This window comes from Rhineura floridana, chromosome 19 (genome assembly GCF_030035675.1).
Source record: "Rhineura floridana isolate rRhiFlo1 chromosome 19, rRhiFlo1.hap2, whole genome shotgun sequence".
NCBI lineage: Eukaryota > Metazoa > Chordata > Lepidosauria > Squamata > Rhineuridae > Rhineura > Rhineura floridana.
In genome coordinates this window covers 3,452,425-3,596,603 of record NC_084498.1, presented here as the reverse complement: position 1 = coordinate 3,596,603, position 144,179 = coordinate 3,452,425, and the positions used below count along the sequence as shown (strand labels likewise).

Genomic DNA, 144,179 nt, shown 5'->3' with positions numbered 1-144,179 from the left:
AGTGGTATCATAGTGCTTTAAATATATAGTGCAGACGTGGCCCTTGCTCCTCATTTTTCCAGCTTTTATGTTCAGTTCTCCATATCAGTTTCCTTAATTATAATGCACGTTTGTATGTTATTTTTCACGAATATGTGCATTTTATGCACACTTTCCCCTAAGAGATGCATTTTGAAGTTGGACAACTGCTTCGCAACATTTGGAGAAATGCACATTTTGAAGGATACCTGAGTTTCGGTTGACAGATTGTTATGCTGAGAAGTGCCAGGGGGGCAGCAGTAGTGGAGTGGCAAATTCACAAGTGCAGGGTCACTTCATGATAGTCACAGCCACATCCCTCCCCCTTTGTTGCTGCTGGGTTGAGAATGAGGTCCTTGTTCATTCCTTCTTCCAGAGCAACAGACATCCCTAGTAGCCAATGAGCATGAAAGGGTGGAGTGTTAGCTACTGAAAAGAGTTTTCTCAGTGGCTGACTTGCCTCCTTTAACTCTGATTGGCTCCAGTCAGCAGGAAGTGATAAAGAAGCATCAGAAGACTCTTCCTTGTTTTTCAAAACTTCTAAATAAATAAATAAACACAAACAGAAGACTCTTCCTTTCATGCCGATTGTCTCACAGGATGCTGGAGACTTAGGGACCCTGTTCCCAAAAAAGTAAAGGGTCTAAGACCACCACCCCCAGACCCTGAACAACTACACCCCACAGCTACTTCTGTGCGAGCAAGGAGGAAGAGATGGCAATCTGCTGAATTTCACATGTTGGGTTGACTTCAGAATCTGAGCTTGTGGCTCCAGGCAACTCGGCGGTAGTCAGAGTTCTCGGCAGTACTCCTATTTATTGCCATATAACATGAGACACACAGGCCCATGGAGTCTCCCATTAGTGGACAAGTGCCAGCGGAGCCACAGTGGGTGCAGCACTGTTTGCTGCAGCTGAATTTTCAAGCAAAGGCTGGTGGATTAAACAGATAAACTTGTCGGAGAAAGGATGCTCCTTCTTCACACAGATCTGAGCCCGGCCAACAAGGGTAACATAACAGTGCAGAGCTGACGGCGAAGGAAAGTACATATTATTCTTACAGATCCCTCTATTGGAGAGCCACAATGGTGACAAAATAAAGAAGCCTTTTGTAGGGTTTTTAAAATGTGCACAAAAGGAATCAGCCACTCCAAACCTTTAGATCCGGAACCTCAGGCCTGGGAGTCTCACTAGTAGTGTAGTAGCAAATTCAGAAGTGCAGGATCCTGTCATGTTAGTCACAGCAACACACCCCTCCCCATCATCATCAGCTCCTGGGTTGAGAACAAGATCCTTGTTAATGCCTTCTCCCACAACAACAGACATTCCTTGGAGCCAATCAGCAGCAAAGGGGAGAGTATTAGTTGCTGAGAATAATCTTCTCAATGGCTGACTCACCTTCTTGCACTCTGATTGGCTCCAATCAGCAGGAAAGAACAAGGAAATAAGTTAGAAGACTCTTCTCAGTGGCTAACACACTCCCCTTTGATGTTGATTGGCTTGTAGGATGATAGAGACATAGGAACCCTCCTGGGACCCCGTTTTCCAAAAAGTAAGGGGCCTAAAACATCCCCCAAGACCCTGGACGAGTGCACCTTTGCAGGCCTGGGGGCCAAATGTGGCCCTCCAAGTCTGTATCTGTTGACCACAGCCTCTTTCTTCAGGTCACATCCTGTTCTGGGCCTACTATGCACACTCCTGGAGTGCTTTTGCCTAGCTGGCTGGGTCCTTGGACCGTGATCATGCTTTCCTGGATGGACGGGGTGAGTGTGCGTTTAGGAACCTCTGGCCTGGGCCTGAGTGGAACGCAGCCACTGTAAAAGGTAAGTGGCATATCCAATGCTCTGCCCACCACCGGCATTTGGCCCCCAGACGTTTTCTCACAAGGGCATGTGGCCCTCGGGCTGAAAGACGTTCTCCACACCTCCTTTAAATTCAAGAACTGTCTTCAGAGCATAACAAAATCAACACAGCTGTGGCCACCATGAGGAACAGAGAGCTACCTTATACCGGCTCAGCGCCTTGGTCCATCTAACTCAGTGTTGTCGACACTGACTGGCAGCAGCTCTCCAGGGTTTCAGAGGGGGGGGTCCTTCCTAGCCCTACCTAGAGATGCCAGGAATTCACTGGGGGCCTTCTGCCCAAAAGCAGGTGCTCTGCCACCGACCAATGGCCCTTTTCCCTTCCTTCAAGGAGCTCATGGAGGCACGCATGAAGGGTAGTCCACTTTATCCTCATGACACCCCTGCAAGGGAGGTTAGAGAGAGGGAGTAGCTTGCCCTAGGCCCGTCAGTGAGCTTCATGGCTGAGGAAGGATTTGAACCCAAGGCTACATATCATATGCCCCATCCCATCTGGGGAACACATGGGGTGGGCTGAGGGGGACTGGATGGCAAGACATAGCTGGATGGCAAGACATGCAAACTGAGAGTTCTCTTAGGGTACCTCTGATCTTCTCCAAAACCCTGTGCAAAGGGGAAATGGCAGCACTGTTACAGCACTGGGGCCCCCGATGGTCTTGGGGCCCCAGCAAATGCCCAACCTTGCCACCTTCGGGAGCCAGCCCTGCACACTTGTTCATGTGCATGCATCATCATGCCTGTGTCTCAGAAAGTGATCCGTACTGTGGGAGTAGGGATGTTTTACAAGTACACAAGCCCTACCTTCACCTAAGAAATATTGGAGGATATCATAGAACCAACCTGCCCACACCCCTTGGCCTGTCAATCATTCTCCTGTGGAAAGTACCCGATTGACCTGTGGGCACAGAAAGGAGAGGGGCATTCAGTCTGCAAAGTAGCCTTGACTTGCTTTGACTTCCAGAAAAGAAGCTGGGGGAGTTATCTCAAAACCTGCAATGTTGACTGCAAAAGCCACCGATAACTTTGGCTCCACAGCTCAAGCACAACAACAAAGAGGGAATGCAATTTGTCAGCTCCTCTTGCCAGGCCAAACGATAGGCACCAACTTTATTGGGGCTTCTCCATCCTGGCATTGATCGTGGTCTTGTTAATCTGCAGGGCGATCCTATGCCAGCGAAGCAGGAGACTCCCTGACGCAGCTCAGTACTGTCTCCTGCCCAGGCCTGGTGGGGAACCTTTTTCACCCTAAGGCCCCTATTCCCTTAGGGGCAACTTTCCAGGGGGAGGGAATCACATGCCAGGGCAATTGATGGGATTCTCTTACCTTTGTACAGCAGGTGACATTCCTGCAAGACAAAAGTTATAGCTTCTCTCACATTTATTTATTTATTTATTTTATTTATATACCGCCCTAAGCCCGGAGGCTCTCTGGGCGGTGCACAAAAAGATAAAAACCAGCACAATATATAAATACAATAAATACAATAAATCAAGAAACAAAACAAACAAACAACAAAAGAACCAAACAACGTCCAAAATACAGAAATGCTGTTAAAATACACTTTAAAATGCCTGGGAGTATAAAAAGGTTTTCACCTGGCGCCGAAAAGATAGTAGCATCGGCGCCAGGCACACCTAATCGGGGAGACTGTTCCACAGTTCGGGGGCCACTACTGAAAAGGCCCTAGTTCTAGTCATCACTCTCTGAGCTTCTCGATGGGATGGCACTCGGAGGAGGGCCTTAGATGTTGAGCGCAGTGTACGGGTAGTTTCATATTGGGAGAGGCGCTCCACCAGGTATTGCGGTCCCATGCCGTGTAGGGCTTTATAGGTCAAAACCAGCACTTTGAATCTAGTCCGGAAACAAATAGGAAGCCAGTGCAGACAGGCCAAAACAGGTGTTATATGAGCGGACCTTCTGGTGATGGCTCCATGTCAGTGTAGGAGTGGAATCCGCTCCAGGTTTTAGCCTGAACTTTCAAGGAGCTGTCCAAGGTGCTTTCAGAGAATCTTTCTCACTCCTACCTGGAAACTGAAAGCACCTTGGACAGCTCCTTGAAAGTTCAGGCTAAAACCCGGAGCGGATTCCACTGCTGCACTGACATGGAGCCAGCAGCCACCACTGTGCACACAGACACACGCATGCAAGAGGAAGGAGCCAAATGCTGGCAAGGGGGCTGTGAGCCACAGAGCAACCAGGTTTCATTCCCTTTGGGTCTGAACTAGTAACCGGGGCACAAGATTCTAGTCCACTTGTCATTTGGAAAATAACCTTGACATTAAAAAGCAGAGCTGATTTGCACAGGTTCAAACAGGTGGGCACTTTTTATACTTTCAAATCCAGGACCAATATTTCAAGTTTCAAAAACACTGGCAGCAAATCTGCAAAACTGATGCTTCAGCCTGGATTTGAATGCATAACATAATATGCAATATTTTTAACAAATCCAACAGCATCCCCATAATTTAGCTTGCAAACAATGGCCAGATTAAGATAGCCCCCCTTTCTGAGTTTGCACTATTTGCTCAGAATTGCTGTTCTAGAAATTTGGGGGTGGGTAGGGCAGCTGGAATAGCACAGTGGGAAGGAGAGCCTGGCTGGGAGTCCAAATCCTGCGAGTTCAAATCCCCGCTTGTGTCTCCTGGGTGTCAAGGGCCAGCTAAAGATCACTCCACAGCAAGTGGCTCAGGGGTGATGTGCCCTGCCACCTGTGCAGCCATGGGCAAGCCACATAGTCCCAAGGAGCACAGTTGCCCCCCAGCTGGCAGTTGCGGACAACGAAGGGGCTGGCTTGTGCAGCTGTGGCAAGCTGAGCAGGCCCTGGCCAGCTGGAGGAGGACTAGCCTCAGGGGGAGGCAATGGTTAGACCCCCTCTGAATGCCGCTCACCATGAAATGCCTATTCATAGGGTAGCCATAAGTCGGGATCGACTTGAAGGCAGTCCAGTTCCAGTTCCAGGGAGGAATCTGACCTTCTGCCCCTGGCCATGTGACTCAAGCAGCACACACACTCTGGTAACTAGGACACAAAAATTTCTCTGCAATGGACCAAGCTCCTGCCACCTCCAGAACTAGTTGCAAAAATAAAAATAAAATAAAATGCATAACAGATGCCTTTTGTTTCCAAGTCCTGCAAGGATCCTACAAACAGTTTGGGCCCTACGAAAGAGGAGCCTCTTGAAAAAGATTGTGGATCTTGAAGGGTACAGTCTTCCATGTGTGGAAATGGAAGAAAATGGGGTAGACCAGAACTTATTTTGGAGGCTCAGGGACATTTAGACTTTAGTACTATTATTAAAGTTTTCTGATGAGTTGTGTTTGGAGCTTTTGGGCAAATAACTGGGAAGTAGTAGCCCACCCCTTCATCATCAGTGGACCCCTCCCTTACCCCCAAAGCCTTTTGCAAACTCCCTCTGCCCACCCACCCTCCCTGGAGCATAGCTGCTGCTCTAAGCAAAACAGCTGCTGCAGAGGATTGTTTATGGAAGGCCAAAAGACACATTTTCTTCCCGGCCCTTTTTCAACAGGGGCCCCCAAAGCACCTTCTGGAGCTTTTTGGGGGGGGTAGGGTTCAGGAGGGGGGGGTAGGGTTCAGGAGGGGGGGGAAGACAGCTGAAGAATGGAAAGGGTGGAAGTTCATGCAAGGAGGAACTGTGTGGAGGGAGTGGAGAGAGAGGCACACTTTCCCCCCTCCCCATGATAGCTAAAACTCAAAGACACCCACCACCCGTGAGAGATGCAAGAGGAAGCCCTTTTTCACGTAACACATAATTAAGTTCACAAAATTCCCATCCACCACCAGATTCTCTCTCTCTCTCTCTCTTTCTCTGTGATGATGATAATGGCCACTAGCCTAAATTTTTTTAAGTCTTTCGAAAGATTAGAGCAGCCTTTCCCAACCAGTGTGCCTCCAGATGTTGTTGGACCACAATTCCCATCTTTCCTGACCATTGGCAATGCTGGCTGAGGCTGATGGGAGTTGTGCTCCAACATCTGGAGGCACACTGGTTGGGAAAGGCTGGATTAGAGAAGTTAATGAAGTTGCCTACTTGCTCTCTGCCCAAAATAACAGCTAAATGGATGTTCCGTGGTCAGGGGCAGCAGATGTTGCCAAGTACCAGGTGCTAGGAGGACAGGTAATGGGTGGTGGTGATGCCCTCCATGTCCCAAAGGTGGGTTTCTCAGAGGCATTAGCAACAAGCTCTACGGAACTGCTGGACTGTTCCTCAGCGGTCATCCAATCCAGCCCCCTGGCTTAATGCAGGGCCTCCATTGCAATGCAGAATTTGGCAAGGACAGCGTCCCTGACAGATGTCTGCTTAAATACTTCCTGCTGCCTCCCAAGTCGGCACTCTGTCCCATTGTCCCAACAGCTCTTGCTGTTAGGAAGTTCCCCCTAATGTTTAACTCATATCTACTTTCCTACGATCCCCACACCTTGGTTCCAGTCCTGCCTTCTGGCCTAGCCAGCTCCACCTTCAGCGTGACAGCCCTTTGGATGGGATCCAGGCCAGGCAGTTAATACAATGCATGACATACACTCAGGGTGCCTAGTTTTAAAGGCAGCCATCAGCCACGAGAGCTACAAATGGAACTTCCATGGTTAGAGATTGTATATCTCTGTAGGGTGGGGAGAGATCAAACTCCTTGTCCCCTTTGTCTGGCTGTCCTCTGCTGGAGGCAGTGCGGTGGGTCAAATGGTCCTTTGGGCTGATCCAGCTCCAGCCAGGGGTTCTTCTGTTCTCAGTGAGCAAGAGCCACCAAACGAATAGCTACGGAGAACTGTACTATTGAAAGGTCAAGGAAGAGAAAGGACTGGAGGGCACCAAGTTGGCAAAAGGTGTTCCCAAAGGAAAGGGGCACCCACCACCCTTGCAAAGCTTCATCTGTTCACTTCTTGCCCAGCCTAAAACAGATGAAGTGTAGGGCTTTTGCTCCAGCATGATGCCCCATTGCGCCAGCCATGCATGCAAGGAATGGGCTGTGCCGCATTGATCACAGGCCACATGTTGACTTTCTCCACACTGTTGAAAGGCATGAAGTATCAGCCTCTCACAGCCAGGCTTCTCTGTGAGCCACCTACAGAGCAGACAACACAATCCCTCTGCAGGGCTGAGAAGCAGCAGAGGCCTTTTCGTGCTCTGCCTGTCGCTCCCTGTGGCAAGGAATGAGGCATTTTCAAAGCCCATTTGCTCCTGTGAGGAGGGAAACCATTCAGATGGAAATATGAACTCGTCTCCTTTTAAAAAACCATGTCCAAGGCGCTGCTGCCTGGCTGGTCACATCTGGCTTATTAATGCGTGAATAGGAGGAGGCCATTGCTGTGACACCTGCGCTGGCTGTCAGCATTATTATGGGCAGGGGGACAGGATGGAACTATGGGGGATTCAGAGGGGCCCAGCCAAGTAGGAGAAGACTCTCTTTTGGCTTTCCCTATTATATTTCATCCCGCCCTTCCTCCAAAGACCCCAGGGTAGTGTACCCAAGGGTAATCCTATTTGATCCTCACGAAAGATCACATGAGGTAAGTAGGCTGAGGGAGTGCAGAAGGTTCCAGATCACCCAAAGAGTGCTTCGTGGCTTTTTTCAGACCCAGGACCACATTGCCCCTCTTGTGCAAGCCTCTGAGGGCCCAGTAGTGGGCGCGGCCCCCCAATCAAAACAGGCATGGCTGCCCCAGACTCTACCACACACAGAGTGCACAATCATGCATGCACAGTGCCGTCCCGGTCTGGTCTCCACACTTCAAGAAGGATGCAGACAAACTGGAACAGGTTCAGAGGAGGGCAACGAGGATGATCAGGGGACTGGAAACCAAGCCCTATGAGGAGAGACTGAAAGAACTGGGCATGTTTAGCCTGGAGAAGAGAAGACTGAGGGGAGATATGATAGCACTCTTCAAGTAGATGAAAGGTTGTCACACAGAGGAGGGCTGGGATCTCTTCTCAATCATCCCAGAGTGCAGGACATGGAATAATGGGCTCAAGTTGCAGGAAGCCAGATTTCGACGGAACATCAGAAAAAACTTCCTAACTGTACAACAATGGAACCCATGACCCAGGGAGGTGGTGGGCTCTCCGACAGTGGAGGCTTTCAAGAGGCAGCTGGACAGGCACCTGTTGGGGATGCTTTAATTTGAATTTCTGCATTGAGCAGGGGGTTGGACTCAATGGCCTTATGGGCCACTTCCAACTCTATTATTCTATGATTCTATGAATACAGGCATGCACACATACAGGCAAACACACACACCCTTACCCAGACGCCTAGACAAAGGTGGACACAACCACACAACACTACCACTTTTTACTGTCATTCTGCTAGTCTCCGTCTCCCCAGATGTTCTCTGATGTACACTGCCACTGAATCCTGAGGTTCTGTTTTGCTGTCAAGTCTAACTAGTGGCCATTTGACTGATCCCCCATGGGTTTGGGTTTGTCTAAGCCTGTGGCCATCTTGTGGCAGGGAGTACCATGGGTTCAGTAGTGAAAGAAACCTTCATTTCATCTAGCCTAAAGAGCTACACCCGGGTCCTTCGGGACAATTTACAGAATTATAGAGGACATTTCCTAGATAATTCTCTGCCATAATGCATGGATTACAGAGCACTCCCACCACATGTGAAAGTGCCTTCCCCAGAGCTGACAGCCTCTCCAACACAATGTGGGCAGAGATCTGTTTATCCAACCCAGTTTGGCTGGCGCACAGTACCATCGACAGATCAACATTGTTTCCCTGATGCTAGCAGAGACAGTTTTCATGGGAGGTTAATCCACAAGGTTTTTCAAATTCCTTTTTTTCTTATTTCAACACCAAGGTCTGACTCCCATTCCTCCTTTGGACTCTTTAATGATCCAGTGGACTGTGAGAGATGATTTTTATACAATACCAAGATTATGTCCACACTCCTCCCAGGTTTTCAAAAGCTTTTAAACCTCTGAAAGTACCTTCTTCTGGAGGTATGATTTACAAAATGATCTGACTGGTAACAGTTGAAACCAGTTAGTTTGCACATGCCCTAGTGCAGATTGCAGCTGGGCTTCAGTCACCGGTTGGCCATTTGTAAACAGGTCACATATGTGGTAGAGACCCTGCCTAGCCCAGTTCCTGTACGATTGAAATGTGGAGTCTCCTTTCATCCAAGGGAGGTAAAGAAGCGGTAGCAGAGGAGACTTTGGAGGGTGGAGGGTGCTTGCCCAGGATTTTCAGGCTTTCACAGTGGTGCTCAAGAAACTCCCACCCCTCTGAATTTTGCAATGCAGCTCTCCAGCCAAATAATGTGTACAGAAATGCCTGTTGCTAGGAGGATGTATGCATAAAGGTGCACATATTCGTGAGAATAACATACAATACTGCACTACATTAGGGGGTATTGCTTGCAAAAACAGGCCTCTTAGGCGAAATTGCACAAAAATGTGCATACGAGGAGAAACTCACAGTACAACACCGGTGAATTTTCATGAGGGCTTTTAAAAAATAATAATCACAAATTGATGTAGCGATGTGGAGACCTGAACTTAAGGCTGGAAAAAGGAGAAAGCAAGAGGAACGAAAATATACAGATTTGCCCATCCCTAATCCCCAGCGAGCACTACTGGCTGGGGATGTTGGGAGGGGTCATCCAAAATGTCTGGAGGGCACCAGGCTGGGGAACGCTGCTTGATCCACTTTCTCCAGTGGTGATGCCGTGCTCAACCTCTTTTCCAGCAAACTAGGCTTTGCTGTAAAAATAACCCACAGGAATGGCCAGCCATCATCTCTCATGGGACAGCCTGCCCTTTTGCACCATGGTGTAGTTTTTTAATCCCTCTTTTCCCCCACTCCTCTCCCCCACAATCTCCCTTTCCCGCATAGCTGCAGTGCACATAAGTCTGGTGGCTTTGTGCAACGCCTCTGATCTGATGCCAGGCTCTCCCTTCAATCAAGGGCGGCGAGGTGTTCAGAGGAGCTGATACACTGGTGGCTTCAGGGACTCCACAGCATCAGCTCTCTCCCATCAGGAAGTGCACCCCTCCCTTGCCCACAGGAAATGAGGATGATGAGAACAGGCTGGTGGGAACAGATGCTCTCCTGATGGCCCTTGACAGTGGCAGGCAACCTCCGGGGGAACAGGAAGGAGTGGGGGCCAGGAGAAATTCTCCAGCCTCTGCTGCCACCCTGGGCTCCTGCTGGGAGGAAGGGTGGGATATAAATCAAATAATAAATGAATAAATAAATAAGAGCTGCAAAGGAAAAGATGTATCCCTATGTTGCATGGAAAGCAGAGCTCTCTGCAACTTCTAATAAATAGTTAATGTACGGCACAGTTTTATGGGATTGTGTGCAAGTTAGAAGTGGAAGCACACCTCACACAGACCCTGAAAAGGGGGTGGCAGCATATGAAAGAAGATGACTTGCTGTCACTTCCAGCTGGCAGGGAAGCCCCAAGACGGTGATCCCAGAGCAGAGACTCTTACAGAGATGCAACGGGCAGGTTCATTCTGCCAAGGCTTCCCTGCATTTGAAGCAATGACATTAATACGTTAACACACAATAATAATTACAGAAGAAGCTTAAAAACTGTAAGTGGATTCCAGTACTGTACAAAGATTCAATTTTAGCTGCAGAGAACCAAACAGCAGATGCTAGAGAAAGACATGTTGTCACTGAAAGCATACAATAGGTCTGAACATTCAGAAGTTTGCAACGTTCACCATTTAAAAGCCCTGAGCGGGGGAAAGGCTCATGTCTCACCCAGTGCACCAAAAAAGATCCCAAGGGAGACACTAGTCAAGACTCTACAGGGAGGGCATTCAATAGGAGAGTTGCTCCCAGAAAGAAGGGTCTGTGTCCATCACACTTCACTTGGTGGGGGCACCCAGACAAAAGCCTCTGATCTCAGGGCCTGGGTAGGTACAGGTGGGAGGAGGTGATTTCTCAATCAATCAGTCAATCAATCAATCAATCAATCAATCAATCAAATCTGAAACAGTAACACTGCAGGATCAGTCTAGAGATCAAGCTTCAGTTTCCATTAATAAAAAAAACCACCTTCCTCTTTCAACAAACCTTTTAAGTTGAGACCTTATCCCAGTCTGCATCTGTGTTGGAACTGCTTTTTAATATGTTTTTAAACCTTAAAAAAAAAGAACCACCCAATATGTTTTTAACCTCTTTTAATTTTTTTAAAGATGTCTTGAAAGCTTTTTTAAAAAAATGTTTTTCAAGATTTTTTAAAATGTATTTTACTGTTTTTCTGATGTTTTAAAGTGTTTTTAGTGCTTTTGTTTGCTGCCCTGGGCTCCTGCTGGGAGGAAGGGTGGGATACAAATTAAATAATTAATAAATATATAATCAAAAAAAGGGGGGGGGAAGCAGAGTGCAGAATGTGCCTTTGAGAAATGTTGTGGTCAAATGTGGATAACGGATACAGGCAACAGAATCTGAGTTGATACTTTAATTATTATTTTTAAAGCATAAGTATGCCCAGCGCTGACTCTGGGGCAAAGAGAAGGGTTTGTGTTTGGCAGTTCTGCCTGGTAAGCAGAGATATGTCCCAGCCTAACATTCAGTCCACCCAGTTTTAACCCAACATGGGTTAAAAAGAGCCACATTCTGCAAAAAAGGACTTTCACGTGGACATTGGTCAGTTTTAAAAAACCCACAGTTTGCACGAAGCAACATTTTGCACCTTCCCCCCGCAGCTATGTTTGGGTTTTGCATCTTGTTGGATGGTGAAAAAATTAGAGCATCTGCTATTTCAATGGAAGTCTAAAAGAAGAGCTGGGCAGAGAGACGGCCTCCAGAGCAGCAAGAATGCCTATGATGTGTGTGTTTTGGCATTAGACGCTTTAATTGTGGAAACATGTAGGCCATTAAAAAAAAACTAGTTGGCGTACAAGAGTGTATTCCTGTCCCTCAGAACAGCCGCCGCCAGCAGGAGTTGTCATTACGGAGCCACAAACCTCTCATGTTTGCAGAAGTCGCAAGAGACTTAAGCGAGGGGTTCTTTTTTAAAAAGGCCAGGAAGGGAATACAGGCGTTTATTTAAAAGAACGATGAAGAACAACAAAAAAATCAATATTTAGCCAAGGGACAACCTAAGCATTAGATCTCGTATCATGACTGAGCCCCATGTGCTGTTGACAAATTTTATTCAATCAGACAGGACAGCAGCTTCAGGAAGTTCTTGGTTTCCTGCCTCTCTCCCCTGTTAGGAATTAGGCACTGACTCTGAAGAATTCAGCCTGCCTTAAGAACATAAGAGCCTGCTGGATCAGGCCTACTGTTCTCACAGTAGGCAGCCACATGCCCACGAAAAGCCAGCAAGCAGGACCTGAGTGCTGTTATGTAAAATTGCATAGATATTAGCAGAGATTGTCAACAGTCTGAGTTGTGTGTGTGCCAGTGCTTGCATTTACCTAAGTAAGCAGGCTTTTACCCTGCATTGAGATCACTGAGACTGGAGACTTAGTAAAATAAGAAAAAGCTAATTTATTTATAGAAATACATAGTAGATAGAAAGGCATACCTAGTTCTAACTAACTAGCTAAGTTGGAAGCGTAACGCCCAGGTGCGGGAGTTAGCCCCATGCTAGGAGAGAGCAGAGACAAAGGGATGTCTCCTCTCTCCTGGACAGTCAGAGAAGAGAAGATAGGAAAGGGTGGAAGGAGGAGGGGCAGATAAGCTTCCCTAAGACATATCACTCTAAGGATGGAAGGAAGTCAGAGCATCACAGGTAAAGGTAGTCAGGCCTAGCCATCTGGAGGACCCTAACTCATAAACAAAAGAATAAAACAGGAGTTGCTCTTGCCCCACTTCCAACAAGCGCAAGAGTACTCTCTCCTCCTGCGGTTTCCAGCAACTGGTATACAGAAGCATACTGTTTCCAACCATGGAGGCAGATCGTAGCCATCATGGCTAGTAGCGATTGCTAACCTCATCCTCCATGAATTTGTCTAATCCGTCCAAGTTGGTGGCCATCACCGTCTGTTGTGGGAGCAAATTCCATAGTTTTAACTATGCACCAACCTGAAGAAGTCCTTGCTTTTGTCTGCCCCGAATCTTCCGGTATTCCGCTTCATTGGATGTCCATAAGTTCCAGTGTTATGAGTAGGCATGGGAGAATTTTCTTCTCAATTTCTCATTTTTCACACTTACGTTCCATTCTCTACATTTCCACTTCACATTGTGTTGTTTTCTTTTAAGTCCCCATGAAAATATAGCAGCACCGTAGTGTGAATTTCTCATCATAAACACATCTTTGTATGCAATTTTGCTTCATATACACATTTTTGCAAAGCAATTTCCCCTTCTATAATGCAGTTTTGTATTCTATTTTCACTGAAATATCCATTGTTCTGCACACTTTACCCTAGTACGTGCACTTTTGTACATCTTACTTGGCTGAAGAACTGCATTACAACATTTGGAGAAGAGTGAATTTCAAAAGTCCGTGTTCCTGTTCACATATTGTTTCAGAAAGGGCAAATGAGGTTCGGTTTGCCTATAAATATGAACTGAATCAAATTTCTCCCCCATCCCTAGTTATGAGGAAGAAAAACTTTTCTCTATCCACTTTCCCTGTGCCATGCATAATTAAACACTTCTATCATGTCACGTCTGACCCGTCTTTTCTCTAAACTAAAGGTCCATCCATACCTAACCGCAAAATCCGCGTCTTCCATATTCGGTTGGTGGCCTGGAGGTCCATACATGTCCTGTTTGTGGTCAGATTATTGTGAAAACCCAATTTTCAAGCATCCATATGTGTGGGCTTTTTTTAAAATCTAAATTGCTTTAGCATCAGCCACTCCCCTAAGTCCAACCCTTTTCAGTGACTGGTCCATAACAGGCATTTGCTTTTAGCATGCTTTTTTGCAACAGCGCAGTAATGTGTATCTTTTTTAAAATTTCCACACATGTGCAGGTTTGTGGATGTGCCATTGGGTGGGAAGGAGACAAAGGGCTTGGCATATGACAGAGGAATGCCCATGGACCACCTATTGCCGGGAAGTCTTGAGCGCACAGACGTTAATGCGCTTATCGGTTTAGGAAAGCATATCGGGTTTTTGGTGGTATTTCTAATGCAGATTTGTGAACACAAAAATCCGTACTAGCTTGCAACATCATATGGATGATGGTGAATTAATGAGGACACAAAGCTGTAACACTGCAGATTATACAGTGGTATGAACGGGCCCTAAAAATCCCCAAATGCTGCAACCTTTCTTCATAGGGGAGTTGCTCCATCCCCTTGATAATTCTGGTTGCCCTTTTTTGAAACTTTTCCAATTCTACTGCTGCAGCCTGAAGATGTGGACAAGGTACTTGGTGAGATTGATGCAGCTGCTTGTGTCTTGGACCCTTGCCCCTCACGGCTCATAAAATCTGGCAGGGAGGGGACAGCTAGATGGGCCAGGGAGGTAATTAATGCTTCTCTCTTAGAAGGAGTGCTCCAAGGCTGCCTGAAGGAGGTGGCATTAAGACCATTCCTGAAGCTTTCCCTGCACCCAGAAGTTCCTAATAAGTTTAGACCAATAGCAAATGTCCCCTTTCTAGGCAAGGTTCTTGAGAGGGTGGTTGCCAACCAGATCCAGGTACTCTTGGAGGAGACAGATGTTCCAGATCCATTTCAGTTGTGATTCTGGCCTGGTTTTGGTACGGAAACTGCCCTTTTCACCCTGTATGATGACCTGTGTTAGGAGAGAGACGAGGGGAATGTGACTCTGTTGATCCTCCTTGATCTTTCAGCAGCTTTCAATGCCATCGACCGTGGTATCCTTCTGGGCTGATGGTCTGAGTTGAACATTGGGGTCACAGCATTGCAGTAGTTCCATTCCTGCTTGGCTGGATGGCTCAGAAGATGGTTCTTGGGGAGTGCTGCTTGGCTCTGTGGATGCTCCAGTATGGGGTCCCACAGGGGTCAGTTCTGTCCCCCATGCTGTTTAACATCTACATGAAACTGCTGAGTGGGGTCATATGGACTTTTGGAGTGCGTTGTCATCACTATGCTGATGACGTGCAGCTCTGTTTCTCCTTTCATCTTCTGCAAGTGGGGCAGTGGATGTGCTTGGTTGCAAATAACGGACTGGATGAAGACCAATAAACTCAAGCTTAAGCCAGACGAGACTGGGATGCTGTTGGTGGGTGGTTCCTCTGACTGGCTGAGTGGTGTGGCAAGCTCTAGATGGGGTCACACTCCCTCTGAAGGAGTGAGTTCATATTTTGGGGGTTCTCCTGGATCCATTGCTGTCACTGAGGCACAGGTGACATCAGTGGCACGGAGTAACTCATCAGCTTAGGCTGGTGGCTCAGCTGTGACTCTATCTGAACAGGGATTATTTATTTATTTATTGTACTTATATACCGCCCCACAGCCGAAGCTCTCTGGGAGGTTTACAGTAACTAACCTAGCAACAGCGATCTATGCTCTTATAGACACAATCTCAAAGCCCAGGTCCAATAGGACAGACACTCTGATCAATACTTAGAGGCCAAACATCGCAGGGATTTATAAATCAGAAATTTCATCTGCTAACTTCTAAGCAGCCTGTGCAGGCACAGCAATAAAGACTAGTGGCTACATCCTGCACTGGCTGCAGTTTCTGGGCCATCTGCAAGGAAAGCCCAGCACAGACGAATTGCAGTAATCTAAACACAAAGTGACCAGAGCATACATCACTGTGGCCAGCTTGCTCCAGTCCAGGAACGGCTGCAGCTAGTGCAACAGCCAAGGCTAGAAACTGGCAGTCCTCACCACCAAAGCATAGAGCACATCCTTTGTAGGCAAAAGGTTGCAAGTACAATCCCTGGCACCTTCAGCTAAGAGAGTCTCCTGCCTGAAGCCCTGGGGAGCCTGTACCTGTCAGAACAGATATCCCTGTTCAAGATGGTCCAGCCTCTGATTTGGTAAAAAGCAACTTCATATGTTCGTATATGAACCCAGGTCCTCTTATTCCAAGTTCAGTGGTCTCAGCCCATTGCTGGACAGAGAAACACAGAGGCACTACAAGAAATTAACCTGTTCAGGAGGCAACAGCATTAAAACCCAGATCCACCCACTCACATACCAGCTTCCTAACCACTCACACACAACAGGAAGCCCTAGAAATGCACTAGGAATGCAATGCAATAAAAGGATTCTCTCTGAGCATGTTCAAAGTGGTTTCACAAGCAGCTTGCCACTTCTGAGAGCAGCCACGGCAGCATCTACAATCTCCTGGCAGGTTTAAGTCTCTCTAGCGCTGCAATTAGGTGGAGGTCAAAAGAAAAAAATTAAGTTGACAGAAGACGAAGGCAAAATTACATGCCCTCATTTTGGCAGGATCTCCGCCCTCAAGCTACCCATCCCACATGTGTGGACCAGGCCTCTGGCTTTGAAGTTTCCAACCCCTACTTGGAAATTATGAGAAAATTAGACAATGTGGGCCCCTCCACCACCAAACAGGAGGCAAAGCCACCACAGCAAACATCTGGAGTTTCTCCACTTTTATTTTTAATTTGCAAAAAATCAGGAAAAGGGGGCAGAGTCTCTGTGCACCCAGAGCTCTCCAGCTAATGAGCTAAACGCTTCTGGCCCCAAAAAGCTGAGCAGATGCTGATTCATTTCATTGCTTGACGTTTACATTCACCAGAGGAACAGCGAGAGAGTTTATTAACCTCAGACAGAAAATATTCAAAACACAGGAAGAATGCAAAAACACAGAAAAGCTGCAAAGGCCACAGTCAGACCATGGCTATTTGGCTCCTGGGGGAAATCGATCTGGGTCTGAGGGCTTAAATCATGCACCAAAATATCTTCCAGAGGATCTCCCTAGAGCCACCAACTCCTTCAAACTCTGAAACTGCAGAGCAGCATTTAATAGCAGGAAGCGAGGGCAACTGCTCTGCTGCACACCTGGATTTGCAAACTTTGAGGTAGAGCTGTAGGAGGAGAGATCTGACGGCCTGACACAAAATAATTCTGTGATTATTCTGGGATTCTGGGGAAAGCCAAAGAAGACCTTGGATTTCAGGAAAGCCGATTTTAGCAAGCTCAGGGAAATGATGGGTGGGATCCCGTGGCTAGATAGACTAAAGAAAAAAGGAGCCCAAGAAGCGTAGGAGTTCATGAAGAACGTATTACAAAAAGCGCAATCGCAAACAATTCCAAAGAGAAAGAAAAACAGAAGACATCGGAAAAAGCCAATGTGGCTACACGGAAGACTGGTGGAGGAGGTAAAAATAAAAAAGAGCATGTATAAAGAATGGAAGGAAGGACGCATCACCAAGGAAGAGTACCGACGAGCGGCTCGGGCTTGCAGGAATAGCGTAAGGAAAGCTAAAACCCAGAATGAGCTGAGGCTGGCGAGGGAAGCGAGGAACAACAAAAAGGGGTTTTTCAGATATGTTCGAAGCAAGAGAAAGACCAAGGAAACAGTGGGACTGCTGCTCAATGAGGATGGCAAAATGTTGACAGATAACAAGGAAAAGGCAGAACTGCTCAGCGCCTATTTTGCCTCCGTTTTCTCCCAAAAAGGGAACAGTGTGCAACCTTGCATCGGTAGCAATCTCAGTAAGGGGTCAAGATTGCAGTTCGAGATTGATAAGGAGATAGTCAGGAAATACCTAGTTAACCTAAATGAGTTCAAATCTCCAGGGCCTGATGAACTGCATCCCAGAGTATTGAAGGAACTTGCTGATGTACTCTCGGAACCTCTTGCCATCATCTTTGAGAAATCCTGGAGAACGGGAGAGGTGCCGGAGGATTGGAGACGGGCAAATGTCATCCCACTCTTTAAAAATGGTAAAAAAGAAGATCCGGGGAATTACAGGCCGGTCAGTCTGACTTCAATACCGGGAAAGATATTAGAACGGATAATAAAAGAGTCCATTGGCAACTATCTAGATGACAATGCTGTGATTAGAAGGAGCCAGCATGGGTTTCTCAAGAAAAAATCCTGTCAAACTAATCTCATCTCTTTTTTTGATCGGGTCACTAGCTTAGTAGATGGTGGAAATGCTGTAGATGTCATCTATCTAGATTTCAGCAAGGCGTTTGACAAAGTCCCCCACGACCTTTTGATTAGCAAACTCGTCAAATGCGGACTACATGGAAATACTCTCAGGTGGATTCACAACTGGTTGGAAAACCGTACTCAAAGAGTGGTCGTCGGTGGCTCTGCTTCGGACTGGAAGGAGGTTTCGAGTGGAGTGCCACAGGGTTCTGTCCTGGGGCCGATACTCTTCAACATTTTTATCAATGACTTAGATGATGTGGTGAAGGGAAGCCTTATGAAGTTTGCGGATGATACGAAACTGGGAGGGATAACTAACACAATGGAAGACAGGAATAAAATCCAAAAGGACCTGGATAGACTAGAAAATTGGGCTGAAATTAATAAAATGAAATTCAATAAAGACAAATGCAGGATTCTGCATTTAGGCCACAAAAACAAAATGCACGGGTACAGGATGGGAAATACCCAGCTTAGCAGTAGTGTGTGTGAGAAGGACCTTGGAATTGTAGTGGATCGCAAGTTGAACATGACCCAGCCGTGTGATGCTGCGGCAAAAAAGGCAAATGCGGTTTTGGGCTGCATAAACAGAGCTATCGTTTCCAGGTCGAGGGAAGTAATAGTCCCACTATATTCTGCATTAGTCAGGCCTCATCTGGAATACTGTGTTCAGTTCTGGGCGCCTCATTTTAAGAAAGATATAGACAAGTTAGAGCGGGTCCAGAAGAGGGCGACGAGGATGATAGCCAGTATGGAGAACAAGTCTTATGAGGAAAGGTTGAAGGAACTTGGCATGTTCAGTCTGGTGAAGAGAAGGCTGAGGGGTGACATGATTGCACTCTTTTAAGTACCTGAAGGGCTGTCACATAGAGGAGGGTACAGATTTGTTCTCTGCTGCCCCAGAGGGTAGGACTAGGTCTAATGGTTTTAAGTTGCAGGAGCGTAGATTCAGATTGGACATTAGAAGGAACTTCTTGACAGTAAGGGCAGTTCGGCAATGGAACCGACTGCCTAGGGAGGTGGTGGGATCCCCTTTGCTGGATGTCTTCAAGCAGAGGCTGGACAGCTATCTGCGGGAGATGCTCTAGCTGTGGATTTCCTGCTGTGAGCAGGGGGTTGGACTCGATGGCCTACAAGGCCCCTTCCAACTCTATGATTCTATGATTCTAAGAATGCTGCGAAGGTGTAGTGCCTGTTTATTGAAGCATGCCATACATTTAAAGCACACAACTTCCCCCAAAGAATTCTGGGAACTGTGGTTTTGCTTTCACAGAGCTACAACGTCCCACAACAAACTACAGCTCCCATGATTTGTTGGGGGAAGTCGTGTGTTTTTACGTGTGCACGGGATGTGCTTGAAATGTACGGTGTGATCAAATGTAGCAGTCCTGACCTTAAAATGGTGCTTATGGGATATTTGGGGACATCTGTCAACAAACGTGTAAGATGACTTGGTTTGGAGGCATCCAATGCGAAGCGGCAGAGTGCCTGATTTGGATGGAGCAGGTCTGAGATTCAGTTATTGGCACGGCCACTTAAAAGAGACTAGAAAAGGCTGCTGCCAGTTAGATTAGACTAGGCAGAGCAAGATGGACCAGTGGTCTCACTACAGCAGCTTGGTGGTGGCGGCGCCGTGTCAGTGGGACAGTGGGATCCGCTCCGGGTTTTAGTCTGAAGTTTCAAGGAGCTGTCCAAGGTGCAAATTCCACTGCCTCACTGACAAGGCACCACCATCTGCTACTGAGGCAGCTTCTAAATTATTGTGGTTGTTGTGCTTGCTACTAATTCTTATTAAAAGCATTTTTAACCTGCTCCTCAGCCAACAACTGCTCCCTGAGCAGCTCACAAATGTCAGCGATAAGTCACTTAAGACAGTCCCTGCCCTCAAGCTGAATGACGCACTTACTACCATCTCTCCTGCATTTAATTTCCTTCTGACCTCCTCCTACCAACCATGTATATATGTACCTGCAACTCAGCATAACACTTCAGGGATCTGATGAAACGGGATGTAACGTGCTAAAGCTTATGCCATAATAAATTTCTGAAGACTTCAAGGTGCCACAAAGACTGTGATTGTTTTTGGTGCAAGAGGCCAATGTGGCTGCTCTGGAAATCACATGTTGCACTCTTTTGTGCCCCCCCCCCACCGGATGACACACGTTCTCTCCTCTAATTGCTTCCGTTTTCAGTTCCCTAATCCTTAATATTTTGGGTTCTGGACCCCTTTGTTGTCACTCAAAGGGAATGACAAAGGAAATATGTCATCATCATGTGTGTTTGTATTATCACAAATGGGAGAAAACTCTTAATACCATTATCCTCGTGTGAAGGACTTTGAGGGCATGAGATCCTCCACTTATTTTTAAATAGGAACTGGCCCTGTTACAGGAACCGCGTAATACTCATCTTGCACTTGTAAGAAATCGTTCTTTTAGGGTGGCAGCACCTACTCTTTGGAACTCCCTGCCTGGTGACATCAGGCAGGCGCCTTCGCTGGATTCCTTTCGGCACCTGCTTAAAACCTTTTTGCTTAAGAAACAGACACTTTAAATTTATCCAGACACATAGATGTTGATGTGTTTTAATCTTTGTTGTTGTTTGAATTGTTTTAGAAATGTTTTAATTACTTGTTTTTAACTGTTTTGTGGATACTTTTATTGACTTTTGTAAACTGCTTAGTTTTTTTTACAATCAAATGGTATCTAAATTTTGTTATATAAATAAACAAAATACAAATGTAATACAAAGCTGTCTTGCTCACTTTTATTTTTAAAAAAGGATTTGTTAAAGGTAAAAGATCATTGAATCAGTTTCTATCCAGTGACCTTTAACCTTTGTTTTGAATTTGCATGGTCTTCTCTGCAACTACAGCACATTTTCCAAAAGTTGCCAAGTTCTTTCCCACACCAGCCTGCCTCGCCAGCGTGTTCAAGCGGCATTTTGCCAGAGCCGACATGTCACAAGACAGAAGGACTGAAATCTCAAATGTCTTCTGTTGCCTTTTTAAAATCTTAACTCCGCGCTGTTAATGGAGGCTTAGTTGGGCTCCTGCTAAAACACAGAACATCTGGTTTGTATTGCAGCCCTGGAAAAAATCAACAACTGAAAATGTAAGGAGATATAAGCTCCCAAGCTTAGGCCAAGTAAACATACAGGATATGCGGCTGGATGAGATCGTTTTCGATAAGAGGCAGAGCCTGGAGGCTGAACTAAAATCTCAATGTTGAAATCATCATAAATATGGGGATGGATCTTTTAAAAAAGTTCTCCATCCTCCTAGCCTCAGAGATCATCAGAACTCTTGATTTCTTTGCAGTGTTTCTTGAAGTACCTGGGGTCCCTCCACTACCGCAAGGCGGCTTCCCAAATGCAGGCTCATCTCAGAAATATTTGCTCTTCCCAGCTGACTCTCTGATGGGTGGGGGTTAGGGAAAGGTGCAGCAGGTTCCCTGGCTAACTTTGTTCAAGGCACAATATTTGAGGCCCAGTGCAAAAGACTGGTGGGGGGTCAGTCTCCCTGAGCCGTCCTGCCCCTGAAGCTCATTATTGGGGGTTAACAGGACTGTCCAAACACTAGGACCCCGAATCCTGAAGGGGTGCTCCAAACATGTCACCCTGTGCAGGTCAGAACAGCGCAAGGAAATACTATTCTCTACTACTATCTTTTTGGATGTCCTCAAATTCTCCACGCCATCACAAAGGACGATGGCAGGGGAGACTGGTGGCTTCTATGTCACTGGGGCAGTAAATTCACTCCAGGTTTTAGTCCAAACTTTCAAGGAGCTGCCCAAGGTGCTATTTTGCACAGCTCCTTGAACGTTCGGACTAAAACCCGGAGTGGATTCACTGCCCCACTGACACAGAAGTCACCAGTCTCCCCTGGACAGAGGACTTGCGTGTGTGTGTGCTCCTTCCCATCAGAGGGTGCAAGAAATCAGAATCCTCCCCCCACAAAAAACAATTGCATCTAAGCAGCAAGCGGGAGACAGCACAATGCAACTCTTTACACCCAGCCAACATAACAAAGGGTTATCCACCTATCACAATTGGGGGCTAGAAAGATATTATTTGCCCTTTCAACTCCTATGCAACACCTCAGGCAGAAATTACATGTTTGGATCATTAGAGAGCCACACATGCTCACGCTGGAGTCAGCATTCAGCAGACTCCAAGACTGTGAGGATCCAAAGTACAGTGCCATGGCAATGTTTCTAGGGTCTCACAGCAATACTGCAGATTTTTGGAATAATATGCACTATTACTGCAATTATAATTTAAGATATGTAGACGATACCATACTACTAGCAGAAACCAGTCATGATTTGAAATGAATGCTGTTGAAAGTTAAAGAGGAAAGCACAAAAGCAGGACTACAGCTGAACGTCAAGAAGACTAAAGTAATGACAACAGAAGAGTTATGTAACTTTAAGTTGATAATGAGTGTTGGAATATATGGGGTTCAACTCCATCTTGAGGGTTGAGGCTGCATGGGGCTAAAGGTGCAGCTAGAGAGGAGACCTCTTGGTTGCTAGGCTATACCTGTCCTTTGATCTCCTGCTGTCTCTTCCTTCTTGCTAGACTGATATGCAAACGATGTTGATCTCAGTTCCTTCCCTCCTTCCAGTCTTCTTCTTTCTCGAGAGGGGAGCAGACATCTTTACTTTGTCTCTCCTCTCCACTAGCATGAGGGCAAGTACTGGGACCAGTGCTCGCTGCTCCAGCATAGCTAGTTAGCTAGATATAGAACTCTTTCCTATCAAGCATGTACTTCCAGAATAAAGTAGTTCTTTCTTATTTTAAAGCTTAAAGTCTCTGTCTGACTAATTTGCAGGGAAGGTGGAATCTTAGCAAAGATTCAAACATATACACACAAGCTCGCTCAAAACTCTCCGTTCCGCTACACAACTCTGCAGGGTCCTACAGGACATCGGGCCCAACATCCTATAGGTTACTGGGCCCAGCCTCCTATAATGAGGACATTGAACTTGTCAAGATCAATACCTTGGCACAGCCATTAACCAAAATGGAGACAATAGCCAAGAAATCAGAAGAAGGCTAGGACTGGGGAGGGCAGCTATGAGAGAACTAGAAAAGGTCCTCAAATGCAAAGATGTATCACTGGACACTAAAGTCAAGATCATTCAGACCTCCATCTGTATGTATGGATGTGAAAGTTGGACAGTGAAAAAAGTGGATAAGAGAAAAATCAACTCATTTGAAATGTGGTGTTGGAGGAGAGTTTTGCGAATACCACGGACCGCAAAAAAGACAAATAATTGGGTGTTAGAACAAATTAAACCAGAACTATCACTAGAAGCTAAAATGATGAAACTGAGGTTATCATACTTTGGACACATCATGAGAAGACGTGATTCACTAGAAAAGACCATAATGCTGGGAAAAACAGAAGGGAGTAGAAACAGAGGAAGGCCATACAAGAGATGGATTGATTCCATAAAGGAAGACCTGAACTTACCTCCCTGGGCTTCTGCTGGGAGGAAGGACAGGATATAAACAAACAAACAAACAAACAAGATCTGAACAGAGTGGTTTATAACAGATGCTATTGGAGGTCACTGATTTATAGGGTCACCATAAATCATAATCTACTTGAAGGCATCTAACAAAAATTGCTGCAATTGTACCCTTGCTTTGGAATGCTGCTGGATTGCGAGTGCCCTCTTGTGGTCATAAGCAGTACCACTATTTCTAGAGGAACATCTATTGATCACTGAAAGACATCCTCATCAATTATCTTCAACAGCCCATCCTGTTGGATAGATACTCCCTTCTCACAGGTCTTGAGTGGTAGGCCTGTACTTGCTTACAGGCAGCACCTGAACCTAAAACAAAGACATACCAGCAACAAAAAGCCACATAACTGAGGGCCTGTCTGCACTAGACATTTAAAGGAGTATGATACTACTTTTAAAAGTCATGGCTTTCCCAAAAGAATCCTGAACTATAGTTTATTAACGGTGCTGAGAACTTTACAGAGCTACAATTCCCAGAGTGGTTTAACAATTAATCCATCTTCCGAGAGGACTCTTTTTAGCTCTGTGAGGGCAGGAGAGATCTGGTTGCCAGGCCCGGCCTCCAAGAGGTCTTCTGTATCTTTAAAAGTTGTGCAGGGGGAAAGGAGAATTCCACCTTGTGGTTTTTCCCATTACAGTGTTGCAAGCACACCTGCACTTGGCTGACTTCTCCTAAAGATACAGGATCAGTCTCAGGCCCTGAACCTGGCAACCCTAAAGCAAACAGGCATGCTTTGTCACAGAACAGCAAAATTAGAGAGCATCTGAGTGAGCTTTGTGTGTTTGCTGAATATTACACCTTCCCTGGAATTAGCCAGACTGAGACTTTAAGCTTCAAAATAAGAAATAACTACTTTATTCTGGAAGTACGTACTTGATAGGAAAGAGTTCCACATCTAGCTAACTAGCTAAGTTGGAGATGCAAACACTAAGCTGGGAAGAGAGAGACAGACAAAGAGAAGATGTCTTCTCTCTCTCTCAAGAGAATGAAGAAGAAGCCGGAAGATGTGGTCAACATCCCGAGAATATCAGACTAACAGTAAGGAAGAGTCAGCAGGAGATCAAAGGACAGGTATAGCCTAGCAATCAGGGGGTCTCCTCTCTATCTACCCTTTTTAACCCCATGCAGCCCCAACCCACCAGTTTGAGCTGAACCACATATTCCAACAATCTTGGAGACATCATCATGTCTGTCCACCTCCCAACTGAAACTCTCTCTCTCTCTCCTGATCAAATCCAGCTGTTCAAGTGAAGGAACCATCCATTAAAAGATGCAACATGAAGGTGACTCATATCAAGTCACACTTTGGGTCTCTTCAGCCCGGCGCTGTCTATTCTAACAGCCAACAGCCCTCAAAGTTCACAGATCTGTTTGAACCGGAGGTGCAAGGAACCGAACTCAAGACTTTCTGCATGCAAAATGTGTAAGTGGACACATGCCAAGCATGTCATCCAGCAAAGTCGCATTTGATTTCAATTTAGGATACTCCAGCCCTCCGCCCTCAAAAGGGGAAACTTTCCAAAAATCAGGGGAATGGTGAAAAGGCAGTTGAAAGGGAAAGTGAAAAGGGTCAGATCTCTCCAGAACGCTTGGAGGTTGTTCAAAACCTCCATAATAGAAGCCCAGATAGAATGCATACTGCAGATGAGAAACAGAGGATGCCTGCACGGATAGCAAGCACAGTCAATGAAAGCTATTAGAGGCAAGAAGCACACAATAAGAAAGGGAAAAAATGAGAAGTACATTGCTAAAATCAGGGAGACCAATAACAAAAACTACTTTAGTAGCAGGAGAACAGTTAGGGAGACAGTTTGACCTTGGGATGACAAAGGAGTCAAAGGTGTGCTAAAGGAGGAAAAGGAGATTGCAGAGAAGCTGAATGAATTCTTCACACCTGTCTGCTGCAGAAGATGCATCGCAGATCCCTCTGCCTGAACTATCTTTCTCAGGAAGGGAGTCTTAGGATTTCAGGCAAACAGTGGTGATGCGAGACAAAGTTCTAGGCTTTAGTTACAAATTAAACATGGAACTAGTAACTTGGTCCAGCTGGCATCCACCTGAAAGGTCTTAAAGGGTTCGCTTTTGTGAAGAAAACAGGCTAATAAATTTAATAAACAATATAACAAAAATATAAATAATATAATAAAAAATACCTCAGGATTGGAAAGTAGCCAATGTGAAAATGCTAATCTTCTAACAAAAATAGGTGAAGTACTGGTTGTAAAGTGGCTAATGTAACACCAATTTTTTAAAAGGGATATTGGGGGGATCCTGGAAATTACAAGGCAGTTAGCTTAACATCTGTCCCAGGAAAACTGGTGGGAAGTATTGTTAAAGACAGAAGAATCAAGCATATAGAAGAACAAGCCATGCTGAAGCAGAATCAGCTTGGCTTCTGCAAGGATAAGTCCTGTGTCACTAACCTACCAGGGTTCTTTGAGAGTGACTTGTCAACAAGCATAAAGATAGAGGTGATCCAGTTGAGATAGAGTACTTGGACTTTCAAAAAGCTTTCAACAAGGCACCTCACCAAAGATTCCCGAGTAAACTTAGCAGTCCTGGAAAAGAGGAGAGGTTCTCTTGTGGATCAGAAACTGTCTAGGAAACAGATAGCAGAGAGTAGGAATAAATGGGCATTTCTCCCAAAAGACAGAGCCAGTGTGGTGTAGTGGTTAAAGTGTTGGACTAGGACCTGGGAGACCAGGGTTCAAATCTCCACATAGCCATGAAGCTCACTGGGTGACCTTGGGCCAGTCACTGCCTCTCACCCTCATAAAAACCTTATTAGCAGGGTCGCCATAAGTCGGAATCTACTTGAAGGCAGTACATTTACATTTTTCTCCCAAAAAAGGGATTGGTATTGGGACCTGCACTTTTTAACTTCTTCATAATGATTAAGAGTTGGGGCGAGCGGCAAAGTAGTCGAATGCGCTGACATCTGACACCAAATTGAGTCAGAGTGGCTAAAACAAAAAGAAATTGTGAAGATCGCCAAACGGCTCTCTTGAAACTGGGTGAAGGGGCAGTAAAATTACAAATGCAACTCAGAGTAAGCAAGTGCAGTGATGCATGCTGGGGGCGGAAAGTGTGCTTCTCTGTCAGGCCCTCAGACATCTCCCTAAGTCATTCTCACCCCCCTGGCTACACCCCTCCACTGGCCCTTCTCCACACAAGCCAAGTGCTTTAGGCTGGCTGGCATGTCTCCTTCGACTGTCATAAAGCCCCTCGGGTGCCTGGATGGGAGATGGAAACGTCTGTGCATGCATGCTAGGGCATTTGGAAGCCTCAGACTGTTGTGTGGGCTGTGAGGACATACCCTGCTGTGCAAAAGTAGGAATCAACAGTGGTTGCTCTGCTCACTCTTACAACTGATCCTGCCCAGTCGTGGCACATTGGTCCCGTGGGCTGCTGTGAAAAAAGCAAATCCATGCTACCAGGGATGTAAAGTGCCAATATCACAAGTCCTTTACTCAAATTGACTTGGGGCTTTTTGATTTAGAAAAAAGGTGGGGAAGGGGTGAAGGACATGACGACAGAGGTGTATTTGATTATGCCTGAGGTGGAGAAAGTAGACCAATGCTTTTCTCCCTCTCTCATATTTCTAGAGCCCAGCATGAGACATCCAGTAAAGGTGAATGTTGGAAGATTTAGGACAACACATAATGCATAGTTGAAGTATGGAATTCTCTCCTGAGCAGGGTTGCCAGGGTCATGGCCTGACACTGATCCTGTATCTTTAGGAGAAGAGAAAGTCAGCCAAGTGCAGGTGTTCTTGCAACACTGTAATGGGAAAAACCACAAAGTGGAATTCTCCCTTCCCCTGCACAACTTTTGAAGATACAGAAGACCTCTTGGTTGCCGGGCCCAGCCTCTAAGAGGTCTTCTGTATCTTTAAAAGTTGAGCAGAGGGAAGGTAGAATTCCACCTTGTGGTTTTTCCCATTACAGGGTTGCAAGAACACCTGCACTTGGCTGACTTTCTCTTCTCCTAAAGATACAGGATCAGTCTCAGGCCCTCCACAGAATCATTGTGGGTGGTGATACCATGCCCCAGGAGGGACTTAATACTGGGAACGATCTATCGTCCCCCTGATCAAAATGCTCAGGGAGACCTTGAGATGAGATATGAAATTGAGGAAGCATCCAAACTAGGAAATGTGGTAGTAATGGGTGACTTCAACTACCCGGACATAGACTGGCTGCATATGTGTTCCAGTCATGACAAAGAAGCAAAGTTTCTAGATATTCTAAATGACTATTCCCTAGACCAGTTGGTCATGGAACCGACCAGAGGGACGGCAACCCTGGACTTAATCCTCAGTGGGGACCGGGACCTGGTGCGAGATGTAAGTGTTGTTGAACCGATTGGGAGCAGTGACCATAGTGCTATTAAATTAAACATACATGTAAATGGCAAATAATCCAACACGGTCACATTTGACTTCAAAAGAGGAAACTTCACAAAAATGAGGGAATTGGTAAAAAGAAAGCTGAAAAACAAAGTCCAGAGGGTCACATCACTCGAAAATGCTTGGAAGTTGTTTAAAAATACTATATTAGAAGCTCAACTGGAGTGCATACCGCAGATCAGAAAAGGTACCGCCAGGGCCAAGAAGATGCCAGCATGGTTAACGAGCAAAGTCAAGGAAGCTCTTAGAGGCAAAAAGTCTTCCTTCAGAAAATGGAAGTCTTGTCCGAATGAAGAAAATAAAAAAGAACACAAACTCTGGCAAAAGAAATGCAAGACGACAATAAGGGATGCTAAAAAAGAATTTGAGGAGCACATTGCAAAGAACATAAAAACCAACAACAAAAAATTCTATAAATACATTCAAAGCAGGAGACCATCTAGGAAGGTGATTGGACCCTTGAATGAGAAGGGAGTCAAAGGTGTACTAAAGAACGATAAGGAGATTGCAGAGAAGCTAAACGAATTCTTTGCATCTGTCTTCACAGTGGAAGATATAGGGCAGATCCCTGAACCTGAACTAACATTTGCAGAAAGGGATTCTGAGGAACTGAGACAAATAGTGGTAACGAGAGAAGAAGTTCTAGGCTTAATGGACAATATAAAAACTGACAAATCACCAGGCCTGGATGGCATCCACCCGAGAATTCTCAAAGAACTCAAATGTGAAATTGCTGATCTGCTAACTAAAATATGTAACTTGTCCCTCAGGTCCTCCTCCGTGCCTGAGGACTGGAAAGTGGCAAATGTAACACCAATCTTCAAAAAGGGTTTAAAAGAAGATTAGACAAATTCATGGAGGACAGGGCTATCAATGGCTACTAGCCATGATGGCTGTGCTCTGCCACCCTAGTCAGAGGCAGCATGCTTCTGAAAACCAGTTGCCGGAAGCCTCAGGAGGGGAGAGTGTTCTTGCACTCGGGTCCTGCTTGCAGGCTTCCCCCAGGCACCTGCTTGGCCACTGTGAGAACAGGATGCTGGACTAGATGGGCCACTGGCCTGATCCAGCAGGCTCTTCTTATGTTCTTATGAACCTGGCAACGCTAGATGGCCACCAACTTGGATGGGCTTAAAAGGGAGTTAGACAAATTTATGGAGGCAAAGGCTGTCAATGGCTGCTAACTTGCTTCCCGTTGGGGCATCTGGCTGGCTACTGCGAGAAGAGGAAGAGGTGAGCCCCTTTGCCTTATCCAGCTACAGGCTACTTCTTAAGGCCCCTGAGTTATGGTCCCTCCCTATCAGGCAGTCGTGAGCCTGCTCTTTAAAACCCAGCTATTATCTTCAAACATTCACATGTTTTGCCTCACCTAGCTGCCCAGAAAACATATTTCAGATTCTTCTACTATTTAAGAACATGAAGTACAAGCGAAGAATTGCAAATTCACTGGTGTTATGATTCATTCTGATTGCAGAATTTCTTCAGCACTGACATCATCGTAGCTTGCACGTAAAGCCCAAGCACTTTGGAAACGAAGGAAGCAAGATGTTGCTGCTGCTTTGGAACAAACCCCCCAAAGTTCTTTTTGCCCAGTATAAATAAAAGCACTGCTGCTGCTGCTGTTGATGTTGAAGGGGTGGTACTTTGGTAGGTGCAGAATCAGGGCCCTGGCTGCTCAACCACAAGCCTCAGAGACCTTCCTGTGCTATTCTGAGAAAATTATTTCCCTTTCCAGCTACACATCAGATAAAGAGAGCCCAGGCTGTGACTCATCTCACTTCTCTTGCAAGCTGCAGGAAAAAGACCAAAGACCCTTCCCTCCCTCATGTGGCCAAAGTCACAAACAGAAAAGAAACTATGATAAAAAAAAAAAATTACTCACACCTGCGGGTAAGGATATGTTTAAATAAAAACTGCCAGTCCCAAGAAGCGACAGAGGCAGGATGCTTCTGAAGACCAGTTGCTGGCAGCCACAGGAATGGAGAGTACTCTTGCGCGCAGGTCCTACCTGTGGGCATCTCACTGGAGCATCCAGTTGGCTACGGGGAGAACAGGATGTGGACTAGATGGGCCACTGGCCTGCTCCAACAGGGCTGTTCTTAGGGATGTTCTCAAGGAGAGTTTTTAACACGTTGCTAAAAAACTACTTTGAAAGGCATATAAGCACACCAGTCACATCTGTCCTCCATTTCCACACAGGAGGTGCAATCTATCGACAGTATTAGTCATGATAGCTAAATAAAGCCTCCAGCTCCAGAGAATGTCTACCTCTGAATACCAGTTGCTGGGGAGCAGCAGCAATGGGAGGGCTGTTGCCTTCACGTTCTTCTTATGGCCTTTGCAGGGGCTTGGGGCTTGCCACTGCAGAAAGCAGGATGCCAAACTTTCAGTTGGATCCAGAAGGGTGGTTTTTTTTCTTTTTTTAATTTTTTTTAGATCCACCAGGTACACCATTAGAAACACAAAAGGCAAAGATTTTAATATACAAATAGGAAAAAATGCTTAAAGTGCCATTAGATATAATGACGTATGATTAAATATCAGCCTTTCCCACCTCATCCCCACCAATGTTTTGGACAACAGCTCCCACCAGCCAGCAAGGGCATCCCTGACCATTGGGCATGCTGGCTGGGGCTGAGGGCATTTGGACTCCAGCAACATCTGATGCGGTCTGTTCTGTGAAAAGAAGGAGCAGACCTGCTCCATACGTTTAATGCACATTCAACATGCATTTAAAGCACATTACTTTCCCCCAAAGAATTCTGGGAACTGTAGTTTCCCCCTCACTGAGCCACAAATTCCCAGCATCCTTAACAAATGACAGCTCCCATGATTCTATGGAGGGAAGTCCTGTGGTTTAAACACTCCTGGGCTGGTCTAATTCAGGGTAGAGACACACTCCAGGTTCTGTTGGGTCCAAACAGGGGCACACAACACTAGTCAAACCCTGCCTCTTTTTACTGTTGGGATCAGCTCCAGTGCATTTTTTAAAAATTCAGCTTCAAAGAGATCTTGCAACTGATTGGCAGATCAACCTGTTCCCCCTCCAGGTGTGGCCAATGGAAACGCTTTGCTGTAGGCAACTAGCATGCTCACAGGCCCAGTTAGGTGCAGCTTCTTAAGAGAAGAAGGCGGGTTACAGAACAAAAGAATGGAAAGGGAAGGATTGGGAGGGGGCAGGAGAAAGGGAAAGAGAAGATGAAGGGAAGATGGAGTTGGCCACCTTTGCTATGGAGTGAGCATCACTTCTGCTCCCAGTTTGACGCAGCTGAGACACTTTCATTGCTGCCACCGGGTCTCTGCAGCTGGGGCTGCTTTGCTGCAGAGTTCCTTGTTCCCCTTCCAGTTCAGCACCAATGGAGAACAGAAAGCCCAGAACTGGAGATGTGAGCAAGCACCAAGCCACCCAGGAGCAGCACATCCCATTTGACCAGCGTGGAATGAGGGAGGCAGCCCTTTGAGTCCATACAAGAACTGCGGCCCGGAGTCAGACCAGCCGTCTGTCAAGCCCAGCATCCTGTCTCCCAAAGTGGCCAGCTGGATTTCTGCAGAAGCTCACAAGCATGACACGAACATGCAGTAGTGTTGTGGCAAATTCAGAAGTGCCGGGCCCCTTCATGTTAGTCACAGTCATGGCCTCCATTGTTTTGTTGCTGGGTTGAGAATGAGATCTTTGTTAATGCCTTCTCCCACAACAACAGATACCCCTAGAAGCCAATAAGCATGAAAAGAAGAGTGTTAGCTGCTGAGAAGAGTCTTCTCAATGGCCAACTCGCCTCCTTTCACTCTGATTGGCTCCAATCAGCAGGAAAGGACAAGGAAGCATGTTAGAAGACTCTTCTCAGTGGCTAACACACTCCCCTTTCATGCTAACTGTCTCATAGGATGCTGAAGACATAGGAACCCTTCTCCCCAAAAGGTAAACGGTCTAAGACCTCCCAAGACCCTGGACAACTACACCCCTGAGCACATGAGAACCTAAGAGCACTACAGCTGGATCAAGGCAAAGGTCCGTCTAGTCCAACAGCCTGTTCTCACAGTTTGGATTCAGACCGCGCCTGCAAATGGACTTCAAAGGGGCTTGCTCTAACTGCTGATCAGCTGGCCATCAGCCGTTACTTTGACAGGTGGGTGACCCAGAAAAGTAGGCAAGCTTGCTCCAGCTCCTTGATCATTTGGGTTGCCCTTTTCTGCATCCACCCACCCGCTAGAGGCCTCATTAACTGGCCCGTGGAAGTTCCATTCACCCCTCATGGCTAACAGCTGTGGAATCACAGCCTCCCTCTTCCATAAATGAGCATCGTCTAGGAGTGGCGAACCTGTGGCTCTCCAGATGTTGCGGGACAACAGTTCTCGCCATCTCTGACCATGAGCGAGGCTGGCAACAGGAGCGCATCCCCCACGGCACCGCAGAACAGCAGAGGCACAGAGCAGGCTGCGTAGCACACCTAGCTGAGTCCACTGCCTGCCCACTGCCTCACTGTGCCTCATGGTAGGGCCAGCCTCAGTGAAAATATAGGAAAGGGGAGGAAGTTGGGATGGGGAGAGCAGACTCTCTTCTGTACTGACCGGGCCCACGTGCTCAGATCAGCAAGTGTATTTTTTAAATAGCGTAGGGTAGGTGGGGAGGATGCCTGGGTAAGAGGCAGACAGACATCTCTGTAGCCTAACAAAGGTCAGACTCGGTGTCATTCGTGCATCTAAACACCGCTGGCCTCTCGCTCAATGACTCACCATCTGCAGTGGGCGTTGCTCACTGTGGGACTTGGAGTCTGTGGGCCAAACCCAGCATGCGCTCAAATTGCAGACAGCTAGATCACTTGTTTTTCCTTCCCTAATTATAAGGGCAGGGGAGTTGGGTTCTCACTGTGAAGACAACATACAGGAAGGGGAAGCATATCTCTTTGCTCCCTCACCAAGATCAGAATGGAGATCAGGCCGCTGTCCTGCACAACTTGCAGCCTTTTAAAAAAGAAAAAGAAAAGAAGACATTAAGAACATAAGAATATCCCTGTTGGATCAAGCCAAAGGCCCATCTAGTTCAGCATCCTGGTTTTCCTAGTGGCCGACCAAATGCCTATGGGAAGCCCACACACAGGACAGGAGGTGTGCAACAGCACTCGCCACACTTGTAAGCCCCAACAGCTGGTATTTAAAGGCCTCCTGCCTCCAAACATGGAGGTATCACGGCTTTTAGCCACTGAGAGCCTCATCCTCCATTCATCTCTTTCATCCTGTTTTAAAACTACCCAAGCTGGTGGCCATCATCACTACATCTTGCTGGAACAAATTCCTTAAATTGATAATGAGCTGTGTGAAAAAAGTCTTTCCTTTGTCAGTCCTGAATCTTCCAACATTCAGCTTCATTCGGATGTCTACAAGTTCTAACGTTGTGAGAGACGGAGAAAAACTTTTCTGTATCCACATTCTCCGTGCCGTGCAGCATAATTTTATACACCCCTGGTGTGTCCCCTCTAGTACTCATGTTCTCTGAATGAAAAAGCAACACAAGGTATAACCTTTCCTCATAGAGCAGTTGCTCCATCCCCTTGATCATTTGGGTCATCCTTTTCTGAATCTTTTCCAACTCTACAATATCCTTTCGGAGGTGAGGCAACCAGAACTGTACACAGTGTTGCAAATGTGGCCGCACCATGGGTTTGTATAACGGCATTATGCCAGTGGCAGTTTCATTTTCGATTCCTTTCCTAATGATCCCTAGTGTGGAATTTGCCTTTTTCACAGCTGCCGCACGCTGAGTTCCCATCTCCACTCATTCCTGACCAATAGCCACCAGTAAAGACCCCATGCACGTGTGTTTGAAATTAGGATTATTATTTTTTGCAACAATGTGCATCACTTTACACTTGTTTACATTGAATTACATTTGCCATTTTACCACCTATTTCCTGAGTCTGGAGAAGTCCTTTTGGAGCTCTTCACAATCCCTTTTTGTTTTAACAGCCCTGAACAATTTATTATCATCAGCAAACTTGGCCACCTCACTCCTCACCCCTAACTCTAGACTGTTCATGTAAAATTTAAAAAACACAAGTCCATGCACGGTGGCTGTCTTAAAGCCTTTTGCAAGTCTCCCCCTCACCCTTTGTGTCCTCCGTCTCAGACTTAAAAGGGAAGCACAAGGGATTTTGAAAGATGGGAGGCCCTGCCAACCTGCCAATCATGTGACATTATAATGGCATTGTGAGATTGCCAGGTGGGCGGCTTACCTGTCAAATTTGGCCTGTAAGGCAGATCCTGATAAAGGTTCCCCTTTTGTAGACTTTGATAGCATTATGGGTCCTCTTCCCAGTCAGTACAACAATGCTTAAATCTCGCACCAGGTCCTGACCCCCTTTAAAATTGTCCGGGGTCATTGCCCTACTGGCTCATTCCATGACCAGCTGTTCTAGGACACAGTCATTGAGGGTATCTAGAAATCTTACTGAAACATGCATGTACTTATGTACACCGCCCAGAGAGCCCTTGGGCTTAGGGCGGTATATAAATTAAATTAAATAAATAAAAATAAAATACAGAACAGTCACTTAAGTCACCCACAGTCGTGTAGTGGCCAGTTCAGAAGTGCAGGGTCCCTTCATGATAGTCACAGCCATGCCCCCTCTTGTTTTGCTGCTAGGTTGAGAATGAGATCCTCGCATTGCTAATGCCTTTTCCCACAACAACAGATGTACCTAGGAGCCAAAAAGCATGACAGAGAAGAGTGTTGGCTGCTTACAAGAGTCTTCTCAGTGGCTGACCCACCTCGTTTCACTCTGATTGGCTCCAATCAGCAGGAAAGGACAAGGAAGCACATTAGAAGACTCTTCTCAGTGGCTAACACTCTTCTTTCATGCTGATTGGCTCATAGGATGCTAGAGACATAGGGATCCTGCTTGGACATGCTCCCAGAAAAGTAAGGTGTCTAAGACCCCCCCGAGACCCTGGACAACTACACCTCTGGTCAGCCACTACTATGGCATTTCCTTTTTGAGGCATTTTGGTCATGAGGATGACTGTACATCCCAGTAGTTAATTGCTCTTGGTGGCGCCCTCTGTATCACACCCCACGGGGATTCTGTGGCGCAGTTTGCCCCTTTTAGGATTACTGGATGTACTCTAGATAAAATTGCCCTCGGGTCTGGTCCGGAAGCTCCAGCTGGTGGAGAAAGCAACGGCTAGACTGCAGATGGGGCAAACAGCCGACAGCATGCAACACCCCTGCGGAAACATCTGCACTGCTGCCCATCTGCCACTGGGCCAAATTCAAGGCTCTTGTGTTGATCTACGAAGCCCTGAACAACTGGGGTCCAGGATATCTTAAGGAGTGCCTGAGGTCATCAGCCAACCTCTCTGCTTCTCCAAGCCAGTTGTTTTGGTCTCAGGGGAAAACTCATTCCCTGAGGGCCAGAGCTCAGTGTACCGAACAGCCCCCCTTAATTTCTGTCCAGCTGTCAGATAGCCGTATACATGTGACATTTCATACAATATATTGGATAGCCCCCACACATCCCTGCTGGTTGCTGACTGCAAATCTGCAATAGTTCACCTGGTAGCTCGGGATTTGTTAGGTCACCCACGGGAGAGGCAGACTAGTTTGCTGCTGAACTCACTCAGCTGCTGAACTCACTTGTTCCCTGGACACTTTGTCACTGGGACTCAAACAGTGTCAGCCAGGGCTCCCCTCTTGCTCATGGAGCAGGCTCCCTCAGTAGGAAGATCCAAATGTATAACTTTGGCTACCTTCCCCCTCCGGCTGATGAGCCTATTAGATCAGAATGTCTTCAATGGAAAAAATGTGCCTCAGCTAATGGGCTCACCCAATTTCCAGTCAGTAGGAATTTGAAAGGGGGGGTTGATTTAGTTCAGTTTAGTTCCCTGGGAAAGAGGATTGTGTCAGGGAATTAGATAGTGGGTGGGGATTACTACCCTGTGGTAGCTTTGCTTTAAAACTGAAACTAGCTTTCGGCTGGTTTTATACTGAACTGAAAGCTGAAACTTGGGCTTGGACTGATATCTACTGTTTGACTTTAGTTTATATGCTGCTCTTAGAAACCTTAACATTTTGTAAGTTGCTTTGGGTTGCTTTTTGTGAAAAAAGCAACTAATAAGTACAATTTAATTAATTAATTAGATTTATATCCCACCCTTTCTCCCAGTGCACGCCCAGGATGGCATATTAGTATTAGTCACAGCAACGACAACCAGGCCTGCACTGAGCTTGAACTGAGGCTTGTTAAAGTGCAAGTTACCCTGTAGTTTTAAGTTCTGCATTACACTCTAGGTTTAAAAATACCCAACTAGTCTTGAACTGGCTTCAAACGGACTTTTCGGCTGAATCCTACCGTTATGCTTTAGCTTACATGCCACCCTTTTCCACCTCAAAACGGAACTTTTTAAACTAAAAAAATCTGAAGTTTACACTGAGTTTGATCTGAACACTAAGTGTACTTTTTAAATTCAAAGCTGGCTGTCCTAGCAGCTATGTCTGTATTGTGTGGAACTATATATTAACTGGTTTCTTTTACTTTTCCCCCCCAAAATTGGGATTTATTCAAGGTTTCGGGTTACTGTGGCCCCTAAAAAATTTCCTGCTAAGGTAGAGCTAGACTCCCTAGTATGGTAGAGCTAAAAACTCAGTTTCTATAGACTTATCACCCCTAGGATTTAGCTCCTGAGCTCTGTATTTTTTACAGGAGTTTTAACTCCTAGCACACTGTGCCCTTATTGTGCCCTTTGGCACCCATAAACTCCAGAAAAGGGTCCAGAGAGTTTTTTCACAAGATGGGCATTTGCATGTTGATTGCATTTAATTAAAGGATGCATTTTTACCATTTTCTGATCTCTCATCTGCAGATATTTCTAAAACATGTGTAAGGAACTGTGAACCTGGGAACCGTAATATCGAGAATGCCAAAAAACCAAGGTCAGCCTAGAGATGTCTTATGAATGAATGCACAGCCACTTTCATATTTCCACATATTTAATCTTTTGAAAAGCACATTACTTTTGGGAGTGCCCCAAATTCAGACCCACCCACCCCCAAATACATTCAAGCAGTCCAAAGAAATACCAGGTTGTAAACACTCCCCAAAAGACAAGAGAGAAGTCAAACTGGCTCAGCTTTCTATAGATTCCATTGACGCTTTGAAAAATGTAGGAGCCAACAACTTTGCCCTCCTGTATGTTTAACTCAGACTGACAAGTGACATTTCCCAAGGACAAAGCAGTAAACTTGTGAGAGCCAGGGTCCCTGGCTCCTTCTCACCAGTAAGAGCAGCAGCCAAATCCATAGTCTGCGTCTAGTCTAGCAAATTTTCACTGCTTGCACTTCTCTCTGCAAAGCATTGCTTCCCAGTTCAGTCCTTTGGCACGGTGCTATTTATCTGAAGAGGCACTGTGCACCCCATTGCTATGCCGTGACTGTTCCTGTTTTTTTTTTCTGTGCCCATAGCAGGAGAGCCTCTCTCGTGGTTTATAGTCAAAGGGAATATATAGCCAACATTTCAGCCTGTGGTGGATGAGTCACATCAAGGAGTAGCCATCTCCAGGGTGACAAACATCCCATTGTGCTCATGTGCAACAATGCCTGGCTTGGGTATATAAGGATTAGCCTGCCCAAATCAGATGCTTCCTGCTTCCCGCTCTGAGAAGTGTAACACTCTTTAATCTTTTAATCATCATTCTGGATTGAGCAAACCTGGCACAAAGGTGCTTTGGATTAGAAAACACATCTCTGGAGAACATGAGGGGGTTCGAGAAAGAGACGGTCTGAGAGAACCCCGAAGTGCTGCAGCAGAGCATGTTAATGCTCCGGTAGGAAGCTGTTCAGAGTCAAGTTGTCCATGTCCATCTCTGACCCGTTCTCCCCCAGCATCTTCACCCTCTTCACCCTGGGGTGCTTCCCCCTGGCCTCCTCTGCCTCTTCGGCAGCCAGCAGGGATGAGATGCACACCATTTCCGTCTGGTTGCGCTGGCTCATTTTGTAGGCCCGTTTTTGGCGCCACAGCATGGTGGCAAGCACAGCGGCGATCACAATGAAGATGCCAGCCACAAGAGCCAAGAGGAAGATGCCCAGCAAACATTTCCCAATCAAGGTGGCAGTGCCACTGGGAGATTTCGCTGAGGGGAGTTTCCCCTGGGTGGTGGTGACTGCGGTTGGGAAACCAGACTTGTCCTTTTGTATGATATTGGGCCCAGTCGTGTCAAAGCTTTGCCTCAGAGTCGCTGTGGGAACTTCTGAACTGGCCACTAATGACTGGTGGGTTGACACATCATCCAGCCACAGCCACCCTGTGGTGGGACTAGACTTGGCTGCTGTGGGAGGAAATTTTGCCCTTCCCTTGGCTTTGAAGTCAGGGCCAGTCGTGTCAAAGCGTTGCCTCAGAGTCCCTGTGGGAACTTCTGAACTGGCCACCGACGACTGGTGGGTTGAAATGTCATCCAGCCACGGCCACCGGACCTCGCTGACCCCTGAAACATTTGCTGTTTCTCTGAGGGCAGTAGTGACCCTTTCTGTTCCAGCAAGCGTAGTTTCAGAGGAGTCTTGGGATACCATTGTGCTCACTTTGGTGGTGGCATCACCTTCTGTGGAGATCTTCCCAAATTTGTCTAAAGTTGCTGTGGCATTGGTAGATATTTCAGTGATGGCACCACTGTAAATTGTTCCAACGGCTGTGGTCTCCATAACTGAGGCATCTTTCTTGGATTGTGCTGCAGCAGCCACAGGAGAGAGCTTAGACACCATCCCATCCTCCCTCTTTCGGCGGGGTAACTGAGGGGATTCCTGGCCAACATCTTCTGCTTTCCACTCCCACTGTCCTGGAGCAGCTGACAGAGCACCTGGATTGGCAAGAACGCTGTATGACTCCACATCCTCTCCACCAGGGCCATCTTGGAGAGGGAGTCTTAAGGTTGGGAGCTTATAACTGCCAACTGTGATGAGGAGACTCCAGAGAACCATCAACAGGGAGAGCCAGAGTGGAGCCATTGTGCCTGAAGTGACCTAAAAAGGTAGCCAAATAAATGCACATATTAATATAAATTAGTGGCCCTGCACTTCTGAATTTGCCACTAAAAAGGTGGCCAAGTTAATACACACATTAAATCCACAAGTCTCCAACTTACATCTCAAAATGGCTGCCATGAGACACCCTGGTTCAGGGAAACGGGGGTGCCACTTGAGGCAGATATTGAGGGGCCATTGCCACCCTCCCAGTATTTCCCAATGTACATCATTCCCGAGCAGCTGTGTCTTTCCTGGACTATTTTTTCATTTATTTGTGTGCGTGTTATGTGCCTTCAGGTCGATTACAACTTATGGCGACCCTATGAATCAGCAACCTCCAACAACAAGTTCAGGTCTGTGGCTTCCTTTATGGAATCAACCCATATCTTGTTTGGTCTTCCTCTTTCTCTACTCCCTTCTGTTTTTCCCAGCATTATTGTCTTTTCTAGTGAATCATGTCTTCTCATGATGTGTCCAAAGTATGACAGCCTCCATTTCATCATTTTAGCTTCTAATGACAGTTCTGGTTTAGTTTGATCTAACACCCAATTATTTGACTTTTTTGCGGTCCATGGTATGCGCAAAGCTCTTCTCCAACACTACATTTCAAATGAGTTGATTTTTCTCTTATCCACTTTTTCCATTTAATTTCAGAATGTAATATCCCATCCTTCAGCCCCACCTAGAACTCACTAGGGCAGCTCAGAGTCTTAGACTAACAAATAGTGCAAAAAAAGAGAAATCAGTCGAATATCAATACTGTGCCACGCCCCTGAAAGCAGCAAATTAAAAAGAGAAAGAGGGGGAAGATTGAGCAACAACCCAAAAATCATGAAAGGATTGAAGGGATTAAAATGGAGAAAATGAAATGGTCTCTGGTACCTGGCACCAGCAAACAGTAGATTCGGTGCCAGGCAAGTCTCTTTGGGGAGAACGGCACAAATGGGGTGCCACAACTGAAAAGGCGTTTTCTCAATTCTCCCCTCACTTCAGAGGATGCAAGGAGGGCACCCAGGGAAGATGTTTCCAGTACTCAGGCAGTTCACGCAGGAGGGGAAGACTTATTCGAGGCCCATTTAGAGGTTAAATCCAGCACTTTGGGCGCTGATGGGAAACAGACAGACAGCCAATAACTTACTGGTTCTATGCATTGGGCAGTTTTGATGCAAACAGTTAAACAGGCCTCCTCCTCCTCTATAACTTTTATATCCCACCTGTCCTCCAAGGAGCTCAAGGTCATAGAATCATAGAATAGTAGAGTTGGAAGGGGCCTACAAGGCCATCGAGTCCAATCCCCTGCTGAATGCAGGTGGCGTACACGAGTGATCCGTCTCCATTTCATCCTCACAGCAACTCTGTGAGATTAGTGAGGCTGAGAGAAAGTGAGCAACTGGTTCAAGATTGCCAGTGAGCTTCATTACTAAGTAGGGCTTTGAACCTGGGCCTAATCTGACACCACTGCGCCACACTGGCCTGTCAAATGCTCTACAGGAGAGCACCAGCTTTGCATGCCGAAAATCCCAAATTCAGTCCCCAGCATCTCCAGGTAGTTGGTGTGATGCTAGAAAAGTCTCCTGTCTCAAAACCTGCAGAGCTGTCCACAGTTAATCCTTTTAGACAATACTGCAAAAGGATGGACCAGCAAGGCACCTTCCAGCGTGCCGACTCCCCTCTGCAACGCAACCATACATTATTTTCCAAAGGAGTTGATGTGCCTGTCTGCTGCAGAAAAAGAAGTCTTATCGCCATGAGTTGCTGGGACTACAAATCTCTTAGGCTTTACACAAGGGTTTGGGCTGTCTAAAACAGCTTGGATTTCCAAAGAATGAATAAAAGCGCATGCATGCCTAAAAAGTGGCAAAGAATCTCACCTGTTAGAACACTGGCACCCCTTTTCCTCTGCAGATCAATGCACAAACCTGTGCTGGCAGGATGGGCAGGAAGTAAACCACAAATGCTTATCTTTCTCATGCCGTTGAGCCCAGCCCCAAAGCAGAAAGGTGGCAGGGTGAGCAAAAGGAAATCATGCAGCCCCTCCCTCCCTGTCCGCAAGGAGCCTACAATCTTAAATTGGCAATGATGACAGAGGGCGAGAGGAGACAGACACAGATTAATATGAACCAGTTCTGCTTTGTGTGATTAAATCTGGCTGGAGAAGGGAAATCTGGGTGCACATCCCCAACCCCCATTTCCTGAAAACATTCACTCCCTATAAAAAACAAGGGCTAGTTTTCTGCTGTTTTCTTGAAGAGGGAGACATTTCTCCAAAATCTTGGGGAGGGAGTTGTACAGCCACCCAGAGAGCCATGGGATGTGGTTCCCAATTCATGTGGGTGGCTCGTGGAAAGCTGTGAAGATAGTCTGGCGGAATGTGGAGTTTAAAAAAAAAAAGGTTTCAAAATCAAGGGGGGAAATGGCAAAGCGCTTGGCCACCTTGTAAGGTTAAGTAAGCTAAGTGAAAAAACCTCTTCCCAACAATTCTGGAGGAATTTCTCCAACCTCCACCCCACCAAATCTTTCACTTTGACCCCCCAATGAAATGGCCAAAAGAGACAGTTTTGCAACAGGTGGGATAGTAAGTTTAGGAGCTAAAACCCAATGATTTGCAAAACAAAGCAAGCAAAGTGCACTTGGAAGATGGTGCGGAAAGGAAAGACAGAGATGGGAAGAGGTACATGCTCAGGGAGCAAGTTCCTGGCCCACAGGGCAGCAAGGAATTTGGTGGCACCATTTTAAAGAGAAAGAGCTATATGGGCACCTGAGGGGGACAGAGGTGGAGGAAAGCAAGGCAGGGAGGTGAACGCACCTTGATACACTCAGACTGAAAATGCAGCCTGTGCCAGTTGTGCCACCCTTTGAAAATCCAAACACCGCTTTTTCAAAGAATTCGCAAGAGGGTTGCTCAGACTGCCAAGGAAAAATGGCTGGGGGGGGCACTATTGTCTTTGTGCCCTACCTGTGGGCATCCCAGAGGCCTCTGACTGGCCACTGTTGGGAAGCAGAATGCTGGACCAGATAGACTTTTTGGTCCAATTTTGCTAGCCACTTCATGCATTCTTTTAATGTGTCAGTTCCCCAAGGTCAAGAAGAATGAAATCATTTCTGGAACTGAAGTGGTGCTGGGACCCAAATGTGCCTGGGCTGGAACTGACATCAAAAGTTCCATCCAGTACAGCATTCCATTTAATAGCCAGCCAGAGCCACAAGCCTCTGGAAAACCAACACACGCTGCCTAAGAACAACTCCCACCCCAGCCTTTGGCCCTCAGAGAGATCTTTTCTGAACATGGAGTGTCTATTTTGTTTTCTTTCAGAGCTCCTGTGCCAGTAACGGCTGCATGGCAGGCAAAAATTCCACAGGGTAGGCCCTTGCACTCACTTCACCTCTGTGCCAAGAAGAACTGCCTCTGTAGGGTCTCCGCCTGTCAGTCTACTGTTTAAATGCACATTTAAAAAAAAAAAACATTGTCAAGGGGAAAGCTAAAAAGTTGGCAAGAGGAGTCAACCTCTGCTCAGCAGCTAAATCTATTAGTAAAACACCTTCTTCCTGCGTGTCTACCTGTTGATTTTGAAAGTTTCCTCAAGATGAGTTGTTTGGCAGCTGTGCTTTTGGCAAACCACTTTTTAAAAAAATAATCCAAAATGCAACTTCCTCACCCATCCTAAAAGATACTCAGTTTGCAGAAGAGCCAAATAAGAACGCAGGTACCTTTGGTCACAAGCACGTGGAGGCCATCACACAGGGCACACACCCGGTGGGAAAGATGCTGAACTTGGCAAATGCCACTTGGATTGTGGCTTCATGCTCCAAAAAAGAGAATAGAGGTGCACATGAACACAAACACACACACACACACCCATTTGTCTTACCTGCAATAGGACAAAACAGGAAACCTACAGCCAGGCAAAATGAGAAGGCGACGCGAAATCAGAAGAGTTGTAGTGGTTTTGGAGAACGCACATGATGCAGCTTCCTCTTGTGGGGGGGGGGAGGAAGAGTGCATGTGAATGACAGGAGGTGTGGCTATGGGGCCCTAAGTATGCTCTACATGGGAATCCTTAAGAAAACCATGCCTCAGGACAGTGTTCTGCAACAAACTGGAATGTTTACATTGATCCCTTTGCAAATTTTAAAATTGGCCCTTGATTGCTATGGACATTAAACTTCTAAAGGAAATTTAGTGGGGCGGGGGCAAAGAGGAGAAAAATATGTTCAGCCCACAATGAGACCTAACTTCATGGGTTGGCCTCGGTATCTCTTCATCTTATTTATTTACGGCATGGGACCGCAATACCTGGTGGAACGCCTCTCCCAATATGAACCTACCAGTAAACTGCGCTCAACATCTAAGGCCCTCCTCCGAGTGCCATCCCATCGAGAAGCTCGGAGGGTGGTGACTAGAACTAGGGCCTTTTCAGTGGTGGCCCCCGAACTGTGGAACAGTTTCCCTGATGAGGTGCGCCTGGCGCCGACGCTATCTTTTCAGCGCCAGGTGAAAACCTTTTTATACTCCCAGGCATTTTAAAGTGTATTTTAACAGTATTTCACTATTATCTTGTATTTTGGACGTTGTATGGTTCTTTTATTGTTTGTTTGTTTTTGGTTCTTGATTTATTGTATTTATTGTACTTATACACTGTGCTTGTTTTATCTTTTATGTACACCGCCCAGAGAGCCTTCGGGCTTAGGGCGGTATATAAATTAAATTAAATAAATAAATAAAGGAAGGTCTCCGAGTAAGGGTTGGTGCCATGCAAAGCCCAATTAAATTGATCCAAACAGTATGCCTATTCCAAAACTAAGGGTTTGTCTTCTGGGATACAGAATAAGAAACCAGGAAGAGTTGAAAACTCTGGTGGGTGATATTGGTCCAAGACCCATAGGCTATGATGGCTGTGTGTATCTAGTTAATGGGGACTCTTTAAAATCTTTGGGCTTCAAGTACAATGGCTGTTCCATACGGCCCATAGAGGGATTATGAGGCATTTCATGAAATGCTGTTGTAAAGTTGCATGCTAATTCTGTCTTTCAGGTAGACTGGATATATTCTAGGCTTAAGCTTCCTATGTTGCCCCGACTAATTTATGTTCATATCGTAAATAACTTTGCCAGGGAGGTGCAGCAGTTGAGTGTTGGGCTAGGCCTGGGGAAGAGACCCAGATTCAAATCCCTGCTCAGCCATGAAGCTTACTGGGTGACTTTGAGCCCTCAGCCTCACCTACCTCACAGGGTGTGAGGATAAAATAGGGAGGGGAGAATAGGAAAGGTAGGGTGGAAGTGAGATTAGATAGATTAGATCGATCAATTGATCTCCCTTCAGACCCCCAGCCAGATGGAAGTTGTAATCCAACAACATCTGAGAGGCACCAGATTGGCATAGGTTGGGCTAGAAGGTACTTCTGTTTGAGAAAAGAGAGAGCCCTCCAAAGTGGGTTTCATGGGGTGGGGGTCAGAGTTCTGAGCCAGGAGTTCCTCCAGTCAAGATGCAGGATGGTACTATGACAAACTCACTCAATGTTTGCTTAAATGCACATCCACAGATCTTACTATGCAGGGGGACCCTCACTATTTCCCTTAACAAAGGCACTTCTCAGCAGAGAGACAGACGGCTGCTTGCTTTTGCTCTCAATGGGGAATAACATTAAGAGCACTCTAGCAGTAGCTAAATTCTTAACACATCGGGCTGTCTCCAACATTAGTTCCTATTCCTGTCGACCCACTAAAATGAATAGACATGACTAAACGGGCTTCATTGACTCCACTGAATCTACTCAGGGTATTACTCAGTGGGCTATAGCCCATTGTTATTCAATACTAGACATTTAACTCTTGCTAGAATTGTTTTAGGTGTATACTACAGTTTCCTTTAACAAGTCCTTTGCTTTGAACATACAACAAGCTGGTTGACAAATAAATCCCAATTGCAACAACATTGGTCTCCACCCCGCTCTGTTCCTCATCTTTACAGCCACTGTTTTTCAGAGACACTTCTGTACTGTGGGACTTACAGGAATGTATTTCACAAACCTTGATGCCACTTCCTGTCTTGCTTGCTTGCTTTTGCAAGTGGGTGATGATGGGACACAAGCACGCAGGGTGTGTGTGTGTGTGTGTGTTACTCTTCCTTGGTCTACATCCTAGTCTCTCACTCCCAGTATACTTCCATCCTGGAGGCCTTTACACTGGGATTGCCACTCATCACATCATAATCAACTTGAGCTTGCATATTTCCTCATTCCTCCCAATCCAGGTTTTCTTTTGTGTAGTGTCTTTTTTAGATTGTAAGCCTAGAGGGTAGGAACTCTCATTTTTTGTGCAATTTGTAAGCTGTTGTGGGAGCCTTTTTATTTTTCTGGCTCAAGAGCGGGATGAAAATCCTTTACATAACTCTGCCCAAGAGCTCATAATATCAGACTTTTTGAGAAACACTAGGACAGTTCCACATGTCCCTTACAGTGGACAACAATGACTGGGTAGCACTGAAAGCTGCCACTCTGGAAGCAACCTTTTACAGCCAATTAAGAGAAAACCCAGACAGAGGATTTGGAATGATGCCCATTAATGTGTCTTGCCTTTGCTTGAGTAAATGAAGCATTTGCTCTAGAGCACATACAGCTCTTTAACAAATATGTAGGGAACCCTTGGGAATAACAGATGAATAATGAATACTTAGTTTCAGTCCCAAGAAATTGTCTTACTATAAGAAACTGTTTAAAAAAAGTGCAAAGGATCTGACTGAGGAACTGGTTTTTCACAAAGATAACTTCAAGTCAAGCCTTAAACTGCTTTGCTGTGCCTGTAATTCAAGGGTTTGGTAAGTAGCCAACTCTCCCATTTAATTTTACCCAGGAACTATAAGAATCTGGACCACCAAGCAAGACCTAGAAGATACTGGATGATGCAAACTGGAGATGCTCGCTGAGGCTCTGGGTCCTTGTGCTCCTGTGGAAGCAGAGGATGGGCTAGCATGATGTCAGCTGCTTTGCAACACGAGGGCTGGAGGAGATAAGATGAAGAGATACCGAGGCCACTGGGATTGTGATAAAGCTGGGGTTTGCTGGGCAGAGCTCCACCCTTCAAAGTGCTCATGGGGGTCAGGCACAGACTGAACCCTCTCTTCATTTGCCCAAAACCATATGGGACTCATCTGCTGGTCTATGGGCCATAAGCCCTGACCAATAATAGTACTGCACTATGTAAGCAAACAATACTGAAAATTTACGTATCCTCTGGGCAGGGATGGAAGGATCTCTCAACTTCAGCTGTTTCTCATTTTTCCAGTCTTAAATTTCTACAGCAATTTGCTGATGGAAATGCTTTAGTTTTAGTGCGCTCATTTCTCCTAATAAATGCATTTTTGCAGCAATTTCTCCCAATATAGCATTTTTAGTATGTTATTTTTACTAATATATTTTTATGCACCCTTTCCCTTTATATATGCCTTTTTGTAAACACTGGGAGATCTGCATGGCAAAATTCAGAGAAGTGCAAATTTTGAAGGCTGTGTTTCACTTCTAGTTTCAGAATGTGTGAGTTTGGTCGATCTGGGTTTATATGCAAACAATCGAATTTCTATCCCATTCCTACTTCTGGGTCAGAGATCACCACATGGCACCTGCATGGACCCCTCCCCCCTTGAAATCAGGCTTAAAAGCCACGTTCTGCTGTAGCCAATAGAACAGGCTGGGGCCTGTGTGCAGTGCTGACAGTTCCTCCAGTTTGCAAGTGTGCCCACAGGCTCAAAAAGACTGGCAACCCCTGACATGGGCAATGTACATTCCATTTAATAATAATACAAATGAAGGCAGAGTAGAAATGCTGTCAGAGCTTATGAATGGTATGTGAATGTCAGTTTATTACCTTTTGCCACATGAACCAAAATAAGGGGGGGAGACCAAGCATCAGTGGATGTCAAGCAGTTTAACAGCTGATATTTGGCACTATTCTTTCCATGGAGGATCTCTCTTTTTTAAATGCTGGGTAGGCCATGATCCTACACCAGTGGGCTCCGTGTCAGTGTCCCAGCAAGCCTGTTGAGGCTTAGGATCAGCGTCTCTCCCCTCAAGCAAGTTCAGCCAGTTCCACATTCCATGACTTCAATATTTTTATTTTTTAAAGGCTGGGAACATCTCCCATAGACGGCAACACACAGCAGATTTTCTCCACAGCAGGAAAGCCCATGACTCGCTCCCTAATTCCCCCAGACCTGGAAAGCTCACCCTTGGATCCATGCCTTTCCCCCCACTTCCCAAAAGCGAAAGTGCTGTGTCTGTGAAACAAGGAAGAAATAGATTCTGACTGCCTGATTTATGCACCTTTAAACCTGTGGGTGGGGGTGGGGTTTGCAACCTATGGCCCTCCAGACTCCAATTTCCATCAGCCCCAGTCAGCACAGGCAATGGGCAGAGATGAGGGGAACTGCAGCCTAACAATATCTGAATGGGCACAGGCTCCACACTCCCGCTTTAAACCAACCACCGCTTTCCCCAGCACCCAGTGACACAGCTTGTGTACATTTGGAATTAAAAGGTTACGGAGCATGCATGGCTACCCGCTGAAAGCAACAGCCTCTCTTCCTCTGGTAGCTTCCAATTACAAAATGTCACATCACACTTTGTATTTCCAAGTTTCTACACGCCCCTGCAAAGTTAAGATTGCCACGTGTGGGGCCAGGGAATGTGAAGACTTCCCATACCACGTTTCACCCAATGTTGCTGGGAAAAGGCAGTGCAGACATGGGCTAGACACGTTCAGAGGCAGTCTATCCTTGCATCCCAGCTGCTGGGAATCACGAGTGGGAGAGGGCTGTTGCCCTCATGTCCTGCCGCGAGTTTCCCACAGGCTTCTGGGAGACAGGACGCTGGCCTTTAGTCTTCTGATGTTCTGTGTTCTTAGCCATGCATGCTCCAGGATGTCTCATTCAGCAGCGCCTGTAGGGATGCAGGACACACCTGTGGTCTTGCACCACTCCCACTCATCTCCAAGCAGCATGCGCAGGAAGACTTCCCCATGGGCCGTGTCCAAATATGTGTGTATTTTCAGAGGAAAATAAAAGACAACCACAAAATGCAGCCGGGTTTGGGTTTTTGTCATCAATGATTTTTTTTTAATATCTGAAATTGGAAGCAACTATTTGGACAGAACACTTTGGGTGCTCTATAAGAGCACATCTCTTGAGTACCTTTGCTGGGTCTCGGGGGTGTGTGTCTCAGCTCATAAGAAGCTGCAGGCACTGACTCCTTTTGAGCCTGGTTAGGCATCACCAATTCTTTTAAATAAAACACAAGCTACAAACTAACCACCCAAGGAGGGCCTTTTCCACACTCCTTCCCTTCAAAAGAGAAAAAGGAAAAATCACATTAAGGAACATCAGTACTGTTGTGGCAGAAAAGGAAACTGGAAGGTTACTGGATCTGGCATTTGGAAAGAAAAGAAAAATATCTCTCTCCTCTTCTCTACGCCAAGTGGATTGAAAACAAAATGCTCCCCAGAACATAACACTGAGGCAACATGTACAGACTGACAAGATAGTAACTCTTGGGGCAGTGAGCTCCCTTATGCCTTCTGAAAATTGGCACCCCCTCATTAGCCACCGAGCGCAACACACACCAAACACCCACTTACCTCAGAACTGGCTCAACTTATGGGCTCCCACCAAAACATTATTGACCAGAATTGTCTTTCATACACAGCTTATGAACATTACTGCTTTATAGGACTGTTTGATCCTATTAAATGGTGCACATACATTGTCCCATCAGCAAAAAGCAACTTATCTGTCCCCTCAGTATAATTCCCCACGCAGGCATGTAATATCCTCCCCAGAGCACTTAATTCTGATTAAGAGTTTTGAACATGCAATTAAAAAAAATTTGACCACCTTAGAAATTCTAGCTACACTACTGAAGGAAAAGACTGCAAGACATTTTTATGCCAGATGACGCTCTGCAAGGTCACCACGCTGAAAAGTAGATTCTTTAGAGAGTCTCCTGGGTTGGCAGAGAGAGTGGGGTGTATGTTTTGTATCAAGAAAGAAATGGATGTAGCATTCAAAGCTCTTAAAACAAAGACTGCCCAGATGATCAGCTGCTCCACTGTCCTTCAAGACACAGGGTTGTTCAAGCTGCCAGGTGATTTCAACACACCTGCAACACTCTGAAGACACAGGGTGGGGCGGGGCGTGGGGACAGTCAAACCAGATCCAGTACAATTGTTGGGGATCTCCCTGCACAGCCTCCCCTCTTCAAGTGGTGTGCTTCAGACATTACAAAGCATCAAGATAATCAGCCATGGAGGCAGACTGTCTTTGGATGTGTTTGGCAAGAGCATCCAGCTTTGCCTGGGGCATTTGATCATGCATGTCTAGCATAAAACAGCCTCAGGTTCTCTGGGCATTTGAGAATACTGTAATGCGGGGGAGGGGGCAGGAAAGAACAAAAAAGCCCGCATCTGTGCATGCCAGACAGACCCATTTTGGGTTTCCATAGCAGAAAATAGCCAGGGAACTGATTTGATCTGAAAACCCTCTTCTATAACACAGACACTCGTTATCACCTGGTTGCGTGAAAAGGGATGATGAAGCCAGGGGCTAGTTACCTGCTAAGGAAAGGAACTTCTTTGAGGGGCAAGGGGCAAACCTGCCGCTCTTGCAGGCCTGAAGAAACATTAAGGGTTTTGTTTAGTAGAGATGGAACTTGACTGCAGCTGATGGTAAGATGGGGGAGCAGAGTGGATGCCTCTTGCCACTTATTCGCTGCGGCAGCTTTTGGGCTTAATTTCTGGTGTGCTGCTACACTATTAGTGAAGATGGCTGAGAAGGGGTAAGTGACCAAGGTAACAGGGATGAGTCAGGTGATTCAGGGAGCCAAGAGGATCCCCAACTGGACTTCTTCCTCAAATCTCCCAGACATGGACTGAGCTTTCTCACAGACTGACTCCTCCCTGCCTGCCTCTAGGCGGGAGTTGTTGCCTTCACCACCGAGATCAGGGGGAAGTCCTGCTACTTCGACAATCAAATTTGACCTGAAATTCCTCAAGCAACAGGAGAGTTAATTTTTAAAAAACAGTTTCAGAAATCCTAAGTGGATGGGACAAGGAAACACAGGGCTCTGCTACAGACACAGCCAAGAAAACTATAAACAGAGGATGACAGAGGAAGGAAGGAAGGTAGGTAGGTGTAGGGGTGTGTGTGTACGGAATATTCCCAGATAGCTACTCAACAGCTTGCAAAATCTAGTGGCTGGTCACCGCTCCTTAATGTTCCAAACCCACATTTGTAAAAGTTTACATACAGATGATAAATAGAACAAATGTCTTGTAGGACAGCACGGACCCAGAAATCAGCAATCACCAAGACATGCCAGCTTTTGACACCATTAAGATTAAATCAAAAGCACAACGTATGCTTGAATAATGGCAACACAGACTCCAATACGCAGCCCTGGAAAAAGCATTCAATCCCTATGATGGTATTGTGGGGGGAGGAGACGAGTGGATTGCCCCACTCTAAGTAACTAGAGAGGAGGTGATCGGGGTGCATTTATAGAGTTCAGACATTATTTTCAAGGTTGGGTCTTTCAGACATGGCTATGGGTCTACCACATCAATTGTTCAAAGATTAAGAGGCTTGCACAAGACTTTTTTGTTCTTTGAATGGCAAATGTACACACACAGCAATGTTCCTTTAGATTAAAAATGCAAAAAATACTGCAAAATAGTAAAAAGGAAAAAAAATCATGACTTTTGGATTTGGCAACTTTAAAGTTTTTTTTTTAAATGTACTTTTAAAAACAATGGAAATTTTGGTCCCGAATCGTAGGAGGTTTGATAGATATCTTGGCTCCTCACCGGAGAGGTGGAATGATTAGCTTTACGATCAATGAGTGGAAACAGGTGGTGACAGCAGCAGTTTTGAAATGGCCACAAGTCACTAAGAACATCAGGAAATAAGATCTCTCACTAAAAAGGCTTGGCTTCAAATCGCTGCCAGCTTCTGCTGGCGCTTGTGAATTGAGGAGGAAAAAGTTCTGACTGGCAAAGCGCTCAAGGTGGTCGTATTAGGCCAGCTTTGGAAAATATGAACATCCTCCCAAATGGCAGTGCCTCCCCCAGTTCTCCACACCCTGTAGCCACCTCACAGGGAGTTCTCCGCATTTCCTTCCTTCCTCCACAACCCCACTCGGCTCTCAGACTGCAATCTTCGCCATCTGCTGTTCTAACTTGGAAATGCGCTCATCTTGATGGGTGATTGTGTCTTTTAGAGATTTGAGCTCTTTCAAAATTTCATCCAATTTGGCTTCATTTTGCTAGAGCAGAGAGACAGAGAGAGAACAATGAGTACTGGAATAATAATGGAAAGAAGTAATCCCAAATAGCCAAAAAAAAGTGTGGAGCACTACCCAACACATGCCATCTGTTAGTATTATCATTTTCATTATTATTACATATTTACGACCACTTCATGGCATAAAAACATCAAAGTGGTGTCAAGATAAAAGCAGAACAAAACACAAACCCAACTCTAAGAACATTAAAAGCATTCATACAAACTCTAACAGAACAATTTCATCAGCTGTAAAATTGGTAACTCCATAAATGACTGGGTTACAGCTCAGGGGAAGCTTTCGTAATCAAAAATGTCTTCAGCAGGTGCCTAACCATCACCCCACTAGGCGCATGTCTGGTTTCAGCTGGTAGTTAAATTGTTCACATAACAAGGTGGCTGGGTTGTAAGAACACTGACCTAGCCTCACCAGATGGAGCTGAGGTTTCTGCATGAAGCAGAGGAAGCTGTCTTAGGCTGTGGGCATACTAGTCTCTTCAAAAGCAGCAAGAATGTTTTTTCTGCCTGTGTTCTGAAGTGACTCTGCCTTCGGCTGGACACATCTCCCTTCCGCACTGCTGATTTCAGGACTTTCAGGACTGCCCACAGCAAAGTGTTGGGCCAATCACTGCCTCAGCCTTGACCTGCAGTGAGGCGCGTCCATTGGCCACACCTGGAGGGGCAACGAGTTGATCTACCAATCAGCTGAGAAATCTGCCTGAAGCTGAATTAAAAAAAAAAAGCACTAAAGCTGATCCGACCAGGTTTTAAGAGTAAACAGGGACCGAGTTTGACTAGCGCTGTCTTTCCCTGCTTTCCGAAAACAGAGATGGAGACGGACTGGAGCCAGCACAAGAGTAAAAGGGTCTCTATGCTTGTCCCGTCTATGGCCATTTCTCCACCTAGCCTAAGGCTCTCCAGGGTCTCAGTCGGGCAGAGATCCTTCCCCTCCTCTGCTATCTGATCCATTTAGATGGAGATGCTGGGGGATGAGCCTGGGATCTTCCTGTGCACAGTATGCGCTCTAACTACTGAGCTATGGTTGTGCACCATGCATGGAGGGGGCAAGGTTTTGCCCCAAAGATCACCTTTGCTACTAAATGCCCATCATGATATAAGAACACTTAGGTAAAAAATGTATTACATAGGGAGGCTAAACCAGCAAGGCATGCCATGCTAGTCTAGAGGAGCAATTCTGCTCTGTGTATAAGGGGCCGTACATCCAAATTTCTGGTAAGTCCATGCAAGTGAGGGGATGAGTCAATTTCAGACTCCAGCCACTGAAAGCTACTCAGTTGTTTTATACTCACAGCGTTTGAGGTGTCCGCTGCTTTCTTTGGGGTGCTAATGAGATCACCTTTCTTGTTTGCTGCCGGCTTGTTGTCCAATATGTTCTTCTTGACCACCTTGAGATCCCTGTTCTTCCCCGGAATGTATCCGTGCTTCAAGGAGATCAGGATGGGGTCAGCATTCTTCCCATCAAACCATTCTTCAGCTTCCAGAGAGGCTTCGGGACCAGCTGTGTCTGGATACAGATCATCCTGGAAGAGGTCAGACTGCAGAGGGAGCGGGGAAGATACAATAGCCAAACTGATCATCGTGCAGCGCAGGGAAAATCCCACATGATGCTCCCGTATCTAAAGCACCGACACTCACCTTCCGAGGGACAGTCATAATAATGGGCTCGCATTTTCGCTCATGAAGTTTGAAGAATCTTCGAAAGAAAACAAGCACATGTAAAGATTATGTAGCGATCCAGAGCCTGGCTGCTGGATCAAATCAAAGGCCTCTGTAGTCCAGCATCCTGTTCTCACAGTGGCCAACCAGAGAGATGCCCCAGTGGGAGGCACGCAAGCAGGCCCTGAGCGCAACTGCAACTCTCCCCAGCGTGATTCCCAGCAACTGGTATTCTGAAGGATACCGCTCCCAATACGGTCACCACAACTAGTAGTCTCTTCCAATTTTCCTAATCCCTTTCTAAAGCCATCTAAATTCAACTCAAAGCTGAGGCTTGTCCTAGGTTTTTCCTCTGTAGGCCTCAACACTATTTATTGTCAAGGAGCACACAGAGGAGCTGAAACGGAAAGGGCAGCATTAAGAGAATCCTGAAACTGGGCAGATTTCTCCTCCCAAAGTTATAACATGGAGGCCAGAGCGTTCATTTCATTACCTCAGCATGAAAGTATTTTGTTAATGACTGAGGCAGTATTAGCCAGTGGGGCTAAGACAAGGGGAAGACCACACTGGCCTGCCTAATTTCCTAACATAGGAAGAGGACCTTGAGTGTTCTGGCACCTCCTCTTTGGAATTCCCTCCCCTTAAATATTAGCCAGGCGCCATCTCTGTTATCTTTTCAGCACCTACTGAAGACCTTCCTCTTTCAACAAGCTTTTTAAGTTGAGACCTATCCCAGTCTGCATCTGTGTTGGAATTGCTTTTTAGTAAGTTCTTAAACTTTAAAAAAAATGTTTTTAATCTTAGAAGATGTTTTGATAACTTCTTTTAAGTAACGTTTTTGAAGATGTTCTGTTTTACTTTGTTTTAAAGTCTGTTTTTCTGATGTTTTAAAGTGTTTTTAGTGCTTTTGTTTGCCACCCTGGGCTCCTGCTGGGAGGAAGGGCAGGATATAAATCAAACAACAACAACAACAACAACAACAACTTGACCTTAAAGGTGATTATGTTCATGTTTGCATGGCAGGCACTTTATAGTTTTCCTATCACTCGCCCCCCCTTGAAACAGGCGATTCTTCTGATGCAAACAAGTGACCCTTGTGTCCAGCATATCTCCAGACACTCAGTTTCCTTTTCAATACCTTCCATCCCTGCTATCATCTGAAGCAGCTCAGCAGGAGGTGAGATAAGATGATATAGCGCAAAACGGGAGGAGTGGCCTGGCCTAGCTAGGCATGGGACCCACAACCCGAGGACGCCAAGCTAGAGATTCTACACCTGTGGAGTGGGCCCCCCGTGCCCCTGTGGGCTGTTTCCGGACTCTTGTTACCTGGCTATCTCACACTTGTTCACGTCCAAGCCCCTCTTCGGCATGAAGCCCATCCCTCTCTGCGGTTCTTTGCTGCTGAAAGTGTTAAGGTAGTGCACATACGGCGACTCATCTGTGATCTCGAAATAGCGAATGCTGCTGTCACCCTGGAGGAAAGGAGGGGAGCAAAAACATTTAAAGAAGAACGTGGCTGCAGGCCAGACATCCGGTTTGTGATTGCACAGGTTTCCCACATCCAGAACACCCTTCTGGAGGTGCAGGGCAACAAGAACGTATTTATAACATTTATATCCCACCTTTCCTCCAAGGAGCTCAAGGGAGCATACAAACAGTTCTCCCCCTCCCAATTTTATCCTCACAGCAACCCTGTGAGGTAGGTTAGGCTGAGACAATGATGGGCCCAAGGTCACCCAGTGAGCTTCATGGCTGAGGAGGGATTTGAACCCTGGTCTCCCAGGTCCCAATCCAACACCCTAGCTATTACTCTACATCTGGCTGTTTGGATGAACAGGTACAATGCCCTTGGCACAACATGCCTACCCCCAGCAGTGTGGCACCTCCGACACATTCATGAAGTCCCCAATGCAAATTAAGCTAATTCAATGCAACCATGAACCAGCCAGCTGGGCCAGGCCATGGCTCCATGCAGCCCACTGTCCTGTTTCCTACGGTGGCCAACCAGAGGACTCCAGAAAGCCCACAAACAGGGCAGCAAGGCAATCACCCTCCTCCTTTGAGGATCCCAACCAGCCGGTTGAGTGCAGGACACGGAATAATGGGCTCAAGTTACAGGAAGCTAGGTTTCGACTGAACATCAGGAAAAACTTCCTAACTGTTAGAGCGGTACAACGATGGAGCCAATGACCTAGGGAGGTGGTGGGGTCTCCAACCCTGTAGGCATTCAAGAGGCAGCTGGACAGCCCCGTTTGGGGTGCTTTAAGTTGGATTCCTGCATTGAGCAGGGGGGTGAACTATATGGCCTTATAGGCCCCTCCCAGCTCTACTATTCTATGATTCTGCAGTACACCTTGACAAGATGCCTCTGAAACAAAGAGCCTCTATACAGGTATTGTGGCTTGAATGTATCTAATCCCATCTGAAAGATGTCTAAGCCAATGGTCATCGCTGTATCTTTTGGCAACAAATTCCATACTTTAATAATGTTTTGTGGAGTAACCCTTCCTTTTGCCTGCCCTGAATCCACTGCATGGAGTTCTAGTACTAGGAGAGGAGAAAAACTTCACTCTGTCCCCTCCAGTCTGCAAGTTGGCTGCAGTCCTTGGACCCTTTCACGAAGCCCCAAAATGGTTTTTAAAGGGGACAGCAGCCAATTTCTTTTCATACAGAGAGTTCAACTGTCCAGAATCGTCACATAAAAAAAGGCTGAAGAATCAAGAAACATGGCCCCCACAAGTGACAGCATGTTTTACAGTTAATTTCCCCTGACAAAGTTCTCCATGTATCAGTCTAATGGCTCATTGTTTATTCATGATACCTCAAATGCAGCCTGGGCAGATTATTTGGGTGGAGCTCTGTAAGGCTAATCAAAGCCGCGTAGGATGCAATCCAGCACCAGTCCCAAAGAAAAGAAAGAAATTCACTGTCAGACAAATTTCTGTTTTCTCAAACAACGTGTGAATCTTAACAGTGACACCGTGGCTTTTTAAAACGCCCAAGTCGTAGACTGAAACAGAGCTGGAAAACCATTAGGAATCCCTGGGCAATGTCATCATTTCTTTAGGGCAGCCTGAAGTTCAAAACATTAGTCGTCCAAAACACATGGCTGGCCCAGGCTACTAAAGCCCTGGCATACTTCCAGCAAAGGATTTATGCCACTCAGCGCTGGAACACTGAAGGGAAGCCGCCTCAAGCATAGCACAAGAACTATGAGAGACTTCCCCTGTGCCAGCTGCAGAAAAACAAAAAGGAGCTGCACAGAAGCACATCACTGTCCACAAACAGGAACTCCAGCTCAGGCTGTGAGCACACTAGTTGCCTACAGCAAAGCCATTTCCATTGGCCACACCTGGAGGGGCAACGGGTCGATCTGCCAATCAGCTGCGAAATCTCTTTGAAGCTGGATTTTTAAAAAATGCACTTGAGCTGATCCTGCCTGGTTTTACAGTAAAAAGGGGTGGGGTTTGACTACCATCTGGGGGCCCCTTTTTGGAGAAGAGAGGTGGAGACACAATGGAACCGGCAGAACAGGAAATGTCTTCTACCCTCAATTTTGCTTGCTCATTCTGCCTATCTGGTATGAGATTTTCACCTTTGATTTGTTTCTACCCATTTTAAAAAAAGTGTGGCTGTTGTTTTTTTTAAAAAAGGAAAGAATCCAGCACCCCCAGGTCTCTTGCCCTCAGCACCCCAAGGAGGGTTCTTTGCTTCCGAGAACAGTATCAATTAGTAGTACTGCCACCACCCTTCTTCCTTCTGATTCCTTTCTCTGAGTGAAGGGATCTCAGAGGCCTTTGTGAATACTGACGGGATTAACCCTCATTGATAAAGGTAATCAGTAGCGTTCAGCAATCAAGGACTAGATTTAGAATGTTTAGTTCCAAGCCAATACACACCACTTATAAAAAGATAGTTTATTTAAAAGTAAATAAGTTGGTATTTACAAAAGAGAGTAGTGTTTGTTTCCTTGAAGCTAATCACCCTCAGGAGGTACATTGGCATAACAAAGGGGAGAGGTTCAATACAGACAAAGGAACACAACAAAAGTAAATCTAAGCTAAGAGTCTATACTTACTGCAGAGTTGCCTGGTTCCCAAAAGGCTTCTCTGTCCCACTTCAGCGAGTCAAAGTAGATGGGAAAAGGGGAACTAACTTGAAAAACCATCCTTCCTTTTTTATGGAGTTTAACCATCAACAAGGAGAGGGGAAAGCAAATAGTCATATCCCGCCCCTGCCGAGATCTCCTCCTTTGAAGTCTTTGAAGATAAGGGAGCTAGACAGCATCACCCAGGGGTCCTGATCTACAACACCCCCTCTTCCTGACTTCTAATCCCAGGAAGCAGATAAGGGATAACAGCTAAGGATCAGCTGCATCTCCTTGCGAGGTTGCAAATTGTCTGTCTGTGCCCCCCTTTTTGGAGAAGACAGGTGAAGACACAATGGAACCAACAGAACAGGAAGTCTTTTTCTACCCTCGATTTTGCTTGCTCATTCTGCCTATCTGGTATGAGATTTTCACCTTTGATTTGTTTCCACCCATTAAAAAAAAAAGTGTCGCTGTGTTTTTTTAAAAAAAGGAAAGAATCCAGCAAAGACAAGGATCACAAATCAGACACTACTTCATTAAGTCCATGAAGGGGACAGCAAAATAAAGTCAAAGAAAGGAAGCGCATGGTACACACTCTCTTATCTGCTATTTAATAGGCTTCACGTTAAGCTACAATTTCGAATATTTTTTGGTGTGTGTGCCGATGCAGGCCTCTATCAGGAGGCTGTGGAGTAACGTGTGGGGTTGGCAAAGGTCAGTATCTTGGAAATCTATGCATCATGCTGCTGTGGTGCTCAGTTTACATTACTAAGTGTCCGGCACTCATTTATTTATTTATTTGTTTCATTTATAGACCGCCCATAGCGAGTGGCTCTCTGGGCGGTGTACAAAAAGGTTAAAATACAAAATATCAACAATAAAATCAGACAACAAACAATAAACACAAGCAGCAACAAAAGAAAAAAATAAAAAAGAAAAAATTTAAATTATAACATAAATGCTTAAAATGCCTGGGAGCATAGCCAGGTCTTAACCTGGCGCCGAAAAGATAGAAGCGTAGGCGCCAGGCGTACTTCTTCAGGGAGGCTGTTCCACAGTTCGGGGGCCACTACAGAAAAGGCCCTAGATCGAGTAACTGTTCTCCGGGCTTCTCGATGGGTTGGTACCCGGAGGAGGGCCTTAGATGCCATCATGAATTTGCCATTCACATGTACAGTGAGGGAACAGGAAGGATAGGGGGATTAGGCACCCGGCAAGTGGACAACTGTGGGGGCAGGACTTGGGTGAGTCACTGGGGTGGGGTGGGGAAATCAGCAGCTATTTAGCCTTAAATTGGTCGCTAAACTATTCCCTTAAGTTTGGAATGGTTGCATCTTCAAATATTCTCTTGCAGCATAGGTAGCTAAAGTCTTTCTCTTGTCAATGTGCTTTAAAGGGCAACCTTAAAAACCTTTTAGTGGCTACTAGTCCCAATGTCTATATGCTCCCTCCACAATCAGGGGCAGTAATGCCTCTGAACACCGGTTGCTGGGGAACAGCTTGAAGAGAAATCTCCGTGCTCATGTCTCGCTTGCAGGCTTCCCATAGGCCTCTGGTTGGCCAGCAGCGGAAACAGGATGCTGGGTGGGATCCAGCAGCAGCCAGGCTCTCTTTATGTTGTGGGGAGGAGAGCCTGGCTGGGAGTCCAGAGTCCGTGAGTTCAAATCCCCGCTTGTGTCTCCTGGGCATCAAAGGCCAGCTAAAGATCACTCCACAGTGAGTGGCTCAGGGTTTACGTGCCCTGCCACCTGTGCAGCTGTGGGCAAGCTGCAGAGTCCCAAGGAGCCCAGTTGCCCCCCAGCTGGCAGTTGCGGACAAGGAAGGGGCTGGCTTGTGCAGCTGTGGCAAGCTGAGCAGGCCCTGGCCAGCTGGGGTGGACTAGCCTCAGAGGGAGGCAATGGCAAACCCCCTCTGAATACCCCTTACCATGAAAGCCCTATTCATAGCGTAGCCATAAGTCGGAATCGACTTGAAGGCAGTCCATTTCCATGTTCTTATTAGCTCTATTTAAGCAGAGTATTAATTTTTATGCCAAACAGCTTTAGTTTATTGGTTACAATGGTCTCAATGGCGTGTTCAGAGGCCCTTCTTCTCCAACTGCCATCTGAGTTAAAACGGTAGGTCACTCAAGATGAGGCACCACCAAGGAGGCCTTATCTTTGGAATTTCCTCCCCAGAGAGGCTCAGCTGGTGTTGCTGTTTCAGTATCAGACTGACCTTTTTATACGCTCAGGCTATTTAGATGTACTGATATTCATTTATCTTACCAGGACAGGGTTTCTGAGTCGTTTCAACATTCTATAATGTTCTGTTGTTTTGCACTTTTAAATGGGGCGACTGCTGTCTGTGTTACTTAATTGTTAACCACTCTGGGAGTCCTTTCAGGACTGAAGATCAAAGTATAAATATTTGTAAAGAACTAAATGAATATGCATCTAAACGCCTACAAACACCTAGAGTGTTTGGCAAACAAAAGGTTTGAAAACTGTTAAAAAGAAATGGATTTATTTGTTGTTCTCTCCCTCTGTATTTAATCAGGTGTAGCTTATGATGTGAAGCTCTGCATTCTCTCTCTCTCTCTCTCTCTCTGTCCCCCTCCCTGGCAGGACAAATAATTCACCTGGGTGAGGGCCTCCTGCAGATATCATCTTATCAGCAGGTTCGTTCTGCACAATATAGGAAACAGAACTTTAGTGTGGCGGCACCGACCCTGTGGAATTCCCTCCCTTTGAATATTAGGCAGGTGCCATCTCTGCTGTCTTTTCAGCGCCTTTTGAAGACTTTCCTCTTTCAACAAGCCTTTTAGGTTGAGACCTATCCCAGTCTGCGCCTGTGTTAGAACTGCTTGCTAATATGTTTGTTTATAATGTTTTTAACCTTTTCTTAAAGTTTTTTTTAAAAAATGTTTTTAACTCTGTTTTGTTTTAATGTATTTTAAGATCTGTTTTTATTATGTTTTAAAGTGTTTTTAGCGCTTTGTTTGCTGCCCTGGGCTCCTGCTGGGAGGAAGGGCGGGATACAAATTAAATAATAAATAAATAAAAAATAAACAAACAAGGAGATGGGAGTATCAGCCACAGCAACCTTTGCAGACAGCATTTAAACGCCACACCTGGGCTGCTTTCCCCATAAGACAATTCTAATCAGCACAGCACATTACCTACCTTTCCACATAAGTAAATGATGTTGGTGTCTGGGTCATAAAAGGGCAGCAACACGCCATTGCTGGTGTCCATTTCATGGAGGGCAATGGGCTCTTCCATATTTTTCTGCAAAGAGAAAAGGGCATCTTACATTGGAAAGAGACAGACTCTTGTGATCCAGCGAGGGTACTGTTATTATTTATCTTATTTATTTCATTTCTAGAAAGCTTGCTCTCCAGGCTGCTGGAAGCTAAAATACAATTAAATACACAATACCCTAACACCGCAATTTGCAGCAATGCGGGAACACAGGAAACTGCCTTGCACCGAGTCAGACCAATGGTCCATCTAGCTTAGTACTATCCGCACTGACTGGCAGCAGCTCTCCAGGGTGTCAAACAGGATTCCCTCCTAGCCGTACCTGGAGATGCCGCTGGGGATTGAACCTGGGACCTTCTGCATGCAAGGCAGATGCTCTGCTGCGGAGACACGGCCTTTCCCCGCAGCCATTCCTTGAGGCACCTTTCCCTCCTTTTTCCAGTTTAGTGATATACTGCTAAGTTAAACTTTGAACTGTGGCACACAGTATTTGCTTAGCATCATCAGCACCTAATCAGTCTGAAGGCTCTGGCCTGCTCTTCTGAAGAAAAGGAAGATTTTTCTCTTGAATCAACAAATATCCTAATAATTTTTTTTTACTGAACACACCACTTTGTTAAACAACACACAACACAAAACACCTACCAAACAGCCTTGGTTGCCCTAACTGATGACCTTTATCGGGACAGAGGTGGGGGAGTGCAACTCTGTTGGGTCTCCTTGACCTTTCAGCGGCTTTTGACTCTCTTGACCATGGTGTCCTAAGCTGGAGAGACTGAGGGGGTGGGAACTGGAGGCCTTGCATTACAGTGGTTCCACTCATACCTGCAGGGTCATTACCAGAAAGTACCAGGAGACTTGCTTGGCCCTGTGGCTTTTGAGCTGTGGGGCCCTGCAAGGTTCCATTCTGTCTCCTATGCTATTCAACATGTATATGCAACTGTTGGGAATTGCCACTGGGCATCTGGAGCAGGGTGCCATCAGTACACTGATGGCACGCATCTCTGTCTCTCTATTTCATTGCAATCAAGAGAGGCTGTGAAGGTATTGGGCCTGTGTCTGGAAGCAGTGATGGGCTGGATGGGGGCCAATAAACTGAGGGTGAATCCTGATAAGACTGAGGAGCTGTTCTTCAAGGGGCTGCGCTTCCGCCGAAGGAACAAGTTCCTAGTCTAGGAATACGCCTCGATCCCAACTTGTCACTGGAGTCTCGAGCAGTTTCTGTGGTTCGGAGTGCTTACATCTATCTTAGGCTGGTTCACCAGCTATGGCAGTTCCTGGATCGGCATAGCCTGGTCTCAGTTGTCCATGCTCCCACCTGGACAATTGTAACGTGCTCTATGCAGGGCTGCCCTTGAAGACAGTTCAGTGCGGAATGCAACTTCTAGACCAGTGGTTCTTAACCTGGGGTCCACACACACCCGGGGGTGCGAGATGCTTTTTCTAGGGGTACAAGGCGTTGTTCAAGAGATTTTAAAAAATCATTTAATCTTAGCCAAGTTAGGTTAAAACACACATTAAAACAAAATTAAATTAAATTAAAATTAAAAATGAACGGTATTTTTTCAGGGGGTGCGAGAGCATATTTTGGAAATATGGGTGCTGGCAGTGAAAACGGTTAAGAACCACAGTTCTAAAACTGAGAAGTGGAGCAGCCTGATGGGACCGTGTGTCACCAGTCCTTAGAAAGCTGCACTGGCTGCCAGGGAGATACCAGGCTCAAGTCACAGTGTTACTACTAGCATAGGTTCTGCGCGACTTGGCATCCAAGTACCTAAAGAGCAGCTTCCCCAGTATCAACTATCTTGAGCCCTACGATCAGCAGGGGAGGCCCTGTTGGCAGTACTGCCGGCAGGGGTAGCCTGGTTGGCGGTGACACATGGTCTTCTCAGTGGTGGCTCCTCACTTGTGGAATGCTCTCCCTAGTGAAGTGCATCAGTCTCCTTCATGATTAACTTTTAGGGAAAAGTTTTAAACATTCCTGTTTGACGCAGGCATTTGATGGCTGAAAGACGTGTCCCTGGCCACCTTGAAATTATTAGGTTTGAGAGTAGGTGATTACTTTCAGAAGTTTGAAACTGTTTTGTTTAGAAGTTTTAATTATATTGTTTTAGTACTGGTATATTTGCCCCTTTGGAGGAAGGGCAGGATATAAATTTAACTAAATAAATAAATACCACTGCAGAAATATGTTCTGCTGCTTATGAAGTAGGCTCAGGCTAGGACTGTGCCCAAACCCTGGAACATGGATCTCCAGAAACACTCCTCTATGCATCCCTCAATGGTTCACATATAAAATTTGTCCAGGATCATGATTGGCTATGTGGAAGAAAGTGATCTCCAAGGCTAGAAAAGGACAAGGCGTTTTTAGGAGATGTGAAGAGAGTCCAAGAGACATTGCCTCCTGGGTATACCAACATTTCTTTCTCCCTCTGGTCAACAGTGCTCTGAAACAAAAATACAAAAGTCCACCAGGCCTGTGCAGAACAAGATGATAGTGGAGTTCACATACAGGTCATGAGCAGCAGCCACTCCTTCAAAGCCACTCTAGCTCAGAAAGACGCCATAAATGAGAGCACAGGGGATTTTCCAGGGGGCAGGGGCATTGTGGGAGACTTTCTGTATGTGACAGAGCTCATCAGCCCAAGCATTTTGGTGTATGATATGCTTTGTTGCAATAAATTTCAGATTAAATCAGCCTTTCTCCATTTTTGGGTCCCCAGATGTTGCTGGACTACAACTCCCATCAGCCCCAGTCAGCATGGCCAATGGTCAGGAATGATGGGAACTGTAGTCCAGCTACTGGGGACCCAAAGGTTGGGAAAGGCTGGATTAAGCCATATATTGACTGGATTACCAATGTTCAAAACAAACACATCTCCATCCTGAGGTGTGTAGGTCCACGCTGTGAAAGGCAGATGTGGAATTAATTAAATGTAAAGAAGTTAAGAGTTCATTTCCTAAGATGGCAGCCACCAATCTGGCACCTGCAGGCATCATTTTTTTAAAAAATGTAGTCTCTAGCCCACCTAGAAAGAAAGTTATGAAGCAAAATGTGTAGGTACCCTCCAAAGTGATTTATGAGAAATGAGCCAGTCTGACTGTTCCCATATGTCAGTGTTTTTAGCCAATGAGTTAAGACAGAGCTGTGATTGATAAGTGAATTGTGTGGACACCAGGCAACAGGAATCCCTGGGGTCCTACAGGGCTGCAGTTTTCCCCTCCCGCTTTAGTGCACTGTTCCTCCTTCTGCCTTATTTTCTAGCAGTCCATGAGATCTTTGTAGCTTGCCCTTCCTTTTTACCTAGCAACTGGGATGCATCGTGATGGACCTAATAATCTGCAATTGGGTACAGCAGAGGAGTTATTTTCTGCAAACGCTACTACACAGTCAGTAGGGTGAGATGTTAAAGAATCCCCAACCCAAATGGCAAATGCAAAATGTAAAAACTCTGCAAAGAGGCTTAAGCATATCTCTGGCTGTGAAGGAGTTGATGCCCAGCCATGCTGCGTTATGCCATGCCCCCCACGGCAGCCACTTTGTGCCTGGCACCCTCAGCAATGCCTCAGAATTTGAAATGCGGCCCCCTTTCCTAAGAAAACATCTCCAGATACATCAGGATGGACACAGCTGAAAGAGCGCACAAGTATGTTTTTGGAACAGATGACTTCTCCAGCCGAGCTCTCTGGCAAGGAAAGATGCAACAGAATGGCCAAGCAAGCACTTACAGGGTTCCAGAGCGCAAGCTGCCTTTCGCTCATCCGGCTGAAGCCCGTGGTGAAGACATTCCCATCAGAGAGGAAGATGGCTCTCATCGGCCGGGCCCCCTCGTGTGCCTTCTCTTTCTCCTGATGGATGGGGATGGGGGAGAGAGAGGAAAGGGAGATGAAGCAGACTGTCAGACTCCAGCTACAAGGAAAGGTAGCAACAGTCATTGATGCTATCCCTTAACTTCCCTAAGGAGACCTGCAAGGGAAGCCACAAGGTCATCTGAAGCTGCAGAACAAGATTTGTATTACGCAACTGTCCACACAAACCGGGCGATTCACCTGCTCGTTGCATCTCGCTTCCTACTCCCAATCTGCCTGAGCATGGATTTATTTATCATCAAGTTATATCCTGCCATTCTTCCCAAGAGGAGCCCATAACGAGTGCTACATACAGAATCAGAACATAAAATGTGGGACCCAAATGTTGATGAAGTCACAGCTGACACAACAGCGCCCTGAACTTTCTTTGGGGAAGAAAAGGGGGGGCATGAATATAAAAGGAAACATGAACAGCTTCCTAGCGCACAAGGGACTCAACATTAAGGGGGGGGAAGGGTAGTAGAGTTTCCTTGGCAAAGACTTTAATAAACTACCAGCTGCAAAAGTATCCCTGCTGATGTGGTGCTACAACATATACTCACTGAAACAATTTCTTGTTTCCTGGGGTCAATCACTCGGACTTTCTTGTCCTTGGAAGCCGTGCAGATCAGGCTGCCATTCCGATTCCAGCTCACGTTGTAAATCATGTCCTGATGCATGTCATCCAGATTTATGAGGGGTTCGCCTGTCCCCACGTTCCAGATGATGACAGCATTGTCACAACCTGAAGAGAGAGAATTAAGAAATAACAACAACAACAACAACAACCCTTTCCTTTGTGTGTTTCAAGTAAATGACCATCTGTTAATATTTTCGGCTTGCCTAAAGTATGGACGCTCTTCCTGGCAGGACTCATCAATGCGAGCCTTCATCGTCCTAGCACCAAGCCTCAAGACCTCTTCAACCTCACCCCCCCAGGAGCAAAAGAAAGTAGGACCTTGTGGAACTTGTTGCCTCAGGAAGTTCATCTGGCCCCTCTCTGCTCAGGCACCAGATGAAAACAGTTATTATTCCGTTGGACAATAACAGAACCTTCTCCTCCTTTTTATATTTTTATGATTTTTGTTTTGCTGTTGTAGCTGCTGTGCTGTATTTCCTTTTGATTATTTTATAGTGTTTTTTCCTTCATCTCTTGATGGTTAGCTGCCCTGTGGGGTCCCTCTTGTGGGCAGAGATACATTTTAATAAAAATAAAACGTCAGCTGCTTAAGCCTCTATTGAACAGAGATGCAAAGGTTGTCAAAATGACACCCTTTACTGTGCCACTGCCAGTCAGTATAGAAGAATGAACACTGTGAAGCCTCAAGCAAACCAATTATTAGTTTGCATAGCGCCATGCCAGCCTAAACTGGTTCAATAAAAAACACCATGGTAACAACTCTATCATCAGCACTTAGGATGAAGTGGACAGACACTTTATAGTAAGTCAGTTAATAGGTTCTCTGCTCAGAAATCTTAAGAAATCATTATAGCCTCCAATATTGATGTTTAGTTCAACCTGGACAGTGGTGTGTTTAAGAATATCTTCCACCCTGACCCCCACCGCATTACTGATATTTGAAAGCCAAGGTGTGGAACAGAATTGGGGGAAATCACTTGCCTTCTGACGGGCTGGTTTAGGGTACAAGAAAAAAATACTAGGAAGATTTTAAAAGGATAAGCAGCTTCAAGAGAACATAATGCAGGTTAGAAGCTTACTTAGAGATAAAAAAGAGTATAAATGAATGAGTAGACCACCAGACAAAAAGCAAGAAGACTGGAAAGACAATACAGATTTTCAAAAGGAGAGATTTTGCTCAATTGGCCACATGAGCCCAGTGTGATGTCACCACTTTCTGCACCTGGGAGTGGTAACAATACTTGGCATCCATGTCTCACTTCTGAGCGTTCAAAGTACATCAAAAACATGATCTCCAGTAATCCTGTTAACAAACCCATAAGGCAGGTCAGCTATTCATCTTCATATTAGGCTGGCAAGGGGAGTGAGGCAAGACTTGTCTAAGGAGGCAAGATTTGCTCCCAGCTAAGAGACTGTGATTTATTCCGTTCTCTGCTATTCTCTTGTATACACATGAAACGTGATTTATTACCTGGTACTAGAAAAACATCCATGTGTCTCAAAGAACTAGCAAAGAGTTTTCTGTGTCTTCAACTGTGCTTTCTTGGCCCACAAGGGAGTGGCCCGAGACCCTTTTGTGACCACAGGAACATTTAATAACATTTGTTCCTTGGGGATCCAGAGCCTACCTGCACTTAGCAGCACGTTGCGTGCAGTGGGGTGCCAAGCCACTATGCCCACTCTTTTAGAGTGGCCTTCTAAGACGACCACAGGCTCTGTCAGGGACAGTGTCAGCCCGTTCTCTGGGATCTGCCAGACCTGCCAAGTAAAGAGGGGGAAGGGGGGGGAGACACAAACCACAAAGTTAGTTGTTAGGTACGTGGAGCTTTGCCTAGATGGCATTCAGACGAAGTGGCAGGCCCACCTCAGAAGCTCTATGCTTCTTGGCGGCTGCTTGAGTAGCCAGCTGTCCCCGTGTCCCCCCCAACTGCTAAGCATACCTTCCCATTTCTTTGGAGACAGCAGCTCAGGCATGCAATTAAGGACTCATTGTTCTCTGCCACAAGTCGTTCTCCCAGCGAAGCGCTGGAACAGTCAGCTAACATCTCCATTTAGCCTGCACCGTTTGCCAAGCTGCAATGTGGATATCTGATTTTGCACTCCCAGACGAGCAGCTCCGGGAAATGGCCCAGTTCGAATCACAGCTACCCTTACTCTACACAATTTCTGTGACCTCCCAAACTGGCTCCACCATGCACCAAACACTCTGGGCTTTGCGGCCTGCCTCTGTTTACATTCACAGTAGGAACATATACTCAGCTTAGGGGTGCTTCAAAGCTTGTACCATTCTGTACTGAATAACCACATTAGAGTTTTTCTTTCCTACCTTAAGAGGTAGGAATGAGGGAGAAATTTGATTCTGTTCACTTTTAAAGCTGAATTTATCACACTTTCTAAAAAGATATGAGGACTGAAGCACAGCTATCCTTCAAAATTTGCACTTTTCCAAATTTTGCCATGCAGCCCTCCAGTCTCAGTGTTTATAGAAGTGCATATATTGGGGGGAAATGTGCATAAAAATGAATACATTAGTGAAAATAACATTAAAAATGCAGTATATTAGGAGAAATTGCTTGCAAAAAACATGTCCATTAGTCAATACTGCATACAAAATTGTGTTTAGTAGGAGAAATTTGCACTAATACACTGAAGAATTCTCATGAGGGTTTTTAAAAAAAATAAATCACAAATTGCTGCAAAAATGTGAACCGAATTTAAGATTGGAAAAATGAAAAACGGAGAGAACTGTAACGGACAAATCTTTCCATCCCTAAGAAAGTACAAAGGGGAGTACTTAATGTTTATGTTCAAACTCAATTTGTTTTATCATTACAGATTGCAATCAATGCTCCAGGCAGCCAAAAGCATCAGCAAGGAGGGAGGCACGTGCCCAGGAAGGCCTAGTCTGCCCACCAGCCTCCCAAATCTATTTGCACTGCCCTTGTATTAGCACAGGTCTGGATGATGAAGTCTTAACCTCCAGTTCCCCATCACACCCACAAACGCACACACTCCAAGAACAGCCTTTAACCCCCAGTATCATGTTTATAGTATTTTAAAGGATGACCGAGCCAATAAGGACGCGTCCCCAGTAAATCTTCTGTATGAGTCACCACTGGCCAATCATTGTTTCTGAACCAGAGCTGACCTACATCATTTAGAGAGGGATTGGGGGAGAGGAAGAGAGACAAATGCTGAGGACGCATAATTAGCCACCAGCAGATGGCAGCAAAGTGTTACCCTGCTCTATAATCCCCTCTTGTCCACTGCTGGTGGGGATACATTATTCACTAATAAGCAAAAAAACTTGCAGTTTAAGAACGTACCTATAGCCCACAGGTGTTTCTGTCAAACTTTAAAAAGCAGGGAAATTGGGCAGCTATAGTGAATGCACCAGGGGAGCAGGAGACCTGAACTCCTCTCTGAGATATTGGACTGCCCTACAAATTTGTAAAAATGCAATCCACAATTTGGGTTGGTCTTTCACAGTCCAATCCACTTGCTGTGTAGTTTGGAAGAATTTGGTAACATGTGTCTCTGAGCATATGGTGAGTGGTGACCCAAAGCTGTCCCTGGCCACATCCACAGCAGGCCTTTATTTCACTTTGGACAGTCATGGCTTCGCCCAAAGAATCCTGGGAAGTGTAGTTAGTGAAGGGTGCTGAGAGTTGCTAGGAGATGCCCTGTTTTCCTCACAGACCTTCAATCAGAGCGGCTGACTGTTAAACCAGTCTGGCCACTGGAGCTCTGTCAGGGGAATAGGAGTCTCCTCTCAGCACCCTTCACAAACTACACTACCCAGGATTCTCTGGGGGAGCCATTACTGTCTCATGTGAAATCAAAGTCTGGTGTGGGTGTGGCCTCCTGATTAGGCAAGCCCAGCAGCTGTGAGTCTGGCTTTTAGAACACTGACAGTTGGTTCTTACTGAGCATGCCTGACACTATCATTGAGTTCAAGCCAAAATTTCTTAAATTAATTAAAAGTCAGCCAGGCATTTTTTTAACTTTTAAACTGCAGAAGATGAAGGTCAGAGTATGGGGCAAGGTCAGTAATAGGATTACAGGTACTCTGTGAACATGGCTGATTTTTAATGAATTTCAACAGATTATGAGAACTCTGACAGAAAAAATCCAAAAGGGCTCTTAGTTTTCTCTCTCTCTTTTTAGACTATGAACTCTTTATTCTCTCTGACTGTTTTGTGTATCGCCATGAAAATTTACAGGGTTGTTAAGCAAACGTTTCTGAGTTCAGGACTATAGGTTTTGTAAGGTTTTGTTTTGGAATGAGCTTATGGGAAGCATCAGAATGGCATGGGGGGTATTTTCAATTTAACATTGTGGAATGTGAAAAATCCATGCTGGCTATACAGCCACTCTCGTGGCTGTATAATTATAGGCTTCAGCAGAATTCACCTCTGAGCCTCTAAACCAAAAGAAAGTTGACATTACTCTTCTGAGGTCTGGTCACTAGAGGCAAGTCATGTCAACACCCATCCTGGGCCACTGAAATGTTTGAGCCCACGTTCACAGCGGGTAATTCAAGAACTCCCAAATTGCCCCAGTTTAATGGGCTGAATTTGCTTAAAGACCAGAAAGCAGGCTACCTAGCGGTGGTGATGTTGATGATAACGGCTGGAAAAAGCCACAGACAATTCTGGACACTCAGATACTAAAAAATGATGACAGCCCCTGATAATTTGAAATGGATTTGTAAGTTTACTAAAAGCCAGATACGGAAAAAGCTGCTTGCACCCTACATTTCTTATAGTGAATGAACAGTGTTATGGTTTGCCCAAATCACAACTCTGTGGATTTTTTTTTAAGATGGAGAGCCTGGAAAAATGTAGAAATATCACATATCTGGAATGAGCTAAAAGCTATTGTGGGAATCAGCCACTGGTAAACCCAGGGTACCGGTAAAACGCCTTAGATATATTTTTCTAAAAATATTAAGCGGTATAAAAATTATCTAAAGAAATAAATGTGCATTGGCCCATGTTCTGCTCAGCAGGCAGGTATTTAACCCACTTCCCCAAATAACTAAATTATTTATTTATTTATTTACACAGCAGCGGCTTGCATGCTTGATAGGAGCAGGCACTCCTGCCTAGGTCAGTGAGGATTAAGGCAGTTCAACTGCAATGCAACAGAACCCAATTGCTAGCCACACACTCTTGTTCACAAGCCATTCCAGAGCTGCCCCTTTAGCTTCTTTTAGCTGTCTTTTGACCTCCTTGCAGTCAGGGAACTGGAATAAAATGCTGGCTGGTTAAATGTGTCTGGGGCGGACATAGGCCGTTCACATAAATCCAAGTCCTCTCATGCCATCTATCTGAAAAATATTCCCAAACACCTTATAGAGTTATCAACATAAGAGCAGCTACATTAAGACAGCCAACATGGCCTATAACAGAAGGTGAAACCAGTAACCCTTTAATATGAACAGACTTGTTTAACTGGATTGAAGTGTGTGAGAATGCACTAATGGGGGGGAGGAGAGACAGAGAGAGACAGACGGGGTGTAGATCATGAAGGACCAGACAAGGGCACAGCAGCAGGAGCCAGGCCAGACCTGTGGAAGGTCTATGATGCATGGGGGTGGAAGGGGGAGATGGAAACCATTTCAAATCTTCTCTTGCAGGAGTACTCAAAGTATGGTCAGGGAGCAGTGTATATGGCCTTGATTCACTTGGGAGGTTTGGCCTGCAGACCTGTTAGTCGCAGCTCTCTTGAACTGCTGCCCTCTGGTAAACTCGTTTTGGTTGCAACTCTCTTATCTGCTACAGAGTTCTCTAGTATTAGGCCACATCGCTAGTGGGAAGAGGGCTGAAGTCTTCAAAACCATCTGACTTTGGTGCCAGAAAAGGCCAAATTGAAGACCAAGTTGCTTCTCCTCATACACAGGAAATCGGTATGCCTCTTGGCGACACAGATCATCCAGCGGGAGCATGAGCTTCTCTGGCGGGTTTTGGCCTCACATGCATTCCACGAGAACCAGTTGCGCACTGCGATTCTGCTGACTGGCTACAGGCTGTGCCAAACAGCAAGAAGAACAAACACTGCATGATGGACAATCGCCCAAGCAATTGTCTATTTTGCTCCAGGTGCATGCACTCAGAATCTAATATATATATGCCAACTTGCATGCTTAAAACAAGAGCAAAGATACACTTGATCAGGAAAGACCAAGCACTCTTGTGGCCAACCAGCCATCTATCTCCATGTTATACAAAGTAAGGGGGATAAAGCAATACTGAGATGCTTTTTGACATACCTAACTTTACACTGGCCTTACGTTTCCACAGTACGAAAGCACCTCAGGCCAACTCTTAAACCAGTCTGCCTACAGAAGCATTCCTAGATTTTAGGAACATCAGAAATCTGGATCAAGGTTGTATGTAATGGCACTTTCATTTCCAAAAGGACATCTCTGCCAGGGGTTTCTGTTGAGAGTTGCCCCCAAGACAGACAGCAGAGGGAGTACTTCACAGAGCTCCTTCAGACAACCATTTTATTGAAAATTCATTCTGATTTGCTTGCACAAAGCTTATGCAGAGGTTAGACCAAGTCCAGTCTTGACTGAATATTTATCCCAATTTGCTTGCACAGTGTTTATGCGTCTTCCTGTTAATTATTCATTCATCCGACACCTATTCAATCCATTTCCTTCACACGTTAACCCCACATCACTTTTGACCAAGACAGTGACAACATCCCCATAAGCTCTCCTTGACTTGTGCTCCAATAGAAATCTGTTTACAAGCCCAAACTGCACTGTATTTCAGACTCCAGTTTTACTAGAGGCATTTCCCTCAGCAGTGAAGGAAGTACTATTTGCTACTGATGTGAAAGCGAAAGCTGCAGTTCCAGCCCAAGAGAAGAAATTTCAACATTTCAAAGTGAATCAGGAAAAATCATGCTGCAGAAGGTGGACAGAGATAAGAGCACTTTGGGGGTGGGGAATCTGGGTTCTAGAGCACCAGCTGCTCAGTGCAGGACTTTGCAGATTAGAGAAACAGGAGGCCTAATAATCTTATTTAAGAAAAACCAAGAAGGAGGCAGGCCTCAATAGGCCAGCCCATTCATTCCTAAATCGGGCAGTTCATCACCTTTCTTCTTTGTTGGATGAAATCAGAAAGGAAGGAAGCAAATTATCAAGGATGTGGCTTGCTGGCAGGTACTGGCCTGCTAAATGTTTTTCAGCAGACAGGGCAGATAGATACTTTAAGGAGGTAAAAACCAGGAGAGGCAGCCGTTCTAGCTCAAGACACCACATCCTTTCTTTCATAAACCAACGTGTCACACGAATGTTCACAGGGAACAGACTGACACAGCAACATCTGGCAGAAGAGCCTCTAAAGACAACAAAGGCAGCCACTTGGAAGGATCATTCCAGCTGTTTATTTCTACAAAGACAAATTCTTGGGCTGAAGAAACCACATCCTCTGATATGGAGGCTGGTCCCAAATCCCAATTGTGTAGGAAGAGGGTGCAGTTAATTTGGTGGCAAGGGAAACACACTCTGCACATGCACAAAGCAGGGCTGAGCCAAAGTGAGCCTGACCTCAAACTCAGCCCTGCATAAAAAACATTCCCCACCCTCTCAGCTCTGCTTTCTTCATCTGTCTCCTGGCTTTCTCACCATCTCAAGAGAGAGCACTAAATTTGGTTCCAGAGGCCTCAATGAGTTTACCAGTTTAGGGATACACCTCCATAGTGAGATTTAGTCATAATAATTTCTAGTCTTATTGGGGTTCTGTTTTCCATTCCCACTGGGTCTTATACCACCCCCATCTGTCACCACGATATCTACACACTTTGGTGAAACTGTAGGCTGTCAATGACTTGGAAAATCCACATCCATCAGCATAATGTGTCCTGTTTGGAACTTCAAGGTACGGCTTAGCAAGCCAATGACTGCCACTGACGTTACTGCCAATGCAAACCTGTTGCTTTCTGCAGAGCTGGGATGGTGAAGCAAACCAGCAGTTCACCTTCTTCAAAACACAGACTGAATGTCTCCAGCTGAAATTCCTCCCATTTGAGAAGAGCCATTTGGCATCTTCCACAAAACCTTATATAATCCAACATTCTCTAGCTGAATAACACAAAACCTGCAATACATTACCAACTTTCAAAAGGTTCTGAAGAACCCACATTTAAGCGGTTCCTTATTTGCTGGCATGAGAAAAATAATTCTTCAAAGTGAGCATCTAGACTAGGCGGCCACATGGCAGCATTTCAGAGCAGCCCCCCTCTAGAAATTAAGCAAGGAGGAAGTCAACAGGGGTGGACTGCTCACCTCCGCCTTGAGAAAAACACTTGGTGTATTGGTTGTGTTTATAAAAAATGTGCAAGCTTGTTTCCCATTTAAAAAACACTGAACACCATGCAACAGAGTCCTGTGAGTAGCTTGGGAATACTGATGAGGCTACATAGGCATGGACCTGATCAGGCATGAACCTGGATGGGAAGCTACAGGGGAGTCCCAGTTAGACAGAAGGAGAACTAAGTCAGAGACTGATTGCTTTGCTCATCTTGCTACCAGAGAGAAGCATTTTTATGTTTTTTAAAAGGACTTCCTAAAGCAGAGGGGCCTGGAGAATCTCTCAAGATAAAGAATGCTGTGCCTTCAAACCTGTGGATGAAGGTATAAGAAGCAGGACCTCACCCACTGATCTGAAGACCAACACACACACACGTGTCGTTGCATATGCTTCCTAGTTTGCAGCCATTGTCATAAACATTGAAAAGTAGCCTGGAAGGCTGCTACTGATAGCAGAAGCAGGAATGAAGGGGTGCTTAATCTTCTCCCTTGGTTCTGTCCGTCAGCTCAAGATCACTATTCCCAAGCCAACTCGCTTCCCATGGGTTCCCCATATCACACACACCCCCACAAAACAAAAAAGAAAGAAAAAAGCTGCTGGGAGAGACTGCTTTTGAACAAATGGCGAAGTCATCTGTTGCCCCCCTGCATTCTAACCCTCCATCCCTATCTGCAGTCTCCAACGCTGAAAAACATCAGGGAAAGAAATTCTCAACTGTGCGTAACGCACAGGGGTAGGGAAACTACGGCTGGGAGGCCAAGTTCAGCCTTCATTTGGCCCACAAGAATGCTCTCCCCAAACCACATCCACCTGCCCCACAGCTGACATCATATGCAACATCAGGTGTGGAACACGTATAGATGCGGCTGGATGGGGGAACTCGACTGCACAGGCAATCCCGGCAGGAAGCCGCTTTGCCAGCCCTATGTTTGGTGCCAGCAAGGACAGGGCAGGCAAAGCCCCGTGCACATGGTGGATGGGTGCTTGGGAAGCACCGCTCAAGCGACTTGACAGCTGGGCCGTCCCTCTCACCAGTCACACAGGGATGGGAACAGACAAGGGTCTAGCCTGCTGGCCCAGAAAAGGCTCCCCTCTCATGGCGTTGAGGCCATGCTAAGTGGTGGGCATGGACTGAGGGCTTATTGCTGATTAGGAGGAAAGGGCACCACGTTCCCATTGGGGGGGGGGAGATCCAACGGCTGATTCAACTGTCCACCCTAACACCCACACCTACTGGCTTCAGGTGGGCTGCTTGCTTTTTTGAAAAAAACCTCAACTCTTAAAATATTGGGGGGAAATGTTCTGAGAAGGGGAAGGCAAGTTACCTCACATGGGTCAACCTGAGCTGCCCAGCAGGAAGAACCAGCTTTCCCTTGGGTCATTCCTAAAGAGGAAGCTGCACCTGAATACGAAATAGGGTAGATATGTTTTTTTCTAGCTCATTGCTCAAGGTATGCAGCCCTGCATGTAGCCTCAGACGCTTTGCGCCGCGGGTCAACAACTGGCTTTACCAGGAGGCCACTGAGAGACAGTGGTTGACTACAGTGGCACAGGGTCACCACGGTTCTCCCTGCTGAGTGGATAGCAAGGATCACAGCCCCCTCCCACGTTCCCCCTTGCATCTCAACTGGGGGAAGAAGATACACATGATATCCACTTGGGGGCCAGATACGGTCACAGGACTGCCAGTTGCTGATCCCCACTTTAGACATTTCCCCCCCTTATACTCATTAGAAAATTAGTTGTCACTAAACTGCACTTTAATTCAGCTGTGTTCAAAAATCACCCCCTCCAATGCCATGCAAGTTTCTACAAGCAGCTTGGATTAGAGGCAAATACATCTCTCTCTCAAGAAGCTTGAGTTCAGCTCTGCCAAGCCTCCTGATGTTTATCCTTCAGATGGCATTCATTCCATTTCACGTGCCTTCAGAATTATGGTTTCTCACGGAATATTCCAGCATCCTTTAGCATACAGTCCTTTTTATTGGCAAACTCTGAAAACCCAAATTGCTTCTTTTTAAAAAGTGGAAATACAAATATATTTTGTTAACACTTTAATGTCTTCCAAACTGAGATCACAGGAGACGGCGTGGGATAAGACCCCAAGAGACAGAAAGGGAATCCAGAAGTCATGATGGATTAAGAGACGCAATACACAGGAATGAACGTCAGTGACTTGATTAAGAAATAAAATGTTCATCTTCATTCTCAGAGTTACTTTAACAGAGCAGCCTTCCCCAACCTGGTGCCCTCCAGATGTTTTGGACATGCTGGCTGGGGCTGCTGGGAGTTGTAGTCTAAAACATCTGGAGGGCACCAGGTTGGAGAAGACTATAAGAGAGTGTGCAGAAGAGAGGCATGTAAAATTAAATCCACCTATCTTGTCAGTGTGGCCTTTTGATTTAATTTATAGACACAAAAATCAATTGCACTGAAGACAACCTTTCCTTTCAGTGTTACTCACCTCAGCTCTGCAGTCAAGATAGGGCATGCTGCAGTAATGCAAATAATATTTTCTGCCATTCAGCGTACCATTTATTAGCACATATCTGTTCTAAAGCTGGAACAAGAATTCTTGGCTGCCAGGTAAAAATCACAACTACAACATTAATTTAGTACAGGTCATAGAATCATAGAACAGTAGAGTTGGAAGGGACCTATAAGGCCATCAAGTCCAACCCCCTGCTCAATGCAGGAATCCAAATCAAAGCATTCCCGACAGATGGCTGTCCAGCTGCCTCTTGAAGGCCTCCAGTGTTGGAGAGCCCACCACCTCACTAGGTCTACAAAACTACTCCGAAAGACGAAGGCTAGAAGCAACTTATTGAAATGCGTAATGCAGTGACTCACCATGACAGTGCAGTCTTCCGAACCACTGGCGATGACTTGATCATTGTGAGGACACCAGTCTATGTCAAGCACAGGTCCTGTGTGGCCACATACCGTGGGGTAGGATTTGTCAATTCTACCTGTCTGGAGAGAGTGAAAAGGGAGTGTTGTAACGCGCAGGACAAAAGACACAATGCACAAAGGTTTAACTGTGACCCTCCGAATGTTGCTGAAGAACAAGTCCCATCAGTGCCAGACAGCATGGCCAACTGTCAGAAATGATAGGAGTGGTAGCCCAACATCTGGAGGCCACAGGTTCCCTACCCCAATGTAAGCACTTCATGTTCACTAAATTCTACACACACAGTGGTGGCTGGAAGGGCATAAGGCAAGAGGCCATGTGTAGGAGGAGACAGAGCCCAGGGCAGGCAAAGCCCACCCACTCCAGTTTTGTTTCCATTACCCTCTTTCAGAGATTCTACAAAGGAACACTAAGACTACAGAGGAGGAAGCTGACAGCCAGGGTCACCCCCGGGCTTGTTTTAAGTAAGAAGTCAGGAAGGTGAGGGCTAAATGGGGGCCAATGGAGGTTGGTGGGGCAGTGCCCCATTCACCCAAGAGGACCAGTCTTCAGTGACCACAAAATATACCAAATGTATGATGTCAAGTTTATGAATCTTTCAACAGATACGTCTTGTTCGTGACATATTAATTGAAGGCAAAGTTAATTGCTCAAATTTGCATTAATACACTGGCTAGCAGCAACTTTCCTGGGTCTTCACAAAACTCCTCTCATAGCCTCATTCCCCTTCAACCCACCACCCCATTATTGCCTAAAGAAGCTGCCTTACGCCAGCCAGGCTATTTGGCCCCCTCTCTCAATGTTTTCTTCTCTGACGGACAGCGGCTCTATAGGGCCTGAGGAAGAGAGAGGCCCCTCTCATCACCTGCTACCAGAGATCCTTTTATTTATTTATTTATTGTATTTATTGTATTTATATACCGCCCCATAGCCAAAGCTCTCTGGGTGGTTTACAGTGCTGTAACTGGAGGCGCTGGGGACTGAACATGCAAAAGTATGTGTACTTTTCCACCGGACTATGGGAGCTCTTTGTAATTTTTAGAAACCTGTGGTATGATGTCAGGAAAAACTTTAATTAGGGTTTTCCCCAAAGACTTGATTTCCAGTTCACTAAGCTGGTTCAGAGGAAGTGCGGATATACCCCATTCATTGAACTTTAGGCGTACCCCTCACATCTGCCTCGTTCAGACACCACCATCCATGGCTGGGTTTCCAAAACTACTCTTTGCTTCTTATGCTGCCTGAACCCAGGATCACCCATACTATTACTGCTCTGCTAATTCCTGGGACGTTGGCTTTTCCAACTCAAAGTTCACTGTACATAAGGTTTCAGACACAGCCATAGCCATTAGCTCTGGCAGACTGACTGACCTTAGACCTACTTGTCAAAACCAGGAGAGATAGGGGCAAGTCCCACAGGGCTATGAGACGCACCAACAAGGAGCAATCCTTATGGAGTTCAACTGAAGCTTAATAGATAGGCATCTTTCCTTCACAGCTGGGAACAGTGGGGACTTAAAAGCATATCATGCATCTGCTGCAACCAGACAGAGAGGTGGCTACCTACCACCTTGGATCGAAGGCTAAGTCCATCGTTACTGAAACCTTTACAGAGCTACCAAGGAGTTATCTGGTCGGTGACAGGGCAGACCAAGCTGACACACAATGTCCCAACGAGGCCACTGCTCACAGCGGCTGCCAAGATGCAATATGTTAAGGCAGAGGTGGTGAACCTGTGGGCCTCCAGATGTTGCCACGCTGGCTGGAACTGATGGGAGAGTTGGGAGTTGAACAACTTCTGGAGAGTCGCAGGCTCACCACCATTGTCAAAAGCAGGGCTGTGGAGTCGGAGTCATGAGCAATTTTGGGTGGAGTTGGAGTCAGTAGAAATGTACTGACTCCGACTTCAAAATAAATTTTGATTGACAATTTTTTTAAAATATAAATTCAAAATGTCAAAGAAGCTTCCCATGAAGTCAGCTGTAGTTCAGCATTTCACCATAACTCAAGATGGAAAACATTTTGTGTGTCAGTGTATGACACAGGACCCAGATGAAGACAAATGCTGTGATGCCAAGATCAGCGCATATTCAGGCAGCAATAAAAATGCTCCTATGAGAGCTTCCAATTTAAAAAGATATTTACAGCGCTTTCCAGGGCTGTGGAGTTGGAAGCAATTCTGGGTGAAGTCGGAGTCGGACAGTAGAAAAATAGAGGAGTCGGAGTCGAAGGTTTGGCGTACCAACTCCACAGCCCTGGTGGGACTGAGGGGCAGGTAGTGACTGAAAGGAATAAAATGGTTCAGAAACACAGGAGGGAAAGTTTTACGCCAGGGGTGGGAAACCTCAGGCCCGGGCCCCGAATGTGCCCCCCTCCAGGTCTCTCTGACCTCCTGAGGCCACACCCTCTCTTCTCACATCACACCCTTCACTAGCCCTGCTTTGCACCCTGGGCGTTTTTACCTTGCTGGAACGTGTCACTGAACTCTGATCCTGCCTCTTCCTAGTCAGGATGGCGGATAGAGAGTGTTGTGCATGAAGAAACTAGTCAACTGTACAAAAGAAATGATAACAGTCACATCTGCTGCCCTGCCCACTTTTAGCTCTGGCTCAGTGGAAGGAAGGCCCTTCGGCCAAAACTGCTGCTCTACAATGTGGAGCTTCCCTAAAGAACAGAACGGAGGCACCATGGGGTCAAACGCACAGCTGAAGATATACTGGCCTGGTTTGCGCATAATGCTAAGGCAAGCCATGGTTTAATAAGCCGTGCATTATGTAAGAACTCTGCCCAGTGGTTTACTACAGTGTATCTACTATCAACGAACTATGAACTGAAGCCATGGATTGTTTTATCTATGGCTTGGTGTTAGGTGTGAAGCCAGCACTCTTCCTTAAGTATGGTTCGACTACCCCATCCCAGACCACCAAGTTACAAAGGCACAAGGGATGAGAAGCCGGGAAGCAAGCCAAACTTTGGAGAAACAAACCATAGTGTGCTTGAGCATCTGTGGACCAATGTGTGGTTAATTCATGGTTTGTTAAACCATGGCTTAGTGTTCTGTGCAAACCAGGCCACTGGGTGGGGAGAGAAGAGACCCCAAAATAGCTCACTGTGGCTAACAGGATGCAGCATGCTTGTTCTAGTTTCTGCAATAAGCATCACCACAAAATATTAAAGAACATAGAGTAGACCCTATGTACACGACATAAAATGCCTAAAAGTAAAACTGTCACTTTAGAGCAATCAATATGGATGTCAATAGAACTAAGACAGAAAATGAGCATCAGAAGTACAAGAACAGATCCTAAAAATTAGATGTACGGAATACTGTGCTGAAAACTGACAGTATAAAACCTGTTAAGTAAGTGTTAGGATTGTTATAGTGCAGATTAAGTGTTGATGCATGACTTAAAATAAACTTGGTGCAGTCCTAAAGCAACACTCAATCCCATCATTAAAAATCCATTAACATTTAGAGATGACCAACAAACACTAATATAGAGAATGCAACAACATACAGATTTATGGCAAATACACACAAAAACACACCCCAGGTGTGTTGAGGAAACACCCCAGGTAAAAGTGAGGAATAGGAAGCTTTTTACACAAACTCTTTCAGTTACAGGGCTCAAAATATACCAGATAAGGTCACCTAATGAAGTCACAGAGGCCAAAACAGATTTCTGTGTAAAACTCCTAACAGCATGGGCTGAAAAAGCAGTGCAGTTTTTCACCATGACTGACCCTGTCTCTCTGCTAAGAAGAGGCAGCTGATCGGAAAAGGATACTTCTTAGATAATTTAGTGTAGAAAAGATACTTCCTCGGGAATTTTTGTTATCACCACAGCTGAAAATAAGGAAGTGGCATGTGTGCGCTGGAGAAGGGGGCAGAGGAAGGAAACCAGATTACAAAGAACGGGTTTGAAATGCAAACTAAGCTCTCTCTTTCAGACAGACGCTGTTCCTCCTCTAAGGCCTGGCACTCTTCACCCACAAGGTACAAAAGCTCAGACGCTGCTTATCTTTTAACAAGAACTGCTGCATCTATGCAGCACCCACATCTACCAACACCAGATGGTTCATACCCCAGGCGCTGGGCTTAAGTGAAGACTGCACTCAGACTGTGACAAATGACCATTAGTCACCCAGCAAGCTAGCCAGGCTCTCCATGACTAACCCTACTTCAGATAAGGAAACGGTGTCATTCCTCAAAGGGGGATTATGGTAACACAGTCATCACCAAAAGACTTCCATGTAGCCATTTCAGATGTCCTGGGGCACGAAGCTTGTATCTCCCACTAGAACTCACAGAATACCTTCAAGGGAGATCAGAGATAGCAAATTTCAAGTTCTATCAAAGCAACTGGTGTGAATGTGAACAGCGTATTAGATGATGGCCAAAGTTCAGTCAAAGTCCCCAAGCTGGTTACGCTGCAACAGTGGCGAGAAGACTCAGGATGTTGATAAGCAAACACAGAGAGGGGGTGTCAGGGTGACAAATGTGGAAGGAAGGAAATGTACATATGGAAGCACACGTCTTTTCATCAGCTCCTATGGGACTGCAAGAGTGTGGGAAGAGGGTGGTAACATGATGAACAGATGAAGGTGGGGTTTGGAACCAAAAGCATACTGCCCAGAGCAGGGCCATGATAAGCGTTTAACACTGTTGGGAGTCATATTGATAGTAATGGGGGGACCCCTCTGGCAAATAGTTCTGTATGAGACAAGCGCTTTGCAAGCCTTGAAGAGGAGTAGGCTGGCTGCAAAGAACACCTCTTACACTCATGTCCCATACGTACTTTGGAGAATATCCAATTTGCAGTTCTCCATTTTCCAAGCAGCATCACACTTACAATGTGGGGGCCCTGCTTCGAGGGGACCAGTTCTTAAAACAATAGAAACAAAAGTGGAGAGTAAAACAAAGATTTGCCATGCTTTCCCCATGAAGCTAACTTCCTCTGATCAGTTGACCACAGGTTGCAATTCAACAGGTAACTCCTCTAGCACGCAGGCCCCGTTGGAGTAAATGGACATAACACAATTCTCCAAGTGGGCTTCCCCATATGCTCCCGTTTATTTGAAAGGATGAAGCCGTGCTCAGCCATGCTCGACAAGAAACAAGCTTGAAAGCCGTGCTATTTGTTATCAGGCATAACTTAAAGTTATGCCTCAAGGTTTTTGGGAAACATGGAGTCTCATCAAGCCTGTGCAGCTCTGTGGCAGTAACAAGGTTTGTATCTCAATCCATAGGGAAGCCCAGAAATGCAGCAGCTGAATGACTTCATCGCTAAGTGCCAAGTGCTTAGAGCTGAAGAGAGATAAGTGCTAGGTACAAGCACAAAGGGCTCTGTAACTGCAGTAGTTTCCATGGAATATCTGTCCTGGAAAATCTATGGTAATGCACAGAAATCCACCGCAAAATTAGCTGTGACAGTCAGACACAGACAGAGCAAACCAGACTGCCAACTGCTTGCCAGAGCAGGAAATCCAGTACTTGGCACAGATGCTACATTTCAACAATTGAACAGCAGTTTGTTGCCACTACTGTATCCTGAGGTGTGGGGAGGGGAGGGGAGAGAATACCAAAATCTAGAAGAAAATCGAGCTTGTATTTCTGATGCAAACAAGGGGAAGTGCAGCAGCCTTTTTTAGCACTCCTGAACCCCTGGGGCTGCTCTCTGGAAGGCCCTCCCCCTACCATATGCGAAGCATCATCCATCAGTTATGCAAATGTCTTGCAAAGACATATCGCTTTCCCTAACCCATAAGACTGGACCCTGTTATTATTGAATTTTTGTTTTTATAATGCTGCTTTTTATGTTGTATCTCTGTTTTATGATATTGTTCTATTGCTTTACGTTGTATTTTTGTATACCACTTAGAGGTTTTTAAATATTAAGTGGTTTAGAAATGCTTTTTGTATAAACATATACAAAATGGGTTTTGTGCAAACATACAAACAAAACTGAGCATGGGGAAGGTTTTTCTGCTAACATCTCCGTTTTTAAATCCCTTCTAAACACCTGGTTGGCTCCAAAAGTTGTTTCCAATGGCTCTTCTTCTGCAGCTATATTGGCTGTCATTCCTTTCACATCAGTTGGTCACGGGTGATATATGCACAGTGATTATGAGAGCTTTGTTGGCATAAGAGGTCCCCCTTTCCCCGGAATGGGGAGGGGGGAAGGCTTACTTTAGGAAAAAAGCTGAGGAGTTATTACTAAAAAGTACAACGTTTCTAACAACTAAGGGAAAGTCACTACCCACCCAAATTTAAATATAAAATGAAAGGATGAGCTGGATTTAGAGAGATCAGAAAAGAATGGGATGCTAATAATTTCTGCTAAATTGGCTTGCATCACAAAACTGGATACTCAGATGCTAGGACTGAATTTCCAAGACTTCACCTTCACACCAAATTCTTCATAAACATACGAGGGAAGGCAAAGAACAAGAAACATGATGTTCCAGTGATAATTCAAAGTTGGTAGATTGCCCATCTATTGGCTGATGGCCTGCCCAATTAATGACAGCCTCATTCCATGCACAATGCCCACAGGCTGGCAGAAACAGTTCCTCTTGCCTCTCTCTTACAAACCTAACACTCTAAAGTAACCCAGCACTTGCAGTTTCTTCCACACTTCTCTCAGCAGAAGCACAACATATTTGGCTGGTGGAAGTTCGGCTGCAAGGAGCAAGCAAGAAATGCAGTTTCTGATTCTGGTCTTTTTCCCAGCAAAATAAGTACTACCACTTCCAAAAAACAAGGAGGATTTTTGCTCCCAGGCTTCAAATTTATACGCCAAGTTTCAAACTAAAACCAACATTTTGATAGGCAAGCTTTATAAGCAGAAGTGCTGACAGCCCCTCAACAGCAGAAACGTTAGCAATGCACTTCTGTTAGCGCTCTCTACCTAAACCCCTGGAGGAGCATCAAGGGATCTGCTGTAAAAGCTTCTGGTGGACAGACACACGTAAGTTCAAAAAGGGATGGTCCCAAAGGAATTAGGCACAGGAAAGATTGAGGGGAAGGGCCTGAGGTTTCACACAGATTATACAGACGCAAACTGCAGAGATATTCCCTGACATTTGCCAATCTTCCAATGTGTGTGGAAGAATGCTGTGTTTGCCAGACTCTGTATGCTGTTGCAGCTGTGGCCACTTGCTCCAATTACTCCACAACTCTGCCATCCTGTGTCTTCCCTGCTCCAGGTATATAAAGAAGAGGGGCTGCCTGAGGCAAAGTGCGCACTTAGCCTTGAGGTCACCTGGAGAAGAAGATGGGAAGAAGATCATGGAAGATTCCTTGTCCTTATTGTTTTGTTTGGTTGTATTATGTTATTCTTAATGCTGGTTAGGTATTATTTTATTGTTTCGTTTTTTAGATTCTGTATCATTTCTGTATCATTTTGCTTTGTACATCGCCTAGAGTGGCTGATGGCCAGCCAGATAGGCGATTAATGAATGCAATACATAAATAAATAAATAAATAAATAATCTCTGTCAAGTAGTGAGATGCAACACCTTATGCCTTACAGACTGCCAGAAGGGACATTTGAAGGGCAGGAAAGAGCAACTCCCAGTACAACCTATGGGTTTTTTCTGTCACAGAACCCTTCCCTTTTCAATGCTAGCTTTTGGGTAGGGGCAACACAAACCGCAACAGAATAGAATCCGAATTGAGTTTTAGGCAAGAAGTGCAGAGAAGAAGTGTTTGGGCACAAAAGAGGAAAGAAGCCCCACGTTCTCACAAAAGCATAAACACTGCCAGAAATTAAGGATGCAAGTGCATCTTTTTTTTTTTAGTCTTCATTTTTTTTCTTTAAATAATAAAAAAACACCATTTACTGTTCCTTAAAGGAAAATGTTTTGGACATCAATGGTAAGGGCTGTCTGAAATTCCTTGGAGCAGGGTTGAGGAACCTCCAGGCCACTGGTCTAATTAGTCCTGCCAGGCTATTTTGGCCAAGCCCCACCCACCTGCCCTAAATCATCTCTGACGTCCAGTGTGGAGCAGGTAAAGTTGCGGGCGGCTAGGGCAAAAAGGGGGGTTGCAGGCACTGCCGCTCAGCAACACCTACAAAGCCCTCTGCTGGGGTTTCAAAGGCAGCACTCTCTGCAAGCCCTGACAATCAGCTGATTGTTGGTGCTTGAACCCTGGCACACTTGAAGCCCCAACAAACAACTGGAAAGAAAAAGAAACTGCTTTAATTTTGAAACTGCTTTAATTTTCTTTTACTCTTGCAATATTGATTAGACGTGTAATGCGGCCTCCTATAATATGTTATGTTATACTTATAGTGTGGAAATAGTTTTTGTGTTGCTGTAATATTTGCTATTTGTTATTTTTTCTATTATGGTTGTATTATTTTGCTTGAAATTGTTTTGTAATTGTTTTTGTTGTAAGCTATTTCAATTATTGTGTTCTTGCTTCCTTTTTGTAAGTTGCTTTGAGTTCTGTTGTTGAAAAAAGCAACTAATAAATACTAGTAATAAATAATAAAGAAAGAAAGAAAAAGCAGTTTGCATTCAAAGTGCTAGAGCAGCCTTTCCCAACCAGTGTGCCTCCAGATGTTGTTGGACCACAACTCCCATCAGCCTCAGCCAGCATTGCCAATGGTCAGGAAAGATGGGAATTGTGGTCCAACAACATCTGGAGGCACACTGGTTGGGAAAGCCTGTGCTAGAGGGAAGAGAGTGGTCCTGTCCACCTGTCAAAGTTGGCCCACCGGGGTGGGGTGGGGGCATAATAAGGATCTGGCCTGCTGGCTGGATCCAGTTTCCCACCTGTGCCTTGAAGCGAGTGAACCTATTGTACTTGACAGCACATAGCTGTAACACAGCAACACAAGAGACAATGGCTGGACCCAGAACCCAGTTCCTTACTTCGGCCCCTAACAGTCCAGAGACAAAATCCTATGCAAGCATATGCAAGTTAATAATTTAAGAAGAAATTGGCCCAGAAACCAAAGGGCAGGGGAGTCTGGATTTACAGAAGAAAATTCAAGGCAGGAAGGAGAGAGCACTCACAATCCCTTTTAGTCCAGCAAGTGAGAAATTCTGGACAAATCAACACGAGCGTACACAAAAGCAGCATGTCCAGGAACATCCAGCTTCAAGACGTGTACCACTCAACCGCTAAGTTTTTCCCAGAAACAAAATATAGACCTTCCAGGTGCATCCATGAAGCACAGAAGCAGAGCATGAAGGCAACAGCTTTTTGCCCTCCAGCAAGAGGTATTCAATGGCATTCTTATTCTGAACAGCAGTTGCTGGAAAGCAACAATGGTATGGCTATTGCCTTCTGCTTGTGGACATCCCAGAGGCATCTGAATGGCCAACTGCAAGTTTTCCCATAGTTAAGGAACAGATTTACCTCCAGTGAGAGCCAGGCCTTGCACAAAAGCAGAGCCCTGCTAGATCCGTCCAAAGGTAAGTCTAGCCAGGTATCCTACTTCCAAAATCAGCCATCCAAATGTCTCTGGGAAGCCCGGAAGCAGGACACGAAGGCAACAGCCACCCCGCTGTTGCTCCTGAGCACCTGACATTCAGAGGAAGGATACCACAGAATATCAGTTGCTGGAGCTGATCTATTAACGGTGGCTAACCAGATCGCTATGAGAAGCCCACAAGCAGGACATACCATGCCAGCATGCAAGTGAAAGCTTTTGTATATAAACTAATTCTCCACATACAGGAAATTAAACATTCTTCTCGCCTCCCCAACATCTTTTGGTCAGGGAATTTTCTTCCTGGAGAAATCTCTCCATGAACTCTGAAATGGTGCGGCCCAAAAGCTAACCACCTCAGTTGCTATTTGTATTTGAACTAGACCGCCAGACAGAAAGGGCTTCTGGGTTTTCAACGTGCCTCTACCCAATTCCTGCAGCATTGCCCAACGAGAACTCAAAATGAACTAGTCACACACACACACACTCTAAAAGTAGTTGTCCCCTTGCATAAAAGGCCGTGTGGCGGAAAGGAAAAATGCAAGGAACTTCCCAGTTTTATTCACAACATCTGGCTTAACAGGACAAAAGTTTAAGCCTCTAAGTCAAGCTTACAAAGAGTCACAAAGAATGACACAGCATTCCCCCCCCCCAAAGTTTTATCTTGTTCATAGAAGACCATGGTCAACATGAAGGCTTGCAAACATGAAGAACTCCTACTCTACAGAAAGCCCAGTGCCTGCTGGTACATGGCTGATCTCGGCAGAGCTTGGCAACCCACCTGGGGCCACTGCCCTCTGCTGTGGGGAAAGCAGGCAGCACAAGGAGAACAGGGTTGCTCTCAGGCACTTGCAGCTCCTCTTAAGGCAGCATTTTACTTTTGTTGGTACTGAGATATTGTCACTGGCTTGAAGTCTCCACAAATACCATTGTTCCACCCATTTTGGGGGCGGGGAAGAAGATGGACTCTCAGCACTATCTCAACACTATGCAATCTTGGAGTTTACCCTCAAGGTATTTATTTCCCCAAATTCACTTTTTACCCAAGGTTGCCCCCCCCAAAACACAGACTTCTAAAATGCTCTGCAATTTTTTAAAAAAGCAAAACAATTTAGTGATGTCTTGAAGCCCAAGTGTGGCGCTTTGTGTCATCCCTGGCATGCAGCACATCCCTTCGCGTAAAGGGTTCCAAGCCAAGAATCAAGCAGAGATGCTTTAACAGCACTGCTTTTTAATCCCATACACAGCACATAATGGGCAGCGCTGCCAAGAGTTGCACATGGTATGTAGGTCTCCCCAGATAACCGTATGAGAATTATTTAAACCTCCCACTCACACACACACTTAGAGAGAGAGACTGCCAGGCTGAATTCAGCTGGCAGATGCAAGGATGACAAAATCCAGGTAGCAAAGAGTTAAGCCACCCTTTCCACTTGACTCAAAGCAGCCTCTCCCTTTTTACAGCAGAGATCCTATCCCACCATCCTCCGAGCTCAAAGCGGCCAATCAAAGCAAAGGGTGCAAATTACTCAGGACGTCTCCCAACCCAAAGAGCTATAATGGCCATATATGGTAAAAACCACTGTCAGAGCTCCGCAGTGACGGCTGCTGTTAGGCGGCTGCTGTTAGGCGTATCAGTGGAAATGCTGCAGCAGCTGCTGCGGAGGCAGGGCTGAAGGGGAGCGCGCACACAGAACGCAAAGAATAAGCAGCTCACCTTTTTTTAAAAAAAAATGGGAGTGGAAAATAGACCCTCATCAGCCAAGGCAGCATCAGGGCCACAAAGCTTGGGTGAAAACACCCACCTTGCAAGTATATTGTAAGACCTTCTAGAGCAGGACTGCGCTCATTACAAGCGCAATTTATGGTAAAATAAAAGAGGAGTTCAATGTGTATCATGTGGAAGGAGGAGGGGGACATGCAAGGTCAGGCTGCTGTCTTGTCTGTCACTGCAGCACCTGATGCACCTGGCTCTCCGCTGCCCGGGTTCAGTATCAGAAACATTACAGAACCCTTCACAGCATATTTTTGAGGCAGGGGCTCTGCGGAGCTCCTCCCCATCATGTTCCTTGGCCGTGACAGCCCCACTCAATGTCAAGAGATTTGCGCATCTATGCACAATGCTACCGAAACATGCCATATCTGCTCGAGATAGCAACAGCCAATGGAAGCAAGGAATGATCCCTGGCACATGACCAGCAGGACCCTCAACATTTTTTTTAAAGGGTTTAAGAGCACCCACACGGACGGAAGGAAGTCTGCCAGGCTGGGATCAGAACGGGTAAATTCAGGAAAATGAGGGACGCCTGAATTCGTTTTGTCTGCACTGATGTACAGTGCAATACCTTGCTGCAGGAGAGACGCCCTGTAAGTGTTGCTTGGCATCTTTGCTTCACGCAAGCAAGGAAACCTAACCTTGGCGCCCTGTTAGATATTAGAAGAAACCTGGATATCTGCAAGGAGGAGAGCAGGGGTGGATGGGGCTGTGAGGACATCTGGTTTTATTACTCTTTACAGAGATATGGGGGGCTACTGATAAAAACCAGAGTGGATTTGGTTCTCATCTTGTGTGAGCAAAGAACACCCAACCATCCTAGCACTAGTCCGTGGTATTTGGGTATTCCCTCTTTCCTCACAACTCATTCTCACTACTCTTGTCTCCCACTCTCCCACCTACCCTCTTGTTTATTTTAAATTATAAGTTCCTTGGAGAGACCTGTCCAATTTTTGCTAATGAAACTCTAGTGTGTACTGCATAGATATATTAATCAGAGAATGAATAGGAATGCTGGTTCAGGGCTAGTTTTTCATTATCTTGCAAGCCCTTTTTTAAAAAAGACACTGAACTTATCTAACTGATACTTCTGATTATCAATCATTCCCTCATTTTCATTTTCAATTTCAATTTTCAGGCTGCAAGTCATTAAGTAGCCAAAACAGCATTATCCATGCTCTACAGGGAGGCTTCAAAATGCTTGGGAGGTTTGTAAAAGTATGAAAAATCCATAGGAGAAAGAGCTACAGGTGAAGACACAAAAACAATCCAATGAGAACCAAGCATGCTCCGTGGGCACAGAAAACCGAATGTTTGGCGGGGGCAGACGAAAAGGAGTGACTGGAAACCTGAACAGGAATCCTTCACACTGCAACATTTTACTGCAGTTCTAGAGTTACCCTGAGCCTACAGAACTGACAGGAAGGAAGCACACATTTGCCACTAGCCAAAGGGACAAGGAGCCCTGGGAAGTTGTGCCCCCTGCCTCCCAGGGAGATCATCATGTCAAGGGGTAGATCAGTCTGGCCCCATTGGTCAGAGAATCAGCAGAATGCTTCCTACAAAAAGGACACACTGAAGAGGCAGTGAAGGCCACCAACTTGGATGGTTTTAAAAAGAGGTTTAGACAAATTCATGGAGGATAAGGCTATCAATAGCTACTGGCCACAATGGCTATACTCTGCTTCCATGACTGGAGGCGGCATGCTTCTGAGTATCAGCTGATGGAAACTGTAGGAGGGGACAGTGCTGTTGTGCTCAGGTCTGGCTTGCAGGCCTCCTGTGAACATCTGGCTGGCCACTGTGACAAGAGGATGCTGGACTGGATGGGCCACTGGCCTAATCTGACAGGCTCTTCTCATGTTCTTAATTGCCAACTGCCCCGAGCCCAGAGCACCAAAATGAAGCACAACCTATGCCAGAGGACTCCCAGCTACTACTGGGTTTTGGGTGGGCACACGGTCATGTGACTGTTTTTGAAATCTGTGGTACACCACCTTGAAAACAATTCAATCAAAAGGCAGAATACAACTATACAAAATACGGTCAGAGCCTTTTGCTTTCTAGACACCTACAGGTTCTGAATTCTGACTCCATATGCAAAGAAAATACAAGGATTGCACTGATAAGGCTACACATGAACATGCGAAAAGGGCCACAGCTCAGTGGCAGAGCACACGGCGTGCATGTAAGAAGGTACCAGATTCAATCCTCAGCATCTCCAGGTGGGGCTGGGAGCATCCCATGCCTGAAAACCTGGACAACCACTGCCAGCCCGTCAGACAATACTTAGCTAGATGGACCAGAGCTCATACTCAGTACAGGACAGCTTCCTCCATTCCTCTTACGGTCACACAAAGCTAGAGGTTGAAGCTTGCCGGCACAATCCCACTTCCCCACACCTGTGTCCACTGCACAATGATGGCTATGTTGACAGGGCTACTCTCACCTTTTGTAGTGGAGAAAAATAATGAATCTACGACTAACGCATTTCTACAAAAGGGTTAATGCTATTTCAAATCCAACATGCCATGGACAGGAGCCATTAACTTAAGAAAACCAAGAGGTATCCCTCTCCAAAGGAAGAGAGTGCTTATTCTTTTCCTGAAATCAGCAATCGGGCTGATGCTAGTTAGATACAAAGTGACTGTACTGAATGCATTGCCAATAGCAACAGCACTGAATTCTAGTAGTCAAATTACCAGCGTTTCCACTTACTAGACTTTTCTTATTCTGAAGAAAAAATAAAATACTGTAATAACTGGGCAGAGTGAAGCTACAAGGTCATGTTATATTATTGTTTCAAATACCACACTTACCTTGTGTAAAGGGAGAACCAGGAATGCGCCGCCACCACTAGCCTCTATTATTATTGCAACGAATTTCGGATTGACTGCACAAAAAGAACTATCCCACGTAACACGGGAAACTCTAATGTCATCATAACACTGGTCATTTTTCACCGCTTGACCAAAGACGTGCCGAAACTTGCTCTGTCGTACCACTCGTCTCATTGTTTCTGCAGAAGAAGAAAACAGGAAATTCACAAAACTGGCATGGGCGAGTGTTACTCAGATTCCTCCATTTAGGGTGCTTCCAGTTGGGGGCTTAACGTCACAAATGGATGGTTGGCAATGAGGCTTTTTTTTTCTATGTATCAGAATTTCCCCAGAAATGGAATATCTGGATTAAATAGGGAAAATATACAGACCAACATTTTCATGCTGACAAATTGTGTGGATGCTTTAGAACAAAAAAGGAGGAGGTCCAATCCTGTCAACATGACTGGCAAAAATCTCTTCAGAAACACTGCCAAAAATTGTACTCTCCAAAACCACCACCAAGGACTATGCTTAGACATTTGACCAGTCCCTCCAAAGAATGGTCAGTTGTATGGTCAAATATGGTCAAGTGGTTAAGGTGTTGGACTATGACCTGGGAGGCCAGGGTTCGAATCCCCACACAGCCATGAAGCTCACTGGGTGATCTTGGGCCAGTCACTGCCTCTCAGCCTCAGAGGAAAGCAATGGTAAACCACCTCTGAATACCGCTTACCATGAAAACCCTGTTCATAGGGTCACCATAAGTCGGAATAGACTTGAAGGCAGGCCATTTTTTCATTTGAAAAGCTTTAACTTTATCAGAACAATGAAAAAACAATCTTCAACAGGATTGATACTTATGCTAATTACAATTAATTAACTTATTGTGACACAACAGAAGCAAAGCATTGTACTGAATTATTGTAACGTAAATGTTAAGTAAGGTTCTTAGAGTATAATCAGAATGGAATATTTGATCACAGTTGAACAACACGAGGTCAACAGACAATATCTGACCTGTCAAATTCACCAGAATACCAACCCTACTGAAAATTACTGGGAACATCCTTCCCCTACTAGGAATTCACAAAACTACAAGCAAGGACAAAAAACTGCTTAAGCACAAAGCCCTGAGCGGAAAACAATGGTTACAAAACCATCTAATCAAATGCTGCGTCTTTCACACCTCACTTAGGTGTAAGCCATTACACACAAATCTGCTTGCAAACAAGGGTTAAGGAAGTGTGCGTGACACACAGATTTTGGTTTTTCAGACTCAACTGTGCTGCAGGCATATATCCAACAAAGATAACCTTTGAGGTAACCTATTTTTGTAAAGTTTATGAGCGGACAAGGTAACGGCTTGCACATCGATAGTTAAGAAGAATGTGAATCAACAAAGGAAAACATTTTGTTAAAGGCAGAAAAAGGAGGACAGAAATGCAAAAGGTCACATGCATTACAAATAAAAGAAAATGCTTTCTAGTTCTGTCAAGTTCTAGATAGTATTGGTAAAAATGCGGTGGAAGCAACAAAGCTTCTGAAATGCTCTGCCTTGTAGCTAGCTTTGATCCAAGTCTGAAATCTTTATGTAGATATTACACACAGAGATTGTAACATTAACTCTAAACAGTGAAATGTATTAAAGCTCCCAGGCTGACTACAATGGAGTCAGCTCTCCAAACTACAGAAGAAACCGCATCGGCAAAAGCTTCTTAAACCTACTAAGACCATGTCCTATGGAGGATAAGGATTGCCAGACTATGGTCTTTCGGCAGAGACTGATAAGAAGGGCACAGATCATGGAGACAGGGTGTCTGATGTATAGACGTCTCTCCATCTGGGAATTACAGGGAGACTACCAGCTGGTTCTGGACAGGCCAAACAGCTGCCAAATTGTAATGACATTCATTTAGTAGTGACCTGAACAGAGTTCAAGGCAGTGATCCAAAGGTGAAAGACTCCATCTATCTTAATCCAAGAATTTTAAGCAATCCAGCGGTGATGTGTTTTTAGAAGCTACATTAGTGGGATATTTATATTTTTGCAAGTAGCAGAGCAGATGGCTCGTTAGCACCAAAAGAAAAGAAAAAGCCTTTATCAACAGCAAAGGTAGTTAAAAAAGAAGATAGTAAATCAGAAAAGGGCTCCCATTAAAAATCTCTGTACACTGCCTGACGTTTTCCTCCTTAGGCATCACTTTGCTGCAGTTTAAACAAGGTGACCACGGAGTCTGTGGAACTGCCTTCCTTGGAGGTTTTCAGAAAGACAGGCTGGCCCAACTCATGTGTCACAGCAAACCATGGTGAATAGTTTGCCCTGAATGTGCAGATGGCTCCTGCTTCACTCTTCCACTAACAGGCAGGGCTGTGGAGTTGGAGTTGGGAGCAATTTTGGGTGGAGTCGGAAGCAATTTTGGGTGGAGTCGGAAGCAATTTTGGGAGGAGTCGGAGTTGGTAGAAATGTACCGACTCCGACTTCCAAATAAATTTTGATTGACAAGAAGCAATTTTGGGTGGAGTCGGAGTCGGACAGTAGAAAAATAGAGGAGTCGGAGTTGAAGGTTTGGTGTACCGACTCCACAGACCTGCTAACAGGAGCAACAAACCACGGTTCCTGGCTCATGTTACATCAAACCAACCAACCATGATTTATAAGCCAAACACAAACTATGGCTCCCTATCATGGCTTGATTGGAGCAAAACAAAGTACTATCCTTGGTTCAGATGTAACACTAAGCCAGGAATCATGGCTTGTTGCTCCCACTAGGGGAGGACCAAAGCAGGAGCAATTTGCATGGTTACAGTAAACCATTAACCATGGTTTCTTGTGATGTCTGAATGCAACCATTGACAAGCATCTCTTCGGAATGGATGCCTGAGGTACACACCATCCTATCTTAAGGCAGAGACTCAACAGGCATGTTACCACTACAGATTAAATAAGTTTAATATTAGCATAATATTAGCATTATTATTGACTTATGATAGGGACCTCTCCTCCATGCATTGACCTTCACAAAGTGCAATTTACACTGTACAGGAGATGAGGAGAAAGAGAGGAAAAAGAGGGAGTTATTTCAGTTACACATACTTATGGCTTGTTATTGTAAGGTATGAGGGACGAAGAGGTCATGCCAAAGCCTCCTTGGAAAAGCAGGGCTTTATTTAGAGGAACAATAGTCACAGATCTCAAGAAGAATTCTCAGCACCTTGACTCAACATTCACAATTCCCACAATTCTTTACAAGAGAAGGGGAGGGAGTCATGGCAACTAAACCAGCTTAAAACCAATAGAGATTTGTAGTGTAGATATGCCCATACTGTATCCAGGAGTATTTCCATGGTTTGGGGCTGATGTCTACAATGTCTATCATTCATCCAGAAGCATTTACCTATTACAAGTTACATGAGAGACTAACAGTAGAATCCTATACAAGTCTAGTCAGAAGTTAATTCCCATTGCTTTCAGCAGGGCTTGCAGCCAGGTGAGTGTGCACACGACTGCAGCCCAAGTATTTTCATTTATTTTCCCTCCAGGTTTGTTCAATATTGAAAAATTCATTTTGGGATGGGGAGTGGAAATGGTGCTATCCAGTCCTGTAGCGTTGCAATACCCAAAGCCCTGCAGGGACTGTGCTTGTTTGGTTCTCCTACTTCCCATCACACACCCACTTGACAGGTACTGCTAATTGCAGCAACACCCTTCTTGCTCTGGCTTCCTGGTCTGTGGTGAGTCACTGATGTATTTATTTTATCATCATGATAAGATAGGCAAGGCAGGACCTGTACTTTCACAGCAGCTTCACAAGAACATCCACTGGTCAGAAATGAAGTCATCCCACACTAGCATAATACTGAAGCTATCTACATTCACTGCAGAAGGAGAGGGCAAGCAAAAGGAAAGGTTTGGCACTCAAAAGGCCCCCCCGCAACATTTTCGCTGCTTCAACAGAATCACTAATACCTTAGCAAATGAGGGAACTAATACACCTTCCTCTTTCAACAAGCCTTTTAAGTTGAGGCCTATCCTAGTCTGCTTCTGTGTTGGAATTGATTTTTTAATATATTTTTAAACCTTTTTTTTTTAAATAATGTTTTTTAACGTTTTTTTAAGGTGTCTTCAAAGCTTTTTTTTAAAAAAAAATGTTTTTAAAGTTTTGTTTTAATGTATTCTAAAGTCTGTTTTTATGATGTTTTAGTGTTTTTAGTGCTTTTGTTTGCCGCACTGGGCTCCTGCTGGGAGGAAGGGCGGTATATAAATGAAATAAATAAAGAAATACAGAGCTCTATCCCAAAGCCCTTCTTAGGAAAGCCAAATCACCTCCCCTCAAAAGGGGCATTTCAAACATGATGCATTTGTGCATTACTTTTTTTGAGTGCAGGTAAAATCATTTTGCATGTGAAGTCACTCTAATATAATTGTTTCAATTGATTAAATGCCACCTTTATGTGGTTGCAAGAGCCAGTGTGGTGTAGTGGTTAGGGTGTTGGACTACGACCTGGAAGACCAGGGTTCGAATCCCCACACAGCCATGAAGCTCACTGGGTGACCTTGGGCCCATCATCGCCTCTCAGCCTCAGAGGAAGGCAATGGAAAACCACCTCTGAATAACGCTTACCATGAAAACCCAATTCATAGGGTCGCCATAGGTCGGGATCAACTTGAAGGCAGTCCATTTCATTTTTTTGTGTGGTTATTTCAAAACTAAATCTTAAGAGGTGGGATGGCTGAGCAAGTGCAATTTCTAATAACGAGGAGAAATTTACAAAATTACTAGTGAAATCCCCCATAAATGTTGCTCTCTCTACCCATACCCTACTCCCTCTCCAGGTTTCCCTGTTATGCAGCTGCAATACTCTCAGCACAAACTGTGCCAGATGAACACACACATGCTCAACAGCTTCTCTACGCCTTCATTTCCATAGCCAAGTGATTCTTGGCTCTGGATCACAGCCATTTTGATTTGGCTCCTTTTCAAAACAAAAGAGGTGTGCAGGAAGTAGACAGCAGACAGAAGAAATGCACAGATTCTAGTTACAAAAAGCAGGAGTGATGGTTCCCCTGAAATGCATCCAATAAAGCATTCAGATGAAAAATTAAACAAGGGTTACCTCGTGCCTGAAAGGAAAAGAGGTTTCACTGCATCCATTTAAAGCCCTGAAGCCCATTTTCTAACCTAATTAGGTTTTTCATGTTGCAAACACATGCCCTTACCCATTATGGTAAGGGGGGGAGAGGTTAAGAGCCAGCTGACTCCCTAAGTGCCGCTGGCACCCTTTCACCAAGGTTTGTTCAGTTATCAGATGAGAAGGCTGGAGGAACAGATGGAATCTGAAATTGCTGAATGTACTGGAGGGAGGGTTGGGGTTTAAAAAAAAAACAGAAAGAGAGAGGAGGAAGTAGATGGGGGAAAAGGTGAAGACACTTCCTATTTGTGGTTTGGACCCTGCTAAATAACACCACCCAGTCTAATCCACAAGCTTGCTAATGTTTCTTTGGTAAGAAGATGAAAGGAAATCCAAGAACCTTTGTGCATACATTCTGCATCTTATATAGTGCAAACTAGTAACAGACACAAAGCAGACATTTTTATTGCAGCAAAGCGCTGAAGAAGGAAGCAGTCGGACACAGCATTCATCAGGCAGACATTCAAACAATCCCATTCAAGTTGTGATCCCACCTCACACCAGCAACATATGATGGGCTACCAATTAAGCCTCCTGTTTTTGCCACTGCTTTAAAAAAGGCAAAAATATTGTGAAGCATACATGTCGGCTGGGCTATGCCTGGTGCCTGAAGTCCCAAGTTGTGCAGGGCTACCTTAACAAGAGATTCATGACAAGGGCTGCGTTTCCTCTCAAATCTTTAAAAGCAAGCGAGGGAATGTCAGAGAGCACACTCATGAAGAATAGGGCACACTTCACAAGATTAGAGGGACAACGCAGAGCTACGTTTTGCTCCTAGCAGTATTATAAGCTCAGCCCTCTTCAGAGATGGTAATGAAGTGGTGCCTGGCCCAGAAATCAAAATGACATTTCCATTATTTTAAACACAAAAACACCCTACAGCAATGCTGAGTTTTAGTAATGATCTTTGGGTAACATCCAGTGATCAAAAATACAGGAATGAAATGCAAGAAACCAGCACGTACTTTTATCCTCAAGGCGTAGATCTGCAATTCTTACATAAATGGCCAAGTCCAGCCTTCCCCAACCTGGTGTCCCATCATTTCTGACCATTTCTGCCATGCTGGCAGAGGCTGATATGCGACTTGTAATCCAAAACATGTGAAGGGCATCAGGTTGGGGGAAGACTAAAGGCTAGCATTCTGATCCATACAGGTTTTACATTCACAAGAAAGCCACTTTCATTTATTTTTTGCAGGCAAGAAGTCCCAAGTTCAAGTATTCCACCATGGTCTGGAGGATCAGGAACACGTCATGGCCACGCACTCCACTCTTCAATTTCTGAGTTGTTCTAACCACACTTTTCTTTCCACTGACATCCAAATGGGCAAACTATGGTTATCACAAAACCTCCATGCCATTATTTAAAATGCATGTGAAAACCATGATTTGGAGGTTAGAGTTAACCACAGTCTGCCCAATTTAGGTATCATGGCAACCTGGAAATGAAGGAAGGAAGCCACACATGAGAGGGGAGAGTGCAAGCAAGCCTGTAGCATGCTCTTAATCCTCCAGACTACTGTCTGGTTTAGAGGACTATCTAAATTAAACACATAAGAAGCACTGGTGTCCGAACCTGTCACAAAAAAAAGTTGGCCCATTTTCCTGTTTTTAAAGACTGTCTAAAGAGGAAAGTAGATGTACTTCTGAAGCTTGAAGGAGTTTCAACCTATTTATGCAAGAGGAAATACATCCTGCTAGGGAACACTTACAGGAAAAGTCACTACAAAAGCAGCAATCCTTCTTAGCCTATGAAAAAGAGATATTTACACAGGGCCAGACACTCAAAATAAACTGAGAACTCCATCTGTATTTCATCATGAAAAACATTTTGGACAATCCAGATTACTAATCAACTTGACAAGGTAAAATACTCCTTTGCAACATCATCCCTGTGCACACAGGCCCTTTCCTTTAGGCATGCTATAGTCCTATGTTGTGTTTTGGCCAAACTAATTGTCACAGCGTTTAAAAATACTGCTTCCGATTCCTGTGAGCGTGCACTGAACTCCCAGGAAGCATCTTGCTCTCTCAATACAATATTATGGGTTACTGGCCCAATGAATGTGTCAACAGCAGCATTTGGGGGGAGGGGAGTGTCAGGTGAAAATGTTAAGAGGATGATGTAATGCAACATTTCAATAACCAAACTCTCCCCAAAGTCTCGAAGGTTCTGCTCCTGCAACAACTCCCAACATGCCACTTCCAGTATAAAGAAAAAAACACAGAGATAGATTCTAGGTTCATTTGCAATGGCAATTCTTGTCATCAGCATAAATGCTGGCATAACAGGGTGCAAAAATTATACTTCATAATCCTTTCTATTGCTTTTCTACAAAGTTAAGCCATAGTCCATCTCAAGTAGTCTTTTACAAATTATGCAACTGTCACAAAGGAAGTGAATGTTTTAGAATTACACAAGAGTTCTGCAACAGAATAAAAGCCAAACCTTTCTTCCTACTTCCTATAATATAGTTCCAAAGGCAGGCCATTTCATTATTAATGCACCCAGCATCAGCAATCTCTCTCACAAAAAACCCAACATTCTAAACGGTTGCTATTTAAGAACAAGTATTCAACTGTTCCATGAATATTGTTGTATGCAGGCATTTGAGATCACCCAACAAGGATGATTTGTCTAGGTAGCCAAGAGATTGAGAAAATTCACTCTGCTTCAAAATTTAGTTCCTTTTACATGAGAGCAGGTCTGCAAGCTTAAGAAGAAGAAAATCTGCTGTCAACAGCTAGTGTTGCAGATTTATTGTGCAGAGAACCTCATCTACATCAGGTAGTAGAAAAATTGTGCTAAATCTTCTAAAGTCAATCTTGACAAGGCTGTATCACAAGAAATATGTTCAGTTTTTTAAAAAGGTTAAATGCAGCACGTATTGATATCTCTGAAGATTTCTAGCTACAAATCCATGCCTAGCACACGTCTTGTCCTTATACACATGATGCCATTGAGGCTTTGATTACACTGATTACAAGCTTATGTTAAAAAATATTATGCAAAAATGTTTTGTTATGTGCCTTCAAGTTGACTATGACTTATGGCGACCCTATGAATCAGCGATCTCCAACAGCATCTGTCATGAACCACCCTGTTCAGATCTTGTAAGTTCAGTTCTTGTAAGATCCATCTCTTGTTTGGCCTTCCTATTTTTATACTCCCTTCTGTTTTTCCCAGCATTATTGTCTTTTCTAGAGAATCATGTCTTTCCATTATGTGTCCAAAGTATGTTAACCTCAGTTTCATCATTTTGGCTTCTAGTGACAGTTCTGGTTTACTTTGTTCTAACACCCAGTTATTCGTCTTTTTTGTGGTCCATGTTATGCGCAAAGCTCTCCAACACCACATTTCAAATGAGATGATTTTTCTCTTACCCGCTTTTTTCACTGTCCAACTTTCACATCCATACAGAGATCGGGAATACCATGGTCTAGTTTTCTCACAGCTGCCCTTGCCAGCCCTAGCCTCCTTCTTCTGATTTCTTGACTATTGTCTGGTTAATGACTGTGACAAGGTATTGATAATCCTTGACAAGTTCAATGTCCTCATTGTCAACTAGCAGTTTATTGACATTGTCAAATGGGTAGCTTAAAAGCATGAACTGAAAATAGCTACCACATTTCTGAAAAGTTTTTTGGACACAAATGCGGGACAAATAATGCAGCAGGAAATTTTGTTTTTGCTTGCTTCTGTTGTCACCAAAGAACAGAAATCCACAATACAGAGTAAATCTAAACAATATTATGATTATGCAAACAGTATGGAAATGGAACATGAGAGCCCTACTGATGAACTGCACATTCCTCAGGAATATGGTATATATTAAATTTATTCTATTTAGAAGTAGCATTTTTCTGCTAAAAAGGGGGAGTTGTCACGCAACTATGAAGGCCCTGTTTTTAACAGTAAAGATGAAACTATGGAGCCCATTCAAAGGAAACACCTATCAACTCCTCTCTAAAAATGAGGCAAGATCCTTATGTGTTATGTTGGAATTGAGTTCAACATCTCAGAGGCCAGGCAGCTCTGAGATTCTGAAGGTGAACCTGCTGGGGGAAAAGGAAAGTGCTACATGCAAAGGACACAATGGCTACATAGCAGCTGTCCATGTAGGAACCCTAACAATTAGAATTAGAACTCTGATCTCATCTTCTGCGGCAGGAACTCACACACGCCAGAACCCAAACGCGCATGGCCCATCCCCACAATCCTGCCAGGGAAAAAAATCATTCCCAGAATTCAAGAGACGGGTTTGCAGATCACAGGCCTTTTCTGCATATTTTGCATGCTGTGGTAACCTACTTCTCTTAATCAGTGCAGCCAGGTAAATAAAGCAGAAACACCTGTTTCCATTTCTCCCTCGCTTTTCTTTGTGGTTACAATGCCATTTCACAAGCCTCTTCCACATTTATGTTTAAGCTACCATGGCACACTGTTATTTTTCTATTAAGTTCTAATTCAGCCTTGACAAACCTGGTGCCCTACAGATGTTTTGGACTACAACTCCCATCTGCCCCAGCCTACACTGCCATACAATGGGACTTGTCACCCAAAATGTCTGGAGGCTGGACTAGTCTGTTGTCTTAATGAGACACATTAGAAACATTTCAGAAGACAGCAGATGTGGAAAACAGTTTTCTACCTCAGCAAATCCAGTTTATTAAGCCAAATTATTAACATTTCGTCATTTCCACATTAATCAACTGTATGTGGAACCAGGAAAATAGCACTTCCTCACCTGCAACGTATTTCAGTAAAGCTACCCTGCCCGCAGCAAGCAAAGCATGAATTTTTGACTCTCTAGATGGCAAAGATATGGATACCAAAATGAATGTATACCAACTTCATCAATAACAGCTCCTATCAGGGCTGTGGAGTCAGAAGCAATTTTGGGTGGAGTCGGTAGAAATGTACCGACTCCAAAATAAGATTAATATTTATGAAGGAGTCGGACAGTAGAAAAAGAGAGGAGTCGGAGTCGAAGGTTTGACGTACCGACTCCACAGCCCTGGCTCCTATTGCTACTGAATGTGATCCAGCCAATATTGTGGCAATGTAAGCCTGTCTGGGCAATTCCGATGACCATGTTAAGCATGGAAAGAGCAACACACACCGGTTATAAACTAACATCTTGAAGCATTAGGAGGTCTTTTCTTACGTGTTTCAATTTTTCCAGACTTGCAAAGCGAGGTCTACCAAAAGCAAAACGGTAACAGAGCAACCAGAGGCCGAGTTAATGTGGCATGGCAGTTCTAATCTGCTAAACGGGGCTCAGAGGAAATCCGGCTCCTCCCACCCAGTCTACTGAAGGCTGAGCTCAAAAGAAGAAGCAACATTCCCTAAAATTCAGAGACTATGCAATGTGATGGGCAGAGCCTGCTTAAGCCCACATGCCATGCATGGCGGTTAAGATGCAACAGAGATTTCCCTTCACCCAGCTCTGTTGCTCCACTACGCTTGCCCATGGCACAGGCCACTGGCAGGCAGTGTTTCTCCCAACAGTTGCAGGGGTAAGGCCCCAAAATGGGGCTGAATGGGAGGGGAGAGCTGATTTGGCCAAGGATGAGTTGGATCCTAATCCAGCCCAACAAGAGAGGCCTGGCCCAGGTCTCTGCTGAGCTAGCCTGAAGCTGGTACAGCAAAAATCAGGAAAAATACTCCATGCGCATGCGCACACACTTTCTTTGTCCATCTATCCCAGTAGTTCTATTGGCTGGCTTTGCAGCTCTTGAGATCTTCAGCAGAGCGAGGACTTTCCTATCATCTGCTACCTGATCCTCTTAAGCAGGTGCTCTATCACAGCTATGCACCCAAGTTAGCAATTGATTTCAAACTGTTGATATGCAACCCCCTCCAACAGCATTAATTTCTCCTATCTTGGCACTGCAAACTGGAACACTATTTCAAACAGGGGCATCACTCTTCTGTCCTACAATGCAACATGTAACGGGGAGCCAACAACTGACATCTAGATATGCCAATCTGTAACTTAATTTTACTCTAAATCCCTCACTTGTGGTATTAATTATAGCCTCTCCAACATCTGTTTTTACAAATGCTTTCAAGATCAACCACACTTCCTCCCTTGTACAGATGTTCTTTATCTTGAAGCTCTATCCCTTTTCATCCCAAAGCCACTATTCTGAGCTACTGAAGAGCACTCCAGTTCACCTAAAAGTGTCTGTCACCCACACAATTGAACATAAGTGTAAAAATAAGCACAGTTGCAGGATGAAAAAGGGGGGGGACATGACTCAAAGGATATTTGCTTTAATTACAAAAATATATGTGATATTTCAAGACAGCAGTGCTGAAGTGGCTCTGCAAATAAGAAAAGTATTTCCAATACAGCTTGTAACATGAGTTACAGGATCCCACAACTTTCAATATAATTTTTTTGTTTAAGGAGCACTAAGCAAACTTTTTTCTATCAGGACTGTTAAGTACACTTTCTTCTATAGAAGCTGAGGAGGGTTAAGACTCTATTCTTGCATGAGTAAATAATGAGGGATTTGTCAAGAACCAACCACGTTTCAATAAGTAAACCATGTTTCAATAAGTAAAATGTGATATTCCCACCAGTCATGTAAAAATCCCAACATGCACAGATAAAGATAAAACAGTAAAGATTTTCCAAAATAACTGCCAAACCATCACCAAAGGAGGTATTGTTGGAGAGACGTATGAAGTCAGATCACTTGCTTAATTATTATGTACTTACTTATTCAATTTTTATCCCACCCTTCCTCTCAAAATGAGCCCAGGGTGGCATCATCATCATCATACAACTTTTAAAGGGCAGTCTGCACAATCACCCCTCCTGTGTGCAGGCTCTTCAGGCAATGGGGCGCAAAAGAGAGTCTCAGACTCAATGCATACCCCTGGCCCACTACATGCACACTGCCACATGTACTGATTCAAGGAGCTCAAGATGGTGCATGTGCTTCTCCCTGCCCCTCCCCTTCCTATTTTATCCTTACAACACCTGTGAGGCAAATTAGGCTGAGAAAGCTGCTCACAGGCCCAAGGTCACCCAGCGAGCTTCAAGAGATTTGAACCCTGGTCTCCCAAGTCCAGCCCAACACTCTAACCACCACACTAAATCACAGAGGAATGCAGCATATGCCACCCATCTCTCAAATACCTCAATGCCTCCCCCACTTTTTAGAACTAGATGGATAATCAGCCTTTTTGGTTCAGATTATCAAATTCCAACAAAAATAAAATAAATATCAATATATCCACATGAATGGAAAGCACGACACACAGAAGATGTGCTAGTCTCTGCCAGATGGACAGTTACGAGGTCATCAGGTGAGGAGGCGGCACAAATTTCTCCATGAATAGATAAGACACCCATAAATTCATCCTTTTCCAATGACAGTCAACAGCAAAACAGACTGAATTCAAGTATCACGCCATGGTTAAGGAAGTGAAAATATGGTTTAGCGCTATGTTCAACTTGACAAAATAGTTAACGCCATCGCTCTACCTCCGCAGGCCATTGCCTCTCTAGAGGCTAGACCACTACGCTAATGGAAAACTAAAGCAGACAAGAGTCTGCCCAGCTGTCTGGAAGTGCTAACCGCGGTTTTACTTTCAACTGGGGTTAATGCAAGGCACGGTTTAGCACAACAGCCGGATTGAGCCACAGCCTGCAGCTAAATTCAGACACCACACCAAACTGCTTTCATAATGCTATGCACGAAACTAAAGGAGTTTCTTAAGATCAGGAACTCTATGACAAAGAAAGGAACTGAGCCCAAGTTTCCGAGGTATAACAATACAGAAAATTCCCCCCAGGAGCTTCTTCTGCCAATCTAAACCCAATTCAAAGGAAGTTGGTCCGGTACTGCTGGAAGAATTGTTAACAGTATATTTAAATTCCCTTAAATGGTCACATGCGTTAATTAATGCACCAATTTGTTTGCTGATAATACATTAAGTATAAATTTGGTTTCAGTAACCCAAGTAAACAATTATTATCATCAAAATTAATTCAAAGTTAAAATCTGCAATAGTACAAAAATCAAGGCTGTCTGTAAAACCTTTTTCATGCACAGCAAAAACCTTCTCTGTTCAAATAAAACTTTGACCTCGAAGAAATAAACACCTCTTCGTGTAGTCAGATGCCCTCGTCCTCACAGCCCTTAACACTTTACCAGTCTAAAATGCAAAGACAACCTCCTCCCTTTGACTTACATTAAAGCACTATTCTTTGTGCTTTATTGTGGGCCACAAGAGGCAACAGAACATCGGGTGATGATCCATTGCATATGGTAAAAACAACAACCTGTATATTATTTTTTTCATGGGCAGCCTTTTGGGTGCTCACACAGGACTTTCACTATGTACAGATATGCTCAAGTTTTAGAGATGGGCTATTACCCCTCACTTTCTTTCGAGCATGCTGAAGTTCTGCAGTTCACCAATTCCTATCTATAAGGGAACTGCTATTGCTGCAGCTGCCTCACCTTCAGGGCCTGTACCTTTAAAAAAGCTCTCTTTGGTTGCAGAACTCAAGCCCATAGGAGCTGGTTTGAGCAGGTTTTCTAATTTGCAGGACAATTCAAGCATGCCTGCAACCCAGGAGCTGTTTTAACCATAAAACCATAACTGCCATCAACTTTCAAAACACTACCTATTGCTTTGCAATCCAACTTGTTGTATGAGTTTCCAAGATAAATCTTTGTTTCCACTGCAGACACATGAGGCTGTCCCAACATTCCCATTTTATAAACTGGTCTGAAGCACCAAAAGGATCAATAACTGAAAACAATGAAGGAGCAGAGTATGTAAAGGGCCACCTTCACCCATGCAAGCCTATCTCTCAATTAACATCGTCATGTAAATCCACTGGAAACAAAGCCCTATGAGGAGAGACTGAAAGAACTGGACATGCTTAGCTTTGGGAAGAAGACTGAGGGGAGAGACAATAGCACTCTTCAAGTACTTATTTATTATTTAATTTGTATCCCACCCTTCCTCCCAGCAGGAGCCCAGGGCAGCAAACAAAAGCACTGAAAACACTTTAAAACATAATAAAAACAGACTTTAAAATACATTAAAACAAAACATCTTTAAAAACATTTTTTTTAAAGTACATGAAAGGTTGTCACACAGAGGAGGGCCAGAATCTCTTCTCGATCATCCCAGAGTGCAGGACACGGAATAATGGGCTCAAGATACAGAAAGTCGGATTTCAGCTGAACATCAGGAAAAACTTCTTAACTGTTAGAGCCAGGGCTGTGGAGTCGGAGTCGTGGAGTCGGAAGCAATTTTGGGTGGAGTCGGAGTCGGTAGAAATGTACCGACTCTGACTTCAAAATAAAAACTTTCATAGGAATTTAGGAAAGTTTTCTTGTTCAGAAATTTTAATCAAATAAATATATTTTATGTTATATCAATCTAGCCTGATGATTCATTCACGTGGTGGTGATGAAATGCCTTGTGCTACCATTTTACTACAGTAAATTTGTTATTACTAGTTAATATACATTTGCCATTTATGGAGTCGGAGTCGGACAGTAGAAAAATAGAGAAGTCGGAGTCGAAGGTTTGGCGTACCGACTCCACAGCCCTGGTTAGAGCAGCACAACAATGGAACCAATGTCCTAGGGAGGTGGTGGGCTCTCTAACCCTGGAAGCCTTCAAGAGGCAGCTGGACAGTTACCTGTCGGGGATGCTTTAAGTTGGATTCCTGCACTGAGCAGGGGGTTGGATTCAATGGCCTTATAGGCCCCTTCTAACTCTACGATATTATCATTTCCCCTTCCTGCAACAACAACAACAACAACATACTACAGAGGTATGTTGGTGGCCACAATGGAATCTCCTCTGCGGTCATGCCCCAGCTGTGGAATTCTCTCCCCAGACAAACCATTGGATTCTAGATGCTGACCCAAATCCAGCCTGTTCTCCAAAGCTTTAAATATCAACTGAATTTTATTAGGCCTGCTTTTTAGGTGCTGCTCTCAATTTGAAAGCAATTTGATGTTTGGCTTGCTCATTTTAATAATTGTTGGTGTTTTTATATATATTACCTGCTTGCAAGCTGCTTTGAAAACTCAAGGGAAAAGGTGGCATACATTTTTTAAAAAATAAAATCCCTGTCCCTATCAAACTGTAATCAAAATTTAAGGTGAAATTATGTATAATTTGAGAACTATTTGTAAATGAAATCTAAAATGCACTGGTGAAAAGTAATAACTTTAAGCCCACCACACTACTGTGAACTGCACAACAGATTCTTTGGTTCACAAAATTCTTCTGTGCCCTTTTATTTTTAATTTATTTATTAGTTTAATTTCTAAACCACCCTTCAGCAATGATGATTCCAGGGTGGTTTGCATTAACACATTAAAAAGATTCCAATAACAGTTTAAAACCGAAAAAAATATCTAGAGCACTAACACTGGAGCAAACAAATAGTCACCAATTCACAAATGGCCTCATCTAGATTGCGTCCAAAGGTCTATGAAGAGGGACATCTGAAAACCAAACGTTGAAGGTACGATTCATACTTCCAAGAGGAGTTCCATTAAATGGGGTGTCACCACAAAGAAGGTCCTCTCTTGTCACTGTACAGCAGGTTTCACCCAACAGCAGGACAAGAAGAGTCTCCCCTGCAAATGTCAATAAACTGCTAGCCCATGTTGACATTCTTAGGGCTGAACACACTCTCTGTGCTCTGAACTACTTATTTCCTGCTAATCTCAAGTATTATATCCACTATAGTATGTGCAGTTTATCAATGTTAGGGGCATGTGCAAGACCCACAGTCCAGTGTTCTGCAAGATTTAAGACCACCACATGGCAATCAATGCTGCTTATACAAGAATGATGGGATTTAGTAGATTTGCTGGCATGACAACCTAGTGATGAAATGCTTGTACAGCTCAGGCCCAATAATATACAGAACTTGCTTCCATTTCTTCCAAAATACTAATTTGGGGTCCTAGTGTTCATGAGTGATGTCTGAATTGCATGTTTATTGAAAGAGAATTTGCACTCAACATTAAGAACATGACGCTTCCCAAATCCAAGATCTCATAATTCCCTCCTTTAGACCCCTGATTAAACCGCATTTTAATCAGTTTAGGGTTTGTGTTAACATTATTTTAATTTCACTGCCCCTGCTTTTTTTTTATTAGAGCCAGTGTGGTGTAGTGGTTAAGGTATTGGACTATGACCTGGGAGACCAGGGTTCAAATCCCCACATAGCCATGAAGCTCACTGGGTGACCTTGGGCCAATCACTGCCTCTCAGCCTCAGAGGAAGGCAATATCCATAGGGTGGCCATAAGTCTGAATCGACCTGAAGGCAGTACATTTACGTTTTTGCCCCTGCTTTTTAAACAGAATTATTGAACGGGAGGTTGCAACAGCATAGGAAAGGGAAAACGCATTACGTTACAAGAGATTACAACAGTCCTGAGCTCACTGTCAAATTGAATACTCATGGCCCTTTAATCACAGGATGCCAAGGGCCAGCTGAAAGATGCTCCTGCCACACTCTCACCAGATGCATCCTCTGCCCACACACACTGGAATGCTTCCTATAGAATCATTGCATTGACTCCCCGCAACGACAGCGCACATTCCCAGTGTATGTTATCATGTATATGAGACAAACAGGCTTTGTAGTTCATTAAACACAGATGGCCAGTTGCAAAATGGCAGAACTAACACCACTTCAAGTCTTAATGTAGACAAATTTTCCCACCTCCTCAGGTGACGACTTTTAAAACCTGCTGCGGTGTAAAGAATAATGAAACTCCCATTTGTCCTCCTATGCATCCCTTCGGCTGACAAAGTTATTGATCTCGTGAAACTCAGCCTTGGCACTTTTTGAAGCAAGACTCAAGGACAAAAGGTTATTTTCCCACCCAAGTCTTCTATACAATATTATTATTATTTATTTATATATCCTTGCCCTGCCTCCCAGTAGGAGCCCAGGATAGCAACCCAGTGTTCCCCTTCTCACACCTCATTTTCTCCGTGCACTACCTAGCTTTGCTTTGAATCAGTTGAAAATTGTGATACTCAGGCAGGATTTTTACTTTAACTCAGAGTGGCTTGTTCTATAAGAGAATGGCATTGAACTGTATCAAGAGATCTCACTCCCAACTCAGTTACTTACAGGACAATTCTACCATCTATTGCCCACTCATTTAAACAAGACAGTTCTCAAAGCTATGCATGCGAGTACATCAAAATGCAAACTACTGAAATGTTGTGGCTCTCAAAGAACTGCATGGAATGTGATTCTGTGAAGGAGACCAAGGATTCCTGACAAGAAATTCTTGCACCTTCCTTAAAACTACAGTTCCAGGGATTATTCAGAGAACATCACAACACGTAATTTAGTTTTCTGTTGGTCTATATTTTGAGTGTATATGTGGCGTAAGAGAATGCATGGGCCTTTCAAGTGGTGGCAGCCTTTGCTACACAGCAACACAGCCTTTGCCAATGGGTGCCCTCCAGACATTTTGGACTACAATTTCCATTACCCACAGCTAGTGCTGGATGGAACTGATAGGAGTTGTAGTCCAAAACATCTGTGAGAACACACTGGCAAAGGCAGCAGCAATGCAATCCAGCTTGTATCAGGAACAGTACACAGCTCAGATTTCAAAGCAAATCAAAAGTTAAATTTGTTTATTTTTTTTAAGTCAACAGAAGTGTGAGATAATTTTTTAAAAATGTTTTAAAGCCCCAGACACTCTTAGTGAGCCAAATTATCATGTCATGCTCAAGTGAGCCACTGAATGAAGTGATTATTAAACATGTCCAAATTTAACATGCTTACAATAAATATGTAATTACTAAGCACCGTTTGACCCTCTTTCTCTTCCAGCCTGTATCACTAAGATACAATATTAGCTTCCCAGGCCTTCCATTTCATTGCAGCTACATCCGCTCTCTGCCTTGTGCCTGGACGCATCCCAGACGTGACAGATGCAATAAGTATGAAGATTTAACTTGAAAAATCCAATGGTGTTTGAAAAGGCAGTTTATCAAAAGACAGAGTAATCCCAAGAAACAAAAATGTGGATTACAGTTATCTGACTGCAAGTTTACGGCACCCACTAGAAAATTACATTATGTAGGCCAAAACAAAAACACATGCAGTTGTTTGTGCACTTGGGAGACTTTACACTTTATTGTTACTGGGTCTGATTTTTTATCTCTGCGAACAGAGCCTTTGGTAAACACCAAGTAGCAAAACAACATCAGCAAGTTATACTAGCTTTTTTTTTTTAACATCCAAAGACAAGTTATGTCCCCCTAATTTATTTACCATGGACTGCGAAAAAGACAAATAATTGGGTGTTAGATCAAATTAAACCAGAACTATCACTAGAAGCTAAAATGATGAAACTGAGGTTATCATACTTTGGACACATCATGAGAAGACCTGATTCACTAGAAAAGACAATAATGCTGCGAAAAACAGAAGGGAGCAGAAAAAGAGGAAGGCCAAAGAAGAGATGGATTGAGTCCATAAAGGAAGCCACAGACCTGAACTTACAAGATCTGAACAGGCCGTTTCACGACATGCTCTTGGAGGTCACTGATTCATAGGGTTGCCATAAGTCGTAATCGACTTGAAGGCACATAGCAACAACAACAACAACAATTTATTTACTGGGGTTTTTTCCCCAGCATACATATCATGTAGAACACCAACATACGTGCTTCCAATTATTTGACAATTTCAACAGCTTTATCCTCATTATAAGACACTTAAGTCAGGGTGCCCCACACTCAGATTCACACTGCAGCCTCTTCCCACCTTTGCAGGGCACTCTGCTTACAAGTTCTTCAAACAATTTATTCTACATACTACATGCATTAAGGAGCAGATTGTTCATGCCTCTTCGTGCAACCAAAAATGGGAACAGCTGCCTAAGAAGCAATGCTAGGGTTTCTTGTGCCAGTCTTACACCACCCTCACAGTGAGGATTAACAACTTTAAGAGTTTCAGAGGTTGCTCTTTTATAAAACTACTATGTCACTCTTTTAAAAAAAAATTAAACTGCTCTTTTGTAAATATTTCAGTTGTTTGAGGTTTTCATACATGCTAGATTCTGACTGTAAGTGGCCTTGGGAAGGTTTATATCCAAAAAATGTGGTCTAGAAATACTTCACAGAAAAATAAAAACAAACAAAGCCTAGGAGTCTGGCATCTGCTACATGGATGGACAAGGAAATCAGCATGGGCTGCGTACAGGTGCCATGTGGGTCACAGATTAAGAACACTCTCCATGTTGGAGGGCCCTTACAAAACACATCACCATATGGCTACCACAGTATCAATCAGAACCAATCAGAGAAAGGCATATGCACACAAGGCAAAGTGTTGCCTACAGAATTTATTGTACATGCAGAGCAGTCTTAGTGCAACTACACAAAAAAACTAATTACGATGACCAACTAAACTCCCTTAGCCAATATTTTTTCTATTTCTAACCAGCCTGAAAATAATTTCTTTGTTTTCTTATGCTTTACCACAACAGTGCATTGTTTCACACTACAAAGGAGTGTCTACTAGCGTGAAAAAGGTAATTAGCTTACATTTCATGAGTTAGGAAATCCATGTAGTGCTTTAAGAATTTAAAGAGCAGCTTATTAGAATTATTTATTTAACACTGATAACTAAAGTGGCACCAATTCCCATGTCACAGCAAACCATAATTAATGGCTTACTGTGAATCTTGACTGATTTGCTCCTCCCCACTAACACGGATGAAAACAAACTATGATCCCTGGCTTAGTGTTACAACTGAACCAGTGTGGTGTAGTCAGCAAGAGTGTTGGATTAGAACATGGGAGACCAGGATGCAAAACCCCACTCAGCCATGCAACTCACTGGGTAACCATGGGTCAGCCACAGTGTCTCAGCCTAACCGACCGCACAGGGTTGCTGTGAGACAAAATGCAGAGGGGGAGAACTACATAAACCACCTTAAACTCCTTGGAGGAGCATTGGGGTATAAATGTAATAAAATCAATAAAAACAACAACCAGTATGCTGTGAACAAACCTTAGCTACAGACCATGGTTTGTTTGGGATGAAATAATCCATGATCCTGGTTCAAACACAACTTTAAAGGTAGGGATTGTTTCTTCTGTGTGCAAGCAAGAACAGGTAAAGCAGCTGAAGTTGGCGTTTTCACAGTAAAGCATTAACTATGGCTTACCATAATGTTTGAATAAGGTAAGAGCAACATAAAACACTTTGAGGACTTCACAAGTGAAGTTTTGACAGAGGGAGAGAAAGGCAAAAGCAAAACTAACAAGGGCAAAAGATGCACACATGTGAGTACAGTCCCTTTAACATACAATGCAATCCTACGTATGCTTCCTCAGACGTTGAGACCTACTATGTGCCGCTGGGATTACATCCAAGTGTGCTTACTATGACCGCCTTAGTCATCTTCCCACCCCCCCACATATTACACATCATGTTCAACTGGAAGCCACACACATTGCATGGAACTGACTAATGCTGTTCCCCCTGTAGATAGCCAACAATCTAACCAACAAAAAACTGTATTCCATCCCACATAGAACTGCTTACATTATTCCTTAATCATGAAAGTGTATAAAATTATGCATGGCATTGAGAAAGTGGATAGAGAAAAGTTCTTCTCCCTCTCTCATAATACTAGAACTCGTGGACATTCCAAGAAGCTGAATGTTGGAAGATTCAGGACAGACAAAAGCAAGTACTTCTTTACTCAGCGCATAGTTAAACTATGGAATTTGTTCCCGCAAGATGCAGTAATAGCCACCAGCTTGGATGGCTTTAAAAGAAGATTAGACAAATTCATGGAGGACAGGGCTATCAATGGCTACTAGCCATGATGGCTGTGCTCTGCCACCCTAGTCAGAGGCAGCATGCTTCTGAAAACCAGTTGCCGGAAGCCTCAGGAGGGGAGAGTGTTCTTGCACTCGGGTCCTGCTTGCGGGCTTCCCCCAGGCACCTGGTTGGCCACTGTGAGAACAGGATGCTGGACTAGATGGGCCACTGGCCTGATCCAGCAGGCTCTTCTTATGTTCTTATGTTCTTAAATGTGCAATGCTGGATGTGTCCCAAACCAACTCTTAACACATAACAGGCATCTGTGTAAGATGCAGAGGAAAGAGACTTGGATTGTTTCTAGTGTGGGGGGGGGAGGTCTGAGAAGAGAAAGAGCCCCCGTTTGCACTTCAGCCCCTTCCTCTCACAAAAAGATGTCCATCCTTTGCGTAACAGACTCTGCAGCCAAGTCCAGCTCCACAACAGACTGTTTCATACATCAGCTGAAGGCATTTATTAATATTTGCTGGCCAGCTTTCCCCTATGGAAAGAATATTCTACTGCATTTGAGGGAGAATTCTTAAAAGGGTTTTCCCATATTGCAAGTCTGTCCAGCATCGCTGAGCAGTATGTGACAGTTTCCTCCTTTAAAAGGCATCCAGTCCGCAGAAGACAGGTATTATGAAGCAATTTTCAGAGCTCCGTTTCCTAAAATTTCTTTAAGCCATCATTTCCCAGAGTCCAGCTCTTCGCTGATTACAAAGCTGTAAAATTACACACACAGCTTTCCCCAGGCGGAAAGCCTCTTTCCCTTGAGAATTCATTTTTAACATTTGCCCCCTCTCTCTTTCTCTCTCTCTCAGTCATCACAGTGAGATACACCACCCACTCCTGCAGCCCCTCATGAATTGGCATCTATCTCATGCTTTGGCCTCTCTCCAATTTGCACCCAAGCACCAAACACATGCACTCGGCTCTGTAGCCAGCCTGTCATAATCAGTATGTAGCTCTGCCCGTAACCTAACCCCACCCTCCCTCCCTCCCTCCTTCCCTCACCTACACCCAAGCCCCTCCTCCATCATCAGCGCCCAAATTTCAGCTACACCCTGCTGAAAACAACCACCAGCACCCTCCACAAAAAAAACCCTCCAAAACCCTCTATTAGCTGCAATCTGAACGGAACACCTCCCCAATTTCCTGCCAATCCCTCCCCCAATCTGGCATGCTATACACCCCACATTAACACCTCAATTATGCAATGTGTGGGGCATCCAGTCGACTGTGATATCCCCCCCTCAATTTAGTTGCAACTCTCCCTCACAACTGTTCCTTCCCAGTCATTCCATATGCATTCCTTTCTCATCCTTCCTCAAACTGCACGCCTCCTCACCCTAACATCTCGAACAACCTCCCCAAGCCTTGCATCCTAACCCCAAATTTGCAGGGGGGTCCCCACCTCCCACCAAACCCTACACCCGGATTACACACACTGCCCAACCCACACCACTTTGTCTGTCTCCTTCCATCTCTGCATTCCAAAAATGCATGTTTCCCCTTTCCAGCTCTCTGAAACAGCACCTCAATGGATCTTACGTAAGCCGCTCTAGGAGCTCCTTTTTTGAGCCAAAAGGTGGCAATTATTTGAACATAACCACTCAGGCCACTGGTCATTTACAAACCTCCACCTCTCACCATCCCCCAATATTAAATCTAACACCCTCACCTGCAATTACATATCTTGGTTGTGCGTTGTGTATGACCTGATGACACATGCTTTTAAATGCACATTTCTTTTTTTAAAAAAAAATCCAGATCAATCATTTGTTTTTTTAAAAGAAGTGCAAACAAGGATTTTTATTTTTTTTAACCTATGCTTGATTTTGCAGGATCGTGTTCGTTTCCTTTTGGGGCTGGAGGATGCAGGGGGCCGAAATGTGGAGGCTTGGAAGTGGGAAGAGGTTAAGCAGGCTGGGATCACGTCATAGTTACGATCAACGGTAATAACACCATGACGTTGCTTTCATACTTTGTTTTTATTATATATACATATATACATACGCATATACATACATATACATATCTATACACACACATATGAACAATATATATCGAAATTATACACCCCACTTTTACTGCTAGCTTTATTCCAATCTTTTAAAGGGAGCAATCAAAAAGGAGGCATTGCTGCTAATATTAATACAAATAACTAATGGGAAAATACAAACGTAAAATAAGGAAATAGAATGAAAGTGAAACATACAAGCAACGTCACTGGCAATGACAATTTGAGCAAACGAGGCGATCTCAGCCCTACACCCGCAGCCCTCTCCTGCCCCACAGGTTGCCCTCTCTTCCCCCCCCCCTCCTCCTCCTCCTCCTCCTCCTCCTCCTCCTCCTCCTCCTCCTCCTCCTCGGGGCCCCACCCCAGCACCCACGGGCGCTCCCCTCTCCCTATATATATATACATATGGACACACACACACATATATACATATGTATCTCTCCTTACCTCCGCCGTCGCACCAGCACCCCCCTCCCCGCCCCACCAGCCTCCGCTACCGCCCCGCGCGCCTTCTCTCCCCTCAGCCTGGGGGCGCCGCTCCTTCAGCCGCCGCCGCCCGATTCTGACTGACTGGCTGGCTGACACGCGCGCCACCCGGCCGCCAGGGGGCGGAGCCGGTTAAAGCCCCGCCCCTCGCGCCTCCTTTTCCCTCCTGCCGCGCCCTGGGCGCTCTTGTTTCCTCAACCCAACCCCATTCTCCCTCCTCCCTGGGGGGAGAGCGAGGGGGAGGGGGGAGGAAAGAGTAGCCAATCGTCTCCCAGCGCGGGACTGAAGGGAGCCAACCCCCTCCCCCTGAAGGGGCGGGGGAGAGGAGGGGCCAAGCGGGGCGCGTGAGGCGATAGGCTCTTCGAGGCGGCAGGAGGAGGAACAGAAGAGAGAGAGAGAGGAGAAAAAGAGAAAGGGCGGGGCGGGAAGAGAATTCCCCTCGCGAGCTGCGCGCTCTCGCGCGCCAATATCTGTGAGGGGTCTTGAGGGGAATCGCCGGGCGCGCGCCTCGGTTGATGTCACTGCCACGCACACGCCACAGTCCATTCTCACGAGCGTGTTCAGTATATATGAGTATATACCGACCCCTGTGAGAGGGCAGTGTGGTGTAAAGGTTAGGGTGTAAGAATAGGACCTGGGTTGAAACCCCCACTCAGCCATGAAGCTCCCTGGGTAACGAGTCATGATGAGCCAGTCACTGCCCCTCAGCCTGCCCTACCTCACAGGGTTGTTGTGAGGATTAAATGGAGAGGGAGGAGAACCATGTACAGCCCACCTTGAGCTCCTTGGAGGAAAATTGGGATATAAATGTAATAATACAATAATTAAGTGCATGTGTGTATTATTAACAGATTTTGCATTTCCCCCCTTAGACCTGCTGAAAGGTGGATTATAAATATTTTTCTTCTGCTTAGAAAGACCTTGGAAGAACTAGGACAGAGGACCCCAACTGTGGTCCATGGACCACTGGTAGCCCACAAGCATCATTCAGGTGGTCTGTGGCATACCCTCATTAAATACGTTGATTTTTAATTGCATTTTTATGGTTTCCTTTAATTTCTTGCATTACAATTTGAATTCTACGGAATGCCAATTGTGATACAATAAAATACGGCATATAAGAAATAAAATTAGCAACAAAAACACAAGAACCATACAGTGCCTAGCACTGTGCATTCCAATTGCTACAACAGACAGAAAAATCATTTATGTGGTCAGCCAAGACTATCAGCATCAAGTGGTCCATGGGGGGAAAGTCTGGGAACCACTGAACTGGGATCCAGCCTAATTATTTGAAGTGCTGTTTGGTTACTTATAAGATGATTTACATGGATATATGGTGTACGTGTGTGTGATTTAAACACATCCACAGGCCGCAGTCCAATACACACTGACCTGGGAGTAAGTTCCATTCTATTCAGTGGGGCTTAATTCTGAGTAGACATGTAAAGGATTGTACTGACAGTCTCTCTCTTGTTTTATTACGTGCAAGTCTTTTAGACCTCTTCATTCCAAAGTATCTCTGGCCAGTGTTCAAGTAAGCAAAAACATTGCAGCAACCCATTCCACATCAAAAATCCATTAAAGCATCTTAAAAACTACATGAACAACAAATGGTAATCATGTCTGCAAGTCACCAGAGGCAAAAAAAAACCCTCAGCCCTCAAACGCTGATGTGAAAAGATGCCTCTGGAGTGAATGCCAGAAAGATCTTAATAGAGGAGACAACCACACTTCCACAGGGGGAAAGAGCTCCACAAGCAGTGTGCCATCACACAGAATGCCCTGTCCTGTGTCCCTGCACAATGGGCAGCAACACCCATTGATACACCAGGAAGCGTTTCCCCTGCAGATTTCAAAGCCTGGGTTGCCAGATATAAAGAGAGACGCTCCTTCAGTGAAATTGAAGTATTTGGGTCCCAAGTTGTCAAGAGCTTTGTGTACTGAAGTTATCACCTTGTGCAATTTCCAGAGAACCGGTGCTGTGTGGTTCTGTCTGGCCATGCCACTAGTGGGCATGTTCTACACCACCTGCAGCTTCTGGACAATCTTCAAGGGTAGCCCTACTTAGAGTGCATTGCAATAGTCTAACCGGGAGACTATTACATATACAGTAGGGCCCCGCTTTACGGTGCTTCACTGTACGGCACTTCGCTAATGCAGCGGTCTCAATTAGACGCAGTTAGACTGAAGCCCCACTCATACGGCGCTTGTTCCGCTTTTACGGTGGTTTTCAGGCATTGCACACCATTCTATTCAATGAGTTGCACTTTTTGGCAGTTTTCGCTTTTTGTCAGGGGTCCAGAATGTAACCCGCCATATGAGTGGGGCCCTACTGTACACTACTCTAAACACTATGTTTAGTTATACAGAAGAGATTTTATATCCTGCCTTTCAATCCCACAGAGATCTGAGGTGGCTTAAAAACAACAACATGAGCAATTGTATCCCGGACTGGCACCAGCAACTGGCAGTGCTGAGCCCCTGCCAAGGCCCAGATTCCAGCAGGGGGCGGGCAGTACCAAACCCCAGACCCCTCCACACCTTGCTACTTCGATTCTTTGCTTTCATGGCCTGCTCATCTGCCCTCTCCAAGGACACGCGCAAGAAAAATAGCAGCAGGCCTCCATACCCTCTCCTGTTGGGCACTGATGTGGACTGAGCCCAGGAGAGGGTAAACTTGGCAAGGAGGATGCCCACAAAGGAAGGGAGGCCACTAGGAACACCTGGCCCAATGACCCTACAAAACCTCAAGCTGGCACTGAACTAAAAACCAAATGAAAAACATCATACAAATACCATTTCAGAAACGCAGCAGCATCACCAGAGTTAAGACCCCCAAAGCCAGCAATCATTAAAAGCTCAACGGTGTGTGTGTAAAAGTGGTCACAGCAATACCAAATCCAAGATGGCACCGGTCAAGCATATTTAGGGAGAATGTTCCACAGTCAGATTACCACCACAGAAAAAGCCCTGTCCCTGGACAGACAAACTATGAATAGTATTAACTATGGTTAGTTTAAAACAACCCAAAGTCAAACCATTGTTTCAAACAAAGGTTGGGGAAGCTTTTTCAGCCCAAGGGCCACCTTCCCACACAGGCAACCTCCCAGGGGCCACATGCCAGTGGTGGGTAAGGCCAGAGGCAAAATTGGGCAGGGCAATAAATATTACTCTTACCTTTGTACAAGAACCTACATCAGTGGTCCCCAAACATTTTTTCCGCGTGGACCAATGAGAGTCTTGGTGAACCACTCAATTATTTTTTATAAAGTGTTTGGTTCTCTTATTGTGACACATTTAAATGTTTTTTCTTTTCTTTTAATAATGTTATTTGTTATTTAATTTTGAGAATTGCATTATTGTATTTATGCATTATGATGTGTTATATTCGTGTTTTTGTAAGCCGCCTTGAGGGCCTTTTGGCCATAAGGCGGGGTATAAATTTAATAAATAAATAAATAAATAAATATTTTTTCTGCCTGTTGTAGCAATTGTAATGTGCTTTACAAGATGCTGTTTGGTTCTTAATTGTATTTTTTACGGACACACCACGGACCACCTGAATGAAGCTAACTTATCACTGATGGTTCACAGACCTCTGTTTGGGAACCTTTGATTTACATTCCAGCCATGGAAAAAAATCAGGTTTCTGCATGCACATACGCACACACCCTTATCCAGGCAAGCCAGTACTATGATCACAGTTCAAGGACACATTCTAGCCAGGGAAAAACACACGAGGCGGGCATGGAGCAGTGCTAGTGAAGCGGTGTGACCTGAAAAGAGTGGGGATGGCCTGCAGAGAGTCCAGAGGGCTGGGTGGAGGGGCCTGGAGAACCACATGGGCCGCCAGGCCTGAGGAGCCCTACCTGGCTTTTAAACTAGCTGCAGTTAATGTTAACCAGAGTTCCAGGTCTGGCAAAGTGTTGTTAACCAAAAGCGAAAACAAAAGCTTCCAATCTCATCGTCCTGACTGCAGGAAGGGGAGAGGAGTGTATATCATATCCATTCAGATGAGATTATGTCTGCTTTTTGTTCCGCTGCTGTAAATGATTTCCTCTGAACTTGGCCAAATATGTTTTAAGCCAGAGATTCCCAAACTGTGGTCTGTTGACCACCAGTGGTTTTCAGGCTTCATTCAGGTGGTCTGTGGCACGTCCACATTAAATGTTCATACTGATTTTTAATTGTATTTGTATGGCTCCTTTTATTTCTTGCATCGCATTATCTGGAATTACAATCTGAATTATGGAATGCAAACTGCAATACAATAAAGTACAGTGTAAGAAATCAAAGCAGCAGTAGAAACACAATTATAAATCATACAGCGCGTAGCACACTGCATTACAGGTGTTACAGCAGGCAGAAAATTCATTAAATGGTCTGCCAAGATACTCAGCAATTTTCAAGTGGTCCATTGAGAAAAACTATTGGGAACCACTGTTCGAAGCAGTGAGAGGGGAACTACTTTCAGTGTGTTTCATAAGATTAGCAGTTTGTAGTCATGCTATCTGATTGCAATGGAAACACCATTCAACAATTGTGTATACAGTACTCTGGCTTTGCACTGGGTACAATCATTGTGGCAATTCCATTTGATGGCCTATCATCTGCTTGTCAACTACTCCCCACCTCACCCCACCCAAAATCCCTTCCTTTTTAATTGTGTATTTCTTGGGACAGCCTTTGTAGCACTTATATAATCTTTAACATAAAATTTAAACTAAACAAAATGCCAAAACACATTGGCTTCCATTTGCTGGACCAGTCGTCTATTTCAGGCAGACACTGAAGGTTGCTTTCAAAAATACCTTTTCTCCAATGTGTATGAAGAGTTGTTTCAAGAAATTGGCAGCAAGAAACATTTTTGTTTGACTTGCTGTTGCATTCAGCTTTTGACCAGGTAGGGGAGCTATAGAATTAGAAAATACACTGGAGCTGGGATCTAGTTTTTCAAAAAGGGGGTGGAGATGGTGTCATTACTCATAATACGTATAGGATGTCCTAGCAAAATGCCTATCATCTTGAGAAGGGAGACAGCAGAAGATGAAAGAGGATTCACCCTCACTGATATAATAAGGGGAGATACCCTCCCTGTTCTGCCACTTCCAGTGCATCTCCACCAGAGCTTGGCAAAGTTACTTTTTTTGAACTACAACTCCCATCAGCCCCAGCCAGCATGGCCACTGGATTGGGCTGATGGGAGTTGTAGTTCAAAAAAAGTAACTTTGCCAAGCTCTGATTTCCACCTCTCCATTCTGAAAATGGGGGCACATGACACTAGTCAAAACCCATTCCTTTTTCTGTAAAACCGGGTGGGAGCAGCCTGAGTGCATTTTTAAAAATTCAGCTTCAAAGAGATTTCGCAGCTGATCAGCAGATAAACCTGTTCCCCCTCCAGGTGTGGCTCATGGAAATGCTTTCATCTGGCGACTAGCACGTTTACAGCCTAAAACTCATTGCCTTGAGAGAGAGCCACACATACACAACATAGTGTTACAAAGCTTAATGCTTGTGTCCTTCTGCAGAACTCAAAGGCAGCCATTTAAGGATGGAGCCATCCTATTTGCAGAGTCCCACCCTGAGTTCTCCTTCTTGGTCATGCTACCGCATGACAAAGAGACTGAAATCAGGACCTTGCTCTCCCATAAACAAAACTATTAGACGCAAAAGCCCTATTTAGGTGTTCAAATAAAGTGTATGGCACCCAGCCCTGCCCCTAACATCTCTATCCCCACACTGGTTCCACTTCTGACCTGTGCGCTTTGAGGCCAAAGGTCTGAAGGGGGATGCTTCACGTTTGGCTGAATGCACTCGGAACCTGCACAATCAAGGCTCCCGACTTTATAGGGGATTCTAAGCACCTGCAGCTGAATTCCCTTTCAGACATTCCCCCTCCCCATGGGCAGGCTGGGGACAGAGCTGCTCCAAGGACAGGAAGGTTGGGGGGGATGAGGCTGGCACCCTGTATTCCCACACATATTATTTGAATGCCTGAAAGGGGCTACTATCAAGATACAAGTCAAAGCATGATGATGTGGCCAATGAGCACTGACAAGATTAACTGCGTTTTCCTTGCCTTCCGTCATATTCTATTTCTGCGCTCTGTTCTTGGTCTGAAAAGGTTGAGTTCTAATTAAAATATGGGGATGCTAATGAAGAAAGCCGCAATTAGCTACAGAAACAGATGGGTCTCCCTTTGTTCTTTTACCTTACAGGGCAGAACACAGCCTTCACCAGTCTGGTGCCTTCTCAATGGTTTGGACTAAAGTCAGCTTCAGCCAGCCCAACCAGGTTGGGGAAGGCTGGCATAACAGATGAACTGAATTAGGAGAGGCTTGTCAGAGAGTGATGAATGCAGCAACGTGTGTCTTTGTGTCTTTATAAAGCGATATTTTCTATTTTTAATATGAACAATTTCAGTAAAAATATTTTCCTCAGGTGATTAATATATAGCTCAATTAGTTTGGGGCTGTGTTTACATTTAACAGTAACATGATCCTTTCTGCAGTAAATCTGTCAAATACTATTCTGTCCTAATACACAACACACACACACACACACACACACACACACACTTCCTCTGCATTTCTGAGAGTCTGGTAGTGCCATGTTTATGTATGAAGTGGAGGGGATATGACTCTGGGGCCCAGATAATGGCTTTCAGATACCTGATATCCTCCCAGCTAAACCTATGATGGATCAGAGACCACCTGAGGCAACCTCTGACAAAGGGTAGCAGAGCTGGTTGGAGCAATGGCCAGATAACAAATGCCACAAAGGAGACCCCACCTTTCCAGATTAATCTCATTTCCTTGAACGGGTGAGGACCATGTTTCAGCCCGAAGGCCCCATTCCCTCATGGGGTACCTTCCGTGGGGCATGCCAGTGGAGGGTGAAGCAATATATGCAATTTACCTTTGCACAATAGGCTACATTCCAGCCATGCAAAAGCCAAGGGTTTCTATATGCTCTGCGCATCCAAGCAAGCAAGGGTCATGATCAAAGTCCAAGGATACAGCGCAGCCAGACAAGTCATTTGAGGAAGACGTAGAACAAGACCAGTGAGGGCCGTGGCCTGGGAAGGGGTGTGGCCTAGCTTGAGAAGGACATAAGAAGAGCTCCATAGCTGGATCAGGCCAAAGAGGACCCATCCGGCCCAGCATCCTGTTCCCACAGTGGCCAACCAGATGCGTGTTGGAAGCCTGCAAGCAGGACCTGAGCGCAAGAGCACTCTCCCCCTCCTGCAGTTTCCAGCAAATGGTATTCAGAAGCATGCTGCCTCCGACCGTGAAGGCAGAGCCATCACGGCTAGTATCCTCCAATAGCCTCATCCTCCATGAATTTCTCTAATCCTCTTTTAAAACCAGAGCTTGGGAAAGTTACTTTTTTTAAACTACAGCTCCCATCAGCCCCTGCCAGCATGGCCACTGGACTGGGCTGATGGAAGTTGTAGTTCAAAAAAGTAACTTTTCCAAGCTCTGTTTAAAACCATCCAATTTGGTGGCCATCACTGCCTCCTGTGGGAGCAAATTCCATCGTTTAACTACGCGCTGCATAAAGAAGTACTTTCTTTTGTCTGTCCTGAATCTTCCAAGAGTCCCGAGGGCTAGACGCAGAGGCCTGGAGGGCCACTTTAGGCCCCTGTGCCTGAGACTCTCCACCTCTGTCCCAAAATCTGTTCACCAGGCTGCAGCCTGATCCATCACACACTAAGCAAGATCGCTGCCTTCGGGTGTGCTGGACTAGGGATGGAGAGATCTGTCCATTTCGGTTCTCTCAGTTTCTTATTTTTGCAACCTTAAATTTGGTTCTCCGCATTTCTGCAGCCATTGGTGATTTTTTAAATAAAAAAATTCCTAATGAAAATTCTCCAGTATTTTAGTGCAAATTTCTCCTAATAAATAAATATTGTAGGCAGTTTTGACGAATGTTCCCATTTTTGCAAGCAGTTTCTCATCACACAATGCATTTTTGCATGTTATTTCCACTCATATATTCATTTTTATGCACACTTTCCCCTTACACATGCATTTTTGTAAACATTCTTTGGTTGGAGAACGGCATCGCAAAATTCAAAGAAGTTCAAATTCTGAAGGACGTCTCTGTTGCGGTTCTCATATTGTTTCAGAAAGGGCGAATTTGATAGATTCGGCTTCAAATGCAAACTGGATCGAATTTCTCCCCACTCCCTCACTGGAGGACCCGGTCCCATCACCAGTGCTGAAGTAAGAGTCAATGGCCAATCCAGTTAGTTTCTGCACATCAATGGGAAGACGCCATCTTGTCTGCTGCCTCAGGCAGCGAAATATGTTGGGCAGGCCCTGCTTGCTCTCACCTGTAGTCTCTCTCAGCTTTCCCAGTGATTATCATACCCCCCCCAAATACATTGACTACGTTTCCCACACCCAGCAGCACAAAAGGTCACATGACAGCTAATGCTGAGGAGAGCCAGTTGGGTCAGCAGTCAATTACAGGGCCCTAGCTCAGTCGTAGAGCACATGTTTTGCAGGCAGAAAGCCCCAAGATCAATCCCTGGTGTCTCCAGGTAGGTTTGAGGGAAGAACCCTGTCCAAAACTGTGGAGAGAAGCTGCCAGTCAGTGCAGACCAGGGATGTGGATCCTGTGGTCTTCCAGAAATTGTTGGACTCCATCTCCTGCTAGTCCCAGCTGGTATGGTCAGTGATCATGGATGATGGGAGTTGTAGTCCAGCTGCCGTACATCTGGAGGATAGCAGGTTACCCATTTATGGCATAGAACAGCCTTTCTCAACCTTTGGGTCCTCAGAGGTTGCTGGACTACAGTTCCCATCATTGCTAACTATTGGCCATGTTGACTGGGGCTGATGGGGGCTGTAGTGCATCAGCATCTGGGGACCCAAAGGCTGAGAAAGGCTGGTCTAGACATAGCCGGTTCAGAGCAAGATGGGCCAGTGGCCTGACTCAGAACGTTTCTGTGTTCTAACAGCTCAGGCTCACACACTATTATTTATTTATTAAATTTATATTTATTTATTTATTTATTTAAAAAGTTTATACCCCGCCCTTTTCCCGAGGAACTCAGGGCGGCTTACATTAAAAACCAGAAATGATTAATAAACATGCTATTCATTTTAAACAATTTAAAAATAAATTAAATAAACATAAGTTAAAACTAACTACATTAGTTAAAAGCCCATCTAAATAGAACAGTCTTCACCTGCGCACGAAAAATCGATAATGAGGAAGCCAACCGAACCTCACTAGGGAGAGAATTCCACAGTCCAGGGGTGGCCACCGAAAAAGCCCTATTCTGTGTCTCTGCAAGATGAACTTGCAGGAAAGAAGGGGTAATGAGAAGGGTCTCGCTGGAGGATCTTAGAGTCCGAGCAGGTTCATAGAGGGAGAGGCGCTCTGACAGATAGCCTGGACCTAAGCCGTATAAGGCTTTATAGGTCAAAACCAGCACCTTGAATTGTGCCCGGAAACAAATGGGCAACCAGTGGAGCTGATACAGCTGATATCCCGTCCTTCCCCCCAGAATGAGCCCAGGGCAGCAAACAAAAACACTAAAAGCGCTTTAAAACATCGTAAAAACAAAAGACTTTAAACACATTAAAACAAAATATCTTAAAAACATCTTTTTTAAAAAATGTTTAAAACATCTTAACAAGCCATTCCAGCACAGACACAGACTAGGATAAGGTCTCTACATAAAAGGCTTGTTGAAAGAGAAAGATCTACAGTAGGTGCCAGAAAGATAATGGCACCTGTCTAATATTTAAGGGGAGGGAATTCCAAAGGGTTGGTGCCACTATACTAAAGTTCCCCTTCTTACGATGTGTGGAACGGACCTCCTGATAAGACCACGCCTGAATAGGGGAACAGGGGATAGATGTATTATACCCATCCCCTGTTCCGGGTCTGTCCAGAACCAGACGAAAACTGGGGGATGCAAGGTTCCGACCGACCTTCGACTGCTCTTGTATAATGCCAGGTCTGTGGCGCAAAAAACTTCGCTCATCCATGACATGATCTTGGATGAGCGGGCAGACCTGGCATGTATTACGGAGACTTGGTTGGACGAGGCCTCTGCTCCCATTCTTGAGGCCATGTGTCCACCTGGTTTCCGTTGCGCACAGCAGCCAAGGGTGGGAAGGCGGGGAGGGGGCGTGGCAGTCATCTATCGAGAGTCTTTGGTTTTTGCCAGGCCTCCTCTCCATAGGACTCAATTTGTTGATTGTATGTACTGGAGGTTGGGCCCGAAGGGCAGTTTGGGGATCCTGCTGGTGTACCGCCCACCCCGCTGCACAGCAGACTCCCTGGCCGAGGTGCTGGAGGTGGTCTCGGCTGTACGGGCGTTGTCCCCAGACTTGATAGTGCTGGGTGACTTCAACGTGCATGCCGAGGCCGCTCTCACTGGAGCTCCTCAGGATTTCCTGGAAATCATGACTTCCTGGGAACTGCACCTTAGTAGTACTGGGCCCACCCATGTAGCCGGTCATGCTCTCGACCTTGTGTTTGTCCTGGGAGAGGAGAGAAGTGCTCTGAAGTTGGGAGTGGTTTATTCCACCCCTGTGTCATGGTCAGATCACTACCTGGTAAACATAGACTTCTCAATGCCACGCCCCCTCCGCAGGGGTGAAGGACCTATTAGAATGGTCCGCCCCAGGCACCTGATGGATCCAGATGGATTCCTGACTGCGCTAGGGGAATTGGAACCTGCTGAAGGTCGCCCGGTCGAAACCCTGGTGAGGGAGTGGAATGATGGGATCACCAGGGCATTAGACTGCGTGGCTCCGAAACGTCCTCTCCCCCTGAATAGAACTCAGTTAGCACCGTGGTATACACCACGGTTGCGTACTCTGAGGCAGGAGGTGAGACGACTAGAACGCCGGTGGCGGAAATCCCGCTCCGAAGATGTCCGGACACAGGTTAGAGCAGCAGTAGCTGCCTACCAAGTGGCAATAAAGGCAGGAAAGAAGGCTTTCTTTGCTGCCTCTATTGCGTCTGCAGAGTGCTGTCCCAGGAGGCTGTTCCAGGTGGTTCGAAGCCTGGTCGGTCCAGTTGCCCAGGAACCCTTGGAACAGTCAAAGGCCTCCTGTGACATATTGGCAAAGCACTTCGCCGATAAAATCGAACACTTACGGAGCTCGATCCCATGCGCCGTGGACACAGTAAGTGAACCAGAGTTGGCCAGTTGCATACCGGTAAGTTGGGATCGGTTTCAGCTTCTCCCTTCTGAGGATGTGGACAAGGTGCTTTCGACCGTGAAGCCTACCACTTGCCTAACGGATCCTTGCCCATCGTGGCTCCTTATGAGCTGCAGAGAGAAATTGGGCAAGGGGATCAAGGCGGTGGTAAACGCATCCTTGAAAGAGGGTGTGATGCCATCAGCCTTCAAGGAGGCAATTGTAAAGCCCATCTTAAAGAAGCCCTCCTTGGATCCCCAAGTTTTCAATAACTTTCGCCCAATTTCGAATCTACCATTCTTGGGCAAGGTCATTGAGCGAGTGGTGGCCAACCAGTTGTTGTCACACTTGGATGAAACGGATTACTTGGATCCATACCAATCGGGTTTCAGGACTGGTCACGGAACTGAAACAGCCTTGGTCGCTCTGGTAGATGATATGAGGAGGGCATTAGATAGGGGAGAATTCACCTTTCTTGTCCTCCTCGATCTCTCAGCGGCTTTTGATACTGTCGACCACAGTATCCTTTTACATCGCCTGGAGGGATTGGGAATTGGAGGCACTGTATTACAGTGGTTCCGATCCTTTCTCTCCGATAGGCATCAACAGGTAGCATTGGGGGAGGAGGTTTCAGACCCTTGGCCTCTCAATTGTGGTGTGCCACAGGGCTCTATCCTCTCTCCCATGCTATTTAACATTTATATGAAGCCGCTGGGGACAATCATTAGGAGATTTGGGCTGCAGTGTCACCAATATGCGGATGACACTCAGCTCTACCTCTCGTTTAAATCTTCACCAGAGTTGGCTGTGTAGACCTTGTCCAAGTGTCTGGAATCTGTGAGTGGATGGATGGGAAGGAACAAGCTGAAGTTGAACCCCGATAAGACCGAGGTGCTACTCGTGGGGGATAAGAGAAGGTTGGGAGATGTTGACCTGAAGTTCAGTGGGATGAGTTTACCCCTGAAGGACCAGGTCCGCAGCCTCGGGGTTGTACTTGATTCCAGGCTGTCCATGGAGGCTCAGATTTCGGCAGTGAGCCGGGCAGCCTGGTATCAACTACACCTCATACGAAGGCTGCAACCCTACCTTCCTGTTCATCAGCTTCCACTGGTAGTACACGCCCTGGTCACCTCTCGATTAGATTACTGTAATGCGCTCTACATGGGGTTACCCTTGAAAACGGTCCGGAAACGACAACTTATACAAAACGCGGCGGCTCGACTACTTACGAATAGTCGCCGCCGAGATCACATCACACCAGTGTTATTCGATCTACACTGGCTTCCAGTTGTTTTCCGGGCCCAATTCAAGTTGTTGGTATTAACCTTTAAATCCCTATACGGTCTCGGCCCAGTTTATCTAAAGGAGCGCCTTCAACGCCACCAATTATGCCGCCCGACAAGATCAGCCACATAGGGCCTTCTCTCAATCCCGCCAACAAAAACAGCTAGATTGGCGGGAACTAGAGAGAGGGCTTTCTCAGTGGCGGCCCCCACCCTTTGGAACTCCCTCCCACAAGATCTACGGCACGCCTCTTCCCTAAATGTATTCCGTAAAGCCTTAAAGACCTGGCTCTTTCAACAGGCCTTTGGGATTTCCGGGGAGGGTTAACTTTTATGATTGAAATGCCTCCTACCCTGCACTAGTATTGTTATCGCCCCTGTATCGCTGTACTGTTCATATACGCTCTACGTTGGGCTGCCCTTGAAGACTGTTCGGAAACTACAACTAGTCCAGAATGCAGCGGCCAGATTGCTGACGCGGACCAGAAGGTCTGCTCATATAACACCTGTTCTGGCCCGTCTGCACTGGCTTCCTGTTTGTTTCCGGGCTAGATTCAAAGTGCTGGTTTTGACCTATAAAGCCCTACACGGCATGGGACCACAATACCTGGTGGACCGCCTCTCCCAATATGAACCTACCCGGACACTACGCTCAACATCTAAGGCCCTCCTCTGAGTGCCATCCCATCGAGAAGCTCGGAGGGTGGTGACTAGAACCAGGGCCTTTTCCGTGGTGGCCCCCGAACTGTGGAACAGTCTCCCCGATGAGGTGCGCCTGGCGCCGACGCTACTATCTTTTCGGCGCCAGGTGAAAACCTTTTTATACTCCCAGGCATTTTAAAGTGTGTTTTAATAGCATTTTCATCATTATTTGTATTTTGGATGTTGTTTGGTTCTTTTATTGTTTGTTTGTTTTGTTTTCTTGATTTATTGTATTTATACATTGCTTGTTTTTTATCTTTTTGTACACCGCCCAGAGAGCCTTCGGGCTTAGGGCGGTATATAAATTAAATTAAATAAATAAATAAATAAATATATTGTATTATTGTATTTTACTGTATGGTGTTTTAACTGTTTACATGTACGTCGCCTAGAGTGGCCATCGGCCAGATAGGCGACACATACATTAATTTATTATTATTATTATTATTATTATTATTATTATTATTATTATGGTACCTGCAGGAGACCCTCACCTGCAGAGCGCAGTGATCGACTGAGTATATAAGGGGTAAGACAGTCTTTCAGGCTTCTGACACCTTTTGAACACCTGAAAAGAGCTATACAAAAGTATCATTCTGCCATATGTGATTTTTATGGGGCTTTTTGCTTATTTTTATGCACTAATTCAATTGGGTTCTTAATATTTTATGGTAAGCTGCCCCAGTAATGTGACTGAAGGGGAAAGTATACATTGCAATAAAAACAACAAAGTAGTAAATAAATAAAACATTTGTTTCTGCCTCAAACAATGGAACTCCACCAGTCCTCCGGAAGTGACAACGGCCAAAGAGATGGATTGTACATATGTATTTAAGTTTAGATTATTTCTTTTGTAATATTGAATTTATTTTATGTTTGCTAAATTGTTTACTTTTGTCTTATTGGAATGTAGCCAGCATGGCCACTGGATTGGGCTGATGGGAGTTGTAGTTCAAAAAAAGTAATTTTTCCAAGCTCTGGCTTAAAGCCGTCACTCTCTGAACGGGAACAGCATAAGAGGGACAAACGAGCTAAGCGGAAGGCACATCAAGCAAATCTTCATTGTGACCATCTTCCATCTGGAAACCTATGTGCTCACTGCGGGAGACTGTGTGGATCCACAATTGGCCTCCACAGTCACTTACGGACCCATTTTTAAAGACCTTACCCTGGAAGACAATCTTACTTGGCCACGAGTGATCGCCAATGAATGAATGAATGAAGAGGGAAGATCCACCTAGCTCAGAATCTGGTTTCCAGCAGTGAGTGGCCAAACAGATGTGCCTGGCTCTGGAAAGATGAGGGAAGGAGGTGAGGGCAGTAGCCATCCTTGTTTTGGCCCCAGAATCTGGCTATAAGTTGTATACTGCCTCTGAACATGGAGGGTCCACTTAGTGATCATTGGGTGCTAGCTGCTGCTAAGCCTTTCCCTCCACAAATTTGTCTAATCCTGTTTGAAAGCTGACTAAGCCAGCTGCTATCATCGCCAATTTCTTGTGACAGCAAATTCTATTGTTTATTATGCATAAGACCGCCTTTTTAAAAATCAATTCATCACCCAGACAACTGAAGAAAACAATCCCCATTTTGGGATATGATGAAGCTGAAACATTTTTGGAATAAGGTATCGATTTTTCAGGCCAAGGGATAACTAAGCCTCATTGTATCTCATTGTAAAGTACCAAATGCTCAGATTAATAATAATTTCCATTTACTATAACAAATACATTTATTTTGTGTGGGAAAATATATAATTTATCACTAGCGGCATTTCCTATCAGAAGGTACTTTTAATGCAGCCCATCTGCCAGAAAGGAAAATGTGTAGGATCCCAGCTACAAATCCACCTCTCTAATCATCATGTGATGCTAAATAAATATTACATTGTTATTACTGTTGCAGGGACCGTGTTGTAATAGCAGAAATTTGAAAATAAAAAGGGGGGGAATCCTGGTTAAAAGGAGACACTTGCATAACCACAAAGGGCCTTAATACTGCAAACATGTTGTGGGCAATTGTTTGTTTTTAACATCATATTTTCCCTAGAAATATTAAATCCAAATTAAATGAGCAAAAAATATGGACCAGAATTTTAAAGCCAACAACATCATGTGATGTTATGAAAAGCTTCTATGCATGAGGAGTATCCATCCCACAGTAAGTACTCAGTGTCACTCTATGGGATAAAAGGACCCTGATAATTAGTGACAAACCTGGAACAAACAAAAACACTTCTGGTGGTATCCAGTGTAAGTCCTCCTCCGAGTAGACCCATTGAAATTAATGGACCTGACTTAGGTTCATTATCTGTTTATATCCCACCTTTCCTCCAAGGAGCTCAAGATGATGTACATCATTCTCCATCCCCCAATTTATCCTCACAACAACCCTGTGAGGTAGGTTAGGCTGAGAGACAGTGATTGGCCCAAGGTCACCCAGGGAGGTTCATGGCTGAATGGGGGATTCCAACCTTGGTCTCCCAGGTCAAAGTCCAACACCCTAACCATTACACCACACTGGCTCTCCATTAATTTCAACAGGTCTACCCTCCTGACTAAAACTTAGTTGGGTACAACCCTTAGTTTTCTAGATCCACCACAAGGAGAAGCCCTGGGCTCCTGCTGGGAGGAAGGGCGGGATATAAATCAAATAATGAAATATAATATAATATAATAAAATAAAAAGGGAACCATATATGATGGAATTGCATTTTAATATGCTTTTAAAGCCTTTTTTAAAAAGATGTTTTTAAAGATGTTTTGTTTTAATATGTTTTTAAGGATGTTTTGTTGTAATATATTTTAAAGTCTGTGTTTATGATGTTTTAGAGGGGTTTTTTTGTGCTTTTGTTTGCCGCCCTGGGCTCCTACTGGAAGGAAGGGTGGGATACAAATCTGATAAATAAATAATAAATAATAATAAACATTCAGAGTTGGCAGAATCAGGTTACCCTCACAAATGCCATCAGGCCAGAACATTAGGGCAGAGGCCCAGGGCTCAGCTCAGCAGAATAAGCAGGATGCCCTGCAAATGCGATGGGTGAATTATGGTCTCAAAAGACAAAACCAGTTGCATGCCAGCAGGAAATTCAACAAAGCTAATTGAACAAAGTTAGTCTGAGTCTCTGGAGACATTGTCATGGAACGGGGAAAGAAAGTGGAGAGCCAAAGTTGCACACAGACATTTCAACACAATTTGGGCATTTTGAACATTTCACAGGGGACCTAGTTCCTCTGTAGGTTTAAGCGGCATTAAGATATTCACTCCCTTTCTTGACATTTAACTTACTGCAATTACTTGCAAGCTTTATTGCATGGTCATCTTCTCTCACACACGCACACACACACTCCTTTCTGTTGTTGGACATCCAGCCTGAGGCAGAACTCTGTGCCACTCAAAAGCTGGCATCCAGCCATTGTGATCACCTGGAGATCTAACGACAAGATGATCTTACCTGCTCAGGGTTCTTGCGCTCTGCTCTAAGGCCAAGGGGGCAACTGAGAGCTTTTGAACCCTTCTCCTTAGCCACTGCAAACGTAGGCCATCTTGCCCCAAGCACAGCGTCCCCATCTCACCTTTCCGAGGAGGTGGTGTGGCTTTCTCCCCTGCAGGCTTGGGCTTCTCAAACGTCTTCTTCACGTCTGCCACTTTCAGCGCTTTCTCGTCCTCTTGCTTATTCTCCCGCTTTCTGTGCTCCTGCGGCCGACGTTCCCTGCTTCCTGGAGAGTCTTCTCCAGCTGTTTGGCTTGGGCCATCTTCATTGGCATCATGAAAAGGGTTCTGCAGGGTCACCACCATGACAGTGGCTGTTGTGGCCTTGAGGTTCTCTGCCAGCTGGGCCTCTTTCCCAGGACTTTGCAAGCAACCTGCCTGGCTCTCTGAATCAAAACCCAGTTCATTGCAGACACCAGGGTTCTCCCCGCTTGTCTCCAGGGACGGGCTGCAGTTCTCCCTTAAATGTTTTTCAGTCTCTCCAGAAACTAAGGCAAGGTTTAAAGCAGTCACCTTTATCTCAAGGCCCTTGTTCACCTTATCACTCCCAGGCACCTCCCCTGAATATTCTGTGCCAGTCAGAGCAACATGGCAACCGTTTGGGGCTCTGTCGGGCCAAGAGGCACATTCAGCAAGCTGTTTCAGGTTTCCACCTTGCCTGTTGGGAAGGGCAAACTGTTGTCCTCCAGTTTCTCCCCTGCTTTGAAGGGGAGGAGGGCTCTCCATTTCTCCATTTCTTGGATCTTCAGAAGTATCCAGGAAACTCAGGACCGCGGCCTTGCTTTCATCACTGGGGGAGTTCAGCATCAGCTTGTTTACTTGCCTGTTCTCCACACTGCTCTCAGAATGTGACCGCGTTGTGTGTCTCCTCAATGCCCCCTGGAAAGTGTTGATCATATCTGCACTCCCCCTTCCAGACTCTCTTTCAAAACTTTCCTGACTCCTGCTGAGGTTATTTATTTGAACCAGCGGCCAACTGTGCTCTGTCATTTCCCTTTTCCTTTCAGATTCTGGAAAGTCAAATGGGTGGATTTCTCCCTCTTGGGTCACGATGCTGAGTTCAGTTTCCTCTAGTCTACACAAAAGAGCACTCACCTTCCTGCCTCCAGCTTCTTCTGAGCACTGCCTTTTGAACACCTGCAAAGAGATTTTGCTGTCCGGGCCCTTTCCATGCGTTCGCCATGTGACTCGGCGCCGCTCAGAGAGCAGCTCCTCTGCCAGCTGCCCTGTTGAGGCTCTTTCGCCTGTTACTCTGCTCATCTGCAAGTTTCTTGTGGAGATGTGAACACCACAGCCTTCGTCTGTCGGCCAGCTTCCCTCTGCAGCCTCACGCACCATTTGCTTTTCCATCCACAAAGCAAAGTCGTCACATTTCACCTTGGAAGTTTTTCTGGCACAAGGAGCATCTTTTCTTTTTGTTATACTTTTGCTGTCAAGTGAATATCCTGAGCTGTGCCACGCAGGGGCTTCCATGCTCAGCCGCACAGTGCCTGGATCACGTGGGCCAATTCCTATGCAGACAAAAGCCCAACAAAATCTGTTCCCCAAATGTTACTCAGTTCAGAACACTCTTCATTAGATTCCCCATTTATATTTGTGGGGGTGAGGAGAAAACACACACAGACACAGACACACAAAATCACCAACAGCCTAGAAACCCCTCTCAGTAGCTCTTGAGAAGTGGTATTATGAACATTACAGAAATCAAGGGTGGATGGCCCCTTGGACAGTCACAGCATCCATTTCTATAGCAGGACAGGAGGACACATACATGTTTTAAAAGAAAATGCACCACACAGATTTTTCCCCACCTGAGCAAGTACATCCAAAAGTCCAATGAAGCCAATGTCGAAACTGCAGACCTCTTTGCTGGAAGACTATATTACATTTTAACAAATGCTTTTCTCCTTCCCAAGAACAGGTTGCAAGAAAAATTTCCAGCAACTTCCAGTGATTTGTCTTTGGGGGCCAAGCTTGCAGTGATGATTTGCAGCCCTCTGTTTGCAGTCATTTATGGTCAAGATGGTTAGATCTCTACTCATCCAAGACTGGCCCTTCGCCCATGCCTGTTTGGAAAGACTGAAAAGCAGTGGAGCCTGCACGTCAGTGCCCTTCCAGCTGGGTGCTTTTGGTCTGTTTGTTTTAAAGATGATCTCCCTCAAGTCGTCACAAATCTCCTTTACCCAGAGACTCCTTTCTTAGACAGTATGTGCAACAGACAGCCCAACACTGGGCATTTAGGGCCAGGAGGAGGAGAGACAGATTGAGGCGTTGCAGAAATATGTTATTGTTAAACAAATGGCCGTGGCATCAAAAGTGTCCAGGAGATAAACAGAGGAGCCTTGGGGCGGTCTTGGGAACAAGATTCCTTACAGAGATCCCCACACTTACAATGCTGGGCATTTGTAAAGGCTGTGCTGAAATCTCCTCCCTTTGGATCAAGGCCCTGCTAATAATGATCAAGTCCTGTAAATCTCCCCCAAACGAGGAGCGTTTTTGATTAAAGATCCAAAGATCAGCTTATGCACAGCGTAGCCCCGGGGGCTGGACACCTTCAGCTAAATAGGCAGCTGGGTTGCCTGCAACCCTTGCTGTCCAGATCCCCTTGCGAAGGCCTTCCTTCACTCTTTGCCTTTTATGGCTTGTTAGGTGTGAGGTTTTGTTCCACCCTTCCAAGGAATATAACAACAAAAAAGGAGCAGTTTCAAAGTCTCAGGACGGGGGGGGGGGAGTGGGAGGTCCAGCTGTTGTCCGGAGAGGCAGGGCTGGTTCCCTGACCCCACCCAGCATTACATCCTAACTGGGCCCAGTAGGCTCAGTATGGCCATCCCTTCCGTTTAATATGATATTATTGTGATGGCAAGTAGGCTTCTCAGCAAAACGTCTCACCAGCTCCTGTTCAGTGCTCCAGTCAGTCTGGAACTAAAATGCCTTGTAGTGCGAGTGAGGTTTTACGTAAGCTGGGTGAGATCTAAGGAGTGAGATCCCCCCCCTTTCTAAAGCCTTTCCCTGCTTTGCTAAAGCAGAGTTTGAAGCTGACAGCCGGCCCTAAACCAGAGTCCTTTATTTCTGTGTAGTGGGGCAAGGAGAGCTCTGGAGAGCAGGAAAGTGGAAATGTTGCCTTCTCCTTTCCTTCATCCTGAAACCTCCCAAAACAGAGAGTGGCCATGCTGGCTGGGGCTGATGGGAGTTGTAGTTCAAAAAAGTAACTTTGCCAAGCTCTGGAACCAATATACCTGTGTATACCCCCCCCCAGAGTACAGAAATCACTACCTTATTCATGGGTGGTCCCATTTTATGTCCCATCAGATAGGCACAAGACAACTGTAACTGTTGGAGATCGCTGATTCATAGGGTCACCATAACTCGTAGTCAACTTGAAGGCACATAACAAAAACAATTGTTTTGGAAAGTGCAGATTTGATAGATTCAGCTTGAAATGTGTACTGAACCGAAATTCTCACCCCTCCCTAGTCCAGCCAGATCAGAGGCACTGTATGCAATCAAGGGCTGATCCAGACCCCAAACCAGCGGTGAGAGGGAGCCCGCAGCTAATTCTCGGGTGGTTTCTGGATGCTACATCCCCAGCTTTGAATGCGAAAGCTCCCACACTCAGCCCCTGGTGGATTCAGGTAGTGCTCGGAATGTCCTCTGCTTGAAACGTTGGACACCTGCTGCTGGTCAGAGTAGGTCATATTGTGTTATAATAGCAAGTGATCTTGCTCAGTATAAGGCAACTTCCTGTATTCCACCCCTCACTAGCTCATTCTTCTTCCCCCCCCCCCACAGACAGTTAAGGGGACCTCCTAGGGCAAGTTTGTCCAATGGCCGTGCCCCACAACTGCCCACCCTGCCTTTCCCTTGGCGGTGGGAAAGATGGGAGGGGTGGCCGGAGATCTCTTTCTGCAGGGAAGCCAGCAAGATGGAGAGTATGACCTTCCTCCCAGACATGGTAGGGACAGGGGCGGAGGGGGGATCATGGAGCGGAGTGATGTGGCATCCCAGTTTGCTTTTGGACTTCTGAACAACTTAACACTTTATGCACAACTCTATAAGGGAACATGCTGGCTGGGGCTGATGGGAGTTGTAGTTCAAAAAAGTAACTTTGCCAAGCTCTGACCAAGAGCACCCATACCCAGTCACCCTTCCCTTCAGCCAGTGCAGGCTGGAGGCTCCATGTCAGTGCAGTAGCAGAATCTGCGTTGGGTTTCTCTGAACACGTTGGACAGCTCCCTGAACACTCCAACTAAAACCCGGAGCGGATTCACTACCCCACTGACATGGAGCCAACAGCCTGCACTGCTTTCATCAACAAACACAGGGAACTCCGTTTTTTATTTACCAGACATCTCAAGTCCAGAGGAGGCCCCCGTAGACACCCAAATGCATGCTTATGTGGATAATTTGACTGACAGGTACCAGTTTGACCACTCTGAAGTGATGCTGTCTCCTTCATTAGCACAAGAAGGGCGGCCTCTCTCTCTCTCCAACGGCAGCTAGCGATGAATCTGTCCGTTTTCCTCTCCATTGTATTTTATTTATTTTTTTGAGCAGTGAGCTTGAGGACTTGCAGAGCAAGTGCCTGGTTGCTCTTTGGCTTCTCTCCAGAAGCTGCCAGTGGGAGAGCCAATTAGTGAGGAGAACAGGATATGATGGGGAAAACCTAGCCACCAGGCTTCGCTGGTGGGAGCTGTCCCCGCTAACTTCGAGGGGTGTCAGCCATCAACAGAACTGATTTCTTGCCAGAGCTGAACTTGAACTCCTGACCTAGAAGGGAACAGCTCTGTTGACCCTTCTCATTACCCCTGTCCCATCTATCCTTGCCACAGAGTAGTAGGTACAGGCAAGCCATATGCAGAGTTCTCAGGAGCAAAAACAGTGAGCTCTGTGTTCAGGTCAACCAGTACACAGAGGTCCAGTCATTAGCTGTCTTTGTGAATAGCACAGACACGGCTGGTGGCTCCAGTGCCAGTGGGTCAGTGAACACACTCCGCTTTTTAGGCTGAACTTTCAAGGAGCTGTCCAAGGTGCTGAAAGTGGAAAAGTGCCTTGGACAGCTCCTTGAAAGTTCAGACTGAAACCCCAAGCAGATGCAGCACCTTGGGCAGCTCCTTAAAAGTTCAGACTGAAAGCTGGAGTGGATTTGCTGCCCCACTGACATGGAGCTACCAGCCTCCACTGAAATAGCAGCCAATTGACTATAGAGCTATAAGAAAAGGTCTGCAGCTGGATCAGACCAAAGCCCATCTTGCTCAGATACTTCCAGGAAGTCAACAAGCTGGGCATGCCGGCAACAGCTCCCCCTGGTGTTTGGCCCCAGTATCTGGTACTCTAAAGTAGACAACCTCTGTAGCTGGAAGCTCTGTTTTGCTAATAGCCGTTGATAGACCAATCCTCCGCCATGAACTTGTATAATTGTTTTTCAATTGACTGCTACTGTCTGTCGTCACACTGTGGGCTACTGAATTCCATCAGCCAATTACATGTTGTGAATCTCCTTTTGTCAGGCTGGAACCATATATCTATATATACTTTATCCCAGTCTACATCTATAATGGAAGTATTTTTTTTAAAATAGGATGTTTTACTTTTCAGACGGTTTCAAGATATTTTTGTTTTATCACTTGTTGTCTGCCCAGGGCTCCTTTTGCAAATGTGGGATATAAATTTATGACAGAAAATAGTATCTGCACACTATTCACAATTTAAAATATATATATATATATATATATATATATATATAATACACAGAAGATTTGTTATGTGCCTTCAAGTCGATTACGACTTATGGCGACCCTATGAATCAGTGACCTCCAAGAGCATCTGTCATGAACCACCCTGTTCAGATCTTGTAAGTTCAGGTCTGTGGCTTCCTTTATGGAATCAATCCATCTCTTGTTTGGCCTTCCTCTTTCTCTACTCCCTTCTGTTTTTCCCAGCATTATTGTCTTTTCTAGTGAATCATGTCTTCTCATGATGTGTCCAAAGTATGATAACCTCAATTTCATCATTTTAGCTTCTAGTGATAGCTCTGGTTTAATTTGTTCTAACACCCAATTATTTGTCTTTTTTGCGGTCCATGGTATGCGCAAAGCTCTCCTCCAACACCACATTTCAAATGAGTTGATTTTTCTCTTATCTGCTTTTTTCACTGTCCAACTTTCACATCCATACATAGAGATCGGGAACACCATGGTCTGAATGATCCTGATTTTGGTGTTCAGTGATACATCTTTGCACAGAAGATAGGATGAATAAAAATACAAGTTATCAAACAATCTGATGGTTTGTCATTAAGAAATTAACGTAAGTATTAATTTCATATTAGAATTGTTAATTAAAACATTAACTGTAATTAATATCTCACTGTAAGAAGAGGGGGAAAGGAAAATAAGGAGATAATCCGTTCATAATTTTATAAACATAAGCACATCAGAAGAAAATGTGGTCAAGATATGCACATTCCCAAAAGCCTGTTGGGGATTATGCATATTACATGGAGAATGTACAAAATTCAATTGATATTTGAGCATTCTCCAAGGCCTGTTGGAGATTATGTATATTGATATGGAAAAGTACACAACTCCCTCTTTGTGAATGGATTATGTGCACATTTCCTGATCTATATACATGGTTTATTGGCATATTCTCTATGAGGCCTGGTAAACATGCACAGTTGTTATGCTAACTGCCCAACTTACATTCCCCCAACACACACAAGCACGCATGGATGCGTGCACACAGAACATTGGTGCGTGCAGAACTGTAAACAGTGAGGTCAGAAGGAAATGAAATGAAGTGCAGAGAGTGATAATTACCTTATTAACAGTAATTGATAACACAGACATCCTGCCATTGGCAAGCCAATTAATGCAAGGCAGGTGGGGCTTGGCTAGGCCCAGGGCAGGCACCCTTCAACACTGCAGCCTTTTTCCAGGCAGTGCTCCAAGCAGAGGGAGGCTGTCACTCCTTCTCAGGTGGATATAAGTGAGTCTGGCCTATCTTTCCAGCTTCCTTTTCCTGAAACCATCCCACTCTCTCTCACTCGCTTCAGGGGTAGAGTCGGCTTTCTTTTCCAACAGAAAGAAAAACTCAAGTAAGTTAGAAAGACAGACAGAATATACAACGCATAACATTAACAGGTCAGTAGAGGCAGATGGAAAGTTCTCCTGCAGAATGGCTAGCCCTTGGTGGACAGCACGAGCTCCTCATATCTCAGCTCTTCCGCCAGCGGGTTAGACAGTCTTTCTTTTCGGTGCCAGGTTGCAACCTCTTAAGAGGGCTTGGCGTTTTAAGTAGTCGGACATTTGCTCCTCTTTCATTGTTCTGCCATGTCTTGCTTCACGGTGATTTCTTAAAACGCTTCATCATTTTCAAATTATTGTTTCATCGGAAGCCGCTCTTAAGAGCATTGCTGAAGTGCGGCCTGCGAATATTATAAATCTTAAATTGTTCCAGGGGTCAAATCCAACTCAGGAGGCACCAGCTGGCCATCACTGCAGTGGGACAGCAACGTGATAGCAGTTGGTCCACTTGCTGTTTGCCGCTGTTCTGGGGGCCCCTGGGACACCTCCCGAAGCATTCCCATCCTTCTACCTCAGCTGGAGCACAAGCAATGCAGGAACCCAATGCTATTTTGCGTGCAGAACTAGACCAAGCAGAGGAGGCAAAAATCTTTCTCTTGCCAAGCAACCAAAACAGAGGAAATATCTTTGGTTGCAGATTGTCGCCTGTTTTTGCCATGGCAACCTTCATAACAGGATATAAACTTTCAGTCCTTGCACACACAAAAATAAAACTTGCCAGCAACGGCAACATAGAACATAGAACAGTTTTATGATGCTGTCTCACGACGGCTGATGATAATGTATTTTTGTTCCCCAACACAAAAAAAACAAAAGCAACCATCTTCAAGGATGCAGAAGCTGAGCTCGCTTCTGCATCTGCTGATTCTGGGAATCAGAGAAGAACTCATGAATCAAGATTTATTCATCTCAGTTTTAAAATATAACGAAAGACTCGTGAAGGCTCCCTTTTGCTCAAGTCAATTGGTTCAGGACTAGGTCTAGTTATGGGGTGTTGGTGCATGCAGCGATTCTGCAAAGGCACAGACACACACACACAAAAGCAGGATGTGGATGTGGAAAGGGACCATCGTTTAGTGGTCAGTGACACACTTGCTTTGCATGCAGAAGGTCCCAGTCAAAAGGAGGAGGTAGCAAGTGCTAGGGGGGGGGGTCTGTCTGGGGGAGAGGAGAGCTATTGCCAGTCAGAGTAAAGAGGACTGGGTTAGATGGGCAAACAGTCTGACCTGGGATAAGGCAGCTTCCAGTGGTCCTTTGTTGGTGCAAAATCCAGCTTCCCAAGAATCTCTGTGTTCCTTAAAAGGAAAAAATATATATACAAGATTCTAGCCCTTTTGGAAACAATGCTATCCATGAACACTCATGGGCAATACTGCTGAAATCTCAGACCCCAGAGGGCCAGAAAAATAAGTTTTCCAGTGTTGGGGATGGGTGGGTCCTCAGCCCTGTGCAGGAGCACCCCATCGATTCCCCATAATGAATAGCACCATAATCAGTTAATCAAAATCAGACATAATACATGGATATGCCTAATTGGCATCCCTTCTACATGGTGTGGAATCCAACTTTTCTCGGCGCAGAGTCTGAATGCTTTTGGTGGATGATCCCACTCATTTTCTAGAAAGAAACCCATCAGTCAACATGTCTTTACAGATATACCGTTTGACCAGTGACAATTTGGCATAGCAGATATAGTACTGAACTTGGAGACAGAGATGTAGTCATCTGAGGACTCGGGTGAGTCTAGACCCCTTGCTTTTTTGGGAGCAGGGTCCCAGGAGGGTCCCTTTGTCTCCAGCATCCCATGAGCCAACCAGCATGAAAGGGGAATATGTTAGCCACTGAAAAGAGTCTTCTAACATGCTTCCTTGTTCTTCCCTGCTGATTGGAGCCAATCAGAATGAAAGGTGGGTCAACCACTGAGAAGACTCTTCTCAGTAGCTCACACTCTCCCCTTTTATGCTGATTGGCTCCTAGGGAAGTCTGCTGTAGTGGGAGAAGGCATTAATAAGGATCTCATTCTCATCTCAGCAGCGGGGGATGACTGGGAGGGGTGTGTGGCTTCAGTATGGTGCCAATAGGCACAATGGCACACTTGAAAACTTCCCCTTGCACCCATGAAGTCTCTGAGCCCCTTCCCCACCCCTCTGATCATGATGTGACGAAGGTAGTTAACATTTTCTCCTTTGAAAAGTACATACAGTTGGAGGAGGAAGTTGGAAGAGTGGCATACTTTCCCGCCTCCTCTTTCAGTTCTATGAGCTTTTCAGGGCTCAGATTAATTCTACTGGATCTGACTTTTACCCAGATCCCTTGGAAAACAAAGTTTGTGTGCTTGTGTTTTCTTTTTTCCTCTGGTATGTGTGTGTGTCTGGGGACTGATCCAGGGGAGGGAAGTGATGAGAGGGGGTGGCACCCACGGCAATCACTCAAAAACCCAAATGTGCCCTAAAAAGGCTGGCGACCCCCAGTCTACACTGAGGGCCTGCAGGATCAAGAGCTTACCGTCGGCTTGGAGTTCAAACCTGTGTGCAGAAATGGATGTCCAAAATATTTGTTCACCATAGGGAGGCAACTGATGTGTCGGCAGATGCAAGGAACCAAAGAACACCATCTAGACAAGGTCAGACCAGCTATTGTTAGGCAGCAATCCACACCCAGGAAGCAGATATGGCAGGGATGGGAAATCAGATGTCAGTCCCACCCAGCATGGCCACTGGGATGATGGGAGTTGTAGTGCAGGACCATCAGGCTTCCCACCCTTGATTTATAGGCAGGTGCCAGAGAGAACCAATGGACTGGCTGGGGGTAAAGTCAAGTAGGCACCCGGAAAGGACAGCACTGCCCTTTCCCTTCTGTTCTGCTGCCTTCGATAAGAGACATCAGCCAGATGACTGGATAGTTCCTCCTTCAAATCCCGGCTGACCGAGACAAGGGAGAATGCACGGCCACAAGTGTCATTTCACTTGGTCAGGAAGATATTTGAGCAGGCTTCCATGACATGTTCCAGTGCAGCCCAACTGCACCACACACACGTTCACTGAAGACAATGCACTAGGGAGCGACACTGTTTTACCTGTTGCTAGACTTAAAACACACCCACGCCCACCATGCTGAAGAAAATGATTCCTAAAGCAGCATACGCTACAATCAATCCAGAAAAGGAACACGAATCCCAGAGCCAGAGGTGTGAATTTAAACTGTTTGGAATTAAGTGCACAAGAGCTGACATTCTTAAGCTGGTGGCGCCAGTGCCCTCTGAAACAGCCCGGGTTCTCCTGCAGCACAGCCAGGGCTGAATCCAACCCACTTTCATGTTCCTTATGAATCATTTCAAGCTTTCTACTCCACACATGCACTTTTCATGAACACTTTTTCTTTTCTAGTTCACACTAGGAACGGGCAAGAAATTCGATTCAGTTTGCATTTCAAGTTGAATCGATCAAATCCACACCTTCCAAAACAATATGAGAACTGAAACACAGCCGTCCTTCAACATTTGCACTTATTTGGATTTTGCCATACAGTTACGCCAAGCAGTGTTTACACAAATGCCTATGTTAGGGGAAAGTGTGCATAAAAACGAATATATGAGTGAAAATAACATACAAAAATGGGTAATATGACAAAAAAGTGCCTGCAAAAACATGTACATTCGTCAAAACTGCCTACAAATGTGTTTCATGAGGAGAAATGAGCACTAAAATGCTGGAGAATTTCCATGAGGATTTTTTTAAAAAATTGCAAATTGCTGCAGAAATGTGGGGGACTGAATTTAAGACTGGAAAACAGAGAACTGAAATTGACAGATCTTGCCATTCTGAGTTCACACACACAAACACACATATGTCTCTTTCTCTCTGTTTCACTGTCTATTTGGTGTGGGCAGGAGGTGGGAGTCTTGGTAGAAGCAGCACAGAAGCACCAATAAGGAGCGCAGGAGGCCAAGCGCAGTAAGGCACAGACGGGAGATTGGTCTTGGGACACGAGGAAGGCAAATGGTGGGATGACTCTGAGTACCGAGCTCAGCAGGGGAGTCCCATATAGTGAGAAAGGTGGAAACAGGAGTGCAAGGCCAAGTAGGGCAGGGATGGGGAGGTGGTGGCCCTCTGATGATGTTGGCCTCTCCAGCCCCAGCCTGCATTATTACTAGCTGGGGATGATGGGAGTTGGAGTTCAGCAACATCTAGTTGGCCACAGGCAGGGGTGTAATCACCTGGGGAGTCTTAAGACTTCTTGCTTTTTGGGGTCCCTATAAACTACAGCTGGTATAGCACAGTGGGGAGGAGAGCCTGGCTGGGAGTCCAGAGTCTGGGAGTTCAAATCCCTGCTTGTGTCTCCTGGGTGTCAAGGGCCAGCTAAAGATCACCCCCACAGTGAGTGGCTCAGAGGTCACGTGCCCTGCCACCTGTGCAGCCGTGGGCAAGCTGCAGAGTCCCAAGGAGCCCAGTTGCCCCCCAGCTGGCAGTTGCAGACAAGGAAGGGGCTGGCTTGTGCAGCTGTGGCAAGCCGAGCAGGCCCTCGCCAGCTGGGGAGGACTAGCCTCAGAGGGAGGCAATGGTAAGCTCCCTCTGAATACCACTTACCATGAAATCCCTATTCACAGGGTCACCATAAGTCAGGATCGACTTGAAGGCAGTCCATTTCCATTTTAGCTTTTTCTAGGCAGTGGGATTCCAGGATGCAGGGACTACCTTAAAGAACATCCCTCAAGGATTGCCTGATCCTCCAAGGAGTCTGTGGTCCAGTCACTGGAGCCCAGCAGCAGAGGTGTCTCCTCAAGGTTCAGGGGATGGGATGTGGGGCTCTGGTGCCAGAGGATCCACATGGGAATGACTGGGGAGTGGACCCATCTCCTCCTCAGAGTTGCTGTTGTAGGAGGACTGTGCACCTGAGGCTTCCTGGTCCAGAGCCATGGCCATTTTAGAATACTATGCACATAGACAAGATGTTACAGAGTAGTATATATAAGCACCTGCGGACAAGGAAGTGGCTGGATTGTGGAGCTGTGGCAAGCTGAGCAGGCCCTAGCAAGCTGGGGAGGACTAGCCTCAGAGGGAGGCAATGGGAAACTCCCTCTGAATACCGCTTACCATGAAAACCCTATTCATAGGGTAGCCATAAGTTGGGATCGACTTGAAGGCAGTCCATTTCCATTTTTTTGATGTCTCCAGCATACCATGAGCCAATCAGGGGAGTGTGTTAGCTACTGAGAAGAGTCTTCTAACTTGTTTCCTTGTCCTTTCCTGCTGATTGGAGCCAATCAGAGTGAAAGGAGGTGTGTCAGCCGCTGAGAAGACTCTACTCAACAGCTAACACTCTCCCCTTTCACGCAAACTTGCTCCTTGTCTGTTGTTGTGGGAAAGGGTTTTCTGGGGAAAAGGACCCCATGGCAAGTAAGAAGTCCTGTTTGTTGTCCCACCCATGATAGAGCTTTATTTGTGGTGGCACCACACTTCTGGAATTCTCTGCCAAATGAAATGCAGAAATTTTAGGAAACAAATAAATTTGTAGCTGCCTGGGCATTTGGATCCTGAAGTATGATCAGTGATGTGGTTTTATTAGTGATGTTCATTTAAAAAAAACTTTTATTATGGTGTTCCATTTTGGAGGAAGGGTAAGTACAAATCTATCAAACAAATCAAATTCATTATTTCTGCCTGTCTGCTTTACTATGAGGAACAATATTAGTGTGCTACAAGCTTACCTCAGAAGATATATAGTGATTTTATACTGTAAATGGCAAGCTGAAGCCCTCTCAGTAGATCTGAATGAATAAAGGACTGAACTGTGTGGATTGCTTCAGTGGGGCTATGGGCAGTACTGAAGACCCCCAAAAGGGCTCATTAAAACCCCAGGATCTCCAGATTGACACACGATTATTAACATCCCACATGTGAACAGTGCTTTGCCAAGTATAAAAGGCCAGGTCCCTGCCGTGAAGTGTTTACAGTCTGAAATTCAACACAGAGAAAAACAAAAGGATGATGAAAGAAGGGCCAGAGAGGATGAAAATGTGTTGTCATCTAGTTACATGCCTACCTCTCCGATAAATGCCCCAAGGGTGATGGAGGCAAGTGAATGTCTAAGGTGAGAACGCAAGCCGCGTCCCAAGCAGGGAAGGTGCTCCCGTCCTGCTTGTGGGTTGACCGCCGTGAGAACAGCAAGCTGGACTAGCTGAGCTCTTGGCTTGCATTTCATGAATGCCAGAGGCTGCCGGAGATTAACAGTACCCCTTTTATTATGTAAAAGTGACAAAACGACAGCCCTAACAACCTCTCTAATGCAGGCCTTACTTGTGCTTCACTCCTTGTGCCAGTTTCACTTTCCATGTCACACCTTACAAGGTATTGGCTGTCTGGTTGGGATCACATTTCCCCACAGCCTGATCCAGCAGGGCTTTTCTTGTGTCAGATAACCAGCAACACCACCACCCCAAGAGCCCTTCAAACCCTGATTCGGGTCATGGGATCAGGCCTTGCTCGGTATGAGAGCTTCCAGCACTGGAGGGATTTTGCTGACCTGAGCCTGAGAGGGATCCCACTTGCCTGACCTTTGCATGGGCTTCCTTGGGCAGCCTTTGCCACTCCGCACAATCCCCACCAACTCGATCAGGAGCCGGGGCGACAATCAGAGGAGGCGACCTTGTCGCAGGTCAGGCTCCTTGCCCAATATTTTCTGCTCCGATGGGCAGCATCACTTCAGGCTCTCCAACAAAGGAGGACCTTGCTTACTATCTGCTGCTTGATCCTTTTAACTGCAGATGCCCAGAGATGAAACCTGGGACCTTTGGCCTGCAAAGCACACACTCTGCCACTCAACAACGGCCCCTCCCCAGAACTTCACACCCTTAGCTGAAGGCCAACAACACCCACAAACAACAGCAAGAGACCAGCCTGGTACGGTTGTCAAAACGCAGAACCATGTCAGCTTCAAAAGGCAATTGAAAACATTCCTTATTCCAGTTAATTGCTTTTTAATA

The 144,179-nt window shown here is 45.3% G+C and overlaps 3 protein-coding genes across 5 annotated transcripts in view; all 3 read right to left on the bottom strand.

Annotated features, from left to right (window-relative positions):
• Positions 1-347, bottom strand: part of TMEM119 (transmembrane protein 119) — a 17,532-nt gene extending 17,185 nt beyond the window's left edge. For both annotated transcript variants that reach the window (XM_061603081.1, XM_061603082.1), the window contains exon 1: positions 228-347. The gene's annotated coding sequence lies outside the window, so the exon portion shown is untranslated. The remainder of the gene's footprint in view (positions 1-227) is intronic.
• A 36,434-nt stretch (positions 348-36,781) lies between these two features.
• On the bottom strand, positions 36,782-42,747 carry SELPLG (selectin P ligand). The gene is made up of 2 exons (XM_061602770.1): positions 42,677-42,747; positions 36,782-38,804 (listed from the first exon to the last, which is right to left on the bottom strand). Exon 2 carries the CDS (start codon positions 38,787-38,789, stop codon positions 37,605-37,607), a length of 1,185 nt encoding a protein of 394 aa, XP_061458754.1. The 5' UTR covers positions 38,790-38,804; positions 42,677-42,747; the 3' UTR covers positions 36,782-37,604.
• Positions 42,748-47,884: 5,137 nt separating this feature from the next.
• On the bottom strand, positions 47,885-131,585 carry CORO1C (coronin 1C). 2 transcript variants are annotated; one of them, XM_061602396.1, is made up of 11 exons: positions 130,196-131,585; positions 89,905-90,104; positions 75,805-75,927; positions 66,256-66,385; positions 64,551-64,732; positions 63,868-63,987; positions 60,061-60,165; positions 54,133-54,278; positions 52,786-52,843; positions 52,440-52,685; positions 47,885-51,112 (listed from the first exon to the last, which is right to left on the bottom strand). In XM_061602396.1, exons 1-11 carry the CDS (start codon positions 131,583-131,585, stop codon positions 50,993-50,995), a joined length of 2,820 nt encoding a protein of 939 aa, XP_061458380.1. In that variant the 3' UTR covers positions 47,885-50,992. The 2 variants fall into 2 exon arrangements, with proteins under 2 accessions (XP_061458380.1, XP_061458382.1); XM_061602398.1 differs by lacking the exon at positions 130,196-131,585 and adding an exon at positions 113,423-113,623.
• Positions 131,586-144,179: the final 12,594 nt, after the last annotated feature.

Bases quoted from the DNA above. Each gene is read 5' to 3' on its own strand.
- SELPLG (XM_061602770.1), bottom strand. From the start codon at position 38,789: ATGGCTCCACTCTGGCTCTCCCTGTTGATGGTTCTCTGGAGTCTCCTC.
- CORO1C (XM_061602396.1), bottom strand. From the start codon at position 131,585: ATGGAAGCCCCTGCGTGGCACAGCTCAGGATATTCACTTGACAGCAAA. The intron at 54,279-60,060 runs GTAGGTAATGTG...CCTTTCCTCCAG, and splicing joins TCATTTACTTATGTGGAAAG to GGTGACAGCAGCATTCGCTA. The intron at 52,844-54,132 runs GTAACAAGAGTC...TTTCTTTCGAAG, and splicing joins AACAAGTGTGAGATAGCCAG to ATTCTTCAAACTTCATGAGC.